A 144,179-nucleotide genomic window follows, 5' to 3' on the forward strand; every position below is an offset into this window, starting at 1 on the left:
CCTCTTGAAAATAAGCCTTTGAAAACTAATGCGCATGGTTCTACTCTGATACACATGGATTGCCATGAATCCGAATCAAAGCACAAGCCGCAGGTAACATACAGTGACTACCATATTGGAGACAGTACAGTATAGAAGGAAGGTGTCCAACAAGGTGGGGCAAGAGAGTCTATTCAAGCTGGATGCTCAGAGGAGGGGATTTCTGAATTGAATCTTGAAGAATACATAAAATTTTGCCAGGAAAAAATAAAACAAGCAACCCCTCTCATAGATTTGTCTTCTACTTAAAACTTCTATTAACCCTATGAGGTTCTTTCTCGTTCATGATTGTCCCTTTTGAAAGGTTTCAGTTCAGGTTTAATGCAGTTATATGTACTGGACAAAGTCATTTAGCAAATAACTGGCAGAATTAGGACATACAGACTTCATTCGGTCTGACTCATCTCTAGCATTTATTCCATGAACCAATATTGTTTTCTTAGAAGAAACTAATTTAGTTTTCAATAAAACTTTGAGAGTGGAGAGTAAGTGAATTTGAAATTGAGATAATTTCAATATAATTATTTGTTAAAGAACAAAAAAGCTTGGGGAATTATTTTGTATGAAATATTGTAAATTTCTAACTCTGTGGTACAAACAAATGGACAAAAACATTTCATTTATACTTCCTATTAAGCTTATTGTGGAGTAACTCTCTCGTTAGTTTGCAAAACACAGGCCACTAGAGTTTGAAGAGTAGAGCTGAATCTAAAGTCATAGTCACACTGAAGCACTTTCTCCCACTATAGTCATTAGGGATGATTGAAGCATGCGCCCACCTGACACAGAGATATTTTAATGAAAATCCGGGATAAAATAAGAAGAATGTAAATGCATCCCTCTTACAAACATCCCTGGGAGAACAACAGGAAGAACATTACAAAGGATCACTACTAAAAATTGTACAAAGGAAAATTACTGTAGTAGGATTTGCCACAGATTTGCCGCATGACTTTGGACATTTCACTTCACCGGGTGAATCATTCTGTCTTCTACCACTAATGGCATCATGATTAATGTTCTATTACACTTGACAAGGTTTCAATAAATAAGCTACATTGCTACACGGGAAGTGATTTGCAACTTAAAATTCTCCATACGATCTGAAAAACATATTCACTATTACAGATCAAATAGTTTATTTGTTAAAAGTATGTTTATGTTACCAGATAGTCACAGAGAATTATTGATAAGGATATTATGGGAAACCCCAAATATTCTTATGGGTAGATTGTAACATCCACTGTAAGGCTGTTTGTAATACACGCTAAATTTTTTGGCAAGATATGTGAATGATTAAAAAAACTAAAGATATTACTAGAATTTGAATATCATAATTAGGAATCCAATCATCAAGGATGGTTAGATAATATTGGTTAACCAGTATACCAAAACTTAAAAGTAATTATTAGTATAATGACTTCAGATATTGGTATCTCCATTTATTTTGGAAAACAATATAATGTTTGAAATAATGTTTTCAAAATAAGTTTTATCATATTAAAGATAATAAAACTAGTTTACCATTCCATTATCCAACAAATAGTGATATCATATTCTAGTTCTTGTCATTCTGATTCTTCGCATTAAGCACAATTGTAACGAAGGACTCTCTCACCAACTAGCTGATCCTGCCTGAAGACTACTGTCGCGTGAAACTCCATCCTTGTGGCCCTTTGTATTTTGAAAGCCTTCCAGCCAAGGTTCAGAGAATCAGCATCTCACAGTAATATATAGAATAGTATTCTATTGATTCACAAGGGTTTTGTTGGCTCCTTTAGGAAGTAGAGGCCAGACCTTTCTTCCTAGTCAGTCTTTGTCAGTCATACTGAAGTTCTTGTTCTCTGTGGCTGGTGGCTGGTATTTGAAAGGCCAAAGGCATAACTTCCAATATTGCAGCAGCACAAAACCCACCACAGTAAAAGATACTGTAATATGGGTAGTGGGACCAAGAACCAGGGAACTGGATTACTGCAAGTTGAAAGAACAGATTGTTTGAATGCTCATATTTCTACTGCATAGGCCGGTTATCTTTTAGTCTGTTATTCTATGATGCTTATATGTTAGTATGAGTCTGGTACCTATGCCACTAGTATTTCAAATACCAGCTCTCATCACCCTTGGATGACAAATGTTAGTGGAGTTTCTAGACCAAGACACCCTAGGAGGCAGAACTGGGAGATCTAGTTTCCAAGAAAGATGATCAATGAAAATCTTGTGGGTATCAGTAGAACTTTTGGAAGATGTGTCATTCAGGTTGGAAGACTCTCAAAATGAGACTTGGAAGAATTTCTTCCTCAATGTAGAATCAAATTCATGATGTGTAACAATGCTTTCAGGAGCCTCATTTGCTGATGATAGGAAGAAACTGTTGCTCTCATCAATTTGTATTTTGAAGGTGGCTTGTACAAACTTTTAATCAAGGAAAATTTGGAGTTTGCAAACATGACAGAGAATACCCGATAATTGATAGTCTATGCATTACCAAGCTGAAATGGACTAGTACTGGCTATATTTAATTGGATGCTCATATTATCTACTATCATTGACAAATTGAAAAGGAACAGCATTGCATGTGTTTTCAAAAAGAACACCACAAGATGTAACTTTAAGTACAGCAAAGTCGGTACTGTAGGTATAGGACTTAAGTGTATCTATACATTTATAGGAAGAAAATTATCATGGAATTAGTCTAATTTTCACACCAAATACTAATGGTAAAGATGAAGAAGCTGAAGGCTTTTAACAGTTTCTACATAGATCAAACAGTCTGACATGACTCAAATAGGCAATGGAGATGAACTGATAATTAGAATGCAGAAGTTGATAAGGAAGAAGAAAGATCAATAGTTGAAAATCATAACCTTAATGGCCGAAATGCTACCAGAGGTCCAATTATTTGCAAAACTGATGATTTATTCATCAGAAATGCCATTTGCTCAGCATTATGAATGGCAACTATAAACACTGACCTCACCATATGGAATAAAGGAGAATCGAATCGACTACCTGAGTGAAAAGAGATGAAGAAACGCAGTATCACCAGTCAAAACAGGGACCGGGGCCAAATGTGGAACAGATCCTCTATCTGAAATATGCAAATTTAAATTAAAGATAAGTACAATTAAAACAAGTCCATGCAAGCTAAAGAACAACCTTGAGTATAGCCTACCAAAATTTAGACACCATCTTAAGGAGAGATTTGATGCATTCAACACTAAGGAAAAATCCATTGTCGAATGACATTGAGGACATCAACTATGAAGGAAGCAAATAGTCATTAAAAACAGAGAGAAGGTCAACAAGAATATGAAAAGTAACTCTAAAATTTCTTTCTGAACATAAAGTAGCTGAAGCAGAAAGAAGAAATGAAGTAAGAGTATTGCGATGTTATGTGCAAAGATCTGAAGTTGGAAAAATACAATATTCTGTGGATTCTGTGACAAAACACCAAATAATGCAAGAAGCATCTAAATGATGTGGAAGGAATATGCAGATTTACTGTACCCAAACACACTGGTCAACGTTCAACATTTTAGGTAATAGCCTCTGATCAAAAAGTAGTTCCTAAGGAAGAAGCCAAGTCTTCCTGAAGGTGAAAACCTCGCCTCTAAGAGGTGACAGAGTATCAACTGAGGTGTGTCAGCAAAGGGAATCAGTGCTGGAAGTGCTCACTGTTTTTTGCCAAGACATTTGGCAGACAGCTACCTGGCCAACACATTGGAAGAGAACCATATGTGCCCATTTCAGAAAAAGTGAGCCAGTGAAAAATTTTAAATCATCAAACAAAATAATTAGTATCACACATAGAATAAAACTTATCAATATACATATTTCACATTAATATCTTTAATAGGATGTTATAATACCAATTCTTTCTAAATGTTCTATGGTTCAACAATCCTCGCTGAAAGCAGTGTGTTCTTTTGGAAATCCATTTGTTTATTTGCCATTTCCACCGTTCTGATGCCCAGTTTATCTGGCAGCTAATGACCAATGCAAAGTCAAGTGTGAGAAAGGCTCAATGGCATTTTGAACTGGGCTTTCTCCCTTAGTTGCTGAAATGTTTTTGCTGGAAAGTCAGAAAGTGCATTTCAAAGGACACAAGGCCATTGATTGGTTAGTGGTGGCCACTTTCAACACACCGCCACCATCTGCTCCTTCACATTTATTTTCTTTGTATAGAAACATCTTTGATGTTTAAGATTAGGATTAATTTCTCCAGCTTCATAGTGTAGGACTTGTCATCTCTCTCATTAATTTAATTTGAGTTAACTAGAATCTGCACTTAGTCCTCAGTCTGTTATTGTAGAACAAGTGAAAAGAAAAGTACAGACACAATTATGTCACTCAAATGTTTAGGGTAGACATTAAGCCAGTGGGGGTCCTACCTGACTTCAAAATGCCCCCATCATACAAATGAGTCAGTTTACATTCGCAACTCCATCACTCCTTCCCTCAACCCCCTTACAATTCAATTATTCCAAAGGGATAGAAGTTAAGATGTGAAAATGACAAGATGCATGATCTGTCTCACAAAATGAGCAATCTGTGTGACAATTGTGAGTGAATTCATGCTTTTTGTTATAAAATAAATTGATTTTGTGGTGATTAAATATTTAAAATCAATATATAACATGTATGACTGAATAATCTATTTTGAATGACCTTTGTGGTTTGATAAGTAGGAGATGAAATAAGTATAAACTTTGGGGCCGACTGTCTAAAAATAAAATTTTATTTTTGAATTCAGGTTTCAGAAGCCAATTTAATATAAATAAGGGCATTGCATTTTCAAAGATAGATGTGGCTTTGACCTAGTCTGTATTTGAACAAACATATGCAATGTTTATTAAAAAAATCAAAGGAGACGCATCATTTCAAAAGTAGTCAAATTGCTATACATGACATTTACTGGGCTCTAGTAAGCTATAAGTCTTCAATTCACAGGTTAAAAAATAATAACTCTAAAGAACGTTATCAATATGGATGACGTACCAATGCTTAGCAAATAGAAGTTTATTTTAAAACATAGGTTCCAATAATATTTGTTATATGTATGGAAAGATCTTAAGTCTCAGTCCTTAAGAAAATTTTAATTGAAAACCAGTGGGATCCATTAGAATATGAATAAATGTAAAACAAATAAAGAACAGATTTGAAGGTACCAAGAACAGGTGGTAGGAAAAAAAATAAATGTCAGCTACTTAAGAAATCTACATTAAATAAAAGAAAATACTAATACCTTCCAAGAGGGATATTAAGGAATTATCTGAAAGATATTCTCCTCAGGGCCATCAAGATTCATAAAAGAGCATTAGCTAAAAAGCTTTGCCCCTTATCTTTAAGTAAAATATATAGCATGAAAACTTTATTTATTATGAAGCTGAAAGATACTTTGATGGAACATACTGTCCATTTGCTTTGCAAAGGCAGTTGTTTTCACGAATGTAGTTACAGGAGACTGTTTTTCTCATAGATTTAATTCCAAAGAATGATTCAGAAGAGATAATCACAATGCATTCATTAGATCTTTCTGAAGGGCACCTACCCTTGCCATTCACTTGGGGGCATTTGTAAAAGAGGTAAGGTGAAAATGGAACAGCATTGAATATTTTCATTTGAAACCAAAATTCCATGGTTGCTCACCACAGAAACGATATTTATCCTGAGCAGCCTATTTACCCCCAACAGTTATGTACATGGCATATAGGAGAAGACACTGAAGAGCAAGAAAATCGCTTTTTAAAGAATATCCCAGCTACTGTGATCCAAAGATGACAATTACAAAATTCAAATACTGTGAAGATAAAATTAACAGAGCTAAAATTATGAACACCCCATTTGTAGAAGGCGATGATGGCAGTTAGTGTGAGTGCCAAACCCATCTGCAAGGTATCCAGTCAGCCCCAGCTGCTGGCAGATCCTCAATAACCAAAGGCAAGAGCCCCCAACAACCTCCCTAGCAGGCAGAGGCCATTGTATCCTTAATGAGGCTGCATAGAACTCAAGACTGGGCCACTTGATCTCCCCTAGACATGACCTAAATTTTTTCTGGGGGCAAGTATCTCTTAGATCTTGCAAGACAAAAACCTCTTCACTGACTTCTTGCATCTTGATGGGGGGAGGGTCTTCGCCCTCTCACATACGTATTATTTGTATTTTTGCCTTTATACTAATGTGATCTTAGCCTAATCACCTTGGTGCGATTGTCTTTCATCGTTTTCTGTGGGGTTTCTCAGCTGGGAAGCGCAGGAGGAGTGGCGGTACAATGATAACTGGTACATCGGGTGAAAATGTACGGGTGGGGGTGGACCATAGAGGGAAAGGAGAGATAGGAGGTAAATAATGAAGGCGGGCGGGGAGAGGGAGAGCTGGAGCTGATGTTGATCCCACAGCTCACTTTGGGGACGAATCCACCATGGGAGAGCGAATGCTCTAGGATGGATGTGGTGGTGATTGTACAATTCCCCCTTGATATGTTTGAACAAAAGAACTATTCAATTCTATGATATTTAAATTATTTACCAATGAAATTGTTGGGGAAAAGAAAGAAGAGGCGGGCTGTTGACCCAATGCATTTCAGAGAAAAAAAATAACTGACCATCCCTTGCAATTGGAAATGTTGGGACAATTCTCCAGATAACAATCTGATGTGTCACTTTCCATTTGTAAGAAGTTTGGGACAGATGTTGACATTTTACTGGGACAATTTCAACTATTCTAGTATTCTTTTTCCAAATGAGATTTAAAATGTATATTTAGTAGCAATTTAGTACTTCTTGCTAACCATGAAAATGTATGTTATATTAAAGAAAATATGGCTAAACCCTTGATTACACTTCCAAAGATGAAACAGTTTGTTTTTGTTTTGTTTCTGTGGTCATAGGCAACCGATGCTATTTTCCTTCCCCAAATGCTTAAAAAATGATCAAGATAACATTTGGTGAGGGGTGAGTAAGAAAAACAGACACACCACCTACGAAAAATATTAGACAAACAAAAAATATAAAACAAACAAAACATATGTGAGGGGATTTCACGGAGCTTGTGGTAAAATTCTATTGTATTTTAATATCAGGCATGTACATGCCCTATGAAATTATAACTTCATATTGTACATTGGTAATGTTCAATATGTCAAATTTCTTTTGGAGATGGTCACTAACTGTAGTTGGCATGTACCCATGATCATATTTTGGGTCTTGTGTACTTGTTTCAATGTTCTTCGTTTTCACCCTGAACTTACATATGAGTAATTGGTGGGCGGGTCTACAGTGGGGCTCTGACCTGGCTTTGCTGATGATATTGAGCTTCTCCAACTTTTCTTCACACAGGTGTAGACAACATTATTCCCGTGCATTCCATCTGAAGCAGTTCATGAGTCTAGCCTCCATTGATGTTGTTGAAAAGGTAATTTGTAATGAAGAGGTCATTGGTCTTAAAAATGTATAACCTGTGATCTCCAGTTTAATTTCTATGCCCAGGGTCACATTTTCCAATTTTCCAATTTTCCATATTTGACCAGTTCCAGAATGAAGGTGATAGAATTTTTTGCTATCTTCCCTATTGACTATTTATTCACCGGTAAATTTGAATAATATTTGCATTAACAGGACTTTCTTGTGGATGTATAGATATTCTCCCATCACTGCAAGCAAAACACTTCAAGATAGACCTTTAAATGTTCTTGACAATGAATATGATATTAATTATTCTTGAATTTTTCATTCTCAGAACAAGAAACCATTTGACTGTCCCATATGAAATGGCCAACAGCAATACACTTAAGCTCAGGAGTATCCAGTTTATGTGTTCCATTTCATTTTTCAAGACATAATTTTTTAAGATTCATATTTCATAAATTCCATCTTTCAATTTTTAATGGATGCTTGCAGCTGGTTCTTCTAATTTTAAGATATCCCAAATGAGCCAATCAATGTCCCCTAAACTTTTTTCATTCACGGTATTAAAGTTGACTCTAATTTGATGAGGCAATTGTATTTTGAGAGCCTCCCAAAGGGAGGGCTCTTCTTTGGGCACGGCATCAAGCATTTTTCCAGTAATTTTCATAAGGTTTCCAGGGACGAAACCAATAGAAGCAAAGTGCCTCTTTCTTCTTCCTTCTTTCCCTTCGTCTAACACAGCCTGGAAGCTCTGCTGAAACGTGTTCAGCATGGGTGGCCCTGGTGCTATTTGAAATACCTATAGGATGGTTTTCAGTATCAGCCATAGTGTGACAGCTCACAAATGAGGGGTGGGTTTAAGTCTATTTACCAGTCTTAAGTTATTTGAAAGGGGTGAACATGGGATTGCTGGGTGTTTTACTAAAATAAGTACATTAATGTGGGCTCTGAATACTTAGTAACAATGGAAATAAATGATATCAAAATAAGGAGAAATATATGTCCTTGTGGTTAAATTATTGTGTCAATATAAACTGTTTTAGGTCTAATGTATATTCCCCAAATTGTTTATAATAAAAATTTACCACAAATTTAATCAGCTGGAGATTTATGAGGGTTTTTAAAAATCATTTTATTGGGGGCTTGTACAACTCTTACCACAATCCATAGCTACATCCATTGTGTCAAGCACATTTGTACATTTGTTGGCCTCATCATTCTCAAAATATTTTCTTTCTACTTGAGCCTTTGATATCAGCTCCTCATTTTCCCCCTCCCTCCCTGTTCCCACCTCCCTCATTGACTCTTGATAATTTTAAAATTATTATTATTTTGTCATATCTTACACTCTCCGACGTCTCCTTTCACCCACTTTTCTGTAGTCCGTCCTTCAGGGAGGAGACTATATGTAGATTCTTGTAATTGGGTCCCACTTTCCACCCCACCCTCCCGCCGCCCTTCTGGTATTGCCACTCTAACCACTGGTCCTGAAGGGATCATCCGCCCTGGATTCCCTGTGTTTCTAGTTCCTAACTGTACCAGTGAACATGAGTTTTAATTACCAGTTTACAGTATAGACCTGAACTTTCTAATAAAAATTATAAGGCAAAGAGTCTATGCAATTTTAAGTTTTGTAGGCACATTAAAAACGATATAATACAGTTTTTAACATTTCAGTAATAAATCTATATATTAAAACATTATCATTTTAAGATGTATTCAAAGTTTCTAAATTACATTTTTTATACTTTAATAAATCTTTCAAATTTTTATTCAGAGGTTAAATTTTGATCATAAATATTTCATCTGTATTGCTATCTCATAAAACTTACATTTGAAAAGTAAATTCATATACATACCATTTTTTCAAATATGATTCAAAATTTTCAAACATTAATTTGAAAAAGTAATTCTTTAATCAAATTAGTTACATTTCAGTGTTCAAGAGCCTTTTGTGTCCTATCACTACTCTATTGGAGAGCTCAGTTAGCTTCTGTAAATGCTTTAAAATATTTACTTATCTACCAAACAAGACCATTCCCAATGGTAACAACCCTATGAGTGTTACCCATTGGACAGAGTGGAATTGTGGATGCTGAAGATTGTAACTGTTTATGGAAGTAGAAAGCCTCATCTTTCTCCATTTATTTATCAACAGATGCACATTTAAAAAAATATATTTTAATGGTATAACATCTAAATCTATTCCAGGTGTGTTAACCTGGGTACTTTTGAGAAATAAATGCACAGAAACACATGTATAAGAGAGAGTTTGTTTATTTTTTTAACAATTTATTGGGGCTCATACAATTCTTATCACAGTTCATACATATACATACATCAATTCTATAAAGCACATCTGTACAGTCTTTGCCCTAATCAGTTTTTCTCCTCTTTTCTTTTTTTACATTTTATTAGGGACTCATACAGCTCTTATCACAATCCATACATATACATACATCAATTGTATAAAGCACATCCATACATTCCCTGCCCCAATCATTCTCAAAGCATTTGCTCTCCACTTAAGCCCCTTGCATCAGGTCCTCTTTTTTTTCCCCTCCCTCCCCTTTCCCCCCCTCCCTCATGTGCCCTTGGTAATTTATACATCGTTATTTTGTCATATCTTGCCCTATCCGGAGTCTCCCTTCCCCCCCTTCTCTGCTGTCCCTCTCCCAGAGAAGAGGTCACATGTGGATCCTTGTAATCAGTTCCCCCTTTCCAACCCACTCACCCTCCACTCTCCCAGCATCGTCCCTCACACCCTTGGTCCTGAAGGTATCATCCACCCTGGATTCCCTGTACCTCCAGCCCTCATATGTACCAGTGTACAGCCTCTGCCCTATCCAGCCCTGCAAGGTAGAATTCGGATCATGGTAGTTGGGGGGAGGAAGCATCCAGGATCTGGGGGAAAGCTGGGTTTTTCATCGGTACTACCTCGCACCCTAATTAACCCATCTCATCTCCTAAACCCCTCTATGAGGGGATCTTCATTGGCCGACACTTGGGCCTTGGGTCTCCACTCTGCACTTCCCCCTTCATTTAATATGGTATATATATACATATATACATATATACATATACATATATACATATATACATATATGCACGTATACACATACATACATACATACATACACACACTTATATATATATATTTTTTTTCATGATGCCTTATACCTGGCACCTCGTGATCGCACTGGCCGGTGTGCTTCTTCCATGTGGGCTTTTTTGCTTCTGAGCTAGATGGCCGCTTGTTCACCTTCAAGCCTTTAAGACCCCAGACACTATCTCTTTTGATAGCCGGGCACCATCAGCTTTCTTCACCACATTCCCAACCCAGTGTTGCCCAAGCCCACAAGTCTAATATTAACCCATTTATACAACAACAATCCACAAAGTCCTCCTCCATCTCACAAAACACATGCAATGACACCGACTGCATGAGGAAAGCCAAGTCAGTGATTGTGTAAGTATCTCAGTGCTGGCAGGGGTCTCCCTATGGCTGCTCCAGCCCCCAGGGCTGCATCGGGGTGGGTCCATGTGGCTTCTCCTTAGGGATGTCTTTCAGGAAGTGAGCCTTGTCAGCTGAAGCAGGGAACTGGCTAAGGCAGCTGTACCCTGGTCTGACCAGCACAAAGCAAGAGACCCGAGAACTCAAAAGGCGAGGTTCAACAAGCCATTTATTTCTCCACCCTTCAATTAACCCCACATGTGTTTATTGGCCAAGTTGGCACTATCAGTAAACTACTTCACCAGGTTTTATTAAAATTATATGTAGTTTTAAAATGTTATTAATAAACTATATAGAAACTATTTTTAACAAAATAGATAGTTAAGTAGAATATATTATAGAAAGAAATACATGCCTGCTTTGTTGAAATATTGGGTCCCTGTACTAGGATAGTAATGTTTTCTGATAATTGTCATCTGTTTTTAAAATAAAATGACTTTGACATATATAAGAACCACATGGCAATGGACCATGTAGCAGATACAAAGGAACAAAAACAATCATTGTGTGATCACCTTCCTCACATAATTACTAAAGACGAAAGTGTGCATAGCAAGTGTGGTGAAGAAGGCTGATGGTGCCTGGCTACTGAGAGATATAGCGTCTGGGGACTTAAAGTCTTGAAAGCAAACAAGCGGCCATCTAGCCCAGAAGCAACCGCGCCCACACGGAAGCAGCACACCAACATAGGTGACCATGAAGGACAGAGGAGACCAGGTCTCCAACATCAAAGGTGGGGTGGTGGTGAGAATCACATCACCGTGAAAGAGGGAGAGTGCGTGATGGGGACCCAATGCCCATCTGTAGACAGCTGGACACCCCTTCCAGAGGGGTAGTGAGGAGGAGATGGGCCACTCAGGGTTCAGTGTAGCAACAATGAAACTCAAAACCTTCCTCTAGTTCCTGAACGCTTCCTCCCCTCCCAATCATCATGACCCCAATTCTACCTTGCCTTGCGGACCTGGTTATACCAGAGGATGTACAACGGTGCAGTGGGGATCTGGATGCACAGTGAATCTAGGACAGACGAACCCATCAACACCAGCGGTGGGAGTGGCGACACCAGGAGGGAAGGGCGTGTAGAAAGGGAGAACCGATCTCGGAGATCTATGTGTAACCTCCTCTCTGGGAGATGGGCAATGGGGAGGCGGGTGAGGGGAGTCACCGGGGAGTGTAAGATAAGATATAATAATTATTTATAAACTATCAAGGGACCAGGGGTGGGATCGGGGATGGAGGGGGATGGGGGGAAAAAAGTGAATCTGAGCTGATTCCAGGAACCCAAGTGGAAGGTGAATTATGAGAGTGACGAGTGCAACGAATGTATAAGGGTGCTTTGCTCAATTGATGTATGTACAGATTGTGATAAGAGCCTTATGAGCCCCAATAAAAAGATTTAAAAAAAGAACCACATGAATAATATTTTGTTTTAGAAGTTAAAACGTTGCCTCAGTTAAAAGAAATAGACGTGTTTTTTTTTCAGCACATGATGCTCGCTACTTTAGATTTTTTCCAGGTTGAAGCTTGAAAAATGAAATTATGAACATGATTCTGAGTTTTTGCGATCAAACCTATTCCGTGTCCTAGTCCCCGGAATAATACAAGAGCTACAAACATCTGCTGAGCATTAACAAAATCAATACTCCTAGCAACTTCTGTTGAACTATTTTTTTCTATCTGTATATTCTTCCCATCGTTCTGGAGAACATCCACCTTCTCCAACTTTATCATTTAAATGAAAAAGTGGTTTTATTGATATGAAATTCTCATATCACACACTTCCAAAATTAAGTAGTTTTTGAAAATACATTATTCTTGTGCTCTCTCCCCACTCCCACACTCACTCTTTGCTCCACAGTCCCCTTCACCCCATCCCAATTCTCCACCAACAATGGTATCCATTGCTGTCTAGAGGCATCCACTCCTATGCTTCATGAACCAGGAAACCTCACAGAATAAGAAAAGAAAAACAATTAAATAGAAAGAAATCATCATAATATAAAAATAAAAGTAAGAAAGAAAACATCACGAGGAATATTAAAAAGCCAGAGAAGAATTTTCTCTCATAGAATAAGAGAAAACGATTTAAGCCTTGAGCACATTCTGGTTGAGTCAAGAGGGAGGGCACTAACCAAGAGCACAGCATCCTGTAGTTCAAGCCACCATGATCAAGTTGACAATGACCTCTACCTGACAGTAAAGCTGTTCGCATTGCTGCTTGTGGCCAAAAGGGATCTGCCAGAGGCTTAATCTGATGAGAAGCTCTGCAGATGGATTTTGGCTCCCACTGTCTTCCTTAACCTTCTACAAATGGAGTGCTCACAATTTAAACTCTGATTCTTCTCCTTTCAGCACATTTGGATTTTGTTAGTAGATCACACAGGCTGGTGTGCTTCTTCGAGTTGATGCTTCACTTAGATGGCTGCTGTTTCAATGCAACCAACTTTGCCATTTTGAGGGACAAAAGACATGAAGAGTTGTTCTCCTACATGGTTTGTAAAACATGTAGTAACAACAAGAGGATCTTTTTATTTTTATCATTTTACTGGGGGCTCATACAAATCTTATCACAATCCATATATCCATCCATTGTATAAAGCACATTTGTACATTCATTACTCTCATCATTCTCAAAACATTTGCTTTCCACGTAAGCCCCTGGCATCAGGTCCTCATTCCACCCCCCTCTCTCGCCTGCCCCCATGAACCCTTGATAATTTATAAATTATCATTATGTCATTTCTTAACTGTATTTTTCTATGTAAAAGTAAAATTGAATACTGAAAATATTTATGAGCATTGATAAATATCACTTTTTCTTGATATATTTTTATTCAGTTAACTTGGAACATTTGTGTTCATTTCACATACTAAGATCTATGCTAAATCTGGTTTAGTTGAGAGATTAAATACATTCATTTCATTTATCGAAATTATCTACACCTCAACTTTTTCTAAAACAATCTTAAAGTAGCTTTATTATGTTTAGCTTTTGGTGAGATAAAGCATATTAACATTTTTCTTTTTAAAAATGAATAGTTAGGGAAAAAATACTTTCCTTAAAAATGTTTGGGTTGTTTCAACTATACAGATTGAGAAATATCAGAGAATTCATTATCTGGATGCTTTCTATCAATTTTGCCTACCTGAAACTTACCAGCGAGAATGTATCTAAAATACTTTGAGCCAATGAATTATTAAAATTGCTATTCATATTTCACTTTGAAAAAATTGTACAGCAGTATGGCAAAATTGTTGTCTGGACTTGACTTGGAATGAACTGGAATGACTTTTATGGGTAAATGGCAGAGCTTGGTAGAGTCACAAATTATCCTCTTTCCCTTGCGCCAGAATCCAGCAGAGTGCTCCTGCCATTTCCTTCACAGGAAGCAGATGTCTCATTATGTTCCTGTTTACAATGTCCTCTGCCTAGGGAGGAACGCTAATATTTATTTAGGAATGTAATTCATGCCACCATAAATGCGCTGCACTCTCTTCTCTACGAAGAGGAAATAAACAGCAGCAGCAAAACAGGGCTCTCTCCCGAGAATTATGTGAAAATCAGAAAAGCCTGCAGCCTTATCCCGTCTAAAAGAAAATAGCTTTTACAAAACAAATTCCATCCAAGGAACTCCATTAATACACCTTACAATTAGTTGTTACTGGCATTTTATTGTGTGCAGTGCTGCTTGTCAGGAGGGGTGCATCCGTGTCAGGTAAAGAACACATCCTGCCTCACATTCTCCTGTTTCCGTGCAATACAATGACATGGCAGCGCCACTAGGCTTAAAGGCAGTGCCACCGTGATAGTCATGAGTGACCCGAGTTTATTATCCGCTTGGCTCTTTTTTACGTGTTTATGTTCCTAATGAAAAAGGCATCTTTCTCAATATGTAATGTCATATGTTGTCAAATCATTTGGATATTCAGTAATATGTGTAACAAATACTATGTTTACTCATGTTTAAATTAAAGCACTCTGGTTAAAGTGTACTAGTACTTTACATTATTTCTTTTAAAAAACGTTTTAGCAAAACAAAGCTGTAGAGTGGTTACTTTGTATGTAAAGAAAATTATTTCCTTTGTATGTAAAGAAAATATTCCTACCAGCAGGATAATTAGAGATAATAATTTCCCCTTTAAAATTCTGAGGGGCAATAAAACATTATTGTCAACACCACATACATGGTTTTTTCCCAAATTTTATTTAAATATGTCTCTGAACAGTGCATGACTGCAGACAAGTTCTCTTATCAATACTTACTTTAGTCTCGTTGAGATGTGTTCCATCAAAAGATGTGTTTTGGTACCATGAGGGATATATATCTATATATCCATATATCTATATATATGGATATATAGATATATTGCTAATACCAAATTTTTAGCCAAACTCAAATGGACATCATCACACACCATTGAAATCTTGCAACAGGTAGATAGGGCTGCTAACCCACATAATGTAAGGTTGTACCTGGATCACTTATTTTAAGGAGTGATTAGGCTGTTATCTGCAAGATCAGTAATTGTGGGAGAAGTTGGGGCTTTCTACTCTCTTAAAGATTTACTGTGTCTGCCCCTCAGAAGGGGAGTTTTACCCTGCCCTAGTCGGTTCACTGTGAGTTAATAATGACTCGCTGGCTATGTATTTGGTTTCGTTTTGGAGGATGACCTTGCAACTGATCCAAGAAAGGGGTGATGGTAAGTCTCAATGAGTGAAGAAGCTGACTGAAGTGCAGAAACAGGTCGAAGAAGGCAAGAGAAATTGACATTGACATTGAGATGTCGCGTGGCTTGGCCTTTTCATTTTGACAGAGCAACTTGGCCTTCAAGAAAGCTTTTGGCCTGATGGGATCTACAAGGATTGCGCGTAGATCCGTTAGCTCAAAGAACTGATCTTTTCATTAATCTTTCAGTAAGATCAAAGCTAACGAAGACAGCTTTATGCAATGAATCATAACTGGTGATGAGTCTTGGATTTACTAGTATAATCCAGAGAGCAAAGTCCAATAGAAAGAGTAGCTTCTAAGCGCACTGGTGGCGTAGTGGTTAAGAGTTAGGAGCTAATTGCAAGTAAAGAAACTGAGATTAGGGAAGTGGTTGTCAACCTGCAGGTCGTGGCCCCTTTGGGGGTCGAACGACCTTTTCACAGGGGTCACCTGATTAACTACAGTAGCAAAATTACAGTTATGAAGTAGCAACGAAATTAATTTTATGGTTGGGGGGTCACCACCACATGAAGAACTGTCTGAAAGGGCCTTGGCATTAGGAAGGCTGAGAACCACTGAGCTAGGGTCTAGTGGATCCTTTTCTTGGTCTCTCACTGTTTACCTGTCTCCCCTTCTATAAAAACTTAGTACACCCACTTCGTTGTGATACATTCCATTTTTACCCTGAGTGGTTCACTTTACAGGCTCAGCTACATATGAAAATCTAGAAGTTGAGATGTACAAAAAGGTGCCTGTGTTAGTCTGGGTTACTAGAGAAACAAATCCATAGAGACATTTATATGTGTATAAGAAAGCGCTTTATATAAAAGAGCAATTGAATATTGAGAAAACATCCCAGCCCAGTCCAGATTAAGTCTGTAAGTCCAATATTAGCCCATATGTCTGATACCAATTTATAAAATCCTCTTCAGTCTCATGAAACACATGCAATGATGTTGAATGCAGGAGATCACAGGCCAGTGGGTGGGAAATCATGTGGATCATGTGCTGATATAAGCATCTCAATGCTGGCAGGTGTCTCTACATGGCTCCTCCAACTCAGGGCACTAGCGTAGCTTCATATGTCTTGTCAACAGGAATGTCTCCCAGGGAGTGAGCAAGTGTCCAGCCTCCAGCGAGCTGTTTATCTCCTTAGTGCCTACACATGGCGTTCAAGCTTTGACCTGATTGACAAGCCAAACTCTAAACCTTCCCTCACAAGTCTCAAATTGACAACAGATTATGTAATTACCAAAGTGCCTCAGAAGAAACGCATGGCAATCTACTTCCCAAAATTCAAGCCATTGAAAATCCTAGGGAGCAGAGTTCTGCTCTGTCCCACATAGTGTCCCCATGCACTGAAGTCCACATGAGGACACTTGGTTCTGCGATCATCTCTGTATAGATCAAGAGGAGCAATTTGGAGAATAAGTGTGTTGCATAGTGTGTTTCTGGAACAACGAGAGCAGTGCTATCTGGGAGGTTATTAGGAAATGCAAGCTCCTGGACACTGCCCCAAACCAGCAAATTAAAAAATCTGGGGTACCACCCAGAACTTTGTATTTTAACAAATGTCCTCAGCGATCCTGAGTCTGATCATCTCTAGGTGTCTTGGTAGCACTCTCGGGTAAGCACTAGGCTATGAACTGCAGCTTCAGGAGGGCAAACTCACCAGCCACTCCAGGGGAGATAGATGTGGCTTTCCGCTTCCGGAAAGATTTGTTTTTGTTAGGTGGGATCCATAGCAACAGGATCCTATGAACAACAGATTGAAATACTGTCCAGCTCTGCAATATCCCAGTAATTGTTATGTTTGAGTTCATTGTTGCAGCCACGGTGTCAATCCACCCAACCAACGGTCTTCCTCTTTTACATGCTTGGAAGTTTTAAATAACACAGGCTGCTAGGAGTCGCAATGGACTCCATGTTAGTGTAGTGAGAGCCGTTAGAGGACTTACCCAGTAAAGTATCCAGAAATGGCCTGCATTGCATGTACCTTGACTCCCCTCACAGAGCAGTTTGTCTAAAATGTTAACTCTGTGTCACCTGAGCTCATTTTGCATCAATATTTAAAGTTTATTTGGATGAACTAGAATATTTTCAGGATTTTGCTCAAATGGAAGAAATTGACAGTAGCATTTGTTTTCAGGTCTTAAAATTTGTAGGCAACTGGACATCCCCTTACAGAAGGGTTGCGGGGAGAAGACGAGCCAGTCACGGTGCAGTGTAGCAATGACGAAACATATAACTTTCCGCTAGTTCTTTAATGCTCCCCCCGACACATACACTATCATGATCCCAATTATACCTTATAAATCCAGCTGGACCAGAGGATGTACACTGGTACAGATAGGAATTGGAAACACAGGGAATCCAGAACAGATAACCCCCTCAGGGCCAATAATGAGAATAGAGATACCAGGAGGGGAAGGGGAAGGTGGGGGTAGAAAGTGGGAGCTGAACACAATGATCTACATATAACCCCCTCCCAGGGGGATGGACAACAGAAAAGTGGATGAAGGGAGACATCAGACAGTGTAAGACATAAAGAAAATAATAATGTATAAAGTAGCAAGGGTTCATGAAGAAGGGACAGTGGGGGATGAAGGGGGTAAAATGAGGAGCTGACACCAAGGGCTCGAGTAGAAAGAAAATGTTCTGAGAACGATGATGGCAACAAATGTACAAATGTGCTTGACATAATGGATGGATGGGTGGCTTATGATAAGAGTTGTACGAGCCCCAGTAAAATGATTTTTTAAAAGAGCTGTATGAGCCCCCAATAAAATGATTGGGAAAAAAATCTAGAAAAACAAAGAGACTTCTACGCTATGAATAACTTTTACTAAATATGTCTTGGCCTTCAAGATAACATTAGTGGTAACAATGTTCTGATTAAACGCCATAATTTCTTTTTCTAGGTACCTCGGTCTCTATAATGTATTCAAAATGTGTTCAAGTATGAAATAAAACATTTATGAAGTTGGCTTCGGTGCTTCTGTTTGAAAAAAGGAAGTGTCTCTAGAACTACATTAACTTACTCCATCACAGGGATGTGCTCAGATACCACCCATAATTTTCCTTTTCTTGGCTTTAGCAAAGGTATGCAACGCACACAATAAAATATTGTATACAGCTCTGTTGACTCTGTAAGGTTTTCTAATGATTTAGTTCTATATCTTTTTGAAAAGCTTATCAATTTAGGGACACACAAGTGGATGATGGGTACCATGATAACCACTTTTGTCTATGCAACCAACATTGGCTCTTTATTACTCCCCTCATAAAATAGCTTCTTTCTCAATTCACTCCCATGTAATTCCATTTGACACATTTTAAGTCCATATACTAGTATGTCTCATTCTTCAAACTATTTAAAACTATTTTACAAGCTCCATCATTAGATAAAAGCAATTTTGATTTGTGATGTCTCACAAATTATTCAACAAATAATTTTGAAATTTATCTAGCATGAGGACAAGAGCCTGATTTTTTTTTCAAAGGGACTTGTACTTGAATCATTTCCTTGATACAGGTAAACCTGAAGTAACCAGTAAGACAACGTGTTTCTAAAGTCATGAGGAGTTGAAAGAAATGCTCTAGGCTGACTTTGTGTAAAGGCTTCATTTAGCTACACTTCAGCCATTCCTACCCAACTCCACTTCAACCCAGTTTCTCTAGGGAGGGTTTGCTTAAAATACCATGAAATGATCATCACTTTGGTCTTGCCCTGCCAGACATAATCCAGGTAAAGCACCTTTTTATAATGCAGCCAAGTATATGACTTAAGGCACTCCTGATGGACTGTAAATTGATCGGCACAGCCAGAGGGATTATGTAAATAATCAAGGGACTGACGTGCAAGGAAGAGGATGTAACTCTATCCCGACTGACAAGCAAAAGAGAGACAGAGTGTACCTGGCAGCTCGCTGACTGAAGTCAGGTGTCTAAAAATGGAACTGCAGCCACTTTGTATAGGTGCTCTGCTCTGGGGGTCTGCTCTGTGTAGTCATGCTAAAACATTTCTCCCTGCTTCCAAAGATACTGTGAACGGTTTCCTAAATCGTTCTGTTTTTTTTTTTAATGAAGTTTAGGCTTAGTCATTTACCACTAAGTGTGCTCTGCCTTTACAACAATTTGTTACACCAAAGAGATTCTTTTCTTCTTCCATGAAAACATTGATTTGTGTCTGAGGGGACTTCAGAAAGTTTGTGGAAAATGGAGTCTAAAGAAAATTGGATTTTCCTCCCATGATATTTATGAATTTGCCCCCCCACACACCGTATCATTTAATAACTCTTTATCAGAAATGGCTATTCCAAGGCTTGTGCCATGCAGCTTCTGGAGGACAACGCTAACGAGACACCATCCCATAACAGGTGTGTCGGCGAGGGAGACTCATGGATACCACACATGATAGATTCCATGTTTAGAAGACATTCACTTCACTGGTGTTCATAATTTTGAACTAATAGCTACCCAACAGGACAGTTTAACATTGCTCCTATGGATTTCCGAGGTTATAATTCAGTATAGGAATAGACAACCCCTTCTTTAAGTGCTGCAAGTCTCCACCTCCGCTCCCTAAATTAAAACAAACAAACAAATAAAAACCAGAAGTTATGGTAGAATCCATTCTCAGCCACAGTAGCCCCAGGTATATTCCATGGTGTTTTCAAAGATTGGTTTTGGAGAAATTGATTACCAGGCTTTTCTATTGAGGCAACCCTAGGCGGATTCAAACCACACACCAAGGTTAGAAACTAAGCACATTAACCATTTACACCCCTAAGAGACTCCCAAAAAGTATATAGGAAGAGCCTTAGCCTCAGTGTTAGGGAATGTGTTACAGTTTTCTACAATAAAGCCATATAGAGGCTGATATCATCAATAAATATTAACAAGGTGAAGAGCCAGAGGGAAGAATGCCAAGCAAAAGTCCTGGAGAGCTTCGCAGATAGGAAACTAGCAGGTTCTGATTTGCACACGTCAGAGCCGGAATGTGTTGTGGGAAGGAGAAAGGCAGGGTCGGTGATGCTCAGAGCTGATGGCCAGGATATGAGAACCAGGAAGATAAACAAAGCCTGCCGACATTGTGGCGGTGGAGGTTGTCCTTAAGAACCATTAAAAGTGTTCTGACCCTGTCGTGACAGAGTCAGGAATAGTGTCGATACTCAGTAAATAATGCGTGAATTAATCAAGAATTGTTGTGTGTTTTTTTTTTTTAATTTTAAAAACTTCCTCCTGTATTATACAGACTAGCATTCACTCGGAAAAATATAGAATTCTTCTAGAAAAGCGCTGCAGATCTCTTAGCTTTTACAAAAGTTAGACTTTCCGTAGCTCCCAGTTGCAAGCAGGTCAGAGCCTTTAAAAGCATAAATCAGATTAACTATGAACTTTAGCATCAAGGAAAGTAATTTAACCCTAATTATGATGTAATAACCACACACATTGGACAGGGCTTTCTCAAGTTAAGTTCATATAGAAGAAAATGTTTCACAACTAAGTGATTTTTCTTTGTTATCCAATAGTCTCACATCTATGTAATCAGCCCTCACAAATGCAAAGTCATTCTGTGATGTCTAATTTCAAAAAACATTTATTTATAAATTTATTACCTACACAGCAAGCATGTAAAAATCAAGAAGTTATCTGGTTCTTGGCTTTGAAATGAAAATTGCTCCAGGGACAGTGGAAAGGATCTTAATACAAATTGATTTTAATGATACGAGCTACGGATTAACGAATTTTTCTGTAACTTGGTATGGGGATCTGAGTCTACTGTTTCTTCATAGTATGTTGAATGGAGAAAACTTTGATTATTTTTCAACTTTTTCATGTAAATTAACTTTATTTTTTAAGTAGGAAAACCCATGCTGATGTTTAATTTGCTCACTTCAGATATGTAATTTGAGTGTAGTATTTATCATCCATGGAGAATACGTACCTTAGTAAATAGCTTTATCAGATCAAATACACATGGAGTCACTAGCTACAAACTTGTAGGGGAGATTCAGCTAGTCAAACATTGTTTGCCAGTTGAGAATGCAGAAGGTTTAAGAACTAAAGCACCCTTCATTTTTATAGGCTCCTATTACCGATGTCTGGAGGGCCAAAACTGGGACCCTGACCCCTGAACTAGAATTAACACTCTTTCCACTTGACCTGCTGTCCTAATTTTACCTTCAGATTTTCCATACTGGTCCTATGAATAGATACTGAATTTTAAAAGTATTAAAAGGACCATCTCCACAAAGAGATGATCTGTTATAATCATTAATCTTGAGGGGAGATGATTTTGAGCTTGTGCCCCTCCCTTTTGTAGCCCTCTGAAAATCAAGCAGGCAAATTTTCCCAAAGGCATATTTATTATATATATATTATTTTGCATTTTCTATCAGCTACATAGAAGACTCGAATCAAACATTTTTAAAATCATAAGCATATTTCTTATATTAATCATTCACTATTTTTATAGATCTTAATAAAGTGAGTAATATCTGGTTAATTGGTAACTATAGAAGATAGCAGCACTTGGCAATGGCTTAGTTTTGTCTCCAAGATCTTTTCTCTTTCAATAGCTTGACTTAGTTCAAAATTTGCTCAGAAGATATGTAATTTGTGTTTCAGGGTCCCCTAAGACACAGAGTGAAAGGTTCTCCAACGCATCTCCTAACCTTGTAGACGTGCACGAGTAGAATACATACATGAAGTTATCATCACTAGCAAGTGGATAGGGCGAAACAACTGAAAGGAGCTGGAGACGCTGACCTTATCTTTGTTTCTAAGAAAGCAAATTTTAGTGAAACTTCCCATCCTGAAGGGCCACCACTGTAAAACTGGTAGAACCAATGGAGCCTATATTATCAAACAATGGGTCATGACAGCCAGATTTGAAGGGGTGGGGTGAGGGAAGCTTGGGCAAAGTGCCCAACTGAAAATAGAAGCCTCACTTTCCTCCTTAGAAGTTTGTTCTTCTGAGTGAGTCATGGTGCTTCTCTTCCAAGAATCTACTTTTAGGATCCCCATGGCAAAGAGGCAGCAACCAGCTCACCATAAAGATAACAACCTTGGAAGCGATATATGTAGATCTAGTCAACACAACAGCAACAGGTACTTCTCTTTCGTTTGTTCATTTGTTTTCATCCCCCTGGCAGCTCTTTGTCAGGAGTGATGATTTCCAACAGCCTTCATCGCTTTAGCAAATATCTTTCAGCTGTTGCACAATATGCTATTTCATAGGACCTGTAATATAATATCATGGAAGCAGCAGGTAAAAGACCAAATGACGCTTTGCGTTGCATTGAGTAAAGTTGCCGTGTGAGTCCCCTTTAAAGAGTTGGAAAGCAAGGATGTTGCTTTGAGAACTAATGGGCACCTCACCCAAGCCAGGGTGTTTTCAATCACCTCATATGCATGTAAAAGGAAAACAATGGAGGAATTGATACATTTGAATTATGGTGGTGGTTGAAGAATATTGGAAATATTGTAGACTGCCAAAAGAACTACAGATAGGAACTGAAAACGCAGGGAATCCAGAACAGATGAACCCCTCAGGACCAGTGGTGAGAGTGGCGATACTAGGAGGGTGGAGGGAAGGTGAGGGAGCAAGGGGGAACAGATTACAAGGATCTACATATAACTTCCTCCCTGGGGGACGGACAGCGGAGAAGTGGGTAAAGGGAGACGTCGATGGTGTAAGATATGACAAAGTAATAATAATTTATAAATTATCAAGGGTTCATGGGGGAGGGGGCAGTGGGGAGAGAGGGGACAAAGTGAGGAGCTGATACAAAGGGCTGAAGTAGAAAGCAAATGTCTTGAGAATGATGATGGCAACATATGTACAAATGTGCTTGACACAATACATGTATGTATGGATTGTGATAAGAGTTGTACAAGCCACCAATAAAATGATTCAAAAAAAAAAAAGAACAACAACAAGCAAACTGTCTTTGAAGAAAACAGCCAGAATGCGCCTTAGAACCAAAGATGTCAAGAGAGCCTTTCCTGGACTCACTTTGAACACGTCAGGATAGACCAGATCCTAGAAAAAGACAGCATGCTTGGTAGAGTAGACAGGCAGCAAAAAAAGGAGAAGACTCTCAACAAGATGGGTTGACATTGTGGCCACAATCATGGGCTCAAACATAATGCTTCTGAGGATGACGCAGGACCGGACAGTGCTTCATTCTTTGTGAGTAGGTCGCTGTGAGTTAAAAGTGACTCTAAGACACCTCACGTGATATAATGTCATGCACCGGCGGGAGTTTCGTTCTGTTGTACGCAGAGTTGCTATGAGTCAGAACTGGCTTGATGGCACCTAACAACAGCAGCATCCTTGGAAGAAATTGTGAAATGATATTCTCCGTAACTGTGTGAAATACATGCTGCTACTTTAATGTTCTCTAGTTTAGTGGATGTAATACTTTAACATTCATTCACTCACGTTTTATTTTTAAATTATTATTTGTCAAGAGTGTGGCAATTGTTAGAAAGAGAAATAAAAGTGATATTTGCCATTGAAAGGAAGTGATATTTGCCCCTGTCTCCCAGAAAGAAAAAAACCCCACTGTTTTCTGTCTCTATTTCCTTTTGCTTTCCTCCCTGTAATTACTATAAAACCCACAGCCATGGAGTTGATTCTGACTTGTAGCAACCCTACATAAGATTTCTGAGACTGTAAGTCTTTAAATTTTTAAAGAAAGAGCCTCATCTTTCTTCTCAAGAGAGGTTGGTGGGTTTGATTCACTAACTTGGTGGTTAGCAGCCCTATGCTTAATGCACAATGACACCAGGGTTTCTTATGTACCTGCTATGTGTCTCTAAAAATCAAGACTGGTTTAGCTGTATTTAGAAGAATATGTGGTATCAGGGAGCAAACAAACAAACAAAACTTCTCCCAACCACCAGCACCATGGGAAAAGGAAAACTTAGGAGAACAAGTGTGGAATCACACGATACAAAATGAACCTCTCTATGGAGACTACTTTTCCAGTAAAAAAAAAAACCTTTTGAAGTTCTGGATTTTGTTTTAATTAGAGATCTGATATGCACTTAATCTTACATTATAATCTTTCTAATGCCTTTGTCCAAAATATGTTAGTTTCACTCTTAAGAAAATGGGTTGTTTATCAGGAAGAACCGAAAGATGAATGAAACTCATTCTCCATTATTCATAAATACATCTCCGTTAATGTACTTAAGCTATCAGTTAGTAAAGTTGGCAGCAGCTGAAACGAGTTTACAAAATACTGAGGGACGTAAGATAAAGATCTTAGCAGCAACATAGAACAGAAGTAGGGTTATTCAAGCACACTTTCCCCCAAGCTCTGGCACACACAATAACTCCCTCTGTGAGTAGCAGGCTTCGGTGGAAGATCAAAGAACTGACACTTGGGACAATATCAAGAAATCTAGTCGTTAAAGGGCCAAAAATGTAGATCAGAATCTTCTTTCAAGATTAACTCAGGATATGAAGTAAAAGAGAATGAACAAGATATCTTAACAGTGAAGATGAAAAACAGAAAAGGAACCAGGATTGTACATAAATGTATTTCAAAGTGGCCTCTGAAACATGGCCACTCAAATATTATATCTACATATTCTATTTCTCCCCCACCATAATTATACACCTAGTCTGATTATGTGCCCCATATTTCAGAAAATTATAACAGTATAATAGAAAATTCAGACTCCTAACCCTACAACACCGAGTGCGATGTTTTCATAACATTTCATTAAAATGTATATATTAATATATATTGATAACTATGAAATTAAAGAATATAAACAAAACCTTTTTTCCTGAAATTAAAAATTCAGGCGTTATAGGGCTAAATGAGAAAGTTGTTCAATAATCCTGGTAAATTAACATTATCGAGGGACTGAGCTCAATGAACACCATATAGCCCACACAGCGGCATTCAGTGTTTTTATAGGTAGTTTGCGAACAAACTCAGAAGGGCATATGCATGTTACGTATAATATATACACTTATAAATCTATATTCAAACATAAATCTATATTCAAACATATATATGTGTATTTCAAGTGGGGATGGTCTTTAAACCCTTTGTGGCTGTGAGTATTCATTCTCTTCGGATGACGTCATATGTGTGTGCCATGTTGTTATTAAATGCCTTCAAGGTGGTTGGTGTTCAGTGGAGCAAAGCACGGCCTACTCCTGTGCTAGCCTCAGAACCGTGGCCATGTCTGAGCCCACTGTGGTAATCATTGTGCCCTTCCATCTCCTTGAAGGTCTTCCTTGACCTTCCGCTTAACTAAGCATGACATCTTTCTCTAGGGATTGCTCCTTGCTGATGACATGCCGAAAGCCAGTGAAATGAAGGAGTGCTGTCCTTGCTTCTAAAGAACCTTCCGGCTGCATTTCTTCTCACACAGATTTGTTCATGCCCTTCCAGAAAGCCCATTGGATAGTCAATGCTCTGGACCAAACCATAGTTAACGCATCGATCTTCTACCATTTTCTGACTCAGGGCACACTTTGCACATGTATATGTGACAGTTGTACGTACAACACCTCACTCAGGTACACTCTAGTCCTAAAAGTGACATCTTTGCTCCTTCATGTCTCACAGAGGTCTTTCTCTAGTCTGTTTTCTCAACTCACGTCATCGTATACTTTCTTGGCTGTTTCCAGGGGCACTGATTGTAGATCCCAAACCAATGAACTCCTCAATGACTTTATATTTCATTGTCCATCCGAGTGTTTCTTATCAGTCCATTTGTAAGCATTTGGCTTGCTCTCTGTTGAGGTATGCTTTACGCTGAGTGGTCTAGTCTTTGATCATCATTTGTCTTCCACGTTTTCTTCACTTTCAGCAAGCAAGAGTGTGCCACGTGCATCTCCTCAAATGTCAATATATCTTCCTCCAATCCGGATGCCACATTCTTCCTCCTGAAGACCAGCTTCTTGAATTGGTTCTTAATTATGCAGATGTAGTGAGTATAACAGAAGAATGCAACCCCCTTCCAGAGCTTTCCTGATTTAAAACTATCACGGACCCCCCCCCTTATGTTTGAACAATTATCTTCAGATCCATGTAAAGGTTCTTTCCTAGTCAATAAAGCATAGATAAACATCTTTCAGGAATTTGCTACTTTCCGTCAAGATCTATCTGAAATCCGCTATAATACACCTCATTCCATGTCAACCACGTGTTTATTGGTTTGTCATTTTGTAGTAGCTTTTATGTTGCTGTGATGGAGCAATGTGTGCCAAAGATTTAAATAGCTTTGGGGGCAGGTTTCAGTTAAGGGAAGAGGGACTGGAAAAGGGGCATAATCTACATCTGAAAAAATGCGCCCATAAAAACCTTATGGATGACAGTACAACATTGTCTGACACATTGCTGAAATGTTGGAAGATACTCCACATATACCTGGGGAAGGCCTGGTTCCTAGCCATGTCTATTTTAATGATATAAGCATATTCAAGGTGTGGGGACCTCCATTTGCTGGCATAACACAATTTAACAATGAGAAGAAACAGCAGAAAATATGCACTATTAAATAGACCATGAGATGGATGAAATATGAATCAAGAAAAAATGTCCTACAAAAGTAAATGGGATGCATAAAGATCTATTTTCTCGGGACCAATGAGCTGGAATTGGTCCTTGTCAATCATGCATTCTATTACACTGGCAAAGATGACTTGAAGAGGAAAGACATCACATGCATCAATAAAAGATGCATTGCTAGATCTACCCTGAAGTCCAATGCTACCAATGAGAGGACAATATCCATATTTCTAAAAGGTCAAAGAAAGAAGACAACCACCACTCAAATTTATGCATGCACCACTAATGCCAAAGATGAAGATAATTTTTAAACCTACAATCAAGATGCCCTAATAAATACCAGTGATTGTAATTTGAAACGTGACTACAAACAAGAAGTATCAGTGGTTTGAAAATGCCACCTTAATGATAGAAATGAGGTAGAAAGTGACAAGATACAATTTTGAAAATACCTAACCACACACCTGGATGTTTCCAGATGTTGTACACTAGACTCGGTTTGACTACACCTCTGGAAAGAGACAACAGAGAAGCTGACAAGGCAGGACAAGCCTGGGGAGGACTGCGGAATAAGCTATCAGTTGAAATCGAAGCAAATTAAAACGAGTCCACAAAAACCAAAACAACATGGAGACAATCTCACCCGAATTTAGAGGTCATCACAGGGATAGATATAACAAGCTGAACACTAATGACTGAAGGAAGACCAGAGGAATGGGATGCTATTGAGACACCATGCACAAAGAAATCAAAGCTCATTTAAAACATAGGGAAAAAAGAACATTCTAAAATTAATGTCAGAAGAGCACCCAAAACTTGTTTTTTGAGGGCAGATTATGTAAAGCAAATGGAAAAACTGGTAATATAAAAAAAGCTAAACAGGAGATTTCAATGGGCAGGTTGTAAAGATAAATTATTATAATACTATTCAAAAACCAGGGATTAGAAAATCTTATGGGAAGAGATATCACTCAGCATTTCTTAAGATTAAATGACTGAAGAAGACATGCTAGCCTGTTGCAATACTGAACGATTCTATAGGCATAAAAAAGGAAAAATATAGCAGTCACCACGCTAGAAAGAATAGGCTGACATGCAAACGTTGCAGAATACAGTATATGACCAAGAACCAATGGTACTGAAGGAAGAAATCCAGGCTGCACAGAAGACAATGGGAAAAACCAAGCCTTCAAGCGTCAACTACCAAGTGGATCCAACGCTGCAAGGGCTCACTGGACTTGATTAGGAAATTTTGAAGAGAGCTACCTGTCAACCAATTGTAAGGGATCTAGGTCCATGCCCATTCCGAAGTAAAGAGATCTAACAGAATTCAAAAGTCTCAAACAGTACCATGAAAATGCAAATAAAATTATGCTGAAGATATTTTTTTTAATGGTTGATTCCAATCGAGTTCTGAAGAGGATTCAGACTGGTCTGAATCTCTGCTGGTTCTAACTCATACACACATGCATAGATATGGCAAATATATCCTACAAATCATACAACAGCTCTACATATGTTCTAATTTGTACGTTAAGTTTTGAGTTTTGTTTCTTTGCACAATGATTCAGCATATTTCATGATGGTGAAGAACATAAACCAATTTCCACAAGGGCTGTTAAATAACCCAAAGAAATAAAGTCTACAGCCTTATCTTTTCCCATGGCAGTTTTGTAACCTTGCACCTTATTATGGATTAAAGAGCCCTTATGTGCGGTCTCTTGCAGCAGAGTATACACCCTGTGCATACACCTGAAGTCTTGTTTGAATGTGGTTACAGTGGTGGAACTCAGAAGAGCATTTTTGCGGTAGGTGTTGCAATTTGCTCCAAAACTCTAATTCAAGCTTGATTTATAGACACGAAGCTAGTAAACACAGGTGAATTCCCACTGACTACATGCTATTAAATGTTAATAGCTCCTCCTAAAATTCTTGTGACCTATGCTCAAATCTCAGTGGAGACAAGCGTGTCTTGGTTAAGGACTTGAAGTATCTAATAGGGGTATCTTTGGAAAAGTTCACCTAGTAAACAGCTTCTCCATGTGATCACAGTAGCTCAGTCTTCCTTAAATCGGTATATTCTCTACAATCACCCATGTATATTTGTGAGAGGTAAGCATCATGAAAAATATTAGAATATTTCAAATATTATTTCATGAACATGCTGTATACCAATTTATCTAAAATGTGTGTCTTGAAAAGGCCATTCCCTTATAAATACAAATATAGGGTACTGGATGGAATCCAGAGCTCCTAAGTCCCAGAAGGAAATATTTTTAATATATTGCATTATTCAAGCCTATAATCTCTTGGATTGTTATATAATGTTTCACTCCATTCTTTGGAAATGTTTCCAAACCGCAGAATGTCTTCAGCATCGCAAATAAGTGACTGTGCCAACATGCTTCTGCCACCCTGCTGAGCCACCTTCTTCCATGAGTCGCCTTAGCACACATTAGTTCTTGAAGAACTAGATTTATTTGGTAGGAAATTTCATACTTTCAATAACCCTTTTAACACAACAATATGGAATCTTATTTCTGTATGTATTAAAGTACTCAAAATGTGTTTATTTGAATGTTGGTTAGAGGTTAGAATACAGAGTGGAAAATTAAAGGCAATCAAAAAAATAACCCAATCCTCAAGTTTCTCAAGTATAGGATAGGGAACAGACATTCAATCACAATTATAGAGCAGTATAATCAGGATTATAAGCAAGATAATTGTAAATTTATCACACGAAAGGGGAAACAGCAACTGTCTGGTAGAGCCTAGAAAAACTGAAGAGGTAACATTTGAATTGGAAATTGAAGTTAACTTTTATTCTTATCAAAAGAGAGTGTTTCAGGATTTCATGGTAGAGCATAAAGCACGATAAATCGCAGGAACTCGAAACAGTGAACTATATTAAGAATGTTAAGGCAATGACGATTTCTCTGACAAAGATGGCCTCTAACGTATTGGGAAACGTATGGCAGATGACAGGCAAAGAAGGATAGCCCTTATTCTCATGTGCCTGTGTGTCTGACCGGAGGATTGAGCTCTCTTGTGATAAATGGGGACCCTGTAAATGTTTATGAGCAGGCATGCTTATACTTTTATTTTCAAAAGGCATGTGTTGCAAACATCTATTACTTTTCAATTAGTTTCGCAACCCTTTTGTTTGTTAATTCTGCCTTGCCCTGCTCTTTATAATCTGGTAAGGCTAGAAACCAAGCCCCCCCCCCCCCCCTTTCCCTCATGGTATTAAGTACATGAAAGAAATACCGTATTAGGTTAGCCCGAGAGATAGTGACCAAACAGAGCTAAACTGGGCTTCTCGGGGATAGAGCATACCCATGTACACATGCTAGGGGGGAAGAATACCATGCATAAAAAGATCATGGATACCCGTGACTGCTCGAACCTCTTTGTCATTACATGTACAGAATCTGTCCCAAGGAAGTCTGCTGAAGGCAGCAGAGGGGAGCGATGAAGAGAGATCATTCTGATGGCATCACGTGATTCCCTGTAAACAGCTGGTTGACTTTGGACCCACCATTAAGGAACGCACGTTTTGTACAGAAGAGAAGAGGTAACCAATGAACGTGTGGGACATCCTCAGTGAAGTGGATTGATACAACCGCTGCAACAATGGACCCAAAGGGTCAGTCATGAAGACGGCAGAAAATCCAGCCAGCATTTTGATCTGTGACCCATATGGTCGCCATGAGTGGGAGACAACTCGACAGCAACTTATAACAACAACACACAACTCTCCTTGACGTCCACTCTCTTCTTATTACAGTTATTTGATTTAATAACCACCTTTAATTTTTAGTTTGCTAAGAATGTTTAAATTGGATTTCTGTACATTTAGCCAAAAAAAGATTCACTAATCTACAGAATTAAAGTCAGATCAGAATGGAAACAGGGAAGTACACTTAAAAAAATAGAATTCAGATCATCTAGGTGAATGATGATATGGGCCTGAACTAAGACAATGGAGCCAAAGACGTTAGGCTATACCTAAAATAGATGAATCCATAATTAATATGATTTGGTGGTGACATTCAAATGTGGGAAGAGGGGCATATGGAGAAGGTAGCTTCGAGGATGTTATCTATAAACATCCTCTATCCTAACACTCAGGCAAGTGAAAAGAGCGTATGTTTTACTGAAATGAATAAAGGGAGAAGCGGATATTCTATTGTCACCGAGCACATTAGTGCGAGGATACCTGCAAACTGTGTAGCACGTTGGTAAAAAGCCAGTGTGGCAATCAAGGGTTCTGGCCCCTCTCCGCGTCCTCCTGGAGTCGGGTTGCCATGTTGGTGTCATTAGCTCCCGTGGCACTTGCTGTGCCTTCATCTAAGCTGAGCGCTGTCAGATGTGAAGTGCAGGCTAAGCTGCGTGCCTGCAGGGGGATGAGCATGACTCATTGTGCTCTGCTTCCAAGCCTGCCACTGCTGTGAATGGGATCGAAACTTAAACCAGCATCTTTGAAGCCAGGCTTTGTGGTAACTCCAAGCCAAGCAGACATTCAATCTCCAGTTCCCAGGGGTGTAAGTGATAGTGGTTCAGAGAGATGAAGCCACATCTGTGCCAGGATACAGCTGGAGAAGGACTCTGGTGCCTCTATTCAAAAGCTTAAGATTAATCTTGGATGATTTGCCTCTATGATAGGATGAATACAGCAAAAAAACAAACAACAACAAAGCACAAGTTAGCTATGGGCTTGCAATAGATGTTAGTCCTTAAACACTATTCATGAATACCTGTTCAAGTACTTTCTACCAAATGAAATATGAATAAATTAATATATACATTATATGATTTTAGTATAGATCTATAATCTATAAAGAGCTCATTTAAATGTTAATGCAAAAGATAGAGACTCGAAAATACAGGGTATGAGCAGAAGGCTCAGTCATGAAGACTCTTGCACAATAAGTAAATGTAAATATGTTCCATCTAATCAAAAATCAAATAAGAGTAAATTAAACAAAGATAAGATAAAGTATCATTGCATGAATAACAATGTAGGACAGAAAATTAATATTCTAAAGCAAAATAATCACTTTGGAATTGAATATGGTAGCAATTATCAAAACCACAAAATATTCTTATTTATTCTCAGTATTCCTATTCCTGGGATTATATCATACAACTATTATGCAGTAAATGAAAAAGCTATGTGCATTAAATTTATATTAAAGCATTCTCTACAATAGCAAGTATTCAAAAGTTTAGTTGACCAACAATCTGGACAAAAATAAACAAAAATTGCAAATAGATGTAGAACATAGGTATTTTATGCATAAGAGAATATGTCAATAAGGAAATAATTATGACAATCCCCCCCAAAAAAATCAATAGTGCACAGAAATCCTTTCATATCTAGTAAACAGTAAGAATTTCAAAAAGAAAGTCAAGCATTTTCTATAAATTGGCAGAGTTCTCTGTCGCACGGTTGGTGGCAGTGGTTGTTGCTGTAAGTCACATGGCCAGATATACAATTGAATTGTTTCAAATATATAACAAATTTAATGAGAAATTGAGCCTTGCAACTAGAATCTTTCACCATTCTATTGCCTTTGATCAGGCTGTAATTAGGACAACAGTCTACAAGAGATCAGGTATTTTCATCAAAGTAAGATTTCCCAAATTGCAGCATTCTAAATTACCACGGTACTCATATCTTGTGCCCCTAAAGGTGCCTGTGTATGCAATGCAAGTTTGAAGAGAATCCCTCCTTTTTCACTGAGGTAATAAGGGGACCCACCCTGTTTTTCGTGTACTGAAATCTACGTGTATCATTTGGAATATGAGAACACGTCTGGCAAAATGGCGACGTGGTGACAGAGGAAATGTACTTGATGCAGTACCTTTTGAGGTTGTAAAAGAAAATTAAAAGAACTGGCTTTCCAAAGTTGTCATAAGTTGGGAAGGTGATATAACCATAGTCTCTCTGCCTCTGATGGCAACGAAACACAGAGTTTCATGGGAAGTCTTGCATAGGCACTGAAAATCAGCACAAAGATTCTTGTTTCTAAACCTGATTCAGAACATTTTTTGTGACTGAAAATTACGCTACAGGTGATTTTTAAAAAATTCGTTGAATCACATACGCTAGTTGGAGATCTTGGTTATTAACTATATAATGGCACCATTCAGTCTTTGCCAACTCAACTTTACCCATCACCAGGAATCCCAGAAGCAATAAGTTATTAGCTATTATCTCTTCCGGAAATACTGGGTGGACTACATCCAAACCCAAGTACTTCTCTTTAATACCAATGCCAACAATTTCAAAAAGTTAAAAGGAATCATGAAAGACGCGATTATATGCGGGGTGCTTCTTTCTACACATTTGATACAAAGCAGTGGAAGATAATCCAATCTCTCAAAATATCAGCTACCAGGAGGATGAGCAAGGGTATTTACGGGGCCAGTCAAGGTGGGGGATGAAAATTAAGGACATCATACACAAGGAGGGGAAAAGGTATTAAAAATCCAGGAAAGACTAAAAGCAATGTCTGAAAAGACTCTGAAACTTGCTCTTCAGTGGAGAATAGCTAAAGCAGAAGGAAGACATGCTCCAAGTGCAACAAGCTGAACAGAAGATTTCAAAAGGTGGGTGAGAAGACAACTTCGAGCAGCACAATGCAATGAACAAAGACCTGGAGATTGAAAACCAAAAGAGGAGGACACTTTCCACATTTCTCAAGCTGAAAGAAATGAAGGAAATCTTCATATTTCATATTGTAATATCAGAGGACTCTGTGAGTGTGGGAAACAGAAGGATTTCTCCCATTTTCTCCCCCCAAAATATATTAGACTTAGGACACTGCTTGCAGCTAATGGTAAGTAATTGTCAAGCTACCTCCCTGAAGGCAGTCAGTTGCCAGACTACAGGTAGGCCCTGCTCCCTGATGTTAAGGACAATGGGCTACTTCTCCCTGAAAGCTTGGAAACATGAGCTTGGTTCCCCTAGGTGAGATTTACACACTACTGATAATGGTTTCTATGGAGATCCAGAGATCAGGTCAAACCTGCTCAGTGACATCCAAAGTTAGGCTACCATCCTGAATCCAGGATCCGCCCTTCTTGTCACATGTATACTCCCAATCCCTCCTCTTCCTATTGCATGTATAACCCTACATTGTCCCCCTCATTGCTGTATAACCTATGGTGTAACTCCTTCCTGTGACATATGTCTTTACCTGTAATTAGTGGGCTTGCACTCCCCCCAAAGGTATATAGGCCTGTGTTAGCAATAAAGAGTACTCTTGGGCTCCCCTCTTGGTCTCTGGTTTCCTTCCCCTTCCTCTCCCCTGTCCCCTTTCCCTTTATTCTCCTCCCCCTCCCCTTGTCTCCACGTGAACCACCAAGCAGGGCTGAGGTGAGCTTGCTCCCATGAAATGTGTCTGACTCCATTATTTCAATCTCTCTTGTATCTCTCTTGCTCTCTATAACTTTATTATAATTTATATATATTAATTGTATAATTGTGCCTATAGAATGTGTGATTAGTGGTGGGGGGATGGTCCTCCCCGCCCCCCCCCCCATGTGAGCAAAGTATGGAACCACACAGGAAGCAAAACAAAGCAACATCCCACTGTCAGTGAGTCATTTCTGGTTCATGCAGGTTTTCTGAGGTTCTGCGATCTTTATGGGCGCAAGCAGCTTCATCTTTCTTACGAACAGTGGCTGGTAGGTTTCAAACACTGACCTTCTGGTTTGCCATACACAAACTACCCTTCCCTGTCATTAGGCCTCTACACAAAGCACATATTATAGTATAATCACTAATTGGTATATGATGTGGTGAATAACAGGAGGCAGGAACTTAATTTACGCAAATGTGTAGGGTGGACAAGGAAGATGGAAGGAGTTTGAAGATATTATTGGCCTCGCCAGACTTTATTTTCCTCGTCTATAAAATGGAGAAAATAATAGTACTTTCAATAGTACTTTTAATCTAGATATTAAAAAATTTTAATGAATAATTTAATTAGGGACTCTTACAGCTCTTAGAAGAATCCACACAGCCATTGTGTGAAGCACATTTGTATACACATTATCATTATTTTCAAAGGATTTTCTTTCTACTTGAGCCCTTGGTATCAGCTCCTCATTTTTTTCTCCTTCTTCCACCATCCCACACTCATGAACCCTGGATTAATTGTAAATTATTATTTTCATATCTTACATCATCTGCTGTCTCCTTTCACACATGTTTCTATTGTTCGTCATGCTGGTTGGTGGCCGGGGTGGGGGTAGATGTCTATCATGGCGATCAGTTCCCGCTTTCTCCCTCCCACATTCCGCCTGCCCTCATGGTATCGCCACCCCCATTATCGTTCATGATGCATAAAGCGAGAGCAGCGTCAGGCCCATTATACCTGAAAATGACTGTCAGATGTGTCTATTCTTGATTTATTGTTTTTAATGGTGAAAGTAATTCTTTGAAAGCATGAATTTGAATAATGAATAGGACTCCGACGTTGGAAAATGCTGACGGGTAGAATTTTAGGCTGAGAGAATCGATTCTTCTGCTACTAGGTACTCCATTGGCATGATTCCAGAAAGCAACAGGTTCGATGGATTTAGTGTGGATTTCCCCAGTTAGCAACTGCCTTCACTGAGCCAGAGCCCTGAACGGAACTCTGAAGCTCCAAGGTTTCTCTGACCTTGGATCTTTACCTACAAAGAATCATTTTATTTACCGTGACCTTTATGATTTTCCTCTTTTGTACTTTGAATGAAGAACCTCTTTCTATATCTTGGCAAGGATTAAAAATTAAAATGTCCCCTGTACATAACAATGACAGTCCAGACACGGTGGGAATTCTGCAGATGACTCAAGTAGTACCTGAAATAAAAATAGGTAAATAATGTGATTTTAATGCTGCTGAAGTGGTATATTTGGTTTATGTGGTTAGAAATGAGCACCTCATCGTTCTAGGGCATAGTGCAGAATCTGCCTACATAGGGATCGTTTAAAAACCCAATCTCAGTTTGACATTAGTTAGGTACCTGTTGGAAATTACCAATTTAGGGCTAACTTAGAGAGCTATTTTATACTCAAAAGGAAAGAAAAATTCTCATGCAATGGCAACTATTAAGTATCCATGAACTTCTCAAAACTCTTCTTAGGACTTTGAAATATTGAAATTTATTTTTCCCAAAAAAATAATTTGGAATGCTTACAGGTAACATTAGCTAGAAGCCTGACTACCTGTCATCTCCTACCATTCATAGGTCAATGTGTCCCACCATGGTTGCTTGCATGTTGCTGGTATTTCAAACACCAGTATTTCAAACACCGGTAGGATCGTTCATGGTTGGCATATTTCTATGAAACTTCCAGACTAAGACAAACTAGGAAGAAAAGACTGGAAATCTACTTCTTTAACAAATGGCCCAGGAAAAGCTTATGGTTATCTGCAGAACACAGTTAGATCCAATCCTGGAAGATAAATTCCTCAGGAGGAAGGCCCTCTAATGATGAGAGGAGAGCTGCCTCCTCAACGTAGAATCAACCTTAAAGACATATGAAGTAACATCTTCAGGACTTTCACGAACTAATGTGGCATTATTCAAACTGAGAAGATGCAGCTATAAACATCCATTAATAATCAGATTGTAGACTGTTAAAAGCTGTAACAAATAAAATAAAATGGAACCCTTGAAGAATGATGTCGTAAACATTAGTGAACTGAAAGACATTGTGCTAGGCATCTTGAACTGGACAATCATATGGTCTGTATGCCAAGAATTACAAACTAAGCAGGATTAGGGTGACATATATCATCAAAAAGAATATCTCAAGATCTTTACTAACATACAAATGTATCAGTAATAAAATCATAACCAAATCTTTGCAAAGAAAGCTAGTAAGATAACTATTGCTCAAATGCACCAACCCCTAATGCCAAAGATGAAAATCCTAAAGATTTTTACTACCGCGTATAGTTTGAAATTGATCAAACATGTAATCAAGATGTTTTAATAAATCTATATATCAATATAAATATTAGACAATCTACCGTAACCTAACATACCTCTTCTGCCACCAATCATCTCTCTCATAGCGCTCTATTTCTCTACTGATTTTGATTATCCATTGCGAAGGCTACACAGAACTCACGGACAGTATGGGGATTTATTACTGAAACATCAGTTTACAAAAGAGTAAGGACACATTTCTTTTGTTCCCAAACCTTATTCCTAGCCCTGCTGGCAGGTATGTCTCTCTATGGTCCTCGGCGTCTTAGTTATGTGGTCCCTCAGACTCTACCCTCCTCTGGAAAGCATTATCAATCTTGTTTAATGCTGCTAAATGTACAAAGGGGAACCCCACTCTGAAAATCATCTTCCCGCCCAATGGTACTCAATCTTACTCCTTTCATGAGCCCGGAAGCCCACCAGCCTGTCTCGTGGGCTCAGCACGGTTCCTCTTGTCTGCAGCCTCTGGTGTCTCCAGTGCCTCATGCTTCCTTTTGCTCAGTGGTTGTGGGATTCTTGTGTTGCTCCATCTGAGGTGGCTCAGTGTTATATCCAGCAGAATGGCAAAGCTGATCAAAACTAGCATTGGCGTCCGCAACACCTTGTAGCCATACCCCCACCCAGTCACTGAGTGGGAGTTACAAATACTATGGATATAAGAGCAAGTGATTTCATTTCATCACGGGCAATGCTGTGGTTTTCACCATACATAGTCAGTTTGTATCCAGAGCACTGACAAGTCCAAGTATATGCTGAGTGCAGCATCAGGATCGGAGGGGATGCTTTAAACCCCGTGATATGGTTTACTGGAAGCAACGAAGACTTGAAATAATTGCTGATGAGGATCAAAGTTCTTTGGGTATCATATGTGTGGTCATGAATGAGCTTCTCTCATCTTTATTGAAACACTTCCTTTAGGGGAATTGCTTACCAGGATTCTGTTGGTCTTAAGCTACCAGAATATACCTCACAGAATTAATACTCTAGAGACGTAAACAAGAAAGATGCAAGATACAAAAGACACAAGAGCTAAGTGTATCATCTCTGTAATGGTCACTAAACTTTAAGTAGCGACCTCTCTGCCGCTCCCTTCTCTCCTAGGCAGTGCTGTCGCTTTCACACAGGTCTTCATTAGCTGCCAATCTACTGGAGTTTTAAAATGACAATGATGATGTACTTTCTAGGTTTGTGAATGCTCTTAAACCATTCTTACTTTTTGCATTTGTCTCATCGTGGTGGTAAAGTGGGCAAAGTGCTCCTGAAATCTCTGCATGTGTTGAAGGCACGTACACAAATGACCGTTCATTCATTAATTTCAGTGCATTCTGTCCTTCCTATTAGAATGAGGACCCTAATTGGGAAAGAGTCCCAGGGGAAGGTGATAAGCTATGATTTGATTAATCTCCCAAACTCTAGCAATCACAGCGTTTAGTATATTCGCTGGATGCCACCTTCACTGGGAAAGGGGTACTCCAAAGGAGTGTAGTAACTTGCATAAAAATGTTCCCGAGGCCAAAATCATCTTGATACCAAAATTGGCTAATGGCATCATAAATTTTAAAAAGTCCTACAGACCAAATATACTTTCTGACTATGGATGCAAAATCTTCATCCAAAGAAAAGCATACCCAACAGCAGATTAAAAAGAATGCCCCATGACTAGATGGGATCTATGCCAGTGATACAAGCGAGGTTCAGCATAAGAAAGTCAATGTAATACATCACAGTAATAAAATGAAGGGGGAAAGTACACAGTCATCTGAACTGATTCAGAAAAGATATTTGGACTTCATCTAAACTTAAGATTTTTTGCATCAAAACCATTATCAAGAAAGTAAAAACAACCTGCAAGTGGGAGAATGTATTTAGTAGTATTATAACTGTTAGGGGGTTAATATCCTTAATCTCAACAATAGATAATAAACTCCTACAACTCAATAAAAAATGGCAAACAATGTTTAAAATTGGACAAAGACATTGGATACTTTCTAAACAGATATGAACGTGCCAATAAGCGTATAAAAAGCTGCTCACCATCATTAATCATCAAGGAAATGTAAAATCAAAAATTGTGAGATGCTGCTTCACACCTACAGGGCTGGAGTGATGGTGTAATCCTTCAGTGCCTTTGAGTCAGTCTGGACTCGAACCGGTCACTGCAGTGACCCCGTACACAACAGAAGGAAACCTACCCAGTTGTGCACCATTCCCACAATTGTTTGTCCTCTGTGATAACTCCTCAGAGGGCTATCACTCAGTGACGTGGCCAGTGTTGACTAGGGACTTAGGGACAGAGCACTAGGAACAGCTAGGTTAATTGGCATAACATAGTCCACAAAAGCAACATTCTACACTGTTCTGGGGTGAGCAGTGATTGGGGTCTTCAAGGCTAGTAGTGAGTGCCGAGAGGAATTACTGAAACTCAAATGAAGGTCAAACATGATAGTGGGACAAGAGGAAAGTAAAAGGAAATAGAGGAGAGAACTAGGAGGCAAATGACATTAATAGAGGTCTAAATACAGGCATGTACATATGTAAATACATTTATATATAATGATAGGGAAATAGATTTATGTACATATATTTAAATGTGAATTATTAAGGTAGCAGACAGACATTGGACCTCTACTCAAGTACTTCCTCAATGCCAGAACACTTTGTTCTAATAACCTGGCATTCTGTGATGCTCACCTTCCCAACACAATTGCTGAAGACAAAATGGGTGCATAAGTAAATGTGGTGAAGAAAGCTGATGGTGCTTGGCTGTCAAAAGATACAGCATCTGGGGTCTTAAAGGCTTGAAGATAAACAAGTGGCCATCTAGCTGAGAAGCAACCATGCCCACATGGAAGAAGCACACCAGCCTGTGTGACCACGAGGTGCTGAAGGGATCAGTTATCAGGCACCAAAGACCCAGAAAAAAAACCATATCAGTGTGAATGAGGGGGTGGGGTGCAGAGTCGAGTCCCCAAACCCATCTGTAGACAATTGGACATCCCCTTACAGAAGGGTCTCAAGGAAGAGTTGAGCCAGTCAGCATGCAGTATAGCACTGATGAAACATACAACTTCCCTCTAGTTCTTTAATGGTTCCTGTCTCCCCACCCCCATCATGATTCAATTCTACCTTACAAATCTGGCTAGACCAGAGCATAACACTGGTACACATAAGAGGAATTACAGGGATTGCAACACAGGGAATCCAGGACCCAGTAGGACAGTAATGAGAGTAGGGATACCAGGAGTAGAAAGGGAAAGTGCAGGAAGAAAGGGAGAACCAATCACAATGATCTACATATAATCTGCTCCCAGGAGGAGGGACAAAAGAAAAGTGGGTGACAGGTGACATCAGTCAGTGTAAGACATGAAAAAATAATAATAATTTATAAATGATTAAGGGTTAATTAGGGAGGGAGGGTGGACTAGGGGGAAATTAGCTGATAACAAGAGATCAAGTAGAAAGAAAATGTTTTGAAAATGATTATGGCAACATATTTATAAATGTACTTGACACAATGGAGGTATGTATGGATTGTGATAAGAGCTGCAAGAGCCACCAATAAAATTATTAAACAAGTGAATAAAAGCCAGTGAGTGGCCATTTAAAGCACAGCTAATGTCCTCTCCCTATCTAAAGATGAATGTAGAAAACCCACTACTCAAGGAAGCTATAGACAAGGAGTAAGGACAATGCGAACCGCCCTGAGACCAAAACTAGATGATATCCAGCTACCACTCTCAATCACTTTGCTCTAGACCACAGACACAGAAGGTCCTGGACTAAATGGGATCACAATGTAGAACAAATTACAAAATGCACAAAGACCAGACTCATCAGTCTGATAGAGACCAGGGGACCCCCAAGGCAGCAGCCCTTACACATCAGTCTCACCTGAAACTGAAAGCACCATAGATTTGCCAGGTAAACAAACAACATCTGTGCCTGTACAGTGCACAGTACTATCCATGAGTCACCCTGTACTCCTCACAAGATCAAAAGGGACATATTCGACCCAAAATAACGCTGTGGCAGTAGCAAGGGGCAGGAGAGAAGGACAAAAGGGCAGAAGTAGGAAGAATGCTAGCTAGTACAATGAGGAAAATGTGACTGATGTTAAACACTGACTGCGTAAAAAGAATGGGAAACTAATGTGCTGTGTAAACATTCACCCAAACCACACTTTGGAAATGTCTGTGAAAGAAATTCGTAAAGCTGTATCTCCGTGTTTTTAGTGCTGAAGGGATCTATGATTACATTTATATGAAGTGTCCGGACTAGATAACTCTATAAAGGCAGAAAAGCCATGAATGGTTTCCAGGGATTTAAAAAAAGGGCAGGGAGGAATAAGGAAGGACTGTTAATGGGTGCGTGTTTGTTTGGGTGCTAAAAGAATCTAAAACTGTGCGATTGTTGCACAATTTGGTGGTTATATTGAAGAAAAAGATTGGACCGTAGATTAAATGGGAAATTTTTATGATATGTGAATTATATCTCAATAAAGTTGTTTAAAATAGGCAAATGCATAGCCAGTGTCTACCATGGGAAGGGAACCATGGACTCTTGGAAGGAAGGAATGGAGAACTACTGCTCGTTGGGTGTGGAATTTCTGTGTGGGGCGATGAAAAAGTTCTGGAAATACATGGTAATGATCTCACCAACCCGTACATATAGTGATACTGAATATTGCACTTTAAAATGATCCAAATGTAAAATTGCATACACTATATGTTTGGCCGCAATTTTAAAAATTACCCGTGATAAGCCGACATGAGCCAGGAGAGTACTTACTGATCCTGCAGCTATATCCAAATGTGCCTGCATACGAGTGAGACGTAGGTTGATACTAGACTCAACATGGAATGCACAATACAGTTATAGTGCGCAGCATGGTGCTGATAATAAGCTGAGAGAAATTCATGATTTTAACACAGACTGAGGGCAACTCACGGCCCTACCTGCTGTGTGAGCTGCTCTTCTTTCCTTTCCAAATAAACTCAGCTTTCTGCTTGCATAAAAAAAAGATAGAAAAAAACACTGGCCAGAGTTTCTATGAAAACAAAAGGCTGAAAACTAATAAAAACATTCTTAAATTATCATATTGCATTATTTTGCATAATAATTATGTATTAATTGTAATGTAAAGAGAGAATAAAATTTTCTGATATTGTCATTCATAAGATTTAAAAAATATGCACCAACTAAAAATACCTGAATTGTAAAAATCTAACTGTATTTTCAACCAACAATGGTTTTTTATTACTGTGCCCTTCTTATCTGCTTGACAAAATAACTTCCAATTTTTCTAAAAGACAATTGAAAAAAAGTTTTTCAATTAGCCATTTAAAAATGTTTTCCATTAGAAGCTTGAATATATATATTTTTTTTCAATTATCTTTTAGAAAGAATCATATATACAATAGCTATCAGATGACTACTTTCCCAAGAACAATCTTCAGAAACAGAGAAGCAAAAGCAAGGAGGAAGCTAAAATTGAGAGTTGAATAAGCTGTTCTTAGCCTTGGGCATTATCGTCAAATGGTTGAAGAGCCAAGTGATGAGATCAGTCAAGATAACATGAAACCGGTGGTGAGAACTGAAGCCACACATCTAGGAATGCCTTTCCTCTCCCTGAAGAATGTAAGGGGAAAAGATACCTTCTCAACCACTAGTACTGAAAAGCAACAACGTGCCTCCCCATGGTCAGCTGGGTAGCCTGGAGTCTGAGTCCAGGGAAGGGCGATGGGGGTTGGGAAAGGATCTTCTTTAAGATTACATAAGCATAGGTTTATACTACTCCCACATTAAGTAAGGAGTTTCAGTAATTTGACTTGAAATACAACCTCTTTCAAGCTAATGGAAGAAATACAAGATAGATAAAAATAAAAGATGCTTTCCCTAGAATGAGAAAGAGCCATATATAATTTATGCCTTAAAATGTATTCTGATAAAATGAATGAAAACATTATATAAAATAAAAATATCGATATGATTCTCTGTCTCATTGTAGAGATTTGTATAAAAGGATATAATCCTAATACAGTTTTGGAAGTACTATTCTGATTTTAGAAATTGTCTCAGTGTTTTGTAAAATGTATCCACATCCCAAAATAAACATATTTGCTCTGTATCTGTTATAAAGTTTGAGAATGACATTGAAGTTTCATTGTTAGTTCAGAAAACCTTTAGAGTTTCTCCTTTACTTTTTATGCATCATCTGTTTATACTGCTGCAGTTGCTAGATGTGGGAGGCCAATTCTGACTCATCTGGAATTTCACAGTTAGAAGGTCTTATTAAACCAAGATAAATCATTACAAAATCATGATTTATAAAGGACATAGCAAACTCTAGATATAGGAAACATTGTCATTTGAAATTACAGACTCAAATGGTTTGGACAATAGGCTAAAATCAACCTAAAAGGATAATGAAGTGTAATAAGCATTTGAGGAATTGTCATGAGACGCAATCTAGAAATATAAAAAGATGGGAATTATGCAGCACATCTTCAAGGACACAGACTTTACAGTGTGGAGGTCTAATCTCTATCTAATAGATGATCTAGAAAGGAATGCAAAGAAATAAAACAGAAACCTCAAGTATGAACAAGCAGTTATGAAACCCAGATTTCTTTCTTTTTTTGAAACCCAGATTTCTTGATAAAATTGAATTCCCCCAAAAGATGGAAAGAAAATAGTACTTTAAACACTCAAAAGTAAAAATTTTGATAAAAGGAATACCAAAAGAAAAGCTTACAACCAACATCATAGTAAAAAATTGAAGACTTTTTCACAAGTCAAAGAGAGTTGCTCTCACACTTCATACTGAACATTTTAGATCTTAAACCATGAAATAAACAAGAAAAATTAAAAGGCATCTAGAATGGAATAGAAGAAGCCAAAACATGATAATCTATGCAGAAGATCTGGTGGAATCTACAAAAAAGAGGCAAAAACTAATAAGTAAGTTTGGAAAACTTTCAGTATATACAAAATCAATAAACAAAAAGGCAATCGCATTGTATATCCCAGCCACAAACTATATAAAATTGAAAGCACAGGATGTCATTTGACATTGCATAAAAATCTGTTAAATCCTTTTGATAATTCGAACAGGAGATATATGAGGTTTGTATAAGAAAAACTCTAAGTATTGCTGAGAGAAATCAAAGAAAACATAAATGGATTGAAGTATATCGTGTTCGTGAGTCAAAACACAAAAACAAAAAACTTACTACTGTAGAATCAGTGTCTATCAGACAGAGCAGTACTGCCTCTCTGGGTTACAGAGGCTATACATTTTTATGAGAGCACGAAGCTTTAATCTTTCTCTCCGGGAGCAGTTGGTGGTTTTGAACTGCAGACCTCATGGTCTGCAGCCAATGCATAATCCATTATGCCTTCAGGTGTGGGTTCCACCCAAACGGATCTCTGTTCTGGCGGTTAGTTGCCATCAAGTATCTTCTGGTTCATTTTGAGCACATGTGTGCAGAGTAATAAGAATGACCAAGGCTGGGACCTTGAGAAGCAGATTACCGGCTGTCTTCCTAGGCACTTGCAAGCGACTTTCAACCCCCGGACTTTCCTGATTCCAGTCAAGCACTTAACTGTGTGTAGCGCCTACGAACTCCAATATCCCAGTTAAAATGCCAGCAGGTTTTTTAATGGAAATTGCAAAACTAAAATGTCTTTAGAAATGTCAAAGAATGCAAACAAGCAAAACAACTTTCAAAGAGAAGAACAGAGCTGGAGAAGTAATAATATCCAAGTTTAAGGCTGGAGATAAAAAAAGGACAATAATTATGACAGTGTGATGTTGGTGTAAAATAGACGAAGGAACACAGGGCTTGGCTGCCGCAGCTTCCTGCACACAGAGGATCCTGAGAATGAGCCCTGGCAGATGATTCTTGAGCCTGGCTGAGAAACCTAAGGGAACTTGCCCGGCTGGATTGCAGACTGGCTTTGGACCAGTGATCCTTTAGATTACTTCCATTCTCTCCCTTTCAAAATGGTAATGTCTCTCAAACGTCTGTCTCATTGTTGAATTTTGTAAGCAGAGCATTGTTTCCGAGTTTCACAGGCACACAGAGGAAGAGGAATTTTGGCCCAGAATGGATCAAGTCTAGTGTCTCATCCAGGCCTAATCTTGGGAAGTTATTTTAGGTGTTTGATTGTGGGCAGCTGAAGTGATATACTAACTGATAGAATGATAAACAGAAAGTATAAAATATCAATAACTATAATAGATACAAAGGGATGGATAGGGACTAAATACAAATTTTAAAGGAAGAGATTGTCAGATTAAATTTTAAAATACTCCAGCTATATATTTTTAGTAGTCCCTTGACTATTTGATGAGAGCTTGGTGATTCAAATCTGCCTACAGGCATCTCAGAGGACAGGTCTGCAATCTGCTTCCCAAAGGGCACAGCCTGGAAACGTACCCTGCAAGCGTGGGTCACTGTGAGTCTGAATAGCTAGGTGATCCCCAACACCATATACACCTTTTTTGTTTATTGCTTTAGATTTTTAAGATCAGCTCTATTGGGGCATCATTTACAGACAATAAACTGCCTCCATTTAAAATAAGCAATTCAATGAATTTTCGCAGTTTTATATATCTGAGCCATTTAAAATATATATTTTTGTTGCCATGTGCCTTCAAATTGGCTACGACTCCCAGGTACTCTACGCGTAAGAGAAGGAAATCGTCCAGTCCTGTGCTTTCCTTACAATCACTGATCAATTGAAACCTGTTGTGGCAGCCAATGTCTTACATCATCCTGCTGAGGACCTCCCTCTTTTGTACTGGAAATTTCATCAAGCATGACGTCCTCCCCACAGGGGCTGATCTCTCCTGATAGCATGTCCAAAGTATGTGAGATGAAGTTAACCTACCTTTCCTTCTAAGGAGCATTCTGGTTGGACTGCTTCCAAGACAGATGCATGCGCTCTTTCAACAGTCCTTGCGACAATCGCTGTTCTTCTATATGATGCCACGAGCCACAGGTATCCACTCTGCTTTGACGCCCCTTATTCCCTGCCCAGCGTTCACGTTCATGTGAGATCAACGAACATAGCACAGTTTTGGTCAGTCCCCAGAGCGACGTCTTTGGTTTTTAATACTTTCCACAAGCCTTTTATAGCAGATGTAGATCTTGTGATTCCTTCACTGAAACTTCCATGGATGTTGACAGTGGATCCAAGTAAAACGAAATCCTTCACAACTTTCATCTTTTCTGCATTTACACCTCATTGTTGATTGGTCTCCTTATGGGGTTTTAAAAAAATGTTAAGGTGTAATACATACTGAAGACTGTACTCTTTGACCTTCGTCAGAATTGGATAGCTTGCCAATAATATAAATAAGATGTGTGGCCTGATTATAGAGGTAGGACCAGGTAAATAAGGTGAATGGAATCCAAACAAGGGGATTGGTCAATGTTACCATCCCACTAAACTTAAAATGGGTCAGCCCGCAGTTGTGAGGGAGAAGCTCATAATCACAATAGAAGAGCCAGCAATATAGTCTTTGTTCGCATGACCCTTGAGCTAGGACACCCTAGGCCAAGGAGACAGCGAGCGTTAATGCTCCAGAGAGGACAAAAAGGTGTGCCAGGGAACTGGAGGCAACAGGAGTAGCAGAACCCAGAAATAACCAGGAAATGGCATGATGGGCTTCCCCGTTGGTGGAAGAAGAAAGCTGAGTGCTTGGGGCAGGAAGCTGGCTGGCGAGTGCAGTGTCTCTGGGCACTAATTAATGGAGTTGAAGAAAATCATATCATTTAAAATGTGGGTGAGTGCAGAGTGGAGACTCAAAACCCAAGGGTAGCCAACTGGACAGCCCTTGCTGAGGTGTTGTGGGGAGGAGATGAACCAGGCAGGGTGCAGGGTAGCAACGATGAAACATCTAACTTTCCTCTAGTTCTTAAATGCGTCCTCCCTCCACTATCATGATCCCACTACTACCTTGAAAATCTGGCTAGACCAGAGGATGTACATTGGTACAGATAGCAACTGGGAACACAGGGAATCCAGGACAGATGACTCCTCCAGGACCAGTGATGAGAGTGGCAATGCCTGGAGGGTAGAGAGAATGTGGGGTAGAAAGCGGGAACTGATTACAGGAATCTACTGTAGGCTCCTCCCTGGGGGAGGGACAGCAGAGAAGACAGCAGGGGGAGACGTCGGACAGTGTAAAATATTACAAAATAATAATAATATATGAATGACGAAGGGTTCGCAGGGAGGGGGGAGTTGGGAGGGAGGGGGAAAATGAGCAGCAGATATTAAGGGCTCCAAGTAGAAGGCAAATGTTTTGAGAATGATGATGGCAACAAATGTACGTATGTCCTTGACACAATGGATGGATGTATGGATTGTGATAAGAATTGTACGAGCCCCCAATAAAGTGATTTTTTTTAAAAGAAATAGGAAAATTTGAAATTAAAAATAAAATAGTTTTGTAACTCTTTCTGGAGCAGGGCAGAGGCTGAGAGGCTGTGAACCTGAGAGAGTGAGGACCAGAGAGAGGGTGCCCGTGTTCACAGCCATGTAGACGTTGCCACGACTGAAGCAGTGTATTCTGCATCGTCGCATCTTGAATTGTAATTTGTTACTTCTCTGATAAACCCCATAAGCTGCAGTATGGTCTGTGAGTTCTTTGTGGTTATTATGAATTAATGAATCTAACAGAGAAATAGAAAGTGCTGGGGAGGGGTGGGCACAGTGGAAGTTGGTGTCAGGATTGATTAAAAAATGTTTGAACACCACCTCATAAGATTCAGTCTTGGGGAAATATTTTTTTTAATGTGTAGGACCATTCTCTTTCCTGCCGGAGACTTAATTTTCTTTCAATTTTCAACTTTTAGAGTGACTTTTCCTGATCGATTAGCTCTGGGACCTATCTTCCATCATTCCAAGTCAGGAAGATAGCAGTTTGTTTAGCAGTTGAATCACATTTGCAAAGACACCGTCAACTAAGCTACGGGCATCTTTGGGAGAAAGAAGAGGTCTTCTACTCCAATAAAGAATTAAAATCTTGGAAGTCCACACTATGTCTTACAGGGTTGCTAGGAGCAAGAATTGACACGATGGTAGTGAGTTATTAATGAGTTTTTGAAGGGTATATCCTGTGGATATTATAATTATGAAGATTAAATATAATATAAACCAAACAATTAAATATTTTTGATCATGCATAAATTCATGATGCCAGGAATGATACTGAAGTAGTAATTAAGCTAGCTACCTTTCCAAAGGCTGAAGCTCAATTAGTTCAAATCTAATTTAATAGTTTTGCCAGCCAGTAAAGAAGACACTAGTTTCTTATCTTCTCCTATACACAGCACATAGATTTACAATCTGCTTTTTACTAAGTGGCAATATATCACACAATTTTACCAGATTCTTAAGTATCCTGTTAAAATTTTTGTCTTTATTTTGTTTAATCAGGATTTATCTAACCATTTATTTTTTCTATTTTATAAATAAAATTGTATTAAGTAGAACGTTTGTTGCAGTTACATAATCTGTTGTCAATTTGAGAGATTTACGACTGAAGGGGTGAAGTTTAGTCGCTCAATCAGGTCTCAACTTGATGCCTTCATTTGGAGGCACTAAGGAGATAAATAGCTTGCTGGAGGTGGGACACACACACACTCCCTGGAAGACATTCTTGTTGAGAAGACACATGGAGCTATTCTAGAGCTCTGGAGCTAAAGGAGCCACATGGAGACCCCTGCCAATGCTGAGAGGTTTCCACTGCCACTGGATCCACAAGACTTTCCACCCACTGGCCTGTGCTCTTCCTGCATTCAGTGTCACTGCATGTATTGTGTGAGTCTGAAGAGGAATTTACAGATTGGTATTGGACATGTGGGCTATTATTGGACTTATGGACTTGGTCTGGACTGGGCTGGGATTTTTTCTCAATATTCAATTGCTTTTGTATATAAAGCTCTTTCTTATACAAACCTATGAGTGCCTATAAATTTGTTTCTGCAGTCTATCCAGATTAACACAAGTTTATAACTTAAACATATTTGATTGCTTCATTGAAATATAATCCTAGAAGTGGAATAACTGGGTTAAGAATTGTAGCATTTTTTTTATTATTTTGATACAATTTTCTAAGTGCTCCCACTAATGATGTAAAAAAAATAGAATCAGTTCTCTGCACTCTTGCATGTACTGTGTTTAGGGTGAAAAAATACTCTGTAGATAAAAATTCCAATCATTTCTCCTTCTTTACTTATTACTTATGTTTCTAAAGGGGAAATCGCTTATTTACCTAACCACTTATTGTTTTCTATTTTATAAATAATATTGTATTAAGTATAATGTTTGTTGTAGTTACGTAATCTTTCTGGGTATATTGGAGATGGAGGAAAACTTTCTTTATCTATCACTTAGTTTCACTGATTTGCCAGATGGGCACCTGTAAAGTCCATTTGTAAAAGCAATCCTGTTGTGTGGTTTTGTTCATATCGAGTTCAATAACAAAAAAAGAAAACAAAAACTGTGACATTAGAAGTTAGGGTACCGGTGACTTGGAGAGAGAAGAAAGAGATGGTGCTTGGGAAGGTATGCAAAGAGAGCTGTGGATTGCTACTTTTGTTCTACTTCTTGACCTGAATGCTGCTTGTTTTATTTTATTATATAGCTATTATTAAGATATATCTTGTGATTATTTTTCAGTTTTCTATATATGTGATAGATTTCACTTTAACCGTATTAAAAATTAATGCAAAAAATCACGCATAAAAAACATCAGTACAAACCAAAATCAAGAAAAACATCAGTACATCATGTCTATAAATGCTCAGATTAAGGCATTCAATTGTGTGCATCCTAACAATCTATGGATAGCAATGGCTCTTGTAGGGTACCTCCTTGGCACCTGCGCTCTCACCAAATCTATTGTTCTCTCTGTAAAGGAAGGAAATCTATGAGATAAACCTTAAGCCAATGTAACCATTCCTTAGAATGGATTCTTCCAGGAGTAAATTTCTAGGCAGAGGGTGATGCCAAGTTCTAAAATTAAGCCACAGAAGGCCTTGTGGTTCGGTGGCAGAAAAGACCTACCCTTCAAGTAAGGTTAAAGTTAGGGAATTGCTGATCTGCCAATCAACGTGCTTTATTTATAAGGAAATGCTTACTAAATATTTGCTGAAAGCAAATGGAAAGGTGTGGTAACCCGTCTGCCAGGCTGCTCTTTTTTGCCTATACTCCGTAATGCCTGGTATAACCAGATGCTTCCCAAAAAAATGGGATCAAGGATGAACACATAGGAATAAGATAATATGCCAATTCTATTATCAAGCCTGAAACATGCACTGCCTGGGCTAAACAGTTAATGTTTCAATGTACAAACAACTGGGTACTGGGAAGAGCAGAGAGCAGCAAATCACAGCTGCCTGGACACCGCCAAACATTGCTCTGCAAGTTAAGTAACAGCTGTTGTGTAATTGTGCATTTAACGCAATTTCCTGCTGAGTGAAATGAGCCACTCATACCAGGATCAATATGGTTTGACCTCACTTGTAACAAAAGAAAAAAGGCAAATGTCAAAGTTTATTAACAAGTAACAAGGATAAGAGTGAGGGGGAAAGAAGATCAGGCAAAACTCCTGGGTGATTACGGAATTGCTGTTAATAAGTTGCACCCTTGTTTAAAAACAATGAACTGGCAACAATTATGTGGTAGATGTAGCTACAGCAAGAAGAGCAAATACTAAAAAAAAAAAAAAGAAGAAGAGCAAATACTGAGGCTGTTTGCACACAACCAAAAAACTTGTAAGATTTAGTTCCTTGGTTGAGTGATTAGAATCCTGATTTCCTGGAACGACTAGGCAATTGGCATAATCATATCCCTGAAGTGCTTCTAGTCTACCTCCTATTTCATTGTATTGTGTTCAGATGCTTAAAAGCTTGAAAGCAGACATCCAAGAAACACCAACTGGTCTCTAGTCACCGGAGGCAGCAAAGGAGGCAAGAGTCAAGGCAGGGGATAGGTGCTTATTTTCAATAGCAACGCTCTCCGGCCCCTGAGACCAGAAGCACTGGACTGTGCTGGCTAGCATTATTGAACATTGTGATCAGATTCATGATAGTGTATAAACCCCTGCAAATATTGCCCTGAGATAATATTTAAACTAAATAAAAATTATTCCCCAAAGTCCAAACTTATTTTTGAAAGATAAAACAATTAGATTTGAGAGACAGTGAAAGCCCGCGAGCAAGGCAACCAAAAATCAACCAACCAGCCAACTAAACAAAACCCCACTGTTGTCAGTCAATTCCAGCTCTCAGCATCACTCTATAGAATTTCTGAAGCTTTGTACATCTAGATGGGAGCAGGCAGCCTCATCTTTCTCCTACAGGGTCACACATGAGTTTGAACCACCAATTTCATAGTTAACAGTTTAAGTAACCCCGAAGTTTCTATCTGGTCTTCACGTGTAAAACACAGAAGAAGCAAGAACATGAGGGTGGTGTTGCCTCAGGATCTAGGGAACTGGCAAATTACAGGCTTTGGAATAAATCTGGCCTAATATGTTTGTGTAAGGCAACTTTATCAGAACCTACTCACACCCACTCATTTACTTGTTAAATATCATTGCTCTGCCATAACTGCAGGCTCTAGTAGCTGCAACAGAGACTGTTTGACCAGGAAGTCCAAAATAGTATTTGTTCCTATGAAGAAAAAGTTTGCTGGTCCCGGCCTCAGATGAAGAGAAGATTAAACGCGAGTGCTTGTGAAGGTGACTATTAGCGAATCGTCTGGGAGGAGAGCGTTGAGAAGAGGAATGAGACCAGAGTATGAGTCACACTACCCTGAGACCAAATTATGGTCTTGCATTTGTTAGTTCTGTGACAGGAGCCACTGTGTGCCGCTTCAAACTCTGTGCATTGAGGCATGCCAGTGAAGATGAACGGAACATTTAGGATCCCGCAACTGATTTAGAGTGAATATTCCATAAGTCTCAATTCTATCTAAGTCCAGTTTTTCAGTGTTGCTGTCAATTTTCAGTAGGGAAAAATGTATTATTTTAATAAGCAGAGGTAAGAACCTCCAAAGTCGTACTTTTAATCTTGTTCTCATTTTAACTTTTTTTGGAGCTTCAAAAAAAATAAATAAATAAAGCATGCTCCTTACAGTGGAAGTAATATACTGTAGTTTCATAGTTTGTTTTTCTAACCTTTTCAGCTTGCAATATTCATTTTAATAACATGAATCATTTGGGAATCCTGTTTAAACGCATTCTTTGTGTGATGGCCTATGACTGTGGTGATAAATATAATCAAGTTCCAAACCCAGAAGTTAGGTTTAGGTTTTAACGATGAAATCTTGGTGGTTGTGATCCTTGTATTGATCAGCAGTCTTTTGGAATCCTCTAAAAAATCCCCCTGGGTTTTCTGTTCTAAGATAAGATACAAAATAAAAATAAGAGAGAGCTCCTGAAACCACCGGAGGTCTATTTAGCACTGAAAAAGAAAAAGGGGGAAATAGACCCACCTTGTTGAACTGATTGTTTGAAAGGTTGACTTGGGCTAGGTTCTAGAAAAAGAAGCTCTCTTTTCTAAACAACTCTCTGGCCAAATATCTGTCTTTATGAGCTTCAACTGAGAACAAGAGCCCTTTTAGATATTTTAAAATATCCTTGTAGTCTCTCAACCCAAGGCTATCAGAGAATGGAAAGTTACACAGTAGCATAAAAATGAAAGGAAAAAAGTTCAATAATCATAGCTGGCCTTAGTGAGCAGAGCAGCTGTGCTGCTTGTCCTTACCGCAGATTTCAGCTTTGTACATTAATCCGTCTGCAAATAGTGCACTGTCTCCAGGTGTTGCCTTGGTGCTAAACTACTGGTTTCTTAAGCATTTAAGTGTAGAGTTAAAAGCTTCCTGCTTTAGGTGTTACAAATTAGGTAGCGTTCTTTTCTTTTAGCTCCAAGTTATTTCATCCAATCACATCCCAGTATGCAAATCAACCTTAGTCCAGTCCAGATAAAAAGGGTCAACTAAAGCAAAGTGCTGTTCCAGAACCAAACTGCTGAGGCTGTCGCCTGCGTTTGAGGAGCCTGGGCAGCAATGTCATCTGCAGGCATGCCAGACTTACCTGTCCCGCTCACCAATTTGAAGATCCAATACACCAAGGTCAGTAAAATTTGTATTTGCTCTGCCTCGGGTTTATGAAAATTACATTTATTTAAAGCATAAAAGGTCAATTTAATTAAAGTTGTGTAAAAAGCCCGTTGGAAATATAGAAATACTAAAACTTGCCAGATGTTGGTCTGGATTTTGTGTTTGGCACAAAGAAGGAATTCTAATAACCTCAGATACATTTTTCATGAATTTGTTTCTTAAAAGGTTCAAGTGCAAGAATTCTCTTCTGCATGAAATGCTCTTGTGAGAGTGGGTTTTATGAAACAGTTCTATTAACTTCGGCATAAACTGGCAAACATGTATGATTAGAAAGGCAAATATTCAGCACAGAAACTTATTTGGAAGAGCTCTGAAAGTGGGCAATTTCATAAAATGTAGAAACACCAGGCAGGTTGAAATATCTTGACTTTTTCCACACATAATGCAACTAGTGTCAAAACCAACTGAGCCAAGTGTGATAATTGGGTGAAAGCCCCTGTTTCCAAAAGCCTCAAGTGGACTAAAATCAGTTTAGCACATTGGTAAAGAAAGCGGTGTGCTTATTTCTTTAGACAACTCTGTTACTAGTGGGAGCAGATGTGTAATTATTTAACTGATGAGCATTTACAGAAACAAGAGCAGGAACCAGACTCAGATGTAAAATTCACAGCTACAGAGAACTAGAGAATGGATCATCCTGGGGTCTTTGTATATTATCTCTGAACATTACCTTTTTGCATTATTACATATCTTGCTACCAGTTCCTAAAGCCCCCATGCAAAAAAAAAAACGTCCTGGACAAAAATCCTGAAGTTAGCTTTATGGTATAATGCAGAATGCATGGTAAGAGATGAACTCAGGAGAGAGCATTTTGCTTTCAGAATTAACCAACACAGAATCCAGAACATTAAAATACAATTAAAAAGAGAACATCACCCCCACGATTTATTCGTTTCCTTACTTAAGGGAAGTGGACGTCTTTCAGCTGATTAGAGCTCTTCCTTAGTGTCAGCACAGAGCAGCTTGTCCCTTTAAAACAATTATCCAGAACTAGGAAGTTTATCTCACGGTATTATTTTCACAAGGCTCATTACAGGGGTGTTTATGCCACTGAATTTTATTATAGATGGGAATGTGGGAAATGATGTGTGCCCCAAACCTCAAACAGTAAATACTTAGTAAACGTTAGCTTAAAAGAAGACAAGACTAGACTATCACCTTCTTTCTTACCTAAAGTTGTCATTTACAAAAAACCGAAAATTTTAAAGTCAGAACATTTAAAAATGCAAGAAGGTCAAAATTCGTGACAATGATTAAATTATTCCATCATCACCGTCATCATCATTATTAGATTTGGGGGAGAGTGTTTTGGTTTTAGGGGGCTGTTTTGTTTTCTGTTTTACCACAGTACCTGGGGAAGACTCTTGATGAGCTTAATGTTACTTTTTCTAAAATTTTGGCTTTGCAGTAGCTTTCAGAATCTTCCTTGCACGTGTGTCTCCATGAAGCACCAGTGTGAAATGCTTGTTTCTAGGGAACTAAGCCTGATTTGATAGTTACTAAGCAGGTAAGAAACAATGCTAGGCAAATCAGGTAGCCCTTACAGATCTTACAAGCACATATGTAGTAGTCTGTTAACACGGACAGATGTTTTTACGTTTGAAATCTTCTGCCAACTAAAAAGTCATTGCACAAGAATGCTCCTCCAGGGAAAATGACGGACCTAAGTGGTTAGAAGAAGACAAGATTCAAACAGCAGGCATTTGCTCTTGCTTTTAAGAATATTTCTGGGTGAAAATACCGAGAGCTAGTCGGTGGGTTTGTATTGCTCACACATCTTTATAATTTTGTTTTGATCACATTGCATTTTATTGTTTGATTCATTGCTTCGGAACTTTCATACTTTAGAGCACGGCAGTTACATATGTATTAATGCAAATGTTTGAGCATTTCTGGATGTCAGACGTTCCATATTTTCTCTGTCCTGTGTCCCACCAAAGAACAGTTGTCGATTGGCGCTTGTGTGGGGTGTTGGGAAAGGCACGGTTATTACCTGACTTTCATGGTTGCGAATCAAGAAAGTGAGACGTTACGGTGTGTGAGTTGCCCCTGAAACAATTCCTAAATTACTTTCTTTCACTGTTAATGTTCTTCTTTATTTAAGTCACTGGCATAAAGTTGGTGAGGCAGAGTGGAAGGAAGAGACAAGCAGGATTGAGTAACAAAAATTACTGCAGCTATGGCAGAAACACACGAACTCTGAAGCTTGAAATTGCTTTTCATTCAAACAAAAGAAGTCATTGATGCATTCCTTTTATGACTTCCCTAGTATCGTCTGATTATTTCTTTATTGGAGTGGATAAAACAGAGATCAGAGCTTTAAAAACAGTTTCTAAAATGATACTAGAGTTTTTTGAAATTTAAGACTTCAATAACATCATTATAATCCAAATAAACCCAAAGCCAATCCCTCTCCTTGTGAGCTCCCCATTCCAATTCTAAAGGAATTTCACATACCTGCCAACCCAACCGTTGTCTGAAGTCTTTAAATGAAGAACTTCTTGGAAAGATGCGTGATCCTTGGGAAAATCATCCTACTTCTTCCTACCTCCATTTACCATGATGGTAACAAAGGTACTCATTTCTGATGGTAGATGCAAGTTCTAAATGGACTTAATGCATGTAAAGCAGCTGGAATAGTGTCTGGTATGTGGGGCGTGATTGATTAATGCTAGCGATCCTTCTCCTTTTGTTCTGTTTTGTTTTGTTCTCAGCGTCCTTTCCAGTTGTCACAGAATTGTCTCTGTTGCCCAACTTTTCCTAGGCTAGACTCCCCAAACGTTCCTCTCCCCCCATTCTCTTCTCCTGGCGTCTCTGTCCCTCTTTCTTGCACAGTCATGTCCTGCAAGACAAAGCTTTCACTGGAGCAAAGTTTCTAGGCTTTAGCCTGGATTTTAGGGATCAAGAATTTTCTCTCACAGGATTTGGTAACTTATATAGTTTTCCATTCTCCCCTTACAGTGCTGTCCTTCTCCTTATTAAACGTAGAACGCTGTCCCAGACAGGATTCATTCCTAAACATGTGAATTCTTTAAACTTAATTCAGTAAACAACACTTTGTTCAAGCTGAAATTTGATCATTCCGTTTTTTGCCAGAGACACTTTCAAGCCCTCGTATAGATCTTCATCAACCAATAACATTTCACACGCATGAAATAGCGCATGCTAGAAGCCACTGTTTGCTCCGTGCCAGAGACCCTATTAAGTTCTTTACAAGGCTTTTACTCAATCCTCACACTACCCCTAGGAGGACATGGCCGTCCCCATTTTATAGATGAGGAAAATGAGGGACAGAGTCCGTCTGCCAGAAGGATTCTTGGGATAGTTTAGAGTGTTGTCTAAAGTCACCCAGCTTTTGAATAACAAAGATGGCCTTTGAATTCCAGCAGCAATCTGAACCCTCCTACCAATCAATGATGTGTCAAGGCAATGCAACTACTTGGGGCCGCACGCTGCCCTAAGCCTGTTCTGCCCTTTATTCTTTATTGTGTCCACTCCTGACCGCTGACCACGAGCCGCTCCAGCTGCTGCTCAGCTGCTCCCACACTGACAGGAAGAAGTCTTTCTGCGAGTTTACTAAAAAAAAAAAAGAAGAAGAAGAAGAAAGAAAGAAAAAGAGAAAGGCAAGCAATGAGGGAATGTTGGAAGCAAACATGTTCAACTTTGCTCATAGAGGTGGAGTTTGACCTGGGAGGGTCTGGGATGCAGGGGACTTTGAAATAAGCATGCTATTTATGCAGACTGTTTGTTTGTTTTTTAACTTTTATGGTTTATATTTTGGCTGGAGAACGAGCTTCCTAGTTTTCCAGTAGTATACTTTAACCCATCGACTTAAAAGATAGGGCCGCTGATGGTGCAGTGGGGTTTGTGTGAGGCTGCTAAGCACATTGTGAAAAGGTCAAACCCACGAGCCTATTCCGCGTGGGGAAAGTGGAGCTTTCGCCTCCTGTGACATTAACAGCAGTGGAAACCCCACAGGGCCCATCCACTCTGTCCTCTGGGGCTCTTGGGAGTCAGAGTGGTTTTCCTGGGTGTGAGTTTGGAGGCAAAAGGTGTATTTCTGACAGAAAAGAGTTATAAGCACTTAATTGAACACTGTGTGGTCATCCCAATGCCAAGTGCATTGCTCACTATTATCCAATTAAAATTCCTACCAAAAATTGTCCTGTGCATTTCTAAAACCTATGCTCTGTATTCGTTTCACTCGTCCTTGCTCCTTCCCCTTAATTAATAAGTCACTGAGTGATGTCTGGTGATTATCAGAAGGCACATACATGTCTTGCTCCATGGAGCTTACGTCTCAGAAGGGTGTGGCAAAGGCATGCGATACAGAATAAACACATTAGTGAACACTTGGATTTCACATTGTGATCACGCTAAAATGAAGGAAAGAGCCCATTTTTGATGAGGTAGTTACAGAGGGCCTTTATTCGGGGAGGGGCATTTAAGATTAAGCTGAAGGATTCGGCAAATAAGGTGGCCATGTAGACTGGGGGAAGCCACAGATAAATGTCCATGTGGTAACAATATGTGCAAAGACCCTGAGGACAATAGCTTTGTCCTCAAAACTGAACATCGTTGAAGCAAATGAGTAAGAGATAAAATAGGTGCGACTGGAGATGAGCGTGGGGCCAGAGCGGTGGAAGGATCTTATGGAGGAAGACCATGGAGGGCAAGCTGTATGTTCAAGGCAAAGCTGACTGGGCCAAGTGCTGCTTCCATCTGGAGCATTTTCTCAACTTCCTTGAGAGGGAAACATTTCTATATCCTTGTGGTCAGGAAGCAGTTGAACAAACAGGTGGGTGGATGACTGCGTCGTGCCATAGTTGAAGAAAATAAGCCTGGCTTCCAGTTTCTGTTCTTCACTTTACTTAATGCCACCTTCTCTGAGATTATCATCAGAGTTTCAGTTCTCTGATCTGTAAATTGGGAACATTAATGACGACCTTGGAGAGTAGCTGTGAGGATTCAACCGGGTAATTTGTGGAAAATGCCGGCCGATTCACCCTCTTCTCTCTTTAAACTTCTCTCTACCAAAATAGCTACAATATTGCAGAAATAATCTGCTTCCAATTTTAGCTGATTTGTATTTATGTTGCTTCTCACAATTCAAAGTTGCTCTCCTATTCAGCAAAAAGTCAGGACCCACGCAAGATAAAGGCCTTTCACACAAGGAAAGTTCAAATATTTTCCCAAAACAGAGAGCAATGGAAACGTGGTGGCTGCACCCATAAAGGAGCCCTGGTGGTATAGTCTTTAAGCACTTGGCTGCAATTCTTATGGTCAACAGTTCAAAACCACCAGCAGCTTCCTGGGAGAAAGACTAGGCTTTATCTCCCCCCCAGAGTTACAGCCTCAGAGACCCACAAAGTTTCCCTATGATTCAGCAGGGACTCGATGGCAGTGAGTTTGGTTGTGTATGGTACTGTATCAAGTCAGAAAGCTTATGAGACCCAGAAAAGTAAGGTGTCCTGTCACATACCAGCTCGTCCAGTGTTACTCTATTGTGTTTCTCATTTGAGCCTCACGGTTAGCCACTGGGAAGGACCTCTGGAGATGTTATTCATATCTCCTTTTAAAGCTGTGGAAACTGAACACAGAGAGTTTAAGTGCATCTTTAGGCTCACACAGCTCCTAAGGGGTGCCTGGATTCTGACGTTCTCGCCTCAGGTCTGATACTTCCCCACACGATCTCATCTCTGTCTTCTACAAGGCTAACATTAGCTGCATTGCCATCTCATTGAGTGGCTCTGAAATGTGCTCACAAAGCTATTGTTTCGCCTTTACCATGGATTCATTTTCCTGAATGGAGAATAGAAATGTGAAGGATGAGCGAGAAGAAGTGACCATCTGGGCACTGGATCCCAAACTGGATGGGATCCCAGGAGCAGGCACTCTGGATGGAGTAGGACTCAGGATTGTGCATTGAAGGGTCATTGAAGGGGCTGGTTGAACTGAAGATTCTGATTCCTTAGGTCTGAAATGAAGTGAGAGAGACTGCCTTTTAAACTTTGCTGATGTGACTCAAGAAGTGGTCAGCTCACCGGCAGCAAGGGGCCAGCCTTTTCATTTTCTTGCTGTGACCACACTGTGTTACTGAGGGAACAGGTTTCCAGTTCCTCCCAGAAACTCCACCACACCCAGCCTGTTCAGAGCCACTGACTCCCTCTTCAGAATATACCAGGTCATGGCCACAGCCTGGAGATCTCTGACCTCATGCATTGATTTAGCTCTGAGAGATAAGCTTTCACTTAAAAGAATTTAATATTATAATGATAGACAGATCTGTGATATTAAATATTTTCCATTTTAAGAATAAGCCTCTCAGGAGATTCTACAACAGCCCATAGCTGGAAACTGTGGCCTCGGAAGTGGTTTTCCCTCAGGCAAAGGTCTGGCTTTCTGAAAACCTAGTCTACAGAGTTGCTAGTGGTTTCTTGTTGGGCTGCTAAGTGCAAGGTCGGCAGTTCAAAACCACCAGCTGCTCCTTGAGAGAAAAACAGGGCTTCCCACTCCATAAAGAGTTAGTCTGGAAAGCCCACCAGAGCAGTTCTACTCTGTCCTAGAGGGTTGTTATGAGTTGGCCTCAACTTGATGGTAATGAGTTTGTTTTGCTTTCTAAGAAAAGGTACTAAGAAGGCACTATCCTCACTTCACAGAGACTTTGAGTACTACCAGTTTCCACGTGATTTCTTTAACATTCATCTCACCTACGATTTTGTCCCTAACTACTTGCCACAATGAGAGGGATAGGAAAATTCTCCACAGGTGTTTAAAACACTACACGTAAGAGCAGTTCAAAGTTAAGGGTACTCTGATTGCCAGTTGATTCCAAGTTGACTCAGACTCACAGTGATCCTCTCTGTGTGTCAGAATAGAACGACATAGACTTTTCAAAGGAGGAATTTTTTTGGAAAGCACATCACCAGACCTTTCTTCTGAAGGTCCCCTGGGTGGGCTCCAACTTGCAAGCTTTTCTATTGAGCATGATTGCCCTGTTATTGTTGTTGTAATTGTTGTTACTGTGAGTCACAGTAACACCTCTGTACAGAAGACCGAAACGCTACCTGGTCCTATGCCATTCTCACAATTTGTTCTTACCATCAATGCTGCAGCCACTGTGCCAAATCCATCTTGTCAAGGTCAGCCTCTTTCTCCCTGCCCCGCCACTTTATGGGGCATTAGGATTACCCTAAAGCCTCCGAAATGCCCTGGTAAAATATAGGCTGATGTAAGCTCCAGTCAGTATAAAATTAGCCTCATGGGAATATTTTAGACATCTCTAAAGCTGGCACACACTTTCCTTGGAATCGCAATTATCTGGTTTACAGTAGGTAGTGGTGGTGGTTTTGATTTCATGTGGTCATGGCATGCCTTTCATGTTTACCACATTTAAATGGCAGCCTAGATAGAGTCAGGTTCAAAAGAACTTGAGTGATGACATTGTTTCATAATCAAATATTTAAAATAGTTCACTACTAAAAAAAGAATTAGAAAATTAAATATCTGCCTAAATCTGGATTATACAACATTGGTATGTTTTGAGTTTGTGTGTGTGTGTTTGTGTGCATACATGTCAAAAAATACCCACAATTATTGGCCTAGCTTGTACAGGGCACAAAGCGTTGCTAATATGTGGGTTTCTAATACTGAAATTCTCAACCAAAGTTCGTTTGATGGAAAGCTGTATCATTATTGCAGCTCTCAAAATGACCTGTGAACAACCACTTCTCCCACCTCATGCTCTAGTGTCTACTTCATCTCTTCTCCCAATATTTTTTAAAAACTTCACTCATTCATGTGCTCACTCACTCACTCACTGTCCCAGTGAGTTTCCAAAACCGTAACTCTCGACAGGAATAGAAAGCTGCGTTAGACAGGGTTCTCTAGAGAAACAGAAGCAAGAAACAGCTAGCTAGTCCACACAACAGTAGAGAAGGCCCAGTTCAGCTCACTTTCGTGGGTACAGTTACAGTAGTAGTTTACTGAAGGGCCTTCGGGTCATGTGGGCTGTATTGGTCTAAGGTCAAGGCAGCAGCCAGCCACGTCTGCCCTCAGGGTGGGGCAGCAACAACAGGAAGATGATAAGTTGAGGCATAGCAGAAGCCAGCAGTGGGGGTCAAAGGATCCCCCAGAAGTGTGACAAAGCAGGTCACGAATGACCTGGAGCGCTGCAGAGCAAGGGGCCAGGGTTCCCAGGTGGCCTCCGCTCACACTAGCACAGTGTGCAGTTGTGGCAGAGGACTAGGTCAGGCAGCAGGTAGCTGGGCTGGCAGCACAGTTCTTACCTCGGCAGTCCTCCAATCAAAGGGTCACCTGATCAACCTCCTCCCGCATGCTCCTACGTAGGAGGCCTCCTTGGCGCAATAAAATAACTATCCCCAAAGCCCGTTCTCCGGGGGAGTGGCTGGTGGCTACGCACTGCTGACCTGTGGCCACAGCCCAACATGCAGCCACCTTAACACCAGGGCTCCTTTTTGAAGAACGTAAAGAAGACAAATGACTCATTATCTACATTGTATGTTTTCATTAGAACAAAAAGGACTTTACATGCCAGCAATCGCAGTGTTATGCAGAGAATACCCAGAACGCTCTGGCACTTCTACCTTTGACCTCTTTGAGGCAAGGTCTTTTCAACACACCAAAGTTGTGACCGTTGTGTTTGCTATCTTTGGTGCAAAGTGAAAAGATGGCTCCAAACTGGGATCCTTTGGCATCTTTCCATTTCCCTGAAGCCGATGAAAAGGCCGCAGAGATGTTTCAAACACAGGCAAGGAGGAAGAGAAGAGAACATATGCCCGCATTAATGAAGTCAAACTGCACGATAAAACAGAAATGAAAGGAAAATTAAGTGTTTCTTCATTTGTTTGGTTCATTCCTTTCCGCGGCCATTCAGAATTCCCCCCCAGTGCTTATTTCCTTTCTCGTTCCCTTTGCTGCTTCTACTTTGAGCCCCAAGGTTCCCCCTCTGCCATCTCAGGTCCTGTTGATGGGAGGTCCAGTGATACCTAAGACAGTGCTTCCAGAGATCCAGTTTCTGTTGTCACAAATGTGTTCCCCCTCATCTAACTCTCGTGCAGGCTGCCTTTACTGTCCGTTCCTCCTCCCTCGTCCTCCGCCATGCTCCTTGGGCTTGGCATGGCAGTGTGCTGAAAGCCCTCCACTGCTAGCAAAGAGGGTGAAGCTGGAGCCCACCGGCCTCGCCTCTGGAGAAAGCGAACGTGAATCTGTACTCTTAGAGGTTACACCCACGGAAACCGTGTGGGGAGAATTCCACTCTCCTGTCGGGTCCCTATGAGTTGCAATTGATTTGGTGATTATTCGTTATGAGGTTAACACTGAGAAAAACGATCACTTGTTGTTTGGGTGTTACAAATAGTCAGCACGGGTGGCTGCTAACCCGCTATTTGAAGGGTCAAGTCCAACCAGAAGTGCCTTGAGAAAAAGACCTGTTGATTTACTTCCAAAAGGAACTAGTCAGCAGGTGGAATTTCAATGATTCCCTAGGCTCCAAAATCCCACATCAGAAGATAAGGCTTGTAGGTCTTTATTTTTCTCATCATCTAAATCCATTTTGGTCCAAGCCAGAACTATTTTGTGGAAAGTGGATGTTCATTTGGGAGTGTAGCATTATACCCAAACCTAGAAGCCATGCTAAATGTTAATTGTGATTTATTCTTGAACATTTATTATTCTTGAATATTTGTTGTGATTTATTCTTGAACACTGAACTACAGCTAGCAAAGGCCTACTTGTTTATAATGTGTTATATGATACATCTTTTAAAATATGATATATTTAAATTTTACAGAGTAAAAGTCACATTTTAAGTCATCTCAACATTTTCACTGATTGTTTTCCCACATAAGAAAGGATTAAAACCCAAGAGTATGTGTATCTGTTACCTTCAACTGACTCCAATTCATGAAAATCCCATATGTTTCACAGCCGAACTACGTCCCACAGGGTTTCAGTGATTTATTTCCCAGATATGAATCTATAGTTCATCTTTCCGAGATGACTCTGGTTGTACTTGAACTTTCGATCTTTCTATTGACAGCTGAGTGTGTTAACAATTTGCCCACCTGGGGCCACTAGAGGAGGTGTAGCCAGCAGCTGCCGTCAAGTAGTTCTTCTATGGCTTCCCCATGACTGCTAAATAGAGGTGCCCGCCGCATGCATTCCACGGCTATCGGCTTGCAGAGACAGATGGCCACGCCTCTTTACTCTGAGGTATTCACGAGGGGGTTCAAGAGCTTTATTATCTCTAAAGTATGAACAGCAAACCCATTACCATCAAGTCAGCTCCCATTCACAGCCACCCGAAAGGTTGCAGTAGAATTACTAGTCCACAGGCTTTCTGAGCCTGTAACCCTTTCAGGGACAGAGTCTCTTATCTTTCTCCTTTGGAGCCCTGGGGCAGCTTAAAGCACTGATGTCATATGGTTTTCATAAAATAGTTTTCATAAAAAAAAGAAGTAGGCATTGGTGGTTACAGGGAGGCTTGGGGGAGGGAGGGAGAAAAAAGAGGGGAAAGAGATTCTCTGACATCTCCTTTGGGAGATATAGGGCCACCAGGAGTTAGAATGCACTTGCTGGTAGTGACTTTGGTTAATTGATTTATACTCAGCAAAGCTTCTCAATCTCACAAGGATGAATATTATGTGAGACACTATGATAATAGAAAAAAATCCAGAAAAACGGTTTTCACCCGAAAAGAAGTAGCATCGCCTCAGTGATTTCCCAAGACTGCAACTCTTGAAGGAGCAGCAAGCTTCATCCTTCTTCAGTGGAAGAGCTAATGTTTTGAACTGTTGACCATTGATTAGCAACCCAACATGAATCCACTACGTCATCAGGGTTCCTAACCTCTCCCACATTCTTCCATGCATGAGGTGTTTGACAATTTCCTAATTGCTCTTTATGGATGCATATGTATGTAGAGAGAAATTGATATCATGTAAACAGCACCCACAGTTGAAGAAGTGGGCACATCCAGTCTGAGTTCCATGGGGCAGATGTTAAACTGACTCGCATAGCTCTGGGGGCTGATGAACTCAAGATTGGCAGTAATTCCACAGACTGATGTCAAGCTGCAGAGGCAGATGGATCCAAGCTCTGAAGGTCAGGCCTGGAACTGGAGAGGTGAATGAAACCAAGACCAACAGGTGAGATGGCAGGCTGTTAATGGTTCCCAGGGTTGGAAGGCAATTTGGCAAGCTATTGGCTCAAATCCAAAGAACCAGATGCAGAATCCAGAACTCACAAAACAAAACCAAGTAAGATTTCCCATAGTATCTCGTTAAATCTCGATTGCATCAGGGTTGAGGCTTGTCTAGGGGGATTGCACACCACGCTAACCTTTTTGAAACTGCTCGGCTGCTCACAGATGATCCCATCACGGAGCTGACATCATGTTAGGTCATATCGGGGAAAATTACTAGGCCTCAACTGCCAAACCACTGAGAATCCTGGCCCGGCCAAGTTCACATAAAACTTATCACAGGCATCTACAATTGCCAATCAATGTTGTGAAACGAAATTTCATGTCTGTCGTAAATATGTAAATACTCAAAACTATCCTCAGTCTAAAATTCATCATTAGAATGCAGTCCGTTACTGTCCAGAGGGATAGACTGCAGTAAACGACAACCTGAAGGAAAAGACAGGCCATCGGACTGATGATCCAACGGCAAATTTTATGTTCACAGTACAGCTTTATATATAATGAGGCAAGGGACATAGGGTGCATACTGCAACAATAACTTCGTGATAAAATTGCTCTAAGCACAAATAATTCCTTACCTTATCTTATCTTAACACATGCAGCTGTGTTCTCAGTGGCCTCAGGGAATCTTGGAACATGGGAAAACATGACCATTGTCCCAGCAGTCTGGGTTACACAGTGTCCCCAAGCACCCCAGAGAGTCACCAATAAAATCAGTGACTCTCTATAAAAGTCCATCCAATGGTTAAGAGCTATGGAGTCTTGGTAGAGTAGTGGTTAGACACTGGGCTGTGATTGGCATGGGCTGTGATTCAAAACCATCAGCAGCTCTGAGGGAGGAAGACTGGACTTTCTATTGCCAGAAACAAGTAGAACCTCTGAGCCCCACAGGAGTCACTCTGAGTCAGCATTGACTCTATGGTAGTAAGTGAGGCTCGTTAAAAGGGACAGAAGCATTTTTGCTTTTGTAGAATACCTTTCCCCTACAACTTGATGAAAGCAAACAGCAAATGGAAAATGAATGTTCTCACTGTTGTAGTTCATTTCCCGGGGTCTAAAATCGGTTGTATAATTATTATAATCATTCATTAACCTACAGTTATCTACATAATCATTTTTATGGCTACAATAAGGATGATTAGCCAAAATATTTTGATCAAATGCCAAATGTGAAGCCAATCAAATTAAAACAGAAGAACGATATATAAATGAAGTCATTTCTGCCAGGAAAATCACTCTTGCTATCAGGAAGAACAGGCTATACCATAGTTGCCAGTGAAGCTCAGTGTCGCTACTATGTCCTTCTCCTCATTCGAAGACTGTGATGCTATGTCATCTACTCTGCAACCTGCTTGTCTCATGAGTGGATTATTAAAATCCTCTTCCCCACCAACCCTCTGAACTCCTTCAAATCTCTCTGTGTTCTTTCTTGGATATTCCTGAAGCACCCATGTGATGATCTTCCTCGCTTCTTGAACCCAGAACAAAGTCCATCCTTCTCGCTCCAGGCATCAATCGCCACCACAAATTGACTGTATTTCCCTGGTCTGATTTTGTTCAAGATTTATCTCCACTGGAAAGTTCTGTTTAAAGTTGATCTTTTTACCATGTTACAAATATTCAGATGTGATTTTCCCCCATTGTTCATTGTTTTTCTTTCCACTAATTCCAATTGCATTGTTCCAGGCTGTATTCTTTCAGCTCACAGCTCTCTCTCCCATCATTTCCTCTATGCTATTCATCGAAGCACTACAATTATGGTTTTATTCTACAACTATCTATTTTTACTGGCTGGTCTGGATATAAGCACATGGACTGCTTAGATAGTAAGCCCTAAAAAAGCCCATGATTCAGTTTATCGTAGCATATCCTTTTGTACCTCCCAGAATGCATCTGCTGTTTGCCCATCATATGACACACAATTTTCTGATAATACAAAAGTGAATGCTTGGGATTATGTGAGTGCAAGCACAAATTAAACAAAAGCTGGGTACATAGTGCCCTTCCATTGTTGAATATTAAAAGTGAATAATGCAGACCAGCTCCTAGTAATTTTGTTTCTCACTGCTGATCCTTTTCACTCACCTTAATGCTACCAGATAGACTTGCATTTTTACTTTAGGTTGATGATCCCTTACTAAGCATGCCCTGACTTTATTCTGAAGGAGGAATTATATTTACAGCTTAGAAACTAGATGCAAGATTCCAATAATGGAACACGATGGATCTTTTTCAGTAACAGTTCTTCAACCAAACCGATTATATGAAAAAAAAAGAAAAAAAAGCTACAAAAGAGAGAAAACATAAAATTGCAAATTAGCACAGTGCTGAGGATAAAGGAGCCCAGATGGAAGCTGGAAGTCTCAGAACAGAGCAAATAGAAAGTAACAAACGCTGTGACATGTTTTTATTAGGTTTGGGTGATATTATTATAAGCCTATTGTCCTTTAATTCACTTCAAGTCATAGCAACCATAGAGGACAGAGTAGACCTGCCCGACTGGGTTTCAAAGGCTGCCACAAGTTTCTCCCATGGAGTGGCTGGTGAATTCAAACAGCTAATCTTTTGACTAGCAGTTGATTGTGTAACCACTTACAATGGAATTCTATTTCTCAAAAGAGAAGAAGTGTGTTTTCTTAGCTTGAAGATACCACATCTGAGGAGGTAAAGCAAGCTTTAGGACAAGGAAGGAAGGCAGGACTAACAAACACGAACCTTATGTAAGTGTGCTAGGTTAGGTAAAAAACAGTCCAGGCAAGTCAATGCCGTGGTTTCTAAAGGTTTTGTTTGTCTGTTTGCCATTCAGTGAGCTGATATTTAGATATCTCACTTTAGTACAAGGCAAAGTTCAAAATCAATTTAGCAATAAGATCCCACAATGTTGTGTTGGGAGAGGAGGAAGAGGTTAAACCCTACTGGGGTGAGTAACAAAATCTTAGAGGAGATGACACACTAAGTTACGTTTGAAGTGTGAATAGAAGAAAAGAGTGAACACAGTCTGAGGATCATCGGCAAAGAAGGGCAGGGTGTTTGAGAGAGTGTACTCAGACCACGCCAGAGGCAGACTGGGGTTGGAGAGAGAAAAGTTTGGAAAGCATGTTTAAGCCAAAACATAGGCACTTTGACATTGGAGAACTAGCTAAGTGCCCAATGCCAGGAGTGGACAAAATCGGAACAGGCTGGGTATGATTATGATAAGTGGAAAAGATTACATTTTAATGAGGTAGAGAAGGGAGCAGGGAAAATAGGAAGGGAGTTTTAATAGACCCAGTGGTGACTGGAGGTTGTATGTCATTAACAAAATAAAGAATGTATAGTGGGAGAGAGTGAGAGAGAGAGAGAGAGAGAGAGAGAGAGAGAACACAATTTAGAGATGTAGTTTGGGGTGAGAACTGCATAAAACTAGATGTTACAATAAACTCAATTTCAGACACGTTGATTTGATGTGCTTCCCATGTGTCTCTTGGAAAGAAAATGCTAAGAGATAAGGATTGATGCCTATGAGAAAATATTCTCTCATGGTAATTACAGAGGCTATAAAACGATTTTCTGGTGGCTGGACTGCTGACTCACTCTAGTGAACCCAGGTGGATAGAAACTACCTGTTTTTTTGTTAGCTTGTTTGTTCCACCTGATTTAAGGTTGAACTAAGATGCTGATTATTTCTCTCTAAGGACAATGATGGGCACACCAGTCTTCATCCTAGTACCCTATCAGAGAAACAGGGATTGTTTCCACAGCCCCATCTTTTTCATATCTGCACATATGTATCTTCACACATTTAGTCTGTTTATCTAGAAAACTTTGCACCCACCCCCATTTAATTTTTACCCACATATTTTTTGTCACTTTGTGACTATCTTTATGATTCTTTTAATGTCTCTGAGTTCACAGGCTACTGCTATTTTATCCTGTGTGCTCAAGCTTCACAACAATGATAAGGATGGTGCATAACTGGGAGGCATTTACCTAACAACAGCTATTTTATTGTATGGTTGATTAAAGTATATGAACTAACAAAATATGCGACTATTCTCCTTGTTTTATAGCAAATAATAGCATTTTCATGTGCAGAAAATCATAGGACTTGTCCACACATAGCTACTAGGTTATAGGTTCTTTGATTCCATTTTATGTTATTCATTCAAGAAATGTAGAATGATGGTTAAAAATCATTGGGGGCTTGGATGGTATTAAAGACTACAGGTAAGCCAGAAACTATAGTCCTTGATTTGATGGTGCTTACAGGCTAGAAGGGAAGGTTGATATTTTTTTAATGTGCTATTGTGTTTAAGGTAGCAAATCTCATGGTAGAGAAAGTATGTTGCCTGAAAACAAGCTTAAGGAAATGCTTTTAAGAATTGGCTGTCTTAACAATTTTTTAAAAGAGAAAGTAGTGAATTAATTATGTGAAAGCATTTAAGAATGCATAATAATAAAAGTTTTACTAATTTGACAGCCTAATGGCCCCCACATGATAAAATATGTTAGTGATAAATTATTTAACTTACTTTAAAAGACTTCTTTCATTTGAATGTTGTAGAATGTGAATGAACTAATAATATATAATTTCAAAATGGAACATGGGGGAAGTGTTTAATAATTAAGTGGTTTCTGTTTAGTCCAGCAATTGATTTAAATCAAGGGAGGGGGCCTTTCAATCTATTGAAAGTCCTTCACATTGTGCTATTAATAACTTATTTTTATTAAAAATCAATTAAGGGGGCATCTTAATTAAATTTTCTATTACTAACCCAGAGTACATGCCAACTTTTATTTAAAACCACATAGATTAACAAAAATAATTCAAAATTAAATAAACCAGCTCATATTTTGCTAGAACCATACGACCAGAAAGTTGTAAAATAATACTACTCAAAACTGCAGGTGTTATATGCCAAGAAAGAATAAGAGACGGGAGGAAAAATAGGAAAGACATGGATAAGAAAAAGAAAATAATCCCAGGGGTTGTCAGAAACAGACGATGCAGCTCGTAGGGTCGCGAAAGGATCAGCAATTCCTCGGACATTGTCAAGTGTCTTTACTCTAATCAAAGCGTCTCAGCTAATCAAAAGGGGCTGGCAGAGTGCCATCAGGGTATTGGATGGAATGTGAACTTGAAAGCTGGAAACTGAGACTTCTAAAATGAACGACGAAGACTTTCCAATGTTTCCATTTGTTCATAGTATTCACGGAACAAAATTTCCCGTTTTCTGAGACCTTCTTTGTGTAGATGTCTGCTTCTTTTTCCTAGGTGCCAGTAAAGCGTAGTGCCCCGTTTTCATCTGAGAACAAATGAATTGTCAGATGTTTACACACAAGAAAGAAAACCTTCACGCCTTTAAAAAGTCAATCAAAAGAAATGTAACGAACCACTTTTCTTCGAAGTAAACTTCCATTCATTTCCTCAAAACTACCATCCAAATAGTGAAATAAAGGCCTGCGCAAGAATCATTTATGAGATCAAATCAGTAACACTAAAGGAGCCTGTTCAGAACTTAAAGTGGCAAAGGGAGCAAATGGTTTTATGAGCATCAAGGCTGTCAAAGCCTCTGCTCGTGCCTCAAATGTACGGCCTTTCCCCAGCCCTACCCTGGCCCCCATCAGATAAAGGCATCTTTGCCTAGATTATTTCCTTGAGTCCGTAATTTCAAGAACCAAAATAACCTCATAATTTAAGCAGTGTGTGTGTGTGTTGTGTGTCTTAATCAGTTCAAAAAAATAATGATAGTTGGGGTGTGGGGAGGGTGGTAAAGAGGAGAATTTGTAATGTTCCAGTTCTCAAAAGAAATGAGTTGTGTCGGTGTATTCCGACTACTCCTGGTGTCCATATGTGTTTCAGAATAGGACTGTGCTCTGTGGGGCTTTTCCGTTTTCAGTGTCTGATGTTTTCAGAAAGCAGATCATGAGGAGTTTCTTCTAGTTGCTTCTGGGTAGACTCAAACTCCCAACCTTTCAGTTAGCAACTGGGAGAGGCATTAACCTTTTCACCAACCAGGAACCCTCTTGGTTTGATGGACGATATGTAATTTGGGAGGGAGCTAAAGCTCTCTACTCTTCTAAAGAGCTACAATCTCAGAAACCCACAGAGGCAGTTCTACCGTGGCCTCTAGAGTGGATCTGAGTAGGTCTCCAGTGGATGGCAGTGCGTGAACTCTGTGAACCGTTTTAAAGACAGCCTGTACTTGATCTTAGCCAAAAGGCCAAATACAAGGTGTTGAATGGACCATGTAGCAGATACAAAGGAACAAAAACAATCATTGTGTGATCACCTTCCTCACATAATGGCTGAAGACGAAAGTGTGCATAAGCAAGTGTGGTGAAGAAGGCGGATGGTGCCCGGCTACTGAGAGATATAGCGTCTGGGGACTTAAAGGCTTGAAAGCAAACAAGCGGCCATCTAGCCCAGAAGCAACCGAGCCCACACGGAAGCAGCACACCAACATAGGTGACCATGAAGGACAGAGGAGACCAGGTATCCAACATCAAAGGTGGGGTGGTGGTGAGAATCACATCACCGTGAAAGAGGGGGAGTGCATGATGGGGACCCAATGCCCACCTGTAGAGAGCTGAACACCCCTTCCAGAGGGGTTGTGAGGAGGAGATGGGCCACACAGGGTTCAGTGTAACCATGAAACTCAAAACCTTCCTCTAGTTCCTGAACGCTTCCTCCCCTCCCAATCATCATGACCCCAATCCTACCTTGCCTTGCGGACCTGGTTATACCAAAGGATGTACAGCGGTGCAGTGGGGATCTGGAGGCACAGGGAATCTGGAATCTAGGACAGACGAACCCTTCAACACCAGCGGTGGGAGTGGCGACACCAGGAGGGAAGGGCATGTAGAAAGGGAGAACCGATCTCAGAGATCTATGTGTAACCTCCTCTCTGGGAGATTGGCAAGGGGGATGCGGGTGAGGGGAGATGCCAAGGAGTGTAAGATAAGATATAATAATTATTTGTAAACTATCAAGGGACCTGGGGTGGGATCAGGGAGGGAGGGGGATGGGGGGAAAAAAAGGGAAACCGAGCTGATTCCAGGAACCCAAGTGGAAGGTGAATTATGAGAGTGACGAGTGCAACGAATGTATAAGGGTGCTTTGCTCATTTGATGTATGCACAGATTGTGATAAGAGCCTTATGAGCCCCAATAAAAAGATTTAAAAAAAAAGAAAATGATTAGGGCAAAGAATGTACAGATGTGCTTTATACAATTGATGTATGTATATGTATATGTATGGATTGTGATAAGAGTTGTATGAGCCCCTAATAAAATGTAAAAAAATAAATTTTAAAAAAATTAAAAAAAATAAATTAAAAAAAAAGAGACAGCCTGTAGACGTAAATTCATTTCTGTTTTCTTCGTTTTCCAGATCTTCATCAACAACGAATGGCACCATTCCGTGAGTGGCAAGAAATTCCCTGTCGTCAATCCAGCCAACGAGGAGAAGCTCTGCGAAGTAGAAGCGGGAGATAAGGTGAGTTCCCAGCACCGGTTCCCTGCGTGGGTCCTCTGTCCCTCTCTCCAGTCTGAGACCCCACAGTCCACTGCTAGTTGACATAGACTTGTCATTAAAATATGACTCCTGAGGCTTCCCGGGAGATTTTTAAGTAGTTCTGGGAACATGGCGAACATTAAGCAGCCATTTCATGGTGATGAGTCTTTCCTTGAGGGTGCTCTGTTTTATTCGCTATATACTAATTGGTCTTGCTTCTTTTTCAATGGACATAGTATCCAGCGTAGCCATAAGAACTGTACACACCATGATTGAGCAAACACTCAAGAGCTATTCACAGAAAACTGCTCTTCAGTAAACCTTAATATATGATTTTTTAAAACATCCTGTTGCTCATCAAATTCATTGAATAAGCTGAATACTTTTAAAATTCAATTTTAAATTATTTAACATAAATAATAAATTAAAGATTGTGGTGCTCTAGCTAATAATAGTTTAAAAAATGGAAACTAACTTATTTGTTAATAACTTTTAAAAAATATGCTCTGCATGGTGTTTGAATGAACACTCAAGGCAACCCTAGGCAGAACATGCTATTCTCAACCCATGTAAGTTCTGAGGATGTAAGGGCAGAAAATAAAGCTGCCAACCTCCTAAGGCGATACTGCTAATAGGAAAATCATCCAAGTACTGATCTTCTGGCTCCAGAGCCTATGACTGGTAGGGCTACTACCTTACCTTGTAATTATTATTCTCAGTGTAAGTACCTATCACTCTCAGTGTAAGATACGGTGATGTTGAATACAATCAAGGGTGAGGCTATTAAAGGTTTTCAGAAATCTGAATGCATACCATCACATTATATTTTGTCCTGAAGTTTAAGTCTAATTTGAAATCACTGTTCTAGTCTTCAGTTGCCCAGATGTGACCAAGTTTCAAGTCCCTGTGACATAAAGTCTGGTCAGGTAACTGCATGAAAAGACTATTGGGGCAGATGAAATGATCAATACTTTTTCTTTCTTTTTAAAATCATTTTATTGGGGCTCATCCAACTCATCACACTCTATCCATCCACACATCCATTGTGTTAATGAGCACAGCACTATTTCACTGAGTGACAGAAAGCACCTATCCCAGGCCTGTCTGGGTTTTTTTGTTTGCTCGTTAGTTTGTTTGTTTTTTACTATTGCCCTTTTTGATGGAATCCCTGGTGGTGCATTCAGTTAAGCGCTGTGCTGCCAATGCTTAACTGCCAATGCAAAAGTAAGGTTGGCCTTTTAAACCAGCAGCTCGTGGTGAGAAAAAGAAGGCACCCTTAAACATTCCCAGCCCTGGACACCTATGGAGCAGGTGCAGTCTATCCTGTAGGGTAACTATGGCTTGAAATAGATTTGATGGCAGTGCCTGTTTTGTTGTTGTTACTTTGGCTTGCTTTTTATCCCACCAGTCAATAGATGACTACTTTTAATTACAGCGTGTCTTATAGCCTAAGAGTGAAGTGCTCAGCTGCTAAGGGAAAGACTGGTGATTTGGACCCCCTCAACAACTCTTGAGGAGAAAGTCCAGTGAGCTGATTCTCTTCTAGCGAAATCAGCCTGGAGAACCCGGCGGGCAATCTCACTCGGTCATCTGGGCTTGGTTTTGATCAATGACATCACCAACCACAATCTTAATGGTCTAAGCAATGTAGACCTATTATTCCATGATAGCTAAAGACCTGAGGGGCTCTTTGGAATTGAGGGAAGGCTCCCAAATTCAAGTTGCTGTATTATCAGAATGACATCAGGTTAATAACAGAAAGGGCTTAAAAATTGGAGTCAACAGTCAAATATAAACAGGATAGTCTGGTATCACATGACACTTGCTAACAGATTTCAATCTTGATCAGAATACAATAGTTCAAGGATTTATCAGTGCATAAATTCTTTGAGGATTTCTCACTATTCCCAGGAAAGGTTCTTTGTGATGTTATTTAACACTCGTTCCACCCACACCCCACCAACCAGAGCTCCCCGGGTGTCACATCCAGTGTTGGCTACCAAATATTCCACAGCGCAGTCAGTCTTCAAAAGGGAGGATAGGCCATCTGTTCCTTTTTTGTGTAAAATTAAGAGCTAGAAAACATTGAGGATTAAATAAGAAACAATGAAAAAGTTTTTAACAATGCTGGAAGCATTAATATATAGGGGTTTCAAAAATGTTGCACAAAAATGGAATGCAAAGACAAATATCTCCACTAAATGTTATGCTCCTTTATAACATTTTAATTATGACCAAGTCTTTCATTTTTGAAAGTTATCACTAAACTTCCCAGATATCATTGTTGTGCTCTGTAATATTAAAAAAAATCTCACTTTCAACAAGTTATGCAGATATTTCTGGTTGGGAGGAAGTAGTATTTTAAGAATCAGAGATCTAGGATTTCATTCCATAAATGTAATGTCTTCTGAAGTGTTAGCATTTAATGCAGCTGATGGACCTAACAAGTGAGAATGTTGATGACTGGAAACTATGTTGGGATAATGATTCTGCACCTCTATAAAATATTTTACTTGAAAACTTCTGCAGAAAAATAGTGCTGATTCCGGGAAAGATGGCATAAAAATCTCAAGAAACTGCGTCCTTTAAGCTATTCCCCCAAATTGGGAAACATTTAGTCTTCAGTGTCATGGCTTGAAATGTGCTTCCCAAAAAATATGTGTTCATTTGGCCAAGTCATGATTGTCATCAATATGTAATCGCTCTGTATTTTGTGATCTGATATAAGTATCCTCCGTTTTGTGATTTGATATTATTATCTTCATGTGTGACTACCATTAAAAAATAGATCCTAATCTTCATGATATTAATGAGGTAGGATCCAAAGAAGTTCTGTGAAGGACGCAGAACAAATTCTATAGGATTAGATTCTATATTGAATCAATCTTGTTTGAGGTCTAAAAGAGATTGAACTGTCAAGCAGAGAAGTCAGAGGGACCTGACTATCAACAAGAGAATGGAGCTTAGAGTGCAGCACCTCCTTTGAACCTTGAATTCCTACACCATATTCTGCTACACCATATACGACACCATATTCTGCCTCCAACTGCCAAGTCCCAGCCCTGGCTGGGGCAGGACCTCTGCCTGGACTCAGTGTACTCCCGTTAAGCCTTAAAAATGTATTATTTTTGTACTTTTTAAAACAAAAATGTGGAGAAGGAAAAACATAAAAAGAACTCCTGCACAGGTGAGTGTGGACGTGGTTGCTCTCAGGAACACCTGGTCCTCTCCAAATTCCTGGCCTGCATGCCCAGGGGACATTACATTCTTGTCTGGGAGCCTCGGGGTGACATGCAAGGCCAAGCAGACCAGGACACTCAGTGCCTTCTTGCGGGGGCCAACCTTGTGTCTCAGAAATGTGCCACCTCACCCAACAGGCCCTCCCGCACCCCACCTCATCTGAAGGGACCTGGGAGGCGAAAACAGTGGATGGAGGTCACGGTGGAGTTCCGGAAGGCCACGAAGGACGAACATACCTCAAAGAGAAGGAAGATCGCAGATGCTATCTCCAAGCCATCTTCTAAGGATGTGGTAGAAGAACCAGACCCAACTTGGATGAAAAAGTGCAAAGGACCAATAGCCCAGACCTGGTTCTATGTTTCTGGGCCCCCCACACAGCCAGGAAGCTGCTGTCCCAGGGGAGAACCCGGCCCCTGAAGGTGATCATAGAAGCGAGGCTGGTCCTTTATGCTCAGTTGCAGTTCTTGGCAGCCTGGGCACTGACCACCATCACCTCGGGGCCCTCGGAGCTGACCCAGACTGGCATGGATGCGGGCGCCATCCAGCCCCAGACTGCCCTCCTGTCTTCCACCAACGTGTCTGTGTGTGAACAGGCAGTGTGGGCCCTGGCTAATAGAGCAGGTGACGCCACATACTTCACAGACATGGCTAGCTCAAGCAACGCTATCCCACATCCACTAGCCAAGACTTCAACAACTATACAAATCGCGTGCCCCTTTTCCAACCTATGTCGGAGCCAGGATCCACAGCCTGGTGTAGAAACAGTAAAGGCAGTGCTGCCCACCCTCTTAAACTTCCTGCCCACGATGACCTCAAGGGTTTCTTAGACTCCTGCTGGGCCCTGTCCTACCTCACCGATGGCTGCCAGGAGCGCATTGACCACAGGGGCTCTCCCCAGCATGGGGGAGCCCCTGATAAGCTCAGAACCCCATAGCATGACCCCCTCTCTCCGCATGGTGCGAAACACAATCACGGGACCTGGTCAGCAGACCCAGAAGGCCATCGTCGCGTGGGCATGCTGCATGTGCTGGCCCAGCTCCTGAGGCACCCGGCCTAGTCCTCCATGCAGAAGGAGGCGGCCTGGACTCTGAGTCCATCGAGCAGCTGATCAATCATGGCACGATGTCTGTATTTGGTGTCTTTGCTGAACAATGGAGAGTTTGACGTCCAGAAAGAGGCTGTGTGGGTGGTGACTTACTTCACTATGGCGAGCACCACAGACCAGTTGCCTAGGCTCGGCCAATCTGGAGATCGGGATTCCCTGAGCAATCTGCTCACTTGGCATGACCACATCATCCTTTAGACCATCTTCTGCTGAGAATTCTCAAGAGATGGAGAAGCTCCGTCTTATGCTGGAACAACCAGGCTCCACTGAGAACCATCACCTTGGGCAGACTGTGTTCAACATTATCGAGAACTTTCTCGTGGAGGACGAAAATAAGGGTGTTCTCCGAAACCCTGAAGACGGCATGCACTACAAGCCTGACACCCTAACCGTCCCAAGGCCACACAACTTCCAGGCCAACACTCAAACCCTAAATGCGAAGGCTTGCTTCAGAAGCAGTACTCCGCATACCTAACAAGCCCCAGGTAGAAAACTTTTGTAAGTGTTAAATAAAAGCGTTGGGTTTTTTTTTTAACCTTCAAAAAAGAAAAAGCACTCTTCGGTGATGGCGTGGATAGCAAGATGTAGAAATAAAGAAGCAGCCACTTCTTTAGAACCAGGAGATCTGCATGAGATGATTCAGAAGCTGCGCTTTAGAGAAAGCTAATTGCATGGTGCTGATGCTTACACACGGCAGCAGAAGCAGAAGAACGAGACCCGACTGCCACCAAGAAAGAAGAGCTACGAGTGGGGTTGGTGCTGGTGCAGAGAGGAAATGTAATACCAGAGAAACATCCATTGGAGAACCAGGAGGTCTGCATGCGATGACTCAGCAGAATCGAGCAGAATTGATGACTCAGCAGATGTAGAGCAGACTTGAGTGACTTCGTGGCTATGACAAGGCAACATAAGGACAAGACCTTCCAGGCTCAAGGGGACATGTTTACCAGCAAATTGGACTATGTGAGTGTGGCTGGTCACAGTTAAGGGAGCAGAGTTGCCACCCAAGTGGTCCTGGAAGAGGGAGCTGAAGCCCAGGTCTGAGGGGCCGCTACCCAGAGTCCAACTGGCAGGCCACACTCCACGTCCAGAAGACAAGGCCATTGCCTAGACCGCCTCAGAGAGCAGAGGGTGCTCCTCAAGCCCTGAGAGCTAATGCAAATTGTCTCTTCTTTTTTCAATGTGCACATACCTGGTGCATATTTTCCTTTTTTTCTCTCCAATCGCTCCTACTTACAATGTGCTTTGGAATTAGAAAATGTGTACTCTAGATTCACAGATAAAGGGGAATTTTTGCCCCGGGTTAGTCACTGGACTTGATTTAAAGCGTTTGATGATATAATAGGGTGAAAGTATTTGGCAAGAGCAGGAATTCTGGGAAGCAAAATGATGAACCATCAGGGAATGAATTGCATTCCTCTCCAAAACCCATGAAAACTTGACTAGACCATGTTTTGTGGTTTTATGTAGTATTTAGCAGATCCATTTGGTGATCTGTTTTAATTATCCCGATGTGTCATGATCATTGCATTAGTGAGTCAGGTTTAGAGAGAGTTATGTTAATGAGTTAGGACGTAATCTAAAGGATTAAGTTCAATCTTGATTCAATCTCATTAAAGATATATAAGGAATTCAAGAAGACAGAGATCTCCATGGAACCTCCTATAGAAGAGGCAGGAATAGCAAATGTCCTCACACCCAGGATCCCTGTGCTGAGAAACTCCCAGACCAAGGGGAACAGTGATGCCAATGCACACAGTGCTCTCCAAGGAAAGCACCGGCCACAGACAGAGATGGGAGATAAGGATCCTCCTCCAAAGCCCACGGAGCAAGGAAGCCTTCCCTAAGAGCTGATTGGTGCCTGGAGTTCCTATTTCTAGACACCTGTGAAATAATACTTTTTGTTTGCTAAAGCTATCCATCCACTTGTGGTATTATTGCTAGTTAGTAACACTAGATCGCTAAGACATCCACATTCCATCTTTCACCAAGACTTCTAGTGATCCCCACAAGCCCAGCTGACCTCAAATGGCCTAGTTGTTTGATAGCTCTGGCAAGTCGGAAGACTGTGTCGAAAGCAGAACAGGGCAATGTGAGGACACATGTCATCCCTGAAAGCTGCCTACCCTTTCTCGCCATGCAAGAGGAACGCTGCAGGTCCCTTCTCGGTCCCAAATGAACAGAAGGAAAAACATCCCTGACGTCTCAGCACCGAGATCCTGCACAAGAAGCTCTGACACTGGTTTGGAATTAATTTCATCTCTAAAACAAATATGCACTGAGGTCCCGATGACTGCATGTAAGGTAGTCTGAGGACATTCTTGGCGCAGTTGGAGGAATTTATCTGGTTTCTCAAATACACTAAGGGAAAGCCGAGGATCATACCTTAGCCTTGAAAATCTTTTTCATTTATTTGCTCTGCACTCATTGACAATTACTGCTGCTCTGAAAAGAGCAGGGCTGTCTGCACAAAGGTAGATTAAGGGCACTTAATCTACAAAAGACCTTAAAAATCTTGTCATATGGCTTCTCTAATTGGCAGATATTTCGCGTCCCTCTCCCTCGGGTTAAATTGTTCCTGACATAAACTGCCCGTGGAAAGCATCACTTTGGTTCGACTATCAACACTCTTTTCAAACTATTCCTTTTGGGGGTATCTATGAACTTTAAAAAAAAAGATAATTATTGCCATTCTCAGCATTTTGTATAGAAGCCTCCAGCAACATTGCTTACGGGAAGGTACGAATCTAGTAAATGACATAGTCAGAGTAAACCTAATATTCTGGAACTAACCCTTTTAGATAATGAGCCAAGAGGGCTTAGGAGTTTCATTTATGAGCTGAGTTATGCTAACAATGGGCCATATACTGCCTTTCAGTGGTCTGATAAAGGAGGAGGCGGGCAAGAACAAATGGAGGTAACAAAGCAAAGCACAGATGTGGGTGGGAACTGTTTTCTTTTCACTTCACTGGTTCTTTTAGGCTCTTCTGACTAATCCTGAAAACTGCTTTTCCTACTAACGCATGACCTAGCAAATGATGGTGGAGGATGAAAGCAAATGTCCATTAAAGTAAGTGCCCATGGCAGGTGTAAAAGTAAAGCTGCTCTGATAACGACTCTCTCGACTCTCTCGTTTCTGAATGAATTTAACGTGGAAATGTACAGTCTTGCTGTAATTGAAGAGTCGGGCCTTTCTTAACCATACTTAAGAGGCATTTGGTGTTTCATCCTCATTTCAACTGTCTTCATACATTCAGGCTTGTGGCACCTTACTTAAAAACAAAAGTTTTAAACATTACAGGACAAACTTTTTATGGATCATGGGAAATCTGAGTTATTATAGCAATTTGTTTCTGATGAACTCAAAAATTGCTGTCCCTGGAAATAAACACCCATGAAATGCTAGTTCTGCAATTAAAAAAAAACCCGTACCTCTAATATTTTTTATGAATTTAAAAGCTCTCACTTATATATTGTAATTTATTAAAATAAGATGTACCACATAAGTGTTCATATAGTGACATGTCACTAGGATTATAACTTCTTATAAAATCAATATGTTTATAATATAAGCAACAAATTACTAAATATTTATTATGTGCCCTTTGTATGCCCAGAACAGTAAGAAATATTATACTTTATTATCCAGATAGCCCTAAATACGCATTGTAAAAGAGGTCACTATTAGGAAGCAAATTTGCGCAACTAGAAGAGTCAAATTTTGGGGTCACATGTGGAATCAAATTCTGCCAGTACCATTTGCTGGCTCTGACATTTAATATCAATAAACTATCATTTATTCAATGTGAGACCAGTTAAAATGATAATGAAAATAATAAGAGTGAAATGATGGGAATTGATAGGCTAATAGTTGTAAAAGACTTAGTTTAGTGTCTGGAGTTCAATGGACACTTAACTATTAAGTTGTAATATTTCAGGTGGGTCCTAAACAATGTGAAGTATTTTGAAAGCAGCAAAGGATTCTAAGGAAAGAGAATTATGAGAGTATAGGTGAGAGGAAGTCGGGCTGGACAAAGAGTAGCACGTTGTAAACAAGATATTTTTATAGGTTCCATGGGGCCCAAAGTCTGTAGTTCTTACTAATAGCAACACCAAAAGGCATATGGAAATGTGAGAGAAAGGGCTCTACTCAAACACAGTTCTACCATTTTTCTCTATTGCCCATGAGCAATTCTCCTCTCTCACTTTGCCGCAGTGTCATCATCAGTAAAATGGGGAATATATTTCTCTCCTAAAATTACTAAGAATTGATGAGTTAATGTGTATTTGAGAACATTACTGGACATGTAGCAAACATTTTAATGATCTACCACCCTCTCACCATATCACCATAGAGTTGATTCCAACTCACAGTAGAATAGGGTTGGTATAGGGTTTCTGAGACCATACATCTGTATGGGAGCAGACAGCTTCATCTTTCTGCCATGGAGTAGGTGGTGAGTTTGAACTGGCAACTGTGCACTTAGAAGCCTGATCTGCTGCACCATCAGGTCTTCTGCTTCTAATAATAATAGCTGATAAAAATAGTGACCACAGTGGTTCTATTCTAAAAGACCAACCATATGGTGCATTCATTAAGCCCGTCATTCCAGAGACCAGGAAATGGGCATTATGTCAACATTCAGTTGTCAGTATTGCCTACAATATAGACATTCAAGTCCATCAGCTGCTCAAAGGGACAAAGAAGAGACGATCTGCTTCCATAAATGGGAAACGTTGCATAGTCTTGAAAACCCAATCTAGGGTTGCTGTACATGGGAATTGACTTCATGGCAGCAGGCCATAAATGTGTCAGACTCTGGGCTAATTGAAAACGCAATGCCCACTGATGAGAAGCTTCAGTCTCCCCTATGTGGTCATTGCCCCTGGATTTCCTAATATGTTAGACCACCGAACTGAAGTAGTATTTTTTTTCTTGCAGGAAGATGTTGACAAAGCGGTGAAGGCTGCAAGACAAGCCTTCCAGATCGGCTCTCCGTGGCGTACTATGGATGCTTCAGAAAGGGGCCAACTACTCTCCAAGTTGGCTGACCTAATTGAAAGGGATCGCCTTCTGTTGGCAGTGAGTAGTAGCCAAATTGAGCCGGAAATGAGAGCTCTAGAAAACATTCCTTCTTGGAATTGGGAAGTTGTTAGATTTCAGTGGCTGTAAATGCAACAAAAGATTTCATCTACATTTTCTTAAAATCATTGTATTGGGGGCTCATACAACTCTTATCACGATCCACACATCAGTTGAATCAGGCACGGTTGTACATAGGTTGCCCTTATTCTCTTCTAGACATTTACTTTCTACTGAGCCCTCAGTGTCAGCTCATTTGCTGTTCTCCTCAGGCCCCTGCGCTCATAACCCCTGATAGATTGTAGAGTTAATGTTTTCATCTCTCACACTGGCCGCTGTCTCCCTTCCCCGGTTTTCTGTTGTTCTTCCCCCTGTAGACGGATGCTGGTTATGTGTCCATCGTTGAGATGCGTTCCCCCTTTCTCCCTTCCTCTCCCCACCTTCCACCTACCCTTCCGGCATCACTAGCACCACTCCTGGATTCTGTGTGTCGTGAGCTCCCATTCCTTTCTCTACCTGTGTACATGGTCCAGTCTAGTCTGAACTGGGAAGCAGCACAGGGGTCGTGGTGGGGGGGGGTGAGGAATGGAGTGTGTTTCATTTTGTACAGAAATGTTACCATTAGAGTTATTCTCAAGTCCCAGTGCGCACGCTATTTCTGAATGGAGTGATTCCATCCGCAACCCTGTAATAGAGTCTTTAGTCCAAATTTTTCAAGCACTTGGAGTTTAACCACATCTAACATATTTCTTTCCATGAATACAGAGCTGCTCAGAGCTGTAAAGAGGCCACATGCAGTAGGAAATTCTTAGGTTGATCTGCTGGGTTTCTAAACTTGTTTGATATCTGACCTCATGAGTCAGGGATTTCATGGAGTTTGTTAAAGATCCCCCAAATGTCTTTCTAGTCCATTAAGGCACATAATGTCCACTTTTCTCCTACCAGAAATATTTGATTAAGATAGAATAAAACAAAATATTTTAAAATAAAGAAAAAAAATCCAATTATATATACGCTTACTGTTTATATGATTTTTTTCATTCATAGTAGTACATGTAAATAAGGTATGATTTATTACTCAAAGATTCGCATAATTCAAAGTATGCAAAAATACAGACTGAGAAGCCATGTGCAATAAAATTATATTAGCTAAAATATGGATTTTGGATTCTCTTGTTTATCTAAGCGGCGGATTATGGAACAGTGACTATATTTGTCAACACAAGTTTCTAAGGTGAATACTTGCAGACATATAGAAATCAAGTTTGATTTCAAGGTTGAGGTGGCGGGCAGTGTAATAGAGAGGCAGAAGATGGTGTGTAACAGAATATTCCATCAGCTACACATTCCTGCCAGGTGACTATGCTGTCCATAGCCGCACATTCCCGTTGGTAACCACGCTGGCAGAACAATAGGCTACAAAGAGTTTAGGAAGAGAAGGAAACAAGTAAGTGGATTATTCTTTAATGTTAGGATACCAGAAAACAGGCTGGACTTTAAAGCCTGACCATCAAACGTAATTACGATAATAGTAGCCAAGAGTGAAAGTTTCAAGATTAAAAGAGAGAAAAAAACGTCTATTTTGTTGAAAATTCCATGTGTCATAATTTGCATACTAAATACAACCAAATTTGAAGGCTTTCAATTCATTGATCTTAGTTTCCAATGTATTCTCTAAGCACTATGAGTCTCATTCGAAACTGAGCACTTTTGGATGAAAGATCTAGGCATTCATGTAAGTTTGTGTGGCTCGGTTGTTTACACACAGATGGAATGCAAAACCCAGAAATAATTATTGCAGCGTCATTAATAGTCACTTGCACGAAAGAGTCACCCTTAGTTGTATCGATGAGAAGTCCTGTTGGGATTTCAATCTAAGGATTTTAGGTGCCGTTCTTGACTCGTTCTTAGGAAATGGGTTTTTTGAAGCACATTTATGGTGTGAGGGAGGGGGGCTGTGGTTGAGAAACCAGAAACTAACTCTTTCTCTACTCTTTCTCCCCGAGTCTTGCTACAAAACCTTATGCAAGTTATTTGAACTATTTAAGGTTATTATTATTTGCCTCTTTTTAAATGGAGCTTAGATATGATGACAGAATTTACTTCATATCCCAAATTCTGTAACACAAACACTCCAGTCATTGCCATTGAATCTCTTCTGATGCTTATCAATGCTACCTGACAGAATAGAATGGCTCTGGACGGTTTCCAGAGCTGACATATTTATGGAGAAGCCTTGGTGGCAATGTGGCTAAAATTCTTGGCTATAACTGCATGTTCACAGTTCAAACCTTCCTGTGTAAGCCCTTCGGCTGCTCTGTAAGAGAAAGAAGTGGCGGTCTGCTTCCATGAAGATTTACCACCTTGAAAACTGCATGGGACCATTCTACTCTGTCTTAGATGAGTTGGAATCAACTTGAAAGCAATAGGTTTTGATATAGATCAATATATATGCACTGAGAACTGTATATATATGTGTGTGTGTGTGTATGTGTGTATAGATAGATCTATATAATTTCTTTTCTGGGAAGCAAACCACTATATCTTTCAACGACAAACCAGGTACTGGGTTGGAACTGTAGATCTCTCAATTAACAACCAGATGTTTTAACCATTGTGCCACCTGGCATCTTCCCAAAAATCTATAATACTTTCAAAATGTTAGACAGATATTCAAAAGAAGCCCTCGTGGCCCAGTCATTGAAACTCTCTGCTACTCACTCAATGCTTGGGAGTTGGAACTCCCAGTCATTCCCTGGAAGTCTGTCATCCCAAAGGTGGCAGCCCTGGAAATTCTATGAAGCAGTTTTCCTCTATACTAATGGGTCACTATGAATTGGAATTGACTCACTGGCAATGAGTTTTGGTTTGGGGGAGTATATATTCACCTATATCCTTTCATCTGGGACTTTAATGAATATGTAGATGTAAAGTTTGTTCTCTTTTGCAGACACTCGAGTCAATGAATGGTGGAAAACTATTTGCCAATTCATATCTGATGGATTTAGGAGGATGCATAAAAACATTACGCTATTTTGCAGGCTGGCCTGACAAGATCCAAGGCCGAACAATTCCGATCGGTAAGTTGCTTTGGGAAAGTGCTGAGGGAAGAGAGAGCGATTACTGTAGGCTGCATAATTTCAACCTCCCCTTTAAGAAAATGTCAGCCAAATAGGCACATGTAGCTCCTCTTTTGACTTGAGAAAGTTCTATTTGAAATTGAAATTTCTGTTGAGATCATCAAATGTCTTTGAAGATGTTTCAGCGTAATCACATAGAAGATAATCACTACTGATTTAAGAACCAAACTTTACAAAACTGACCTCTGAAACTATGTATTTGAATTTTAGTCCAACGGTCACATTTATACCCATCTATAATATACTTATTTAAGCCTTTTGTTCCATTGTGAGTCAATCATGGCTATTTGTCCTCAGGTCTAATGCAGCGTAACCCATGTAATTGCACCAGGCTAATTCAATAAACTAATTTACACTGATTTGTTTAAAGAACAACCCTAAACAAAATGGGATTATATTTATAGCTGACTTAAGAAGATGTGTATATGAATATGCCTGTCTACATTATTTGAATGGAACCATGCATGTACTGAAATAGAAATGGGAAAAAGACATCAATCTGGAAAACAGTATGGGTAGAGTTTAATTCCTGTAAAATTATTAACTATATAAATACAACAGCCTCCTCTCTGGTCATGTGTATCTCCAAACTCATTGGAGTGCCCAGAAAACTAGCAGGAATACCTAGTAAGTTAAAAAGAGGAGAGTGAGGTCAGGGCGGTACAAAGAAAATTTATCATCATAGTAATTGTTCATCTCTAGAAAATTAGCAGAAGTTATTTCAAATACAAATAGATCTTGAGTTGTGGCTCAGTCAGCCCAGAGGCATCTGAGGGAACTTGATGAAGCACAAAGTCACTCCCAAGTTTACCACATCAAACTCCCAGGGATATAAATCAGGTTGAAAGAAGTGCCTTTTTAGCTGGGATTTTGTTTTGTTTCTATGGCTCAGTAGGTACAAAAGGAATATTTGAGAACAAACCACTAGAAAGGATGCATCTCATTGCTTTCACAGAGGTTTTTTATTATCATTAATTTACTTTTAATTCTATTTTCTAAATTTACCATTTTTTTATATTCTATTACTTTACGTTAAAGGGAAAAAAAACTTTTGTTAGGAGAAATTTTAGCTGCTTAGCCACCCACCTCCTATACCTCTTTCCCATGCCTTGTTTAGAATGTTATGATATAGAAAGTCTCCTAGACAATAAAATATAACTTTTACCTTTCAGATCTGTACTAATAACTTCACCTATAAAAATCGGCGTGAAGTCAATTCCTATGCAGTGCCAGACACACTGCTGTCTTCCAAACTTTTTTTTTTAACTAATCCAGACACTAACCATGCCTCCATATCACTCGCTAGTTTGCTTCTGCTGTTAGCAATTTGTGGTAACAGTCACCCAGAACTCACAGAGGATAATGAACGTTCAGTAGTTGGTTAAGGATCGGGGCTCAACTCTGGATCAAGATCAGCAGGCTAGAAGTCAAGCAGTCTCCCTTCTTTGTTCAGCGAGGCAAACCTCCTCTCAAGCCTCTGAGGACAAGGCTCCTCAGGTCCTGCCATGTGTCACTCCAGCTCTGTCACTGGGCTCCTGGGGGACATTTGGTGTCTTCGGTGTTGCCACCCTTGACCTCTTTTACTGTTCTCAGACCCTTTCTTCTCGCGTCTGTTTCTTCTTCTCCCTTCCATCAGCTTCTGCCTACAGATTCTCTTCCTGCTTGCTTCTTTCTGCTTCAAAAACCTCTGAGAGATTGACTGCTTCTATAAACAGCTGTCTGTCAGCTTCGAGGACCCCTGGTGGCATAGTGGTGATGCATCTGGCTGCTAGCTGCAAGCTCAGCACTTCAAAATTCTGTGGGGGGAAGATGGGGCTTTTAACTCCTGTAAAGAGTCAAAGTCTCCAAAAATCCCAGGGGTGGTTCTACTCGGTCCAATAGGGTCGCTGTGAGTGAGCATCCACTGGACGATGGAAGTGAGCTTAATTTCTCCTGTTGTCAATCTTGAGGCATGTTTTGTCTCAACAGGGACCACAAACTGACCAATCTCTTGTTGATAGGTCGCAGACACTGTTTAGAGCCACGTCATTTGCATAATATATCGGCCAATCTCTGGAAGGTGTACACCCATCACTGGGTAGGCTGTAGCTGAGCCCCACACGAAAAAAGATCAAAGCCAAGTGGTTTGGAGTTTATCCAGGACAAGACCACCCACAGCAAAGACACACTTTCTGGGCTAAAGAGTTAGGACAAATGTAACTAACTTCTCAGGAGTTAGGAGTGAAGGGGAATCTTTCAAAGAGTTTTTCCAAAGACCACATAGGGAACTCATTTTACCACAAGATCTTTTCTAACTTTAAGGATTTCTGCTGTGGTCTAATTCAAGTTCATGATTCTATCCTCCTAAATTACTATTGTGAGGTGTTTTTATTTTCACTTATGGCCTACGCCTTCCTCTCACATAAGCCTTATGCGACCATCCCATGAATGCCATATATGTTTGTCTAAATATGCTTGTGTCTGCTTTTTATTTTCCAGATGGAAATTTTTTCACGTATACAAAACATGAACCTATTGGAGTATGTGGACAAATCATTCCTGTAAGTCAGTCCACCGTATCATTTTCTATGTTAATAACAAAATTCTAAGTAATTCTAGATTATTCCATTTGGTTATGAAGCATTCTCCACACAAGTTAATCTGTATATATTCGCTAAATGCGGAGACAATCTCTGTGCCTGGATTTATCACCGTAGCACACTTCTACATGCCTTACATTCCATACATACAATAAACCTTACACTTTCACTCATATATGCTATGTATGACCCATGCTTTACATGCGGGTGGCAACGTGGTAATCAGTGGGCCGTGTGTTGCAGGATGTCACTTTAAGAAAACAGGATCGACTAGCGTGATTCCCCAACACATTTTATCTCCTTGTTGGGACCGCTCATCACAGAGAAGGTAGCAACAACATTGTTCAAATCCTGAAAGAATTGTTTTTACGTGAAAAGCTGAACAATGGATCATAGTCTGCCTTAGATAAGTAAATCTGAAGTACTCTAAATTCTTCTTAGCATCTCTAATCATGACATTTCTGTTAAGCCCAGCAGCCAGGATGCTATCTAAATGATTTCACTTTGGCTGGCATACTCAAAGCTGCCAAATTAGAAAACAATTTGGCAAATTAGAAGTCCGTTGCTCAGGAGCTGGCAATGACAAATCTTTTGCTTCAGTAATACTGAAATATATGCACATCGCATTTGTAATGAATCATTCATTTTTTGAAATAATCTGAAAACTACATTGTCCTGAATCCTAACAATAGCTGATCTTTATTTTACTGTGATGAACTAGTCACTATGTTAAACCACTTGGCCTACTCCCTTGATTAATTTTGGGGCAACCTTCTGAGGTACACAAGGCTCTGATTTTTGCACAAAAAAGTAATTAACTTGTTTGGATTCATATGACTCCTCAATAAGTGACTTCTTTGTGTTTTAACAACACATTTGTCTTAAAAGAAGTGCTATTTAAGAATTCCACTAGGTAAATCACTATAGGAGTGGCCTACTAGGAGAAAGGGGAGAATTCATTTGTTAAACACACAAAATTTACAGTATTATTTAATAAAAAGGTCCAACTTCCCAGCCACGTGGTTGTATTTCTCTTAGTAGAGAAAAAGCTGAAAATGACATGCACAGACTAAGTTTAATTTATTTCTGGTCCTTTCCCATACCTGATTTATTTGGAGCTTTATAGCAATTTTTTTTCAAAATGTAAAGCTTTCTACAAGTTGCTGTCAATGCATTTAAGTAGACTACGCCAGATTACTTCAAAAAACTACAATTACTCTTCAGCATCTACCAGTGCGCAGAATGGAGAAGTCAGATTAGCAAATGTGTTTTCCAGCAGGACAAAGCCTCTATTGTTTCTCTCTAGTGGAATTTCCCGTTGGTTATGCTCATCTGGAAGATAGGGCCCGCCCTCAGCTGTGGGAACACGGTGATTGTCAAACCTGCCGAGCAGACGCCTCTCACGGCTCTCCACGTGGCATCTCTGATCAAAGAGGTAGGTATCCTAAACCAGGTCATATACAAGTAACTCAGGAGTCCTAATGTAGAACAGGAAGATTCCGTTTGGTGCTACTGTAAACTATGTACTCAGCAGGGATATGCGCTCCTGTCCAGGGATATGAATGCCTTTTGGCATGGCGACTGGCTTGCTTTCCTGGCAGTTAACCCAAATGAGCCTCTGCCCATGGGTGTACGGGAAGCCAAATGCAAACACTTGGTGTCTAAGTCACCCGATAATCACTTATTAATTTCTTTCGCTCATCCCTTGTGAGCTGCCACTAGTAATCTGGTGGTTCTCCAGCACTGTTTAAACTACTATGTCCTAGGAGTTCTTTGGTGGTATACCTAGAGAACTTTCTTGGCTGATAATCAAGAGGTTGGTGGTTCGAGGCCACACAGAGGGGCCTCATAAGAAAGGTCTGGCAACCTACTTCCAAAAAGTCATCCTTCAAAGACACATTGGAGTACAGTTTTATTTAGTTGTACAGGGCATCACTATGAGTCAGAATCAACTCAATGGGAATTGGTTATTCCACCGAGGTACCAGTTCGGCATCTCATGACATTCTTCCTCTATGTGTCTCTGTGATTTTTTCCTCCTCTTTATGAGATGGCAGTCATACAGGATCTGGACCCACGCCTCTCCAGTAGGAGCATGTTCACCTGGTTAATAACATCTCCAAAACCTGTTTCAAAAAGGAATTTTAATACGTACAGGAGTTAAGGCTTTTCCCCCCCAAAGACAAAATTCTGTTCCTAACACCATCAATACATTTTTGAGTTACTCTTATGAAAGTCATGAGCTCTCGAGGGGTAATGGTTGTGTGCTCATGTGAAAGCCAGAAGGTCAAGGCTTTGAAGTGCACAGTGGCGTGGTGCTGGATAAGACCCAGCGATCCGCTCCCTTGAAGCTAAAAGTGCAGAAACTCCTGCGAGGTGTTTCCATTCTGACCTACAGGTAGCTAGGAGTTGGGTTTGACTCAGCAACACACAACCACAACATTATGAAATTTGAGACAGCTGTCTTTAGATTTGTGATGTATAAAAGCCAAACATGCCTTTACCATTAGCAGAATGTTCCCCAGATAATGGCACATTTGCAGTTATTCTCTAGGGGTTAAGAAATAAAATGATAATAAACAGCCAAGCCCCTTTGATGAATTATGCTTTGTATGAGGCTCAGTAGTTCTCAGCTGCAAACAGAGAGGGGGGTGGTTTGAGCTCATCCACTGCTCTGTGGGAGAAACAAGTGGCAGTTTGAGGGTGTAAATAAGCTTTACAGATGTGGAACCCCCGGGTTGCTTCTCTTCTGCCCTAAAAGGTCTCTGTGAGTCTGAATCAGTTTGGCAGCAACAGGTTTGGGAGGAAAGATATGACAAGATCAGCGTAAAGACCCCGCTTTAAGCCGACAACTCCTCTTTGTTTTATAGAATTAAATTCTCTGTTCTGCTGTAACATTCTTTGCTCTGGCCTTTTAGGCAGGGTTTCCTCCCGGAGTGGTGAATATTGTGCCCGGTTATGGCCCCACGGCGGGAGCGGCCATTTCTTCCCACATGGACATCGACAAAGTTGCGTTCACAGGATCCACAGAGGTAAAGGTCATTTTCTCAGGCCAGTAATGTGAACGTCCAGGTCTCCGGCTGTCAGCAGCATGCTTTATCTAGCAACTTTTTTTTTTATAGCCAACGCCTCCTTAAAACAAAAGTTCCCGCTAATGATTTATTTCTTATTCTAGCCTTCACGTATGTTTATAGAACATAAGCAGATGTCGTTTGGAGGAGACGAAATAGCTGCCACAACCTCAGGGCTGCTCAAGTAAACCATCTCTGCTGTGCTCATTATCTTCCCTGCCCGTCACACACCATACGGTTGATGGTGGAAAATGAATTGGGCCGGTGCTTTGTATGAATGAATATAATTTTACTGTGCAGGTTATGAAAATGAAATAGCAGAGCCTCACCCTGGCCACCTTATAGGGGAGCTCTCACGTCCATGGACATTTTGAGAGGGAGCTAGAAGCGCTGCTTCCAGGTCGTCCATACTAGTCTGGCCTCACCTCTCTATCCCACGTCGGGCTCTAGTTTAACCATCCAGAACTTTTAAAGAGCAAGACCCAATAGCGGGCAATGCAACGAGAGACCTGGGGACCAGGATGGAATTATTTACTTCTCCGTCTGAGAGAATGAGTTCCTATCCACTGGGATTATTCTCTATCCTAAGCAAACACCAGGGCTAGAACCGCATTGTATCAAGCAGAACATTGTTGGAGACCTTCTTTTAAAGCAGGTGGCACACCTGTTTCAGGAAATGCAGAGTGCATTGTCTTTTCTGTGCGTGAGATAGAAATGAGGAGTGGATTTTTCTCCTTTTTGTAACGCTGCCCATGCAAATCAGAGCCAAGTCAGCACATGATAAGATTGGTGCAGGGCCCTGGGAGGGGAGTGACAGGATGGAATGAGGATGTTCAACTGTGTGTTAAAAGCTGTTCTGGGTTTTGACAAAAATGATTCTGACAAGGTCTCTACGATGCAAGCTTGTATTTAGTCTCCATTTATTCATTTACTTTTGGAAGGGTTTGATCTACTCCCATGAAATCTTGAGGCAAGATCAAAACATTAGCAGACTTAGCAATGCTATGTACTGCCCAGTAGCCTGTGCCGGGGTGGCACAGTAGTTAAATGCTCAGCTGCTAACCTAAAAGACAGTGGCTTGAACTCATCACCACGGTGGAAGAAATGGCTGGAGGAAATTCCAGACACTCCGGAATCCTTGTTGGACAGCCCTCCTCTGTCCTCCAGGGCCTCTGTGAACCAACTCAGTGTCACTGGGTTTGTGCTTTTGTTTTAAAAAGTAGGTCAGTGCCCACATACAACTTACACATATAGTCAGTAAGCATCCACTTCTCTTTCACTTTTGTCTTAAAATCTGATACAGATTTGTGAGTTTCTACGCAAGTAGATTCCTATAGTCTAAAGCTAAGTCTAATTTGAAAAGTACCTTGCTGAGGTGCCTCATGTGAACAGAAAAAAAAAACCACTTCATTTTGGTTGTTATTGAACAAGCTTATGCAGCAGAAACACATATCGCTTAGTTTTTTTGTAAATCCCTAATACTTTCCCTGGGGCATTAATGTTAAATATTCTTTAACCCAATGAATAGAAGTAAAATAAAATGGATCATCTTTTTAAAAATGATCATTTTAATTGATTTAGGCTTCAATAAAACAATGAAGACTGATCAATTATGAACCATGGGAAAGTTTTATAGATGAAAAACAGAAGTAACTACAGAGAATAATCTTGATGGGAAGTGATACACAGAGAAAGAACAATTTGGAGACAAGTCTTTCCCTGAAGAGAGGCAAGTAGCACGAATGGAGTCTAGCACAGCAGGACTCCTACCAACTGAGGTAGCAATACAGAGCACAGATCCAATGACTGTCTTCTACCTCGGTTGTTCAAAGACACAGCAGAGAAGAGAGAAGTGTGCAAGTGACCACTGGTAGTGTCCACAGTGACCACCACAGGAAATCCCCGATGAAGAGAGATCTGTAACGGTAGGACTGATCACCGCCACAGAGGAGGTGACAGTGTGTTGATGAACCTCTGTGGATACAAACAGCACACGCTGACATCCCCTCTTGAGGTAGTCCTCCATCAGGTCCTATAGGCAGTCCGTAGAAGAAAAGGTCCTTTTTGCCTGGGATCATTCGAGAAGAACTCATAGGGAACTGAAGATGTGAACTCGGTTCTAATGACTTGAAGTCCTTCCAGGTCTGAATGGGCACTTAATGCGGAGCACAGAGGTGAGATTTGAAGGATAGAGGCTGTGAGTAGATTGCTTTAACCCAACAGGGTTGTTTGGGGAGTTGAGAAAGGAGTACAACAGTTAAAGAGATCATTTGTGGTTGGGTCATTCTGGTCAATTTATGAAAGGTTTGAGGTTCTGATCGGAAGGAAGGATGATGTCCCTTGTAGCCTTGTACATCACGATCCACAGTCATGAGCTGTACTTCTTGCGCGTGAGCATTTTTGGTTTTGTTCTTTTTCTAACTCTGTCTGTCTAACTCACCTATGGCTCTCCTTCTTTAAATGTACAGACAACAAACCTTGAATTTTCACTTTTAATGTTTCTCCCAAATGAAACTGAACTACGGTGCACATATCCTGCGAGTTCAGAACACTAGGTAAGCCTGTCCTTCAGGAAAGCAGATTATGCCCTCCTTTGCAATGCTCCGCTGCAGGTTGGCAAGATGATCAAAGAAGCCGCCGGGAAAAGCAATCTGAAGAGAGTGACCCTGGAGTTGGGGGGAAAGAGCCCCTGCATTGTGTTTGCTGATGCTGACTGTAAGTGTAAGCCCTGGGCTGATTCCCCACCCCCCCACCCCCCATCACCTTTGGTGATATCTGATAATGCCATTCAGTGAACTTGAAGTCTACAAAAGGGCTTTCTTTGAACATCAAAGTGTAAATCTTCAATCACAGCACAAAATTACTCTTGAAAAATCTCATAAATTGTTCCACAGCTATATTCTATAGGCAAGTCTAACTTACCGATCATCTCTTCCTGCCTTAGAATAGCTTGTACTTTCCTCAGTAGGGACTATACGAGTTTTCTAGAGATGCCTTATCAAAGACTTGTAAACTGGGTGCCTGAGAATGATAGAAGTGTATTCTTGCACAGTTCGGGAAGCAAGAAGTCTGCAATGAAGGGCTTCAGGGCATTTTTCCTCTTCAAGTATCTAGCGGAAGATTCTCACCTCTTCCAGCTTCTTCTCGCCCGAGGGCTCTCTGGCTGTGGTGACACAGTTTCATTCTCTGCCACTGTCTTTGCCCGGTCATCCTTCCTCTCTGCCTGTGTCTCTCACTGTCTCGTCCCTTCTTCTTATTAAGACATCAGTTATTATTAATCATCTTAACTTTTTAACAACTGCAAAGACCCTGCTTCCAAATAGGTCATATTCACAGGTACTGGGGATTAGGATGTGAACCTATCTTTTGGGGGGACAAAATTTAACCCATAGTAAGGGCTACCATGAATATATTTTTCACTCTGCACTGTTACACTTTGCATTTAACAGGCTGACACAGAGGCTCATCCTCAGACATATTGAACAGAGACCAACTGCAGAGATAACCAGTTCATATCTGTCCTCGCCCTTAACTCCAGGCCACATACTCATGACATGACATGATCAGAAGATTAGACCTTCCTTCAAAATAATTTCTTTCTCTCCCCTCCACAGCAAATATAATATATATACATATACATATATATAATCATCTGTTATGATGACTGTACTCTACGATAATACCCTAGGTTCATTCTGTGTATACTGCCACGTAAAATCCCAAAGTTATTTCCTAAATTAGAGCCAGCAGCAAAAATAGCCATCTTTTTCTTTAACAATTGCAACATCTGCATGAGGCTATAAATGCAAATGATTCCTGGAACTACTTATCAAGCTAAAATGATCTCAGTTTTTCATTTTAAATAGAAAACATTATGTATGCTACAAACATGGCAAGATTCCTGAATTTGCCAAACTGCTTCTGCTGCAACGTAAACAGGTGTGACTAGTTCCTAATTAAACAATACCAAAGTTGTATAATATTGAATTAAACCATCAGCATTTAGAGAATTGTATAGAATGAAAACAGTTTTTCTCTCTGTTTAGTATCTATTAAAGAAATCAAAATCTTCCTTTTAAGAAACATTTTCACCATCCCCAAATAGATAATAAGTATTTATAGATATAAATGAAATAATATAGCATAGGCTTTGAAATCTCTTTCCTCGAAGAAAAGTGGTAAGGTTGAGAATAGACTCTGAGGATTAATTTTTATTATAAATATTTGAACTGTTGATAAGGTCATTGAGCAATTCTTTATTTATTCAGTGGAAATATCAGCTTTTCTTTGTCATCCAAATTAAAATCTGAGGTTGGAAAAAATGTTCAGTCTTATAGCTAATTTTAAATAGAAATTTCTGGTGAAGAACATTGGCAACATTTGGTTTATGAAGCTTTCCATCCACATTCTTGGGAAAGACATTATTAAAGTCACAATAATAGTTGACATTATCCCCAAACTTTACTATATATTACTATTTTCTTTGTAGCAATAATAGGTCTGGGAGATTAATTTGTCACTTGGCTGATAAAAAGGTGGCTATATTGAGCCACGATCCACCTACCCAACTGACATTCTGTCTATGAGTTCAGAGAAAGTTGGTCTGCCTCTTGGGTACCTACATAAAATGATACAACCTTTCGAAATGTCTCTTCTTTGGCCTGGTGTCTTTTTCTGCAGTGGACAATGCCGTTGAGTTTGCACACCAGGGATTGTTTTACCATCAAGGCCAATGTTGCATAGCTGCCTCCAGGCTGTTTGTGGAGGAATCCATCTATGATGAGTTTGTTCGGCGGAGCGTTGAGCGGGCTAAGAAGTATGTTCTTGGAAACCCTCTGACCCCAGGAGTAAATCAAGGCCCTCAGGTGAGTACAGAATAGAAAGAATAACTTTAATATTAGACAAGAAAAAAAGTATTATCTTTTACTTTCCTTCTTTGGCCTACCTTTTTATTTGGCAATATTTTTTCCTGCTTGTATATCTTTCTAGAAAAAAATGCAGTGCCAGTCTGGTAATTAAAGGAAATGCATCTACTTTTCAGTGGTAAAAGAAGTGTCTGTTTGGGTGTTGTCCAGTTCTCATATCTGGAATTTTTTTATTATTAATAATCCTTTTGCTGGGGGCTCTTACAGATCTTATAACAATCCATATTTCAATTCTTATCATCAAGTGTCTTCTTCTTTTACACTGTCCTTCTCCTTTGCCAAGCATAGTGTCCTTTTCCAGAGACTGGTGAAATGTCCAGAGGATGTGAGATAAAGTCATATATATATATATATATATACACACGCGCGCACACACACAAAGTATATAGTGTGGATATATGGTATATAGTGTCTATATGTGCATATACTAGATATGTGCACATACACACATATATACCTAAACATAAATCTATATGCATTCTGATATACATACACATATATGTATGTTTGCATGTATATGTGTATACAGGTATATGTATGCAACTACAATAGTATCCACTTAATATCCATCCTAGTCACATGACTTGAGAAGCGCATATGGAATGAAAAGCCAGATTCATGCTTCAGAGGGCACAGGGAGATTAAGGTCCTAAAGTAGACAGGGGACTTGACTTCACATGGAGGATGCGGGTCCTTGACTTTTTATTGACAAGCCAGAATCCCTTGGCTGGGTACAGAATACCTACCACCACTCCCTCTTCTGATTGTATGAAGTATCTTGTGATGATGTAAATATAACTCCCCGTGAAACCACTTGCCCGTGAGTCCATCTCGACTTCATGTGTGTCAGACTGAGCAGAGTGTACCAGAGGGCTTCCAGTGGCTGCTTTTTCAGAGCTAGGTCACTGGACTTTTCTTATCAGGTGCCGCTGGGTGGACTCAGACATGCCATCAGTCCGTCAGTGGGACACATCCTTTTGCATCACCCAGGGACCCCCAACCCAACACCTAAGTAGTTTCCTTCACCTGCTGGAGATGAAGGAGCATTCTCTTTTTAATGCAATCCAATGAAATCGTGTATACCCAGTGTCATGCCACGCTATAGAAAATGGTCACCAGTGCCCGCAGCACTTACGTTAATTTGAGTCTCAGGTTGGTGTATTCAGTCACTCAGTGCTGTGGGGACCTTCTCTGTGGCCTCAGAAGACAGACAGCCCGAGATGAAGGCGACAATCAAGAATGCCTATGTGAGTCAGGCGACAGGAGTACACTGTCAAGGGTGCTCCAGGTTTCCCCCCTGGATATGCTACTTTATTTATTTTCCCTTTCATCCATGCCTCTTGACGCCACCACACCTGAGCAAGAGATGCAGCATTTACTAGGGATTTGGACTCAGGGAGTTTCAGAAACTTTCCATCACCCAAAGTAAGAATTGAGGCAATGGTGGTTGTGTCATGCCTCTGATCCATTCATATCAACTCAACTCCTAGCAACCCATGGGACAGGGTTTCTCATAGGGTTTCCAAGGCCAAAATCTTTGAGGGTGAATGCTCAAGTCTTTTCTCCCACAGAACCACTGAGAGTCTCAACCTTGCAATAGGCAGGCAGCGTATTCTAACCAGTGCACCACCAGGGCTATTTTGTGACAATAAGAAAACAGACAAAAATACCAAATTCCCACCCAAAAATAAAATTAAACACGATCATCAAGTTGTTGCTGACTCATTCTGACTCAACAGGAACCTACAGAACTGGCCACCTGAGTTTCTGAGACTGTAATTCTCTATGGAATTAGAAAGCCCTGCTAATGGGTGGCACCCAATTCCAATGCACAAAGGAAAATCTTCCCCAGTAGGAATTCTGGACCCATTTCCTCCCTTTTTAAAAGAAGTGTTGAACAAACCACTTCAATGCTATCATGCTTGCCATATATTTGATTTGATGCATCAAGATTGTGACCGTGAAGTCCGATCAGAAATTGCAGACTTATCTGCTGACCAGTCCAGGCAGCCCGGAACTGGGGAGATGGTCAGGCTGTGGTCAGTGAGATAGATCCTGGTACCAAAGGGCATAGGCCAGGCCACAAGGCAGAAACAGACGGAAATAGAAGAATCTACATAGAGTCCAAATGATCTGAATCCCAACTGCTGTAAAGATATGAAATCAAAACCACTTTCTTCTTTCGCTCCTTTCACTTGACTAAGGACAACTGCACCCAGGTAAGTGTTTCACGAGGTCCACGGGCATTTATTCTCCAGGAAAGGAATGCGAGTTGCGTGGAAAGGTCTCCGTTCTCACGGCCTGATTTGTTTTTCTTACATAACGATAAGACAAATGTCAAGCGCAAGTATCTTTAAAGGTTTCTTTCCAGAAAAGTCATGAGAATAAAATATATCCAAAGAGTGAATCACAGCCGCTGTTTTTATTCAATAGTTGCCATAATAACAATGTGTTAGCATTTTGAATCCTGCGCGAACAGTTCCCACCCCGTGTTGTTACCACAAATCACTCACCCTCCGCCTGCCTCTTTTCTGACAATGTGTTCATGTAGATTGACAAGGAGCAATATGAAAAAATCCTTGATCTCATTGAGAGTGGGAAGAAAGCAGGGGCCAAACTGGAATGTGGAGGCGGCCCATGGGGGAATAAAGGCTACTTTATCCAGCCCACAGTGTTCTCCAATGTTACGGATGAGATGCGCATTGCCAAGGAGGAGGTAAGTCATTCCATTCTCTTCTCGTCCCTGGGTGGCCCCGCTTAGTCTGCACGTGTGCATACAACGTGTTCACTTGGGACATTCTTCTCGGCTCGTGTAACATCTTTTCAGTAAGTATTCTTCTCCGCATTTATCAGTGATAAGAGTTTCAGTAATTGGGGAGGCGGACTAAAGATGACATAGATTCCATTTAGCTGACCAAGAATTTCAAGCCAAAGGCAGGTTGGGAGGCAGAGCGGTGTCGAGGGGCTTCCTTCACAGCCTGAAAGTCATGGAAAAGAGAATTTGGTCTTCATATTGCTTTTTTCCCTCCCTTTGAGATGATAAAGTATTTATGTAATTGTGACAGTTTGTAAGTTTTATGGTGTTATCATTGTAGATTCACAAGCTGAAATAGTCCAGAAAGACCTCAAGCACTCACTCTCTACTACATTTCTCACTCTGCCACATCCCTGGCCCAGGGCCATCCCGTCTCTTAGACATAAGTGATAGATGGGTCACTAGTTCTTGAGAAACATCTGTTTGAGCAGTTCTCTGTTTTAGAAAAGTCTGCCTCTGGCTGGCTAGGACTCTCATAGTATGCATGCTGTCTCTGTTGTTCCCATATTTGCCTGCTGGTCCTTCTTATTGTAGTACTCTATGGATTGAAAAGTGTATCCACCCTCTATATTACTATCCACTTTCTGGGTTCTCTCAGCTCCGTATGTTTTTCTCATTATACTTCATAAGTTTCCTAGGCAAATATATTGTTGATAACCATTGGATGATCACAAAATATTTTAAAGCATGGTCCAGAGATGTGATAAGTAACTTTAACAAGATAGTATGCAGAACACACTGCAATCGAGTCGAATCTCTCCATCGGGTAAAATAGAGCTGGTCCTTATAGTTTTCAAGACTCTAAACTGTGAACTGCCAAAAGAATAAACAAATCTGTCTTGGAAAGGATAAAGAATACTCCTCAGAGGCAAAGATGGTGAGACTCCATCTCTCCTACCCTGGACATGCTATCCAGAGAACCCAGACCCTGGAGAAGTACATCGTGCTCGCTCAGGTAGCGGGGAATGAAAAAGAAGAAGGCCTTTGACAAGACGGGGTGAGCCAATCGTGACCCAGTCAGTGGCCTCATTCATGGGCTGCAGCATAAGAACAACCGCAAGCATAAAACAGGACCACGCAGCGCTTCATTCTGTCGTACACTGGGGTCGTTGTGAGTCAGGAACAACTCAGTGACTCCTAACACCAACAACTCTTTGGGGATCAGAACTTCTTTTGGGCTGGTGGGTTCAAACTGTTGACCTTGCAATTCGCAGCACACTGTAACCAAGGATGTCACAAGAGCTCTTTCGTTTGCATTAGAAGCTGTAAATAATCAGGACCATGGTGCTACTACATACTCTGATGTGGACATTAAAAGCGTGTTTAGCATTTATGATATGGCAGAGGACCTACAAAAGCTACTCAGCCAGAATGCTCCTTAGAAGCCAGGATGGCGAGATTCATCCCATGTACTATGGACGTATTAAGAGAGACCAGGTCCGAGGATATCATGCTTGGTAAAGTTGAGGGGCAGCGAGAAAGAGGAAGGCTCTTGATCAGATGGATGGACACAGTGGTTGCAACGATGGACTCAAACATAAGAACAATTGTGTGGATGGTGCGGGACCAGGTGGGGTTTGTTCTGTTGTGCTCGGACTTGTGACCAACTCCGTGGTGCCTAACAACAGCACCAGCAAGAACCAAGGAAAAACACCTTCACTGGAGAACGTATTTATTGTATTACTATCATACATATAGTAGAACAGTTCGATTGCTATTTCAAAGTAACAGCCTAGGAATGTATGATATATTACATCCAGATTTTGTAAGGTGCAACGGTAGTTGTAATCTATATACTTCTCAGGTTGAAATGTGAGTATAATGGTAAGGTTTACAACTTTTGGTCTCATACACACTCTCCATTAAATGCCATCTGCTACACCTGTGATTCTTTGATCAGTGGTGAACATCAGACAATGATTTCTCTTTTCAGGTTTCTGCCTCCCTCTCATTTACTTTTCCAAGAATTCCCTAGTCAGGCAGTAACACTCAGTCAATCCTCTTTTGTTTCAAATGTTAGCAGAAATCTAAACTAAATGGCTTTTAAAGAAGTCTGATTCTCTTTGTCCCACTTGGGACTGAGATGATGCTCAAACAAGTTCAGTGAGGCTGTGTGAATCGAAGAGTCTACGGCCAATGGAGCTGGGTTCAAGCTGCACTCCGCCAAGGGTAGAGATCGTGTTCTGGTCTGTGATTTCACCCGCTGCCAATGAACTCGTGCTTTGGGTAGGACACATTGGCTGGGGATTTAAACATTTGTAGTAGTAAATCCTCCCTTTTGGTATGTGAGAACTGCATAAGATTTAGCTACAGAATAGTAGCAGAAGGAAAATTCAGGTCGTCTCACTAGCTCTGTTTCCTTAGCATTCCGATTTCCCTGGCGCCTAGCTAATTCTCTGATACCCTGGTCCAATAGAATAACGGATGCACTTATCACTGGTATACTGATAGATAAAGCAGGTATTATTAATAATATTTGCCTAATATAATAATTTATTCAGTAGAATAAGCATTGTTTTCTCTGGTTTGATATTTATATAATAATTTCAAAGATAAGTAAAACTTTGGAAAGAACTTTAAATGTTACTACAGGGCAAATAAATGCTGAAGTTAATGGCTTAATATATCTTCCTAAGTTCTTAAAAGTCATATAACATCTAGAAATGTATTGTTGCTTTAATTATGTATATAACCCACCCTGTTACGAAAAGAATTTAACAAATGACTGTAAGCTGACTTAACTTAGCATTCTGATACACACAGACTTAAAAAAAGTAGGAAATTCTTAACTATTTTAAGATATTTTGTAGAGGAAAGTGAGCTGTACAGTAATTTAATCTTAACCTATTGTTTGATCCACTTCATTCCCTTTTCTGTGGTATAGATATTTGGACCAGTCCAGCAAATCATGAAGTTTAAGTGTTTAGATGACGTAATCAAGAGAGCAAACAGCACTCCCTATGGTCTATCAGCTGGGATCTTCACCAAGGACCTTGACAAAGCAGTAACCGTCTCCTCTGCACTGCAGGCTGGGACAGTGTGGTAAGTCAGCCCTAAGTAGCAGAGTATCCACTCACTGGTGACCACATTGAAAGATGACCTTAAGTTTCTCAGACTCCGATTGTTCATTTGGAATCATGTGATCTGCTGGAAACATAATTGCTGCCTTAAAAAACCATCACAATAACAATTAAAAGCTCATTTCTAACTTCCTGAAATTACTCATCTAAAGTATTTCATTGATGGGATTTTTTTAACCGCAAAAGAGAATTGATCATTATTTAATATTGACTCAATGCTAGGCACCGTCTGTATTCATTTAGATGACTCACTTTCTCCAACGGGACATTTCTCAGCTCTCTGTTATTTACATTGAGGTCATCCATCTCCATTGTAGACTAAAAACGATCAAACCTGTTTCTAGGCTTTTGAACAAATACACATATTAAGTTGTGTTTTTGTTTGTTTTAATTTTGGAATAAGAGACTTACATTGACCTTTGCATAAGTATTTCATTATGGTATCATTGCACTCAATGTCTAGGGAATCCTAACATAAGGGTCTATACCATCAAAGCAGACAGGACTGTGTTCTCATCGCTTTATGCCCTAGAACATAATTCCTTCTGCCTTTGTCCCAGGATATTAAAGCGTCTATAGTTATATCAAGCCAACTACTTAATTGCAGAGTTTCTGAGCTCCTACCCAGTAATTTCAAAATACCTTATTCTATAACTTTAAGAATAATTTCTAAAAGCTGAGATAAGCTATGTTTTTAAAAAGAAAATCTTGTGTTTTTGCTGAAAGTTTACATATCAAATTAGCCTCTCATTTAACGATTATTAAATATGGTTCAATGACATTGGTTGCATTTTCCATAATTTTTCAGCGTTTTCATGATTTCCCTTCTGACTATTTCTATGAAGCTCGCTTCCCTGACCTCCTCCCCTTTAATCTCATCTTTGTTTTAGAGCAAAGGTTGATCACTGGTTTCATAAAGATAATTACTTCAAGAGAACAGCATATTGTTTATAAACTAATCTGCCATTGAACCAAACGATAACCTCTGGGAGGGCCTTCTGTCCCAAGCTGAAAGGATATCATAGGGTGGTAATCCCACCCAGTTGAGGAAGTTGGCCATTTGTTTTAGGAATTTGAGTTTGGCTCTACATTTTTCTGCTGCATCATCAAGCTCTGTGGGCTCAGGATGGATGAGGCCATAGTTCCTGTGGGCTGTCTTGCAAACTAGTTTATAATTTGAGTCTTTGATTCGCTCCTTTCTCTTTTTTTCCTCCAGAAAAGTAAAGACAAATATTAGCAAGCTGGGTTTCTGCAGTGTGTTTAGTTCAATGACTCTCTGCCTAGTGGAGAAGCATGGATAACAAATACTCCAGGAATTGGGAGAGCAAATGTTTTAACTGAGAAAACACGGGGATGTTATCTTAGACGTGATGCAATGACCAAACTCTGCTATCGACATGAGGCAACTGATTTGAAAATCAACGTTTTCCACTTAAAATAACGGCATGAAAAAGGAAAACGTTAACAAACAAACAAAAAAGATTATCTATTTCTACACACATCATAAAACAATCAGCTACTGGAGATCAACATGGCAGCATTTATTTATTTATTTAAAATGTCAAAAGGGTGAGGACAAAAGGAGGAATGGGGACACGAAACACAAGAAGGAAATGGGATAAGCGAGGTTATGCTGAGGGAATTGCAACCAATAAGATGATGCAAAATGTGTTTCAATTGCTGAATGTAAAACTGATGATCTGTAAACCTTCACCCAATTCAAAATAAAAGTTTTTAAAAACATGTTTTCTTCTCAACACTAAGAATTATATTGTTAATTAGATGTTACTGTTTCACCCAAGAAGATTTAAAGTTAAGATACTGTTCATGATCCTCATAATTGCATTGTGATTGCACCCTAATTTTCATCTCATATCATAATATTGATGTTTAATTAAAATTCTTCAAGTTTTTATAATTATAATGTACATATATGAGCCTATTGAAAGACTTTTGGAAGTATGCCAATGCATAAAGAAATTACTGATTATATCCAATTTCTCCGGAGGCCTTTAGCTATGCAAGTTAGGTCATTAACCAAATAATGAAAACCTGGACTGAGTAACTCAGTACATATTCAATTTGCAAAACAATTTTGACTTTCAGCTTAAATTTCAAGGCTCACTAGAATCACAAAACGTATCATAAAGAATAAAGAACCCCTACCTAGCAGGCTCAACTCTCTATCAAACCATATCCTTCCCTCCAAGACACATTGACTCTTCTTTTTCTTCTATTGTAGTTCAGGTGAGATTTTACATATCGCATCACCATTATTATATTTAACAATCTAAGTAACTTAGCAAATCTTCCAACCTCCTGTCCTGCCCTCTCCCCCCTTTTCCCATCTGTCTCTTAAAGAGTGGTATCTTCCCCTTCACTCGTGTTATTCCTACTTCTATAATCCAGATCGCGGCTTTTCATGAACATAATACTACCAGGATGTCTGTCCATACTTACAGATACACCTGTCTCTTTATTTTGATGTAATATAGATGCATATACATCTAGTTAAGGTGATGACTTCTTTTTACATTGTATATGTATTCCTCCACAATTAAGGGGATTTATTAGGTAAGTTAGTAGGTTAACACAAGTCAGAATCAGTGAACAGTCAGGGGACAGTCATTGGTCCACAGCAACACCTCTCCTCAGCCATTGGCCAAGCCTCCTCTGGTCCTCAGGCCCCCTCAGTCATGTGATCCCTTGGCCTCTGTTATCAGACACCAGGAAGCTTGCCTGTCACTCTGTCTCTATTGTACATTTATCACTGTACTTAATGATGCATATTGAAATTAATGGAATTTTTAAGATGCTCTTTGATATCTAAAATTCCAAAATTAGGAATTAGTAAAAGGTTAAATATGTCCTAAATAGATCTCCTTTCTTCTCCAGGGTGAATTGCTATAGTGTGGTGACTGCCCAATGCCCCTTTGGAGGATTCAAGATGTCTGGCAATGGACGAGAACTGTAAGAATCACTTTCTATTAAAATGAGCCCTTATCTAAATGCAAACATCTACCATTACTAGTGAAGTAATCCAGACCAAACCTTTTATACATATTGTGTCTTGCTCTTCTCCCTAGCCCTCCTCTTCTTTCCTCCTTCCTTCTTTCTTTCTGTGCTTTTTGTTGTTGTTGTTTTTGTTGAGATCTAGACCACCAAATAATTTATCAGATGCTCATTGTCCCCAAAAGTTTAGAAAGGTAATGGGAAATATAATTTATTAAGGTCCCACTTTTCACAAATGACCACATCAATGCACTTTGCATGAATATTAAAATATGTGTCTGCTTTTTGAAGTGTTTGTCGTATAAATGAATGCATATCTATTTGGAAAAATATTTCCAGAAAATAAATAGAATCTCAAATTGACAATTTTTCTAGAAACTCAACTCACTGTCATTGAGGTGATTCCAACTCACAGAGAGTCATGGAGTAGGGTAGAACTGCCCCTGTGTGTTTGGAAAGTATAGCTCTTTGCAGGAATAGAAGGCCTTATCTTTCTCCCACAGGGAAACTGGTGGAAACCAGCTTCTTCTCAGGACAAAGACAGGGCATTGTACTGCGGGTACTGTATGAAACACACAGGGGCCATTCTACCCTGTCATGCAGAGCCACTAAGAGTCAGAATTGACATGATGACATTGAGTGAGAACTTTGCAGTTAGCATGACACATATGCCACCAGTGTTAGAAGTGTACAGATATAAGTGCATACTAGTTCTTTGAATGTAACTCTTCAATAAGTGGATTATATACCTTTAATGAATATGTGTGTATGTAAGACAATATATTCTCATTAGTTGAAATGTTATATATTGATGTATATTCTAAAATTTTAATTATTCTGGATGAACCAGTTTGGGTACTAAAACATAAAGTTAAATTTGACTAAGAAAAGTATTGTATTTTATAATCATAGTTACGTTGAAACTACATACACAAATAATTATAAACCAGTTGCTTTCAAACCAGGATACTCAGATCTTTTTTTAATGTGTACACACACAAATGTATACACAGAAAGTAATTTTGTTCACTAAATTTTAACCACTTTATGTCTTAAAATTTTTCTTACACTTAAATGATATTTAAAAAGTCATAGACTCATCCTATTAAACATTATAGAATGAAACATATTGAAACTACCTGTCATAAATTGCAAGCAAAGATGAATACTCAAGATCAGGACCTGTTTCAACCCAAGTATGTCAATAATCACACTTATTACTCTTGAGAATTGCAAGTGCCTATTAACTCAAAATTCAATAAAACCCCTATTAACTAAATTAATGGGGTCATTTATCTAAGTCTTAGAGATAAAATGCTTATTAAATAATATATTAGAATAGGGTTCAGAAAACCGAGGCTAAACCCTTTAATTACTTTAAAAGAGCATGCTCACTGAAGCTTTAAAAAAAGGTATTTTCAGAAGTTCAATTGCCCAAGAAAGTAATCAGTGTAAGAGGATTAGGTTGCCCAGAAGATGTCTTCTACAGACCTCTCTGTACTATAAAGACAAAGGAGGTAAAGGAGGATCAAGATCATTTTCTTCTTTAAGCCTACATGTGCAGGGGTTGCATCATTTTAAGAGTACATCTATAGACAGTCATTTGATCCTCCCATCAAAACAATACAGAGAATAATTTTGCACAGTCACTTTTGTTTCTTCCACGGAGGGCAAATTAAAGTCAGTTTTCAAAACTAGTAGGAGGTCCCAATAAATGTAACTGATAACAAGGTACCAGGGTCCAAAAAGGTCCACTTTGATTAATTCTTGATCCTTTGCTTGTACTGAAAAGTCACCATCAGGGGGAAAGTTATATAGGCCAATGGAAGGCACTTCAGGAGAATGTATGAAGGGAAAGATGCAAATGCAAAAGGCTGCAAAGCTTGACTAGTCCACCCTGTTAACAAGAATTCCTTCTCTTGATCCCTCCTCCTCCTCCTCCTCCTCCGTCTTCTCCTCCTCCTCTTCCTCTTAAAATCTAACAATACATGTCAGGTTTGGGTTTGCCAAGATTAAAGAAGATTGTTAAAAGCATGACGATAAAAATATGTTTAAATCCCTGATAGGACAGGTTGACACACCTTAGCAGAAAAGCAGGAACATAGTCCAATTGTGCTACCTCACTCACTGCTTCTGTGCCGCTCACACATGGCAAATACAAGCTGCGCTTGAGCTTAGCCTGTTGCTGTTGGGTGATTATATATGGCTACTTTACCTAGGAACAATGGTAAGGATGATGCAGGACCAGGCACTGTTCCATTCTGTTGTGCATCAGGTCGGTGTGACTTGGAACTGACTCAGTGGTACCTACCACCACAAACAACATCTGCCCCTCTTGTGCTATATCTCTCTTATCTATTTTCACCTAAAGACTAGACATTATAGAAACTGGGTTGGACGGAAATGCTTCAGTGGTTACCTCTCTTTTAGTCAAGCAGAAGAATGTAAGAAACTGGCAATTTGTGTGCCCATCAAGTTAGAGTGCATAATTACTTAAAATGCAAGACATTTTGAAAAGAACGTTTCCCACAGCAGGATTTATCTCATGGTTGGCAAGTCACTCTTCCAAATGCCTTTGTCCTCTGCACACATTTCCCAGTCTCCCTAGCCAGATAAGCAAGAACTAACTGGTGCCAAATCATGGATTATAAACTATTTATGGCTTGTGCTAACAAATGCGGCCTCTTCTTTCTAGGGGAGAATATGGCCTTCACGAATACACAGAGGTCAAGACAGTAACAATGAAGATTTCTCAGAAAAATTCATAAAGAAATCCCACCAGAGTGGAAAGAAGAAACTTCAATTACGAAGGATCTCCTTCAGTCGCTAATATAGTGGATTTTACATAAAAACCATATGTTCTTGATATTTTCAAATAAGTGAATCACATTAGCATTAATACCACATGTAAGAAATTTGACATGTAGCTTATTCTGAATTATTTGCCTTCTGATATGTGATCCCAAGTTCTATCCTACAAAGCAGATGGATTGGGAAGAATGATCTCTGTTGCTGGATAGTAGTCATCACATCTCTTTTCATTGTAGCTACTTTTCCAGAACAATCTTTGTATAGAGAGGAGGACCAGCTGTTATTTAGATTCTTTCCCGTAACCATCCCTGAACGTACTCAACACACATGCTAACTGCTAAGTCAGGGTGCACTGCCCCTAATAGTTGTGAAACCATTCCTGTCGCATGAGATGTTTCCTAGAAGGTGCTGCCTGAAATACTTAGCTGTAATCTGAATAGAAACCTCAATAAAAACAACCTTGCATGATTTTTTTAAGTCTGATTTTTTTTAAGTAGAGCTTTCAGTTATGGTGATTTATTCTCCCTATCAGTCGACCACGGTGTTACAGTTAAATTGAGCATAAACATGTATTTTAAAATAAAAGTCTAGCCCACCCATTTTTAAAAGAATGAGTAAGCATATTTTACTTTCCTTAGGAAATATATTTCACGTCTCTGAAATTTCAGGTTTAAAATGGATGGCTTCAGTCATTCAGGTTCTGAGAAGCATGCTTGGTGTTGTAAAAAGCAGAGGAGAAAGGCTAGTATATTTTCCCAATATATGATTCTCGGAAAAGAAAAGTAAACATGTATAATTAAAATGAGACTTGTAAGAATCATATTAGCATACATAGTATCATACCAGCAAAGTAGTAGTAAAATCCTACTGGAAATATGGATTGATCTTGTAAAGGAAATTTGACTGAATGTGAGCCTTACAAATAAGCACATATGATGATAATAATGAACATAAGTCAAAATCTCCTCTTTTCCACTGCTCTACCACAAACTGCCTATGTATCACTTCATGTGGCCATATTGCTTGAAGCTAGGTCAGATCTCACAAGTTTAAAGACACAGTCCTCTAGACAATCACGTAAGCCCAAGACTCATATACCAGCTATTTTCGGGGAGTCCTCACTGCACTCTCCTCTGACCTACCAGCTTCAAATTTGGGGTGTCCAACTACTTCCCTCAGGAGACCTCCTATTAACTCCAGGACCCTCAGCATCTCCTCCTGGTCCCACTACTCCCTTAGGTCAAAGTATTCACTACACCAACTCAAAGGATTCATAAAAATGTACTATGCTCACAATTGCAATCGTATTAAGGAAAAATAGGATACCATTTGTGTTAGTCTGGGTACTTTAGAGAAACAAAGTCACAGAAACTCATATGTATAAGAGAGAGAGTTTTATATAAAGGGTAAGTGCACTTCAAGAAAACATCCCAACCCAGTGCTGCCCAAACCCACAAGTCCAGCATTAACCCAGTTGTCTGACACCAATCCACAAAGTCCTCATCCAACTCACAAAACACACAGTGAACCATGTAAGCATATCTCAGCGCTGGCAGGGTTCTCCACACAGCTGCTGCAGCACCCAGGGCTGCATCGGGGTAGGTCCATGCGGCTTTTCCTCGGGGATATCTTGCAGGAAGTGAGCCTTGCCAGTTGACGCAGGGAACTAGCTAAAGCAGCTGCACCCTGGTCAGACCATTACAAAGCAAGAGACCTGAGAACTTGAAAGGTGAGGTTCACGGAGCCATTTATCTTTCCGTCCTTCAATTAACCCCACATGGGTTTATCAGCCAGGCTGGCACAATAAACTTTAACTAACTTTAACTAACTCACCATTGAAGAGATGCATGGGACAAAATCTGAGTGGGTTCTTAATGAAAGTGTCCATGTCCCATAGAAGAACATGACACCCTCCTCTGTACACTGATACCCTACATGAACCATGAAGTTCATGAAGCTTCTATGTCAAGGGGTCTAATTATGTGTGCATAATTGACTGTATTAACCCACCTCCCTTGAGATCAGCTGAGATAGTACCTTTTGGCCTCTTGAGCCCCACCTGAATCATCATTAGCATAACTTCTCAGGTGTAGTCTTATGTTATATGTAACCAATCACCTCCATTACTCAGAAAATGCCAAGGACTTAACATCCTTCCTTAGGAAGCAAAGACAAAGACCAAATTACGCTGGGTAAAGTTAATGAAAACCCATTTATTGTAGGTTTGCAATAATTAATAAGGAAAGAGTCTCCCAGGAGAGGGTGGAGAAACCTGGAATAATCTTATATGTTCTCCTATGGAATATCAAAATGCATACTAACATATCCAAGTTTCTAAGAAATCGTGCAACTCATTTAGCTTTATTTGAATGAGTATTCCCAAATGCATTTGATTAGAGAACCTGTCTTTATCCATCCTCATTGACCACCAATTCACATGAAAAAAACACACATGGGAAAATGCTATTCTACATAATGAATTAACATGTACTGCTTTGTGGAAAAGCTGGATATCAAAAGAGAACTGAATATTGGTTGCTTCTGAATCACATCAACCCTTCAGGGCAGAGTAGAACTTTCCCTGTGAGTTTCCCAGAGTGTGTAAATGTTCACAGAAGTAGAATGATTCAGCTTTCTCCTGTGTACAAGGTTGTAGTTTCAAACTGCTGACCCAGCAGTTAACAGGCCACTGTGTAACCGTGTTGTAAAATTAACTGGCTCATAAGGACATACTTATGTCCCCATACAAATAATGTCCTTTTTGCTCCCCTACTTTCTCCAACAAGTCACAGCTCAAGTGAAATACATTGTGTGCATTCATACCCAAAGTCATCGAGTCAATTCTAACTCATAATGGTCTTTTAAGACAGAGTAGAGCAGTTGCAGAGGGCTTTTGAGATTGTACATCTTCTCTGGAGCAGGCAGCCTCTGCTTTCTCCTGAGGAGCCTTGATCCGTGCTCTATTATTTACGGCAAACTTACAATAAATGGGTCTGCATTACCTTTGTGCAGATTAATTTTGTCCTTGGTTTCTAAGAAAGGAAGCTAAGTCCTTGGTGTTTTCTGAGTAATAGAGACCCTTTGGTTACATAGAAGCATAAGACTACACCAGAGAATTGATGCCAATGATGACTCAGGTGGACTCACCAGACCGTCTTTGATCTTTCCCATAGCAGCTGAAGACTTACCTGCCTCACATCCGGTCTCCTATTTCTGTGTTTTTATATGTATTCTAAAATGACCTTAGATCATGACTGTAAAATTTAAGTCAACAAATTCTTAAAATACAGGCGTTCATTGATGACTCAATGGCAGAATTCTGACAATCACAATTTTTAGCAGAATAGGTGTTTTATCACATTTCTTTAGAGAATAAATAAATGAATTAAAATAAATAAAGAATAAATAAAGTTGGTTTTTCAGTTGTATTTTGAGAAATATGTGAATTGATTCACATTAGCAGACCCAGAGTGCTACTACATTTAGAAAACAAAGTTCGCTGCCTCGATTGAGTGCCACACTAAGAATAGATTAAATTCACTAGAACGCTTATTTTATCGGAACATTATTATTCTGAAAGCTGGGGTAATCGAAATCTTAGAGAAAATTGAAGTGTGTTTGGACATCTAGAAAGGAAAATGCCCAAATAAAAAGAAGGATGGTGTCCTCCTAAAGCCAGACCATGTTCACCCTTTTCAAATATGTGTTTAAAACCATGAATAAACAAATTAATAAGTAGACAAGTTAATATTATAATGGCACCACACCAGAACATGTTTAAATGTACAACAAAGAAATCTGAACACAGAACAAGACAAAAACCAGAAGCACGTTTAAATATTTAAAAATTATATCCTCATGTGTTTAAATAAGACATTGGAGAATTAAACAGAAAATACCTGTTTTATATTGTCTCATTCCAAGCTTTGGACATTATTTGTATTCTTTACCTTCAATTTATAAAGCCACGTGGCAATAAATCTTAAAACCTTGAGTTTTCAAAATTAAAGAATATCTTAACATCTATAAAAATAAGGATTTTTATTGTGAAGAATTTTGTTTAGCACTCATAAGTAAGATATTGTCATCCTCAATAGCCACATGGTATTTTCTGCTCCAGAAAAATGAAATTATGTTGCAAAAGTTACAAGAAATAGAAGTAATTCTTTATCAAGTCACTGCTATTTAGGAATGCCAGGTCTCAGCCTGCAGTTTCCTAATATCTAGTGGCCTTTTATTTTCTGTTCTTTTTTCCTTTCCAGTTTTTATGATAAATTCTTGGGTATTTGTTTTTAAATAGCCAAGGAGAAGTGGGTTTTAGACATTGAAGTCACCTAGGAGAAAATGATTTTTAAACTTGCATATTTGTGTAAAAGGGGATGTGTGTCTCTGAACAACACATCTAATTTGCTTAAAGGATCTCTGATTTTCTTAAAGGACCTTTAGAAATGTAATCATTCACAGTGTACCAATAACTCAACTCCAGTCTTTTGGCAGATCTTGGATGACATTGCAGAATTATCAAGTTATATTTTCACTTAGCCACAAGCCCCTGTTTAGAGTTTAGTTCACGTGTTTGCTTCTGGATTTTTAAAAATATTTTGGAGATGCTTTGGAACCTTCTGTTTTGAGAGTGAAGGAGATGATGGCTAAATATCCTGAATACCAAAATTCAGCCATGACCAGACAGAGTGCAAAGCTTTCTTTCTGTGTAGTTCAGCGCAATTGTAGTTATTCTGGAAGACACTGTTGTGAGTCATGGAACAAAGAAGAGGCATGAGACCAATGTCCACTTTGACATTCTGTGCAAGAGTAGATATGGTATCTCTGTAAAAACAAGGCCACAAAATTCTCAGTGGACACTTGGGACAGTTCTAAATCAAAAATCTAATTGGCCCTCAGATTCCTGGTGCTATGTGTATCCCAGAGAGACACAAAAACATCTGTGTAATTCCCAAATCAATGGAAAGTCGGCTTTATCTGTGAAGGCCTCTCTATGCTAAAGAGATAGCAACTATTTTTGGCAAATATACAGTAGCGCATATGTTAACTAGTTTCACAAACAATTAGTGTAAAAAAATAGATATCTTTAAATTTTGTGGATACATTCCCAGGAGACTCAACAGTGCTATCTTAAAGAGATTTCATTGGAGTTTTAGGATGTTGATTTTGTTTGTGCCAAATTAGAAAATGATTTTTGAATGTCTTATTTTAAAATGCCACTCTCATGTTTTTACAGGAGCTATAATAACCACTCTTTTATTCACTAATTTTCAACATTTGCCAACATTTTAATCACTCATTTTCTATATTGATTTTCTTTGTTGTTTATTCTCTTGAAACATTTGAGAATTACATTTGAGATCCTGTGACCCTTCAAAGTCCTTCAGCATGGGATTTCATTTATTTTTTAACAATGCCATTCTTTTACCAAACCATAGTACAATAATCTACTTCAGGACATTTACCGCTGACAAAATATGAGTATTTAATACACACGGCTACCAAGTTGATGTCGACTCACAGCTGCTCGATAGGTCAGGGTAAAAATGGCCCTTGATTTTCCAAGATGATAAAACTTGCCAGGCCTCTTCTTTCTCCCCCAGAGCAGCTGGTGGTTTTGAATTGTTGACCTTGTGGTTGGCAACCCAATGCATACCCACTATGCCACTAGGGTCCCCCTGCATATCCAATACACCATTTTTATTCAATTGTATTCCACATCCCCACTAATATTCTTTATGACATTACCCCATTGATCCAACTCCCATATCATGTATTATATTTTATTATCATTGTTTCCTTTGGCTCACTAGTAATTAATAATTAGACTATATCTGAGTCAGAACTCATATTCAGTCAGATTGGTTATCCTAATCTTGGCATATGAAGAAAAACTGAGGCATATAGTAAAGTTGCTTCAGAAGGTTCCAGAGTTGACTAAGAATAAGTACAGGAGTTGAATGGGGCTCAAGAATAAATATATAGTTTCAAAATGTAACTGTTAACCGACTGCCACCATATTAACAAAATGACAATGTCTGTGTAGGCTAAAATAAAAATCTTAAAAGAACCTTCCTTCTGAGGGATCACATGGTATGGTGGTTACAAATTGGACTGGGATCCAGAAGATCGGCTGTTTGAAATCACCAACTACTCTGAGAAAGACGGGACTTTCTATTCCAGTTAACCAGTTCAGAAACCCAAAGGGGGCAGTTTTAGTTTGGCCTAGAGGGTCACTATGCGTCACCATTGACTGAAGTGATTGAACGAGAGACCTCCATCCTGGATAATTTCGAAGAAAATTTACATGTTTTTCTGAAGGGCATTAGTCCCTACCTTGGTGTGTATTCTTTCTCTTTGTCATATAATTTCCTAAGCTTACCAAATTGACTATTACTACTGGATACCACTTCACTCACTGCCGTTGAATTAATTGTGACTTCTAGAGAACTGTGCCCGTGAGTTTCTGAGACCGCAACCCTTATAGGAATAGAATGTCTCATTTTTCTCCTCGGAATGACCGATGGTTTCAAGCTGCTGACCTTGGAGTAACCAACCCCAAATGTAATCCTTATGCCACCAGGGAGTATGATACTCAGGTTGCGTGTATTGTTGATGACACCTAGCAACCTTAGTTTCAAATAGTTTCTAATTCCTTACCCAATCACCCAGTCGCAGAGGTATTTAAATGACTGCAGTGCACACAGTAGAAAGATCTTTGTCTTTATTTTTAAAGAGAAGCCAAATTCTCCTTTCTCACTACCGTATAGGATGAACTTAGATAGGTAATGGTAGCAATCTAATATTGAGAAACAATATAATCCTCTATATAATTTATCTCATGGGGCTTTGGAATGCACTGATCTGGCTATAGATGTCTGTTCTTCACTCATAGGCCTGTGGCTTGGGACATGTTACTCAACATTCCTAAATTCCAGATTCTTTAAGTATAAAAGGGAATTGACAATGGTATCTGTTTAATGGGAATACTCCATAAAATAAAATAGCATTTGAAAAATGCTTAACAGTGTCCCTAGAATATAAAAAGTGCCTAGTAAAATTCATTGCTTGGCTAGTCAATGCATAGAGATTAATCTACCAAAGCAATAAGGATTCTTATAGACACCAGAGTTGTTGGCCTTAATATTGTGTCTCACATGACCTTCTCTAAATCATCCTTTGTCCAAACTGGCAGAGTAATAGCTACCCAGTTTTCATCAAGTTGACCTTGACTCTTGGCAACCCCACATGTGCATGGTGAGTAAAATTGCTCTACGCTGGTTTCTCAGTCACTGATTTCTGAGACGTGGGTTGTCAACTGGTCACTAGCGTCTGTCCTTTCTGTTGGCAGCCTAGGACATAACCATTTTCACTACCCAGCAACTCCCTGCATTGTTGCTGCTGAGTGCTGGCAAGTTGGTTTTGATGCCTCGCTATTCTACGTACAATAGAATGAGACAGTGCCTGCTATTGTACCATCCTGGCAGCAGATTTGCCCAAGGAAAGGTCACATTTGATTTCCCACTCAGTTTCCATGGGCACTACAGTAAAAACAAATTCTTGATAACTTCAGTCTTTTCCTTTTTAATGATATTATGGTTGATTGGTCCACCACTTGTGAGGCTTTTTTGTTTTCTTGATATTGGAGTTTCTTGTCGCAGCCACTGTGGCAATCCCTCTTGTTGATGGTGTTCTTATTTTGCACTGGCTCCCTCTGTGACCAAGCAAAATGGCCTTATGCAAAGTCCGGTCCCGCCAAACGGCAAGACCAAAACATGTGGCATGAATTCTTGCCACCCTTGCTTCTGAAAAGCATTTTGGCTCTCCATTTTCCAACACAGATTTGGTTGTTCCCTTGGCAGTCCATGATGTATTTAATACTCTTTACCAACATCATAAACAAATGCAGTGCCTACCGCAATGTGATTTGCTCTACATTTTTTCCCAATATTCCCTTGAGATAAAATTAAAAATTCATCATTAAAAAAGAATGAACAGAGTAAAGAAAGTGAGCAAACAACTTGGCTTAGAGGTTAGATATTTAAATACATTAATGCCAACATAGGGTTAGTTCTAATTAAATGAACTTAACTGGCTTTCATCTTGAGTTGGCAGTCATCACAATTAAACTTCAAGCTAATAGTTAGGGACAGCAAGCTTACATGAGCAACAAACAAGAGATGTTAGTTTTTAATCCAGACCAGGAGCCCATAATGACATTGGCTGTTTAATGACTGACTCAGGGACTCAACCCACATGAATTCAATGGAAAGGATTAGCAAACTTGAAAGCACATAGCTTAGAATTTGTGTTCAATGTTCAGTCAACCCACATTCACATAACCACAAAATGTCAGAGCCAGAAGATCTTCATGTTCTTCTAGCTCAGTAACTTCATTCAGCAGAGAAGTAGTGAAATCAAGTGACACTTGAAAGGTCATTAAATCATCAGTGGCCATCTGGCCAAATACTCTTTGTAGTCTAACTCCTAATTGTGAATTTCCACCTTTATGTACTCTTAAGAGTTTAATTAACATTTTATTAAATATGTAACACTCGTTACCTTTTATTTGTATATCTTTCATGTATTATATCATATTGTTTTGTCTTTTAAAAGTCCTCAAATAATGAAAATTTGTGTTATTCACTTATAAATGTGATTATCTTACTGATATCATGATAACATTGATATAAAATGAAATCTAGCACATTTAATTATTAATAGTTTCTGAGAGCCTATTATGTACAAAATACTGTGAACTGAAAATCATCATGACTGTGAACTCCTTTTTCTGTGAAATGTAGTTTACAAAGGTCACTTGCTTTACATAAAAGTGAAAGATTTTGCCCTCACAAGGTATGCATCTAATACATAACAGATAGAGCACACGGAGTGTCAGAATGATGACAGTCACAAAAATAAACAATCATCTGGAAGACAATGACCTTCAAGGAGCTTACAGGGTTTTATCTGATCTCTAATGTAGGGTAGAACTTGACTGTGAGTAGATGAGTCAGAACAAATATTCTGGTGTGAAAACAAGAAGTAAAAGTGGGTTGAGTGTCTGCTTTCATTACATGTATTATATACTATTATTACAAATGTATTATGTATCATATATTTCTAGATACAGCAGACAGCCTACCACATATTAAAAGCCTAAGTAAATATATATAGATGCATTTATATTATGAATTTTTGCAAGTTCCTGATTACGCTTTAAAAAGAAAAGAAAACAGGGTTTACATGTAAAACCCAAAGTCAAATTTATTGGATTTTCTGGGGCTCTGATTTCTGCTCTTTTCCCCTGTAACACTTCTAAGTTTAGAGGTAATGGAAAGGTTCTGGGTACCAGTGATCAAAGAATCAAGAGGAATAACCACTATATATCTACATCTTTCTCATCACCCCACAGGCTACCGGTGAATAAAGACAGCATGAGGTGGTCAGAAATGCATTCCTCACAGGACAAGTAGGCACACTGATCCTTAATAAAAATAGTTGAAACAACAACAACAAAAGAGAGCTAATTTCAGTATCACATAGATTTATTTCAGGATCAACTCCTGTCTCTGGTGTAAATAAATATGTTACTATGGGTATTCAGCCCTTAGTACACGTTTATGGAAAATTAGTTATGATAATTAGCTTAGTCAATTTTACTAGCTAATATTTTTACTTCATTGTACATGACACATATGCACATTAAGGCAGTGGATGATGCTATTGGGTAAGCATTGAACTGGTAACTGCAAGGTCAGTAGTTCAAACTCACCAACTGCTCTGCAGGACCTAGATGAGGCTCAGAAACCCTACACTATGTATTGGAATCAAATGGATAGCAGAGTTTTTGCTGGTTGTTGTTGTTGTATGCATATTATTGTACTTGATCCTTATAATAGTACATGAAGTGAGTGGGAAAGGTATTGAGACCAATGAGGAATCTTCTCTGTAAGAGGCTTATAGTTCGCACAGCTCCTGCATACACCACTCGGTAGTCATGGTATTAATATTATACTGCAATCTTCTGATTTCATTAGTCTACTTGCTGGATCCACCTCCACTGAGTCAGTTCTGACTCATGCCAACCTTATCATGCAGGGGTCCTCAAATGTATTAAATGGGGGCCAGTTCACTGTCCCTCGGACCTGTTGGAGGGCCAGACTATAGTTAAAAGCAAAACTATGAACAAATTCCTATGCACACTGTCCATATCCTATTTTGAAGTAAAAAAACAAAACGGGCAAAAACACCCTGGGGGTTGGATAAATGTCCTCCTCGGGGGCCGCGTGTGGCCCGCGGGCTGTAGTTTGAGGACGCCTGCAAGAGTGTTTACTTGTTTATAAATCTGTACAGTAGCAGATAGGCTCATCTTTCTCCTGTGGGAAGCCAAGAGATTCTGAACCACTGACTTAGCAGGTAGCAGCCCACCGCCTCACCCACAGTGCCACCAGCACCTTCAAATAGGCGATTGTTCTTTTCTTTACTGTGCTTTTAAAACGAGAAGGTGCTGGTTAACAGCTAAGGAGGTAACCATTCGGGTTAGGAATGAGGGCTAGAGGGTAAGGGTGACTGCGCCAAAGGGGAAAAAGACCAGGGTAGAGGAAGAACAACATTTCTTCTTCACTGACTGTGCTGGGTCAGTGCACGAGGCACGCTGACAGTAGTGACAGTAGTGACAGTAGTGACAGTGCACGAGGCACGCTGGCTGAGAATTGCACCTTACAGAAGGCAGGAATTCTACTACTGAGTCACTAGTGCCTCAGTAGGGCCTCATGTTTCTCCCCTGACCATTGTCATTAGTAAGAGATTAGATCCAAGCAGAAGGGTCAAAACAAGCATAAGAAAGTACAGGCAGGAGGGTACCTGAGGTAGTTAGTATATTGTGCCAACCTGACTGATAAGCACATGTGGGTTAATTGAAGGGCAAAGGGATAAATGGCTCAGTGAGCCTCGCCTCTCAAGTCCTCGGGTCTCTTGCTTTCTGATGGTCGGACCAGGGTGCAGCTGCCTTAGCCAGTTCCCTCCTTCAACTGGCAAGACTCACTTCCTGCAAGACATCCCTGAAGAGCACTGGGTGCTGGAGCTACCCCGATGCAGCCCTGGGTATTGCAGCAGCTGTGTGGAGACACCTGCCAGAGCTGAGATGCTTACACATTCACTGACTCAGCTTTCCTCCTGCAGTCTGCATCACAGTGTGTTTTGTGAGATGGAGGAGGACTTTGTGGATTGGTGTTGGACATATGGGTTAATGTTGAACTGTGGGCTTGGGCAGCACTGGGTTGGGATGTTTTCTTGATATGCACTTACTGTTTGTATAAAAGGATCTCTTATACATATGAGTTTCTGTGGATTTGTTTCTCTAAAGCACCCAGACTAACACAGTACCTTTAGCAAATATCTCTGACAACAGCACCCCTAAGGCCATCCCAATGCTTTCTGATACATCAGATGAGAAAACACTTCAAAGAAGGTCTACATGGTGTTCACAGTGGGACAAAAATGAAGTTTCCAGCCCTTTCCTCCAAACAAATATGGGAACTAAACTGGCGATTATTAAAATTCCATAAACATCCCCATAATAGAATTTATAACCAGAGTATTTTCCAAAAGGTAAATGTTAGCCCACAAACCTGGCAAATCTAAAGACCTTTGCGCTTTACTCAAACTAGGAGATTTGCCCTATTTCAGTGTAGAAAGGAAAGACAAGGGAGAGAGGGAATGTTTAGCAATGACCTGCCCTGGAAATCACTGCATGTTTTTACACAACTTCAAGCAAAAAGACAGTCGTGGTTTTATTGGCATGGAGTGTGATTCAACTGTCCAGAATCCTATGATTCCCAATTTCAAGACTAGACAGAATGTGACTGTGGAGAGGACATGAAGGACTTGCCGGCTATCCCTTCCATGATTGCTTTATCATTTTCTCTGTGTGCATGAGTCACATTCTGGAGAAGGCAAATCAAAAGAAAAACAGCTAGACATGGTACCCTCACAAGGGAGATGGTGAGACCTAAATAAAGAGAGGTGCTTGCTAGGCTTTGAAAAGTCCTTTCTCCTCTTCTGCTGGTCTATTTAATAAGACTCAAGGAATTGAGGACAGGTGTGAAATAACCATGAGCAACTGATAAAAAGGAAATTTTGACCTTACACGTCTGTAGGTCATCTACATTTCAATGCATTTTCCAGGACTTTTTTGGTTGTCACCAGCTGTTTGCCATAGATTTGCTAAAGAAGGAGACCTGGGGGGGGGGCACTGCTGGGCAAACATTGGACTGGTAACTGCAAGGTCACAGTCAAGCCCACCAGCCTACCCACTCAAATGTCTCCCTTGAGAAATAAGCTTTCCTGCTCATGCCACAGAGCTATATAAATGGGAAGGAATCCTATCTGCGCTTATCCCAGCTCTGCCACTAGATGACAATACTGAGATCCTGAGAGGTTTTAAGTGGAATGATTATTATCACATACCCATACCTAGTTGTCACATACCCATACCTATTGGTAGATGTCTCAGGACTAGAAATCAGTATTGCTGATTTGCAGGCTTAAGCAATCACCCACCTACTAACCAAACGTTTAGCTTTTCAAACTCTCCATCCCCTCCCCGAGCAAAAGGATACCTGTTCCCATAGAGAGTCTACCCATCCACTACTAAACAGAACTTTCTGACACACAGTGACCCTAAACAAGTGTTCCAAGATTGTAAAATGTTAAGAGAGCGGATAGCTTCAACTTTCTCTCATCACGTTAACTGCTGACTTTCAGTGACAATCTAACTGGACAACCCCATGAAGGTGCTGTGTTTCTCCAGGTAGACTAGAGAAACAAATCCAAGGAGATTCATATGTGTGTAAGAGAGAACTTTATTTTTGTTTGTTTGTTATTTTTTTATTTTTCTAATAATTTTATTAGGTGCTCATACAACTCTTATCACAATCCACACATACATCAATTGTGTAAAGCACTTTTGTACATTCATTGCTCTCGTCATTCTCAAAACATTTGCTCTCCACTTAAGCCCCTGGCATCAGGTCCTCATTTTTCCCCTGACTCCCAGCTCCCCGCTCCCTCACGAACCCTTGATTATTTATAAATTATTATTTTGTCATATCTTGCCCTGTCTGACATCTCCCTTCTCCCACTTTTCTGTTGTCCATCCCCCACGGAGGAGATCACATGTAGGTCCTTGTAATCGGTTCCCTCTTTCCAACCTACTCTCACTCTACCCTCCCAGTATCGCCACTCACACCACTGGTCCTGGAGGGATCATCTGCCCTATATTCCCTGTGTTTCCAGTTCCTATCTGTACCAGTGTCCATCCTCTGGTCTAGACAGACTTGCAAGGTAGAATTCAGATCATGATAGTGGAGGGTGGGGGTGGGGGTGGGGAGGAAGCATTTAAGAACTAAAAGAAAGTTATATTTTTCATCATTGTTACATTATACCTTGATTAGCTCGTCTCCTCCCCTAGGCCCCTCTGCAAGGGGATCTCCAGTGGCCAACAAATGGGCTTTGGGTCTCCACTCTGCAATCCCCCTCTCATTCACTATGGTAAGATTTTTTTTTGTTCTGATGATGCCTTATACCTGATCCCTTGGACACCTCGTGATCACACAGGCTGGTGTGCTTCTCCCATGTGGGCTTTGTTGACTCTGAGCTAGATGGCCACTTGTTTCCCTCAAGCTTTTAAGACCCCAGACACTATACTTTTGATAGCTGGGCACCATCAGCTTTCTTCACCACATTTGCTTATTCACCCGCCTTGTCTTCAGCAGTTGTGTCGGGAAGGTGAGCCTCATAGAATGCCAGGTTATTAGAAGAAAGTATTCTTGTGTTGAGGAAGTACTTGAATGGAGGCCCAAGGTTCTTCTGCTACCATAATATTAAACCTATAAATATAGGCACATAGATCTATTTCCCAATCTTCATATAGAAATATGTTTGCATATGTACATGTCTTTATCTAAACCTCTATAAATGTACTTTGCCTCCCAGCTCTTTCTTCTATTTCTCTTGCCTTTCCTCCTGTCCCACTAAAAAGAGAAATTTATATCAGAGTAATTGAATATTGAAACAACATCCCGGCCTAGTCCAGATCAAGTTCATAAGTCTGATATTAGCCTATATGTCGGATACCAGTCTATAAATAACTCTTTAGAATTACACAGCACATGCAATAACACCACATGCAGGGAACTCACAGGCCAGTGGGTGGAAAGTCTTGTGGATCCAGTGGCGATGGAAGCGTCTCAGCTCTGGCATTGATCTCCATATGGCTCCTCCAGCTCCAGGGCTCTGGCTCCATCAGCGTAGCTACATGTGGCTTGTCAACAGACATGTGAAGCAGAGCATGTGTGTCCCGCCTCCAGGGAGGAAGACAGGAGTTTCCAGAATGCTCAGAAGAGAGCCGTGTCCACACAGAGGCATCATTGTTTATGACCTGATTGACAGACTCCACCCCTTCACTCAATTTGATGGGAGATTATGGAACTGCCACAGGCGCCTTCCTGTGAAAATTATCAAATGAATACAAAGAAAACTAAAAATGCTTCCATCAACTCAAATCTTACTCATAGGGTAATCTTACTCCCTTTGGGTTTGGGAAAGTTTAAATCTTTTTTTAATTAATCATTTTATAGGGAGCGCTTCTAGATATTATAACACCCCATGGTTCAATTAGATCAAGCATAATTGTACAATTGAAACCACAATCAGTTTCCAAATATTTTCTTTCTTCTTTAACTCTTTGATACTAGCTCCCTTTATCCCATCCCTCCCCACCAAAACCCTTATTATTCTTATTATATTCTCATTATTATTATTATCATTCTTGTTAGTCTGGTTTTTTTGCTGTATCTTACCCCATCCAATATATCCATTCATCTACAATTCTGCTATTTGTTCCTCTAGAGTGGGGTTAGACAGTCATCCTTGCTATCAGCCCCCCCTACCCCTCTTCACCCCCTCTCTTCCCATAGATTCAGGGAATCATTCCTCCCTTTACTCTTTCTGAAGAGTTATCTATCTTGGCTTTCATGCATCAGACAATCTTAATTATACAAATGAACATACAGAGACTTAACAAGATTAATGAGGTAAAACAAAGACCAAAACAGTCAAGGGAGGAAATATTAAAGAACTAGAGGAGAGTTATGTGTTTCATCAGTGCTATACCTCACCCTCGATTTATCATCCCTTCTGTGTGGTCCTTCTGTGCGGACTGCCCGATTATCTTACAGGTGGGTTTGGGGTCTTCACTTTGTCCACGCTCCTTCTCATCAATCTGATTGCTTGTTTTTTTGTATTTCTGATACCTATTCCCATTGACAACTCATGTTAACAAACTGGTGTCCTTCTTCCATGTGGGTTTTGCTGCTTCTCCACTAGATGGCCCTTTGTTTAACTTCAGGTCTTTAAGACCCTAGATGCTGTATCTTTTAATAGCTGGACATTATCAGCTTTCCTCACCACATATGCTTATGCACCCATTTTGTTTTCAGCGATCCTACCAGGAAGGTATCATACAGTGCCACAGTATTAGAACTGTTCTTATACTAAGGTAAGATTTAAATAGCATCCCAAAATCCATCTGCTTCCTTGTATTTATATATATATATATAGACAAATACACACATATACATATCTATATTTATACCTATATATATAATTTTACTTTCTTTTTTTCTTTCCTCTTGCCCCACTGTAATGTTTACCCATCATTAACTTCTTAGTAATTCCTCTTAGATACATTTTCATTGATCAAACACAGTGAGAAACAGTATACACTCCTCACGATCAATTTTAGAATGCTTGCACTACCCCTGTCCCTGTCATTATTGGCTTACCACCACCTCTCCCCACCTCCTCCCCTCCCATGATGCCCCCCCAACCGTCGGTCCATTGTTGTCTCCTTAGACTTGCTTATCTTGCCTATCTTATATAGATAGACACACACGAAGAAGAAGAAGAAGGAGAAGGAGAAGGAGAAGGAGAAGGAGAAAAGACTATGTAAATAGTTGTAAGGCTAACTGGCATCCTAACCAGAGTAAATGGATATCTGCCTGTTAGGCAGTGAGCAGGTCCTGTTATAATTCATCCGCCCAATCCTCTTTTCTTTCAGGTCTCCATATCTTGGGACCACTTACCTAAGAATGCTTATACCCTTTCAGTCCTCAGCATCCATGTATGAAAGGCGTGCATCCTAAAGCTCCCCATTGCTCATCCTGCAGCCAGGGGTGAAGTACCACACCCATCATCCTTTACACATTTAGGCTTTCCGTGTGGCCCTCATTTGAGTAACCCCCACTGTTTAGATATGGAGCCAAGCGCCCCAGAGTCAGAAACCTGCAATTGAGATTCCTAGGGAACCTTGAGGTTTTGCTCCCATTTCTGGTCTGTTGCACCCCCCTCTTGGTTTGCCCCATGTGGCCATGTCAGACCACCCTCTGCCTGAGCTGCATCTTCAGGACCCTCCTCTGCAGTGCTGTTATGTGTGTCCTCTCTGTGGATGAGTTTCTCCAAGCAGAGACATGGAACTCTGGGATCTGCACCGGAATGAAGTTTACTATCTCTCACTTTCTTGTGGAGACATAAACAATATCATCCCCATGAGTGGATTAGTGCTCTGCACCCCTCCCCCATTGCCATCTGTGCCCCCCCCCCACACACACGCACAAACCGCCATTGCTTTTAAAGACATAAGAGAGTGGAGGGAGGTCTTTCAGCACAGGTGCTATCTGCATCTTCTAAAAGTTATTTATTTGTTTGCTTGCTTTTCATGGCGTATGCATCATTTGTTTGCTCTGGCTCTTCTCAGAGTATCTGATTCTCAGCCCAAGAACTGTGCGAGGTGTGCATTTTCCCTTCTGCCTGTTCTGCTGTTTGAACTTAAACTCAGTGGACTCATGTTGGACTTGTCTTTTTGTGCTTGGCTAACTTTGCTTAGCATGATACCCTCCAACACTTTCATTGAGACAAAGTACTTCACTATATTTTTAGAGATGCACAGTGTTCTAGACCATAATGTGAATATACCATCATTTTTTAATCCATTCATTTTTGATGGAAATTTAGGCTGTTTCCAATTCTTTGCTATTGTGAACTGCACTGCAATGAACATTGGAGCACAGCTGTCTGCTCCTGGCCGGTTTCTTATTCTATATGCCTGTGGAATTACTAGGTCGTAAGGTAACTTGGTTTCCATCTGTTTTAGATATTGCCAAATCGCTTTCCAGAAGTGAATGAGAGTGCCTGTTTCACCACATCCCTTCAACATTTGTCGCTTTCTGTTTTGTTTTGTTTTTAATTGGATTGTTTTTGTTGGTGTTGGGTGGTATCTTATAGTTTTTTTTAATTTTCATTTTTTGGATGGCTAATGATCAGGAACATTTTCACATATGTCTATTGGCCATTCGTGTTTCCTCCTTTGTGAACCTTCTGTTCAAGTCTTTTGTGTACCTCCTCATTGGGCTATTCTGGGTTTTTTTTTTTCCCTTGTTGTAAGCTTTCAAGATTCCGTAGCTTTTAGTAATAAGCCCTTTGTCTGATATGACCTTACTAAATATCTTTACCCTGTCTGTGAGCTGTCTTATTACTCTCTTGAGGAAGTCTTTCAATGTACACAAGTGTCTTAAGTTCAATGCATCCCACTGGTCTATTTTATCTTCCTCTGGTTTTGTATCCTTCCTTCTTTCCGATAGCTCATATATCCCCTGTCCTAAGATTCTTCCTTTGTCCCAATTTTCTCATTCTGATAGTTTGAGGTTTTACCATGAGGTCTGTGATCCACCTTCAATTTGTTCTTGTGCAGGTTGATATCCATTTTTCCCAGAACCATTTGTTAAAAAGGGCATCTGCTTCCCATTTGATATTTTAGGGGCCTTTATCAACGATAGAGTCTGTACAATGTTGTTTTTATTTCTGGATTTTCTCTTCTTATCCATTGATCTGAGTTTCTCTCATTATACCAGGAACATGCTGCTTTGAGAACTGTGGCTGTATAATAAGTTTTAAAGTCAGGTAATGCAAGCCTGTGCACTTTATTCTTCTTAGGAGTTCTTTGCCAATTCTGGACTTTCCCCTTTCCGTAGGAAGTTGGTAGTCCATTTTTGCATGTCTTTGGGGGAAAAATGCTAGTATTTATATTGGGATTGCACTGAATTTATATAGTGCCTTAGGTAGGATTGACATCATGATGATATTGAGTCTTCTGCTCCAAGAGTATGGAATATTCTCCCATGAGTGAAGTTCCCTTTTGGTTTTTTATAATAATGTTCTGTAACTTTCCTTTACAGATCCTTTATTTTTTGTTATGTATATTCCAAAATATTTCAATTTATACTTGGCTTCTTGAACTCTTTCTGAAATCCAATCAGTTGTACCAGGGGCTATGCAAAAAAAGAGGGGAAAAAAACCATGATTGCACTGGGGGCAGTGAAGCTTTCGTAGTACACATTGTTCCTGTGAGACAAGCACTGAACAACTTTCTCTGAGTTAGTGCACGTAGTGGCATTGCCTGGGAAGTTTCTCTCTGGTCACAGTGAATTTTTCTATAAAAGCAGTTTCAATGGAACCTCATATTTTGTGATGGCTGATTTAAGAAAACAGCATGCAGCTGTCCAATTTTGTTTCCTGCTCAGGAACAATTCTGCAGAAAATGTTGTGATGTTGAACACAAGGACAGCATTATGGAAAAAAACTCAAGTGTATGAGTAGCTTTCTTATCTCAAAAATGGTGACATTTTGATTGATGACAAACCTCATTCTGGACGTCGGTCAACTTCCTGAATGAATGAAAATGTCAACTAGTAATGTATTTGGAGTTTGTTCCACCACATCGGATTATTAATCAAGATTCCTATTTAGAGGTTCTGTAAATACAGCACAACAGTGTGCAACAAAAAAGACCTGATATGTGGCAGATGGAGAACTGGTTTTGCCACCATGACAATGCACCTGCTCACGCATCCACCTCAGTGTACCAGTTTGGGGCAAAAAAAACAGCATGCCTCTCTTGCCTCATACACCTTACTCTTCTGATCTCACTTTGTGCAAATTTTTTTGATTCCATGAATGAAGAAGGACAGCAAAGGACAGTGATTGATTACTTAGAAGAGGTGAAGGGGAAAAAAACAAGGAAGGTACTATCATCCATCCAAACCGATGATTTTGAAAAATGTTTCCAAGAATGGAATCATAGATTTAACAAATGTATTAAGGGTAATGGAAAGGACTTTGAAGTGGTTTGTTAAAAAAATTTAATTCATAGAATGTTTTTAATCTGTTTTTTTTGGGGGGGGCTGATATATAACAATTCAATTAACTTCTGCTTACTGATCTATCCTGCCACTCTACCATATTTCTCTATCTCTTCCAGGACTTCTATTGTGGAGCCTTTGAAGTTCTCAATGTATAAAATCATATCATCTGCAAAGAATGATAATTTCACTTCTTCTTTGCCCAGATATATACCTTTGATATCCTTCCATTGCCTTACATAGTTAGCTACGACCTCCAGGATGATGTTGAATAAAAGTGGGACCAGGGACATTCTTGTCTAGTCTCCTTTTTCAGTGGGAACATTTTCTTCTTTTCTCCATTGATTGTAATGCTGACTGTTGACTTTTCATCTATAGCTCGGACTATATTGAGGTGATATCCTTCCAAGCCTATCTTCTTGAGTGTCTTAATTAGGATTGAGTGTTGAATGTTGCCAAATGCTTTTTCTGCATCTATTAATATCATGTGGTTCCTGTCCTTTTTCCTGTCAATGTGGTATATGATACTGATGGCTTTTGGGATGTTGAACCACCCCTGCATACCTGGTATGAATCCAACGTGTTCACTATGGATAATTTTTATGATCTACTTTTGTATTCTATAGACCAAAATTTTGTTTATGATTTTTGTATCAATGTTCATTAAAGGTATCTGTAGTCCTCTGTTCTTGTGGGATCTTTGCCTGATTTGGGTATCAATGTCTTCCTAGCTTCATAGGAGGTATTTGGGGGTCTACTGTCCCTTTCTATGTTCCAGAAGAGCTGGTGGAGAACTGGTGGCAGTTTCCCCTGAATGTTTGGCAGAATTTTGCTGTAGAGCCATCTGGGCCAGGGCTTTTTTTTAGTAGATAGTTCCTTAATAACCTTATCTATTTTTCCTTTGACTCTGGGTCTGTTCAGGTTCATGACTTCTATAGAAGATAATCTGGGGAGGGTTTATTTTTCCAAATCTTTTTCCATATCTTCAAAGTTGTTGGGTAATCCTTGGAGTACACTCCTTCATAGGACTGTGTAATTAGTTTTAAAATTTCATTAGGGTCCATTGTCATTTCACCTGTTGCATCCTTCATCCTGGATATTGATGCCTATTCATTCCTATCTTTTGTCAAGTTTGCCAATGGTTTGTCAATTTTGCTAAGCCTTTCAAAAAACCAGCTTCGTACTGAGTAGAAAAATTTCATCTTTTTTTGTTTTGTTTTCCCACCCATTTATCTCCACCTTAATTTTATAATTTCGTTTCATTTGCAATTAGAAGGATTATTCTGTTGGCTCTGTTCCAACTTCTGAAGGGAACATAAGCCACTCTTCCTTTTTCATAGGTGCACGTATTGCTATTAATCATTATCTGATAACTTTATCCCATAGGTTTTGGTATGTTGTATTCTCATTCTTATCGGTTTCTAGGAATTTCCTAATTTCATCTTTAATTTGGGCTAATTCCCACTCCTTTTGAAGAGCTATTCATCTTCCCAGTATTTGCCCTTGTTTTTTTATCTTTCTTTTGTTGATTTCCAGCTTTATGGGATAGTGGTCAGAGAAGGCCTTCTGAGTGACCTCTATATGTTTGAATTTACTCAAATGTTACTTGTGTCCCAGAATTAGGTCTATTTTTGAAAACAAACCATGTGTACTTGAAAAGAATGTGAATTTTTTTTTTTTTTTTGCCGTTGGGTGGAAAACTCTCAATATGTCTATCAGGTCGAGTTGTCTAATTGTGGCGTTTAGTTTTAAAGCCTCATTATTGAGTTTATTTCCTGCTGATCTATCTTTCTCGAAGAACAATGTCTTGAAGTCTCCTATTATGATTGTCGATCCTGCCATTTCTTTTTTCCTCTTTTGAAGGATTTGATTGACAAATTTGCAGGTCTCTCATTGGGTGCATATATGTTTATTAAGCCCATAGGCTCTTGGCCTATTGCTCCCTTAAGCATTATATAGTGTCCATAGTTTTGTTATGTGTGCACCTTGAAATTGATTTTGTCAGAGATTAGAATTGCAACTCCTGCTTTCTTCAGATTGTTATTAGCTTGGTATACTTTTTGCCAGACTATGGCCCTCAACCTGCATTTGTCTGAGAGCTTTAGATGTGTCTCTTGAAGACAACAGATAGATAGGTTTTGTTTCATAGTCAAGTCTGTTAGCCTTTGTCTTTTAATGGGGGAATTCAGAACATTGGCATTCAGAATTATTACATCCATTTGTGGATTCTTTCCTGACATCTTGTGCCTTTTGTGGTATTTTCCTACCTCCCTCCTTAGCAGTGTGTTGTCTTTCTGTGTGTGTTTGGGGGAGGGAGGATTCATTCTTGCTTTCTTTTCCATATTGGATCAAGGACATGTTGAATGATGCCTTCAGTGTGTTAACTTCTTGACAATGTAACATTATGCAGTTGTTTCATGTTTGTGCTCTGTGGATGTTGGTTTTCTGCCCAAAGTGAGTTGGAAAGTAATTTTTGTGGTGCTGTTTTTCTTTTAATGTATTCTCTAAATTTTTCCTGATCTGGGAAAACTCTTACCTCTCAATTTATTTTGATGCATAGTTTGGCAGGATAGAGGATTCTTGGGTTACCAATATCTTCCTTCAACTTCTGGAAGATGCTATTCTTTCTTTATTTTTCTTTATGGTTTCTGTGGATGAATCTGAGCATATTCTTACGTTTGCCCTTATAGGTGACTGCATTTTTTTCTCTAGCTGCTCTGATGATTTTATCCTTTTCCTCAAAGTTGGATAATTTGACTACTATATGCCTTTGTGTGTTCCTCTTGGGGTTCAGTCTGATTGGTGTCCTCTCTGTTTCCTGGATGACTGTCTGATTCTCCTTCATTATACTGGGGAAATTTTCCTCCAGGAATTCCCTTGCTATTTTGGCTGTTGATTTCTTCTTTATGTCTTTCTCCGGTATACCAGTAAGTCTAATATTATTTCTTTCACAGCATTGCTCATTGTTCTTCGGTTTTCTTCAGATTGTTTGATTGCTTTTCACGTTTGTTAGCTTCTGTTTGCTTAGCCTCGAGGCCACTGATATGATTCTCCACCTCTTCCAAACATTTATAAGGTCTTTGACTATTTTCTTTGCTTCTGTTGAATTGTCCTTTAACTCTTGTATTTCCCGTCCACAAGTGGACTCTATCCTCTCTGTTTTTCCATCCTTCTTCTCTACCGATTGCCTCATATCCTCAATGACCCTAAGCAGCATTCTGAAGATTTCTTCCTATGGTGGTTCCAAATCTGTTCCTTCTATATACGCCCCTAAGTTCAGACCCTATTCAGACATCGTGGTTGGTTTGTTTCTCTGGCTCTCTTATAGTGACTGCTGATATGGGTAGTAACTTATGCAATATTTTGGTGCCTCTGGATGAGATACTCTATGTGCATTTTGGGCAGTACTGAGGACGAGGCTAGCCAGGTTATTTGTGGCAAGTTTGGCTCCATGTTTTGGGCTAGCCTTCTGCACCGGCTGTGTGATCTGCTAAGGCAGTATTGGTTGGCTGAGGACACCAACCACCAACTGCTCAGGCTATACTAGCGGGTTGACAGAGGGGCTGGACTGATCACAGACTCAAGTCTCAGACAGCTCTAGCAGCTCGGGCTGCTAGGATTGGGTCATCTAGATCTGCCCCATCTGCCAGTCACAGAAACCCCAGAATGGAGCAGGTAGAGGACAGAGGTCTCTGCTTCCAGGTCTCACCACCTCTCCAGCTCTCTAGCTTTCCCCCAAGGTGCTACAGGAGAGCAGGGCACTCCAAGGCACAGGGACAAATGATCCACAAACAGCATGGGCTGTGCAGATCCAGCTGACTAGAAGCCCAGACCCAACTCAGAATCTGCCTGCATTATTGCTTCTGGGGCCTCAATCATGAATCTAGGGGGTGCACAGACAGCAAGGCCAGTTAGTGTAGGTGGGGAATCCCAGCGCAAGCCAAGCTGTTAGATCAGTGTGTGGCTGTAGACACAAGGCAGAACAGAGTCATGGGAATGGCAGCCCATGGCCTGGGACTGATCCCTGGTGTGTTGCAGGAAATGAATGGGCTTCCTTGACACTCCCTCCCCCACACTCTCACTCAGCCTCCCTATTCCCAATCCTGCACTTACAGAGAGTTTTCAGCTTCATGGGAGGAGTCAACTTCATCTTCCGCCCAGGGAGTAGCTACTGGGTTCTAACCTTGCTACACTGCTAAGGAAACTCTATTTACTTTGTAATAGTGGTTCACTCTAAGTCAAAATCGACTCCATGACAAACAGCAATACATTTTTTTTCCTGAACTAAGCTACTTATCACTTTTATAAACATATAAAATTTGCACATTTTGGTTTGGAAGTGACTAAAGAAATATTGATATATATGTTTGTTTGTTTTTTGTCAGCTTAGCAACTGTTTGAAAAACCACTTTTCTTCCATTCCAATTCCATATGGCTTGGGAAAATCTGCACCCACCACTCTCATAAAACTTCAGGAAGGCAGTAACCCAGCTCAGGTCATTGAGAATATTCATGTCTCTAAGCCGGGATATGTTTAGAGCTAGGCACATGGCCCCAACTAAGTCAACTTGATTGCTAACTGGGCTTTGACTGGAACAATAGAGAATATTTGATACTCTAATGGGCATGTAGGAAAAATGAGAGCTAAGGAGAACAATTGATACAAAACTCTCATTTTGCCTCTTATTTTCACCTAAGTATAAGTTGAGTAATAGAAGCTTTTCTGACTCTGGATAAGAAAATCCAAAAGTTTTATTAATTTTGTTTTCATTCTCAAGGAGTAAAATGTTCTTTGCATCTTAAGATATAAATTATGTTTAATACTCAAAGCCTGAACATCATTCCAAGGCACAATCATTTGTTTTCCCTAGGTGGGAGATGTGGTAGGCAAAAATGTACAGATTGGAAAAATCAAACAAACAAATGTGAGGGCAGACAGAAAACCAAACTTACTTGTATCCAATTGATTTCTTACTCATAGCAATGTTATAGAATGTGAATATGTACTATCCTTCGTACTCTTCCCTCACAATTTGCACCTTTACACTCTCTTCCCCTAGTTGGTTAAGATGTGGGAAGTTAAGGTGGATTTATTGGAAGTAATAGAGGAATATGGCAGAGTGGCAGGATACAAGATCAACAAACAGAAGTCTCTTGGACTGCTCTACACATCAGACAAGATCACAGAAGAGATTATTCAAAAGGGAGTACCCTTTAAAATATCCAAGCACAAGTTGAAATATATAGGGATATACCTGACTAAAAAAATGAAAGATTTGTATGAGGACAATTATAAAACATTACTACAAGAAACCAAGAGTGACCTCAACAAATGGAAAAATATCCCATACTCATGGATTGGCAAACTCAATATAGTGAATATGTCAGTTTTACCCGAGGCACTATGTAAGTTCAATGCTATCCCAATGCGAATACCACCATCATTCTACAAAGAATTGGAAAAACTTATTACCAGCTTCATATGGAGGAGGAAGAAGCCCAGAATTAGCAGAGAACTCCTCAAGAAGAAGGAGAAAGTTGGAGGTTTTGTGCTACTTGACTTTAGCACATACTATAGGGCCACAGTAGTCAAAGCAGTGTGATTCTAGTATAACAACAGATATTCAGACCAATAGAAAAGAGCAGAAGACCCAGAAATGAAAACATCAGCATACAGGCAACTGATCTTTGATAAGGGCCCCAAAATATTAAATGGGAAGCACATGCCCCCTTAAATAAATGGTGCTGGAAAAAATGGATATCTACCTGCAGAAAAATGAAACAAGGTCCTTACTTCACTCCATACACAAGAATAAACTCAAGGTGGATCACAGACCTTGAGATAAAACCCAAAATAATTAGGGCCATTAATGAGGGAATTGGGACAAACTTGAGAACCTTGGCACAGGGAATACATAGGCTATCAGAAATAGGGAAGGATACAAATACAGAGGAGTCAAAAATAGACAAGAGGGATATACTGAAGATAAGACACCTGTGTACATCTAAATAATTCAGCAAGAGAATAATAAGAGAACCCACCAACTGGGAAAACATCTTTAGCAATGACACATCCGACAAAGGCCTTATTACTAAACTCTACAATACTTTGCAAGCTTACAATAAGAGAAAAACTAACTGCCCACTGAGGAGGTGGGCAAAGGACCCGAACAGAAGTTTCACAGAGTCTGAAATCTGAATGGGCAATAAATATATGAGAAAATGTTCCCAATCATTAACCATAAGAAAAATGCAAATTAAAACAGCTATGAGATACAACCTAACACCCTCAAAGATAGCCCAATTCAAAAAATCAGAAAGCAACAGGTGTTGGAGGGGCTGTGGTAAGATAGGAACTCTCATCTACTGCTGATGGACCTGTAGTTATGTACAGCCACTACGGAAATCGATTTGATGATTTCTAAAACAAATGGAAATTGAGCTACCATATGACCCAGCAATCCCCCTACTGGGCATATATCCAGAAGAAGCAAGAAACAAACCACGGCCAGACATGTGTACTCCAATAACCATTGCGGCACAATTCACAATCACAAGGAGTCGGACAACCCAAATTTCCATCAACAGACGAATGGATTAAAAAACTGTGGTACACACATACAATGGAGTACTACATATCGCTAAAAAGCAGTGATGAACACATGAAGCATATCACCACATGGGAAGAACTGGAGGAAATTATTCAAAGTGAAGTAAGCCAAGCACAAAAGGAAAAATACAACATGCATCCACTGAGGTAGGTTTATAAAAATAAAAGAAAAAATGCTAAAGGGGCACAGGGAAAAAGTTACTGTATAAAAACACTCCAGGGGTGAGGTCCAGGTGGTATGGCAGGGATCAGACCAAATCCAGGGGTATATATGGTAGCCAATTATAAAGGGGGAGATGGCAGGGAGGAAATGGGGAAAAAAATAAAACAGATGTGTGAAGGGGGTTAGGGAACTGACCGACCCAAGGGGAGGGTATAGTTTGTGTCTCCACAGGGAAATAGGGACCAGACTTAAATCCAGTGTTCTGTGATGTGAATACAGCATGTCATCATGGAGAGGGGTACCAGTGGAGAGGCCTGAGGGCTGAGGGCTCAGTCCCTATATCAGCTAAGTAGACAACTGCCCCACCCCCCTAGAAGAATTTACTTTAGAGGATGGCACTGAAGCTGCCGCTAGTGGACAGGGTCATGTCTGAGCAGAGCACACGGGAGCAAATGAAAGGGGAGGAAGAGAGGGTGGAGCACATGCTGGACCACCAGGCTTGGACGACAATATCCTCGCTCCAAATAGTCAATGCACAGAGTGGACCCATATGGCTGATCCCAGTTTGAGTCACGAGGTTCCTCGCTGACCCATGGCCCTACTGGGGCAACACTGGAGACTCAGTATCTGGATTGGCCCGGACTGACCCCACAACACTGAGGCAAAACACTAAAGGCATGTGGCAGAGCAATGGGGAGCTCCCAGGGAGCAGAGCAGGGAGCGCCTGAGGGAGTGCAAAAGATAGACTCTGGGTCCAGTGTGAAGCATGCCATAGGAGTTGACTGGAGGACACGCCTACATGTCAAAAATCAAACCTGGATCTATTTACACGTTTTTATTTCTTTTTTAAATTTAATTTTTTTCTTTTTTTAAATTAATATATTCTTTTATGGGTCATTGGTTTTCGTTTATGTTGTCATCATTGTGTTCTCTTTTGTTGCTTTGTCTTGCTATGCCTTGTTTTTTTATTTGTGGTGCATATTATCTCTACAGATCTATCTAGATAAGATAGGCTGGATGAACAGTCTGGAGGAGAAAACAATGGGACTGATGGTTCTGGGGGACATGGGAAAGGGGAAGGTAGGAGTAAGGAGGTGGTGTTGACCAACCCAAGGACAGGAGAGCAACAGTGATCCAAAATTAGTGGCAAGGAGGGTGTGAGAGGCCTCGTAAGGATTCAGCAAGGGCAGTGTAACCGAGAGAAATTACAGAAACCCACATGAAGGCTGAGCATGATAGTGGGGCAAGAGGAAAGTAAAAGAAAATAGAGGAAAGTACTAGGAGACAAAGGGTAATTATAGAGGTCTAAATACAGGCATGTGAACATGTAAATATATTTATATAGGATGTTGGGGAAATAGATCTATGTGCATATATTTATAGGTTTAGTGTTAAGACAGTAGATGGACATTGGACCTCCATTAAAGTACTTACTTAATGCAAGTACACTCTGCTCTATTAAATTGGCATTCCATGATGCTCACCTTCCCAACATGATCGCTGAAGACAAATGTGTGCGTAAGCAAATGTGGTGAAGAAACGCTGATTGTGCCCGGCTATCAAATGATATAGAATCTGGGGTCTTAAAGGCTTGAAGATAACAAGCGGCCACCTAGCTTAGAAGTATCAAATCCCACATGGAAGAAGAATACCAGCCTGTGTGACCATGGGTGTAGAAGGGACCAGGTATTAGATATCAAAAAACAAAAAAACCATATCAGTGGGTGCCCACCTTCCCAATATGATCACTGAAGACAAATGTGTGCATAAGTAAATGTGGTGAAGAAAGCTGATGGTGCCTGGCTATCAAAAGATATAGCATCTGGGTCTTAAAGACTTGAAGATAACAAGCAACCATCTAGCTCAGAAGCAACAAAGCCTACATGGAAGAAGCACACCATCCTGTTTGACCATGAGCGGTCCAAGGGATCAGGTATCAGGCATCAAAGAACAAAAAAAAAGTCATATCATTGTAAATGAGGGTGAGCAAAGAGTGGAGATTCAAAGACCATCTGTAGGCAATTGGACTTCCCCTTACAGAAGAGTAATGGGGAGGAGATAAGCCAGTCAGCGTGCAGGGTAGCAACAATGAAACATACAACTTTCCTCTAGTTCCTAAATGCTTCCTCCCCACCCACCCCCACTATCATGATCCAAATTGTACCTTGCAAATCTGGCTAGAGCAGAGGATGTACACTGGTACAGATAGGAACTGGAATCACAGGGAATACAGGGAGGATGTTCCTTTCAGGATCAGGTGTGTGAGTGGTGATACTAGGAGGGTAGAGGGAGAGTGGGTTGGAAAGAGGGAACCAATTACAAGGATCTACATGTGACTCCTCTCTGGGGGATGGACAACAGAAAAGTGGGTGAAGGGAGAGGTCAGACAGAGCAAGATATAACAAAATAATAATTTATAAATTATCATGGGCTCATGAGGGAGGGAGAAGTGAGGAGGGAGAGGAAAAATGAGGACCCGATGCCAGGGCCTTAAGTAGAGAGCAAATGTTTTGCGAATGATGAGGGCAATGAATATACAAATGTGCTTTACAAAATTGATGTATGTATGGATTGTGATAAGAGTTGTATGAGCCCTAATAAAATGATTTAAAGAAATAATGAAATCCAAATCTGAAAGAGGGAATGGTCTCAGAGAGCTTAAATTGTGTACACCCAGTTTTCAGAAGGTTATGGATGACAGTGGAAGGCCAAAATCCATCCTACATGTATTAGGCCTTTGATGAATTCCAGGGCCATGAATAGTCTTGCCATCATGCAGAGAGCACTGTAAAGTGGATTAGGGCAGATATAGCTAGGTTAAAATGTAACACCTTATCATTTCATCGCCCTTTTGACCCATTTTAAGCTGTTTCAATTTTTAATCGTTTCTGCTTTGTTTTTGATTGAAGTTATGTGCAGTCATTGTTGTTTGTTTGTTTCCTGTTTGTGTTTTGTATGATGCTGTGAATATGAAATCCAGGATAGGCAGCTCTCTGGAGACAGTGATCGAACGATAATTGCCTAGAGGCAGGGAAGGATGGGGGGAACGAGATGCTAACAACAATGAGCAGGAGAAGAAAATGTTCTGAAATTGATCGTGCTGATGAGTGCACATATGTTAATACCATTCAATGATTAAATTGCATGATATGTGAAGTGCATGCCAATAAAACTATTTTCAAAAAAGCAACAACAAAAAAGAATTGTATGAGCCCCAAATAAAATGATTTAAAAATAAATAAATAAAGGGGGAAAAGGATGCAGAAAATTTCTAATTTGACTGCTATTGCTATGAACTGACTTTGTACTCTGTTTTTAAATGATACTTAAAGCTGACTCTATCTTAGGTTGGGGTTGTCAGCTGGATCCACTAGTTAACACTCATTGTTGCTAACTGAATGATTTGGGGGTCAAGTTCAATCAGAGGTACCTCAGAAGAAATACATGGCAATCTGGAAAAAAAAAAACAAACAACCCTTGAAAACACTGTGGAACAAAGTTCTACTCTTTGACACTTTGACAAACCATAAGCTGGAACATCCAGACTGTAATTGGTTTGAATCTTGAATGGTTTTCTCTTTTTCACTGACCCTCAACTTAATAAAACATGATGCCTTTCTCAAGGTTCTGGTCCCTTCTGGTGACCTATCCAAAGTCTGTTATGCTCACATCTAAGGACTATGTGTCCATTCTCTGCTTCACCATTAGAGTCCCATCAGCAGTATATGAGAGTTACACACAAAGGAACTCTGCTGATGCTATAGGATAAACATTGTACTGCACAATGCAAAGTTGGTCATTCAAACCCACCAGTTGTTCCTCGGGAGCCTGTTGAGACTGTCTGCACCTATAAAGATTTACAACTTCTGAAACCTTATTTCCCTTAGCCATTCAGTATGGGGCAAAGAAATGGATTTCTACTCCCATAAAGAATTCGTCTCAGAAACTCACAGGGGCAGTTCTATTCTGTCCGATAGGGTCATTGTGAGTTGGCATCCACTCATTGGCATTGAGTGAGTCATTCACTAACTTGTCTTGAGGCTTGAAAATTTTCATCAGTTATCTCAGTTTGAAAAAATACCATGTATGTCATTCTCTTTTGGTTCTCTAACTCTAGGTTTTTTTGCAGATTTTAATTATAATACTTTATCTTCTTAAGCTTCTGAAGTTTACTGCTCAGCTCTTTTACTTCATCACCTTATCAATTGGCCAGTCTGTGTTCAAAACAAGACTCAGAGTCTCTGCTAACATCCATTTTAGCCCTTTCCTTCTGTTTAAGTAATTTTTGTTTTATTTGTATATGACAACAGCATTCATATAAGATTGTTTTCTCCAAATTATTCTGGTCTCTGATCATTGAGATTCAATATGTTAAATCTATTTTGGGGATGGTTGCTAAATTCAGATGGGATATACTCAACATTTTACTTTAGAACTTGTGGATTTGTTCCAATTTTTTTTTCAGATTCAACTTGAACTTGCTGTGTTCCTTAGTTGACCCCCAACCTTGTTCTAACGAATCCTATTGAGCATCTCCAGTGCTTATTTACATAGATGTAGTTGATTTGGTTCCTGTGCATTCTATCTTGTGAGGCTCACATGTAGAGTCACCATTTACTGTTGAAAAAAAAGCTAAAAACTAAACTCACTGCCATTATGTTGATTCTGAGTCCATATATTATTTCTAAGGTTGTAAATCTGTATAGGAGTGACTAAGGAGTGCAATAGGAATGACTAAGGGGTGCAATGACTAAGGCACTGATCTTGCAAAATTCTATCATCCAATCTCTGACATTGTTTCCATCACCCAGTTATATTTTCCATCCACCAATCCTTCTTTGTTGTTTCAAATTATTGCATTCCAATTACCAGTAATTGTTCATTTATTTTGAGTGCATATTTGATTAATTTATGATATAAATAATCTAATCAAACAGAATTTAAAATGCACAAACATCAAATTATAAACTAGACAACTGGGACTTGCTAAAACTTAAGGAATTAATGTGTATCAGAACACTGTAGGCTTTCTATACCTAGGCAGCCTTATGTTTAAGTTCTAATGTCACTGATTCTAATTGTGGAAACTTGAGCAGGTTGTAAAAGTTGTCACTTGTAAGTGAGGGTAAAGAAGGCACTGGGCCCATAGATTCAAAGGGTTAAATGAAGTCATGCTAAAAAGCACATGTGGGAAGTATCAGTATCTTTTCTAGGTGCTGGGCCACAGTCAAGAAGATAACTAAGGAATACCATGCTCATAAAACCCGTTACCTTTAATGGATTCCAACGCATAGAATGCCTGTTGGACAGAGTAGACCTGCCCACAGTTCTCGAGACTATAATCTTTATGGGAGCTAAGGGCAATATCGTCCTCTCACAGAGTATCTGATAGTGTACAGGTAACATCGGCTTGCTAATTTCATGGTCAATGGTTGGAACCAACCAGCCATTCTGCAGAAGAAAATATGAAGCTTTCTGCTCCTGCAAAGAATTACAATCTTAGAAACAATATATGGAGTCAGAATCAACATGATGGCAGTGAGTTTAGTTTTTTTGTTTTCAGGGATTTCATGGGGAGCAGTGGTGGTGCTGTCAGTAAAGCACTAGGCTGCTAACCGCAAAGTGAGCAGTTCAAACCAACAGACTGCTCCATAGTAGCTAGATGAGTCTTATGAGCCCTTAAAGATTTACACACTTACAAAACTATATAGGGTCACTATGGGTGAGAATTGAATAATGACAATGGGTTTGGTTCAGGGCTATCACACCTGTCTGGGCATCCCAGAGTTCCTGCGAGATGGGACACACAAGACTGCAATACACTCATGGCCCCTAGAAAGAACTTGGTAACATCATTTAGTAAGGACTTAGCAGGTGTGTCTCAAAATAACCAATAGATAATGATGATTTTGAAGCTTCTTTTTCTCCCAAAATAGGTTCCACCACCACCATAAACCCAGTTGCTAGGAAGTAGGTGTCCACTCATGGCAGCCCATGTGTTGTCGAATTCAGCTGTGTTCCAACAAGCTTTTCATGACTGTAATATTGCAGAAGTAGATGGCCGGCCTTTTATTCCAAGTTAACTGTAGGTGAATTTGAACTGCAATTTCAAAGATCAATGATGAGACAAATTTGTTCCACCAAGGACCTTCTATGTCCCATAAGAGAAATAAGCTCAGTCTTATGGGAAAGGTTTCCACTCCCTGATCAAAATAAGGAAGTAAGAAGGAAGGAAGGAAGGAAGGAAGGAAGGAAGGAAGGAAGGAAGGAAGGAAGGAAGGAAGAAAAAGAGGAAAAAGGAGGGAGCAGAAAAGGAAGGAAAAGAAACAGAAAGGCCAGCTTAACAAGGCACCAAGATGAAGCAATGGCTTTCTGCTCATTTTCCTCTTGTTTTCTGCTCTTTTGCTCAGCAGAGATAAATGCCATTGCATGAAGGAACTCTCTAGGCCCTCCAAGGAATCTTCACTGCTCGCCTATCACCAGAGGCTAAAGCAGTGGTTCTGCACCGAAGTGACTTTGTCCCTTGAACATTTGACAATATATGAATCTTGAATACTAGGGTTGATCACAACTAGGTTAGTGGGTGAGGGTGCTGTCAGCATTTAGTGATATAAGAATGGCTTGGGGTTCTGTCTAACCTTCGCTGACATAATAGGGGAGAGAACCACCATCATCAGCATAAGGCCGATTTATATGAGACAAAGATCAGGATGCCTCCACCCTCCAATCTTCTTACTGATTCTGACATCAACTGTCTCCCCAACCCCCACCCACCCCTGCCACCCCACCCCCTACCAGGCACTTTTCTTACTGGGTTTAATAATTCATTCAGTATCCACAGAGAACTCACCATATTCATGATTATGTGACTTATTAGGGAAGTTAATAGGTCATAATTCAGGATCACAAATGCTCAGAATTTAGTTTTTTGGTTAGGAAATTTCCCTCTCTGTTCGGCTCACAGAAAACCACTCTCTGGGCTTGGTCTTTTGACCTGGCTGCTGACTTTCTCTGGGAATATTACAAAGTTATTTCAGGCCTGTTGTTAAATACCCAAAGGACACTCCACTCCACTAGAATCCTCAGCCCCAAAGTGCTCAGGTCTAGCTCCGTGGTACCCAATTAAGTGCTTGCTGTTGTGGTTAGATGCAATTGAGTCAGTTCCCACCCATAATGATCCTGTGCACAACCAAACAGAACACCGCATGCTCCTGTGCCATCCTTGCAATTGTCCCTATGCCTGAGCTCATTGCTGCAGCTATGGTGGCAATCTATCCATCTCATAGAGGGCCTTCCTCTTTTTCACTGCTCCTCCACTTCACATGATGAACTTCTCCAGGGCCTGGGCTCTCCTGAAAAGATGTCCAAACCATGTAACATGAAGTATTGCCATCCTTAAGCCCCAGAGGCCCCCTATTATCTGCAAATAAGCATCCTGACCAAAGGCACTCAATTTTATTTGCTTCTTGGGCTGAAAAGTTCAACACTCGGTTTTGCTTTCTCATCTCACAGCTTTATGTTATTTGTATCTAGTAGTTTCACTAGGCAAGGTTCTTGGGGCTCAAAGGACATGCTCCACTCAGTGATGGTAGTAAACTCCCACCCTCCTGATTCTGAGATGGTTTATCTTTATACCAGGCAGAATGGCAAAATTGACTAATCCCCAGGTTAACATTCCAAAATATTACACTCACAATCCACCCTCTTGAAAATCACTAAAATGGAATCCTATCAATACTTCCCCCACTATCTCTGACCCAGATCCATCAGGAAAAGAAAATCCTTTGGTGGGCTTGCAAAGACAATGACTACAGGAGCCATACTAAGCAATTCACTGCACTACAGTAGACAGCCAGCCAGCATGCTGCCTAAAATCCTACAGTACAACTTTGTGTCTCAGGAGAAAAAGTCAACTCAGCTGACTTTCACTGACATTGGATCTTGAAAGAGTAGTAAGATTTATATTTTTGTAAATTACCAGTCTGAGGAGCCATTGTATGAAGAGGGTTATGTAGGGATGAAATAGAAACTTTTATACAGAAGTCATGGCTACCAAAGCCCTTGTCTCAGCTCTGCCACTATTGACACTGGATGCTTTGCCAATGCCTTAATCACCTGAAAATGAGCACCAAAATTTATGATTTCCTCTCACACGCCGTAGAAAATGAACAATTATTTGTGGAATACTTGAATACTTTGAAGAATGGGTCAGAATTGAACAATGGCCATAGGTTTGGTTCAGGGCTATCACGCCTGCCTGGGCATCCCATAGTTCCGAGAGATGGCTATACAACACTTTGCAAAACCCACATGGTCCCTGAAAGAACTTGGTAACATCATTTAATAAGTACTTAGCAGGTGTTTCTCAAAAATAGTCAATAGATAATGATTTTAAAGTTTCTTTTTCTCTAAAAATAGGTTCCACCACCACCATAGACCCAGTTGCTAGGGAATATGTCCCTACTCATGGAAAAGAAGAATGGCCAAGAATCACAAACAATGTTTATCCATGCCCTCCATGTGCCAAGAAATCTACAAAGGCATTCAAATATTCTTTGGAAGAATGCTTTCAACTAATTCATCTCACTATTTTGGAATTTGTGAGAGATATTTTCAAATGTGTTATCTTTAGTTTCCTTGTTTTCTTTTCTCCCTGCTGCTCTAAAGGCATACAATCGGAAATGGCATAAAAGAAGATGGCCAAGAATGGTTTACAATCTTCAATGTTTTGCCACTGATGGAAAAAGGCAGCAACAATAATCATTTGTGCTATTTACTACCAAGAACAATGAAATCAAATGCTTCCTTGCCCTGGGGCATCCGCATGATTGGTTACAGCTTGGGCTTTTGAGATCCATAACGTTTTCACCAGGCCTTTCTTCCTGATCTTGCATAGTCTGGAAGCTCCACAGAAACCTCTTCAGCAACATAGCAACACGCAAGCCATGTTGACAGATGGGGAGTGGCCGTGAGTGGGGTGCACATGGTACACTTCAGGGAATCAAGTGTGGGTCTCCTGCTTGAAGAGTAAGAATTCCACTACTGCCCCATGATCACAAAAGTCTCTCTTTATTAAGTGATGTTAAACATGCCATCCTCTCATTTAATTATTGCATCAGTATGCAAAATAGGTGGTCACAGGGAAAGGCTGCAGTTTTAAATGACGTCTTTTACTGTGGAGCTTATGAAAGCAGTTTAAAATGCCCTTGGTGTGCTTAAGGAGCTCTGGTTGTACTTTCAGGTAATCATTGACCGACGAATCACAAAGTCAGTGACTCAAACCCCAGCAGTTTCTCCACTGGAAAAAGAGGAGGCTGTCTTTTCCCACATAGTTGTATCAACTTAATGGCAGTGGGTTTGGATTTTGAGTAAGTTTGGTATGCATTTAGTGCAGCTATATCTGGAACTGCAGAGAAGGCTGTGAGAGACAAGGACCCAGACTTTACTTGTCCTCCAGAAATTCAGAGAGTAAAGAGAACATGTAGATTATGGAAAACACACATAATTAGATTACATAGTCACACACACACAACACATGTCTAGTAACAAAGAGGCCCACTAAATGGTTCTCCACTTAGTTGAGGCCCACTAACTGGTTCTCAACTTTTGACAGTTGAGGCTGGTTGCATCTTTGCTGTGGCACACTATTCTTTCATTGTAGATGTTTATCACATTTCTGAACTCTGCGCAGTGGATACAAGTACCACTCCCTTCACCCATTATGACACCCCAAAATGTCTCCAGACACTGCTGATGTCCTCTAATAGGCAAGGTCACCATCAGTTGACACTCTGACAAAGATAAGAAATGAGAGGAGGAGTCTGGGGAAAAGAAAGGGAAGTCAACAAACTCATGGACAAGGGAACAACAAGAGATCTAAAATCAATGGCAAGGAGGCCATAGCATGCCTGGTGGGGTTGGATCAAGTCCAATGTAGCCAAGAGGAATTACTGAGAGCTGAATGAAGGTTGAACATGATAGTGGGATAGGAACAAATTAAAAGGAAATAGAGGAAAGAAGTAGGAGGCAAAAGACATGTATAGAGGAATAAATATAGGTATGTACAAATGTAAATAAATTAAAATATAATGATAGTGATATAGGTCTATGTACTTATATTTATGTGTTAACTGTTAAGGTAGCAGATGGACATTAAGCCTCTAGTCAAGCCTTCCCTCAATTCAAAAACAATTTGTTCTAATAACCTGGCATTCTGTGGTGCTCATCAGCCCAACACAATCAGTGAAGACAAAAGGGGTGCATAAGCAAATGTAGTGAAGAAAGTTGATGGTGCCTGATTATTACAAGATACAGTATCTGGGGTCTTAAAGACTTGAAGTTAAACGAGCGGCCATCCAGTGGGGAAGCAGCAAAGCCTACATGGAGGAAGCATACTAGTCTGTGTGATCATGAGGTGTCAATGAGATCATGTATCAAATATCAGAAGATCCAAAACAAACAATCATATCAATGAGAATGAGGGTTGGAGTGGAGACCCAATGCCCATCTGTAGACACCTGGACATCCCCTCAGAGAAGGGTCACAAGGGAGAGACAAGTCAGCCAGGGTGCAGTATAGCACCAATGAAACATACAACTTTCCTCTAGTTATTTAATGCTTCCTCCTTTCCCCTCCACCACCCACTATTATGACTCCAGTTCTAACTTAAAATCTGACTATAGCAGAGCATGTATATTGGTACAGATAAGAGCTCTAGATACATGGAATCCAGGACAGGTAAGATCCTCAGGAGTAGTAGTAGTAGTAGTAGTAGCAGCAATACCAGGAAAGTAGAGAGAAGGTGGTTGGAGAAGGTGGACAAAGGGGGAACCAATCACTATGATCAATGTACCACCCCCACATATGCCCCAAGGGGGACAAACAACAGAGTTGTGGGTGAGAGGAGACAGCAGACAGTGTAAGATATGAAAATAATAGCAGTTTATAATAATATCAAAAGGTCACAAGGGTAGGAGGGAAGGGGCAAGAGAGAAAAAGAGGAGCTGATACCAAGGGCACAAATAGAAAGAAAATGCTTTGAAAATTATGATGGTGGAGAGGGGGAGGTGAGGGGAAAGGTAGTGGTGTTAACAAACCCAGGGAGAAGGGAACAGCAAGTGATCCAAATTGGTGGTGAGGAGGGTGTGGA

General features: G+C 40.0%; 1 protein-coding gene across 1 annotated transcript; it reads left to right on the forward strand.

The window, feature by feature from the left end:
• The first annotated feature begins 53,216 nt into the window (after positions 1-53,216).
• On the forward strand, positions 53,217-107,463 carry ALDH1A1 (aldehyde dehydrogenase 1 family member A1). The gene is made up of 13 exons (XM_075560541.1): positions 53,217-53,365; positions 72,013-72,117; positions 81,423-81,563; positions 84,514-84,643; positions 87,182-87,243; positions 88,589-88,717; positions 90,200-90,313; positions 92,965-93,067; positions 95,033-95,217; positions 97,829-97,993; positions 100,977-101,134; positions 104,068-104,142; positions 106,880-107,463. Exons 1-13 carry the CDS (start codon positions 53,300-53,302, stop codon positions 106,950-106,952), a joined length of 1,506 nt encoding a protein of 501 aa, XP_075416656.1. The 5' UTR covers positions 53,217-53,299; the 3' UTR covers positions 106,953-107,463.
• The last annotated feature ends 36,716 nt before the right edge of the window (positions 107,464-144,179 follow it).

The sequence above is a fragment of the Tenrec ecaudatus genome, chromosome 10 (genome assembly GCF_050624435.1).
Source record: "Tenrec ecaudatus isolate mTenEca1 chromosome 10, mTenEca1.hap1, whole genome shotgun sequence".
Classification (NCBI taxonomy): domain Eukaryota; kingdom Metazoa; phylum Chordata; class Mammalia; order Afrosoricida; family Tenrecidae; genus Tenrec; species Tenrec ecaudatus.

Coding starts and splice junctions, on each gene's coding strand:
- ALDH1A1 (XM_075560541.1), top strand. CDS start 53,300: ATGTCATCTGCAGGCATGCCAGACTTACCTGTCCCGCTCACCAATTTG. Junction 87,244..88,588: donor TATGTGGACAAATCATTCCT/GTAAGTCAGTCC, acceptor GTTTCTCTCTAG/TGGAATTTCCCGTTGGTTAT. Junction 97,994..100,976: donor TGCGCATTGCCAAGGAGGAG/GTAAGTCATTCC, acceptor TCTGTGGTATAG/ATATTTGGACCAGTCCAGCA.